This window comes from Misgurnus anguillicaudatus, chromosome 21 (genome assembly GCF_027580225.2).
Source record: "Misgurnus anguillicaudatus chromosome 21, ASM2758022v2, whole genome shotgun sequence".
NCBI lineage: Eukaryota > Metazoa > Chordata > Actinopteri > Cypriniformes > Cobitidae > Misgurnus > Misgurnus anguillicaudatus.
In genome coordinates, this window is record NC_073357.2 from 40,996,158 (window position 1) to 41,140,336 (window position 144,179).

General features: G+C 39.6%; 1 protein-coding gene across 3 annotated transcripts; it reads left to right on the forward strand.

The window, feature by feature from the left end:
- Positions 1 to 17,985: 17,985 nt before the first annotated feature.
- adamts18 (ADAM metallopeptidase with thrombospondin type 1 motif, 18) lies at positions 17,986 to 80,415 on the forward strand. Of its 3 annotated transcripts, none has more exons than XM_055207793.2 (23): positions 17,986 to 18,442; positions 18,535 to 18,598; positions 19,494 to 19,813; positions 41,555 to 41,828; positions 42,486 to 42,685; positions 42,802 to 42,885; positions 43,155 to 43,314; positions 44,374 to 44,479; positions 45,171 to 45,308; positions 45,602 to 45,755; positions 47,331 to 47,426; positions 47,835 to 47,983; positions 52,289 to 52,461; positions 55,531 to 55,658; positions 55,787 to 55,910; positions 56,739 to 56,986; positions 62,066 to 62,186; positions 63,993 to 64,119; positions 68,551 to 68,755; positions 72,026 to 72,217; positions 72,654 to 72,899; positions 75,146 to 75,326; positions 78,658 to 80,415. In XM_055207793.2, the coding sequence occupies exons 1-23, from the start codon at positions 18,341 to 18,343 to the stop codon at positions 78,774 to 78,776; spliced, it is 3,711 nt and encodes a 1,236-aa protein (XP_055063768.2). In that variant the 5' UTR covers positions 17,986 to 18,340; the 3' UTR covers positions 78,777 to 80,415. The 3 variants fall into 3 exon arrangements, with proteins under 3 accessions (XP_055063768.2, XP_055063760.2, XP_055063777.2); XM_055207785.2 differs by having other exon boundaries at positions 17,987 to 18,442; positions 55,528 to 55,658; XM_055207802.2 differs by lacking the exons at positions 17,986 to 18,442; positions 18,535 to 18,598 and having other exon boundaries at positions 19,672 to 19,813; positions 41,555 to 41,832; positions 55,528 to 55,658.
- The last annotated feature ends 63,764 nt before the right edge of the window (positions 80,416 to 144,179 follow it).

The following is a 144,179-nucleotide window of genomic DNA, read 5'->3' on the forward strand; positions in this document are numbered from 1 at the left end:
AAATTTGTTTGAATTTTCCTTAATAAAACAGCAATCAATCATACCCAGCACTAATAGATGTTATGTACAATAAAGACAATTACACAGTGTGAAATAATTTTCTTTTGAAAAAACTAATCTCCTATTTAAATTTTGTCTTTATATTGTCAAGTAGCTTACAATATCATGCATGACAGGGGTTTCGTTTAGGAATTCTATCTGTTCTATCTTTAAATCGTTGTCTACAAATATGCTACCCTGTCCCTTTCCTGACAAAAATGACCAAAATAATCAAATAAGTTTTTTGCACATATTTTTACATCTCTTTATCTTCTTTACTACACTGTTAACCCAGATATTGTCTTTACTCAAACAACTCAAATATTTGTTAATAAAATGTCATATAGGTTCAAGCTCTTATTTTATTGATGTTGTTTTGTTGTAAACTATAATTTTGTGAAGTCACCGTTCAGGTGATCAGTGTTTCCGTACATGAACCCTGTTCAGAACATTTTATTGTATTTCTCTCCACAGTACTGACAAACTGTCAAAACACATTTTTTGTGTGTTTCTGTGGAGAATCACGTTTATTCAATGATTGACTTACAGTCATTCATTTTGTTATAATACCATTTATAACATCAAAAGTAATATAAAGTGATAAAAATTAAAGTTATATGCAATGGGTTTCCTCACACATTTCTTGTAATGTCATCTAATCAGGGTTAAGAGTGCAGGAATATTGGAAGAAATTAAAACATTAAGTACATTAAACTTAAAATTAATTGTTATTTCGACCAGGCAAAATTAACTTTTTTAGGGCAACGAGTTTCCATAAATGTTTTAAGTTCAATCAACCTGTGTGGGCTTACAGTGATACACTTTTCTGTGCAGACTCAGCAGATGCAGGACTTTCAGTTAACGTGGAACACTACTAATATTGCTAATATAGTCAGAAATCAGTTAAGAATAATGCAATTGAAGTAAACTTATTTAACCACTTGCATATAGGCATAGAGTTTCTCTAAAGGACTGTCATCTGAGAGGATTTCTTTACTGTCCTGTGCATTGCTCAGAAACAGTTGCACTTTATAATCTTTTGATGTAGAATAACCAGTGGCGGTTCTAGACAAATTTCACTAGGGGGGCCAAGGAGGGGCCAGTGTTTTACCAGAGGGGCACATAAAAATGGCAAGAAATTATATTTAAAGATAATAGGGGTGGTTACAGGAATTAGTTTAAAACAGGACTAGGCCTTATAGTTTAATTAGGAAATATAACTAGTTTTAACAAACATGCCTTACTAAATACATTACTTGTGTGCATTTTGAAGCAAAACAAAAGGCACTGGTGTATTTTAAGATATGGCATTGCAAGTTGTTTTCAGTTTGGACAGCTCTTACATTTATTTTAGTCTAGGACTAGTCTAATCCCTTTCCGGGAAACTGCCCCATAAACTTTATTTTACTTTACAATCATATGAATATGTAGTATTTAATACAAGAGTGAGTGCAGGTGCAAAAGGTGTACAACGTTGCGTCGCATTAGTTCCGCTTTTGGCGCTCGCGTGTAAAGTCTAAATACATTTATACTTTTTTATTTGGTCAGCACGGGGTGGCCACAGGGGTGGCCAGGGACATGTCTACAGAGGCACGGGCCACCCTTGGCCTCCGTGTAGAACCGCCACTGAGAATAACATTTACATTCCCTTACTGTACATCATACTTCAGTTTACACATTCTTGAAAACTGCTGAAAGTGTTGGTGTATTATCTACAACTGCACAAAAGAGAGGAAAACACAATCTTATAATAAACTACAATTCAAATTTTATTTATCAGAAATTAAATTGTTGCATTGCCTGTGGGTTTAAAGAGCAACTGCTCCAGAGATGATCTGCACAATCAGTCAGTTTAGAGACATCACTCCTGCCAGCACATCACATGAAGATGAGGGACCACCACCTGTTTTTATTCTGCTTTTTAAGTTGCTGTTACAAACAGACAAAATAGCATTTAACTGTTTTTAAAAGAGACTTAAAGTACTTTAGGAGCATCAAATTTTAATTACAATCATTAATTTCAATCTTTGACAAGCATAGTAAAGATATCAAGATTATATTTTTACAGAAAATTTTACATTATTTATGATGATATATGTACAAATGTAGCTTTAACTGGGTTTTTAAATTCAGTGTCATAAAAAGTTCACAACCTTTCATCAATAGCTCTCAGACTGCAGGGGTTAAAAAATGCCAAATCACAGCATTGCTGATCAGTGTTTCTACTATCGATATGTATTGCCTTTTCTTGCAGTGCACAAACGCGCAGTGATCTCAGATAATTCAATCCTGCCATACTAATCATCAACAGTAGTGGTGTTCAAAGAACCAAATAAGCAAGATCATAATTAGTGAGATCTAAACATCTCAGATGTCTCATTTGATCTCGGATGTATTAAGCGACGTACGAAGAACGGGCCCCAGTTTCACACATATTTTGCTTACTACAGATAAATTTGTGATATATTCATAATGTCATGAGCCATATTTTTTTTAAAGGGCACCTATTTTATTGCTAAAGTTAGTATATTTGGTATTTAGTATATTTGGTATAATACAATGTGTTTGCGTCGTTTATGGTTAAAAAAAAACACACGTGTGTTTGTTGTAGTCCAAGAAAAGAGATTTACGTTGGAGACTATAACTCACCTCATTGTTTACTTTGGGGTTTGTACCTTTTGCATATCGTTAACATGTCACCAAATGAAATGTAAAATTGTGAATCGGACAAAAGGTGCTCTTTAAAATATTCTTGTATTGATGAATAAAGTTTTTTTATCTTGTGCACTGGTTGGCTATGCCAAACAGCCAATCAGAATGACCCGACTCCCAGACGAGATGAGCATCGCAGCCTGGCTGCACAGAAGGTTAGCTGGCTTAGTTGGTTGGTAAGCTGGTCTCAGCCAATGGTCACTCTGTAACCAAGCTGACTTGTTTGCCTGAGCTGCGGGACCAACTAAGACCAGCAAACCAGCTGGTTGCGCACTGGTTGCTCTTTTGTCATAGCTGGACAATACACTGTAGTAATTGTTGTATTCTTGCTTGCGGTTTCCAAGACAACCGAGGTTACGGGGGTTGAGTGTGTGCGCATGCGTTGAGAGAATGTGTGGCATATGAAGTAAAGAGTTTATCGTTCTGAGCTCCGGTGTGGAATTGAACTTCTTTCTGAATAATTAAACACTTCAACATAACATTGGCGACAAGGATGGCTGAGTTTAGCTTACCACCGCCGACACCTTTTCTTCTTGTACCTGGCGAACCGTCTGTTCCGTGGGCGAGTTGGATTGATGGCTTCACGGTGTATCTCGAGGCTATGGACTATTCTGATATTCAGGATCGACGGAAGATTGCCTTGCTTCGTCATTGTCTCGGGGCCGAGGGACAGAGAATATATCGCGCTCTTGGGGAAGCGGAGACTTACGAGGAAGCGGTCGCTCAGCTCGCTCTCCATTTTACGGGCCAGCAACGAGTCATACTACGCCGATACAAGCTACGCAAACGGCTTCAGAGAGCGGGTGAGTCCGTGCAGGACTACGTCACTAATCTGCGAGACCTGGCGCGCTCGTGCAATTATGGGACACTTCAAGACGAGATCATTCGTGATCAGCTTATTGAAGGGATACTGTGTGAAAAGACACGGGAAAAACTGTTGTTAGAATCTGATGAACTAACACTTACTCAAGCGGTTGCGATCGCGCTGCAGGTGGAGGCAGCTGTTGAATGCTCTACGCTGCTCGCCGATGCGCGCCCCCCTGCGGACATCCCGATGCAACAACTCCGACCTGTCAGTTATCAAGGCCACACCCCCTTACCCATAGGCCAAAGTGAGAGTCAGGATGCAGGTTTTCCAGTGCAGTTTGCACAGCGGCAGAGAAACCAGTGCAGTTCAAGTTTTTGTGGTAACTGTGGGTCTAGTGCACACAATTCAAGAGCCCAAAATTGCCCTGCACGTGGGCAGACATGTAGAAATTGCTTGAAAAAAACCACTTTGCCAAAGTATGCCGGTCGGCTACGCAAGCATCACAGAGGACACTCTCACCGGTCTGTAATGACTACACTTAAATTAGACAAGTATCAGCTGCCCAGTCAGCTTTTAGAATATGTACTGTGCTGCTGGATGAGGTGAGTCTCCCACTCCTCCTGGATACGGGTGCAGCTGCTTCGTTGCTCAATTCCAATACATATCACAAGTTCTTCTCCCATCTGCCATTAGAGCAGCCCAGCACATCACTCTGTGGCTACAACAATTCCAGGATTACTATGCTTGGTGTTCTCCGCGTCTCAGTACGTTATGGCTCCAAACACCTGTCATCGTTCCCATTCTACATTTCTGAACGGGGAGCCAACCTCCTGGGGCTAGATCTTTTTACCAGCTTGGGGTTCACGCTGCGAGATGATAAGGGCGCTGATATCCACCATGTCACCTCTTCCTGGCAACAGAAATGGCCAGCGCTGTTTGATGGACTGGGCTGCCTCACAGCTTTCACCCACAAGCCTCTGGTGGACCCTGGGGTATCGCCAGTCATACAGCCCCTGCGCAGGATTCCCTTAGCCCTGCGGGAGGAAGTCACTGCTGAGCTTCAAAGGATGCTGGACATGGGGGTGATCGAGCCAGTTAATGCGGCCCCCTGGATTTCTAACTTGATCATTGCAAAAAAAAAATCTGGTGGAATACGAGTCTGTGTTGACCTGCGCTCTGTAAATAAGGCTGTTATCCCCGACAAGTATCCATTACCCACAGCGGAGGAGTTGACCACTCACTTCTATGGTTCGACAGTCTTTACGAAGCTGGATCTGCGCCAGGGTTACCTGCAGGTGCCACTCCATCCTTCCAGCAGAGACCTCACAGCTTTTGTCACACACGCTGGGGTATTTCGTTATACTCGTATGCCATTTGGCCTAAGCTCCGCCCCCAGCTGCTTCCAAAAGGTGATGGCCACCATCTTTGCTGGTATTCCTGGAGTTGCGGTTTTCCTGGATGACATAGTTGTTCATGCATCGGATGTCCAGACCCATAACGATCGTCTCAGTAGGGTGGTCAGTGCTCTCATGGCACATAACCTTACGTTGAATGGAGAGAAATGCACCTTTGCGGCCTCAGCCATAGATTTTGTAGGGTTCCGCCTCACATCTAGGGGCATCTCCCCTCTTCAGTCAAATATTGAGGCTATTAACAAAATCCCAGAGCCCACCTCTGCCTCCCAGGTAGCCTCGTTTCTGGGAATGACAGCCTACTACCTTCGTTTCCTGCCTCAGTACTCCCAAACCACAGCACCGCTTCGCCAGTTACTAAAAAAAGAGGAGCCATGGGATTGGACTGCAGCATGCTCGGAGGCCATCCGGACATTGAAGTCCCAGCTTACCACACCACCTGTCCTGGCCCACTTTGACCCTGACAGTCAGACTATCGTCACCTGTGATGCATCCACACAGGCCTTGGGAGCGGTGCTGTCACAAGAGCAGGATGGAGTGGAACGTCCAATAGCATTCGCTTCCAGAGCTCTGACCCCCACGGAACAGCGCTACTCTGTCGGTGAACGCGAGGCACTCGCGTGTATCTGGGCAACTGAAAGATGGCACCTTTTCCTCTATGGTCGTCGTTTCACCCTCCACACTGACCATCAGGCTTTGATCACGCTCTTGTCAGCCTCCGGATCAGGTCATAAACCTTTACGTCTGCACAGATGGGGCGAGCGCCTACGGCAGTATGATTACCAACTCAAATTCACACCAGGAAGGGACAATGGGGTCGCTGATCTTCTATCTCCATCCATCGATGCTCCCACACCGACAGCCTCGCCAGGCAGTGATGACATGGAGCCAGAACTCATCCAGATGCTCCATGCACCTCTGAAAATGTCCGTCTCCCTAGAGGAGCTGCAGAGGGAGTCTAAGCGTGACCCCACACTGACAACACTCCGCACATATATATGCTCCGGATGGCCAGCACGGACGCCTGAGGAGTTGAAACCTTTTGCTAAGGTACAAAATGAACTTTCCTGCTGGGGTGATGTTTGTGTCTCTAGGGGCCTCTGTACAGTGGTGCCGGGCAGCCTGCGTGCACGTGTCTTATCAATGGCGCATGAGGGCAACTTGGGCATTGTTAAGCTCAAGCAAAGATGCCGGGACCTGGTCTGGTGGCCAGGCATTGATCACGACATTGAACGGCTGGTCAGAGATTGTGAACCTTGTCTCCTCAGTGGGAAGACTGGACTACCAGCTCCAACCCCTCTTCAACCTGTTCCGTGGCCATCTCGCCCATGGGACCACCTTCAACTGGACATCTGTGGAGAAATTCATGACCATAGAGTTCCTCATCATCAACGCTTTCTGGTGGTCGTGTACTTTCTCCACTCTAAATGGCCTGAGGTAATACCAACCGGAACAGTCACATCACAGACCATCACACAGATACTGGAAAGCCTGTTTGCTCGCTGGGGCATGCCCCGTGCCATCACTACGGACAATGGGCCGCAGTTCACCTCTGCAGAATTCTCTATGTTTCTTTGCAATAAGGGAATTAAGCATATCCGGGCTGCACTCTACCACCCCCAAGCGAACGGTGGTGTTGAAAGGTTCAATCAGAGCCTTAAGAATGGCATTCGTGCACATCTTGTCCAGGGGTACACATTCCAAACAGCACTCAACTAAACTTTAATGCATTACAGAGCTAGCCAGCACACCACCACCCAGGCCTCTCCTGCTCTGCTCATGCTCAGCCGGGAGATGGAGTTGCCATTGGACAGACTGAGAGCACAAGACTTGTCAGCAGCAGCGAATCGCACCTGGGTAGCAGCCAAAGCAGCGGTGACTTCAAATCAGAGGCGAATGAAGGACAACTTCGACAACAGGCACAAGGTCAAGGAGAGAAGGATAACCGTGATGGACTGGGTTCGGGTTCGCAGACCCCATTGTAGCAGCAAAATGGCATCGTTTTGGTCTACACCCCTCCGGGTGGATCGTCAGTTACAGTCTGCCACATTCTTGTTGAGCGATGGCTCTCGCTGGCATGCTAGCAGACTAAGGAAAGTGCCAGCCCCTTCAAACTCAACCAGGGGCCTACGGGCGAGGGAGCCTCGTGAGAGAGCACCACAGCACATGCCCCTTCTGGCCCCTCCACTGGAGCCAGTACAGCCGCGGCCAGGCCCGGAGTTTCAAGGTTCCCCTGTCAGGGAAGCCCCACACCCATCTATGCCAGCATTGGGGTCTCAAAACCTTCATCCACTACTTGATGTTAATCAGGGTGGTCAGGATGTGCCACGGCCAATGGCATTGGAGAGCCGACCGGTTCGGGCTAGGGCTCGTCCTGCATATCTGAAGGACTTTGTCACAGACTACCACGGATAGGGGTTTAGCCATTTTTCCTCAGCTATAGTTTAAGTTGAGACACAATTTTTGTAGTTCTTTCTTTATGGGGGGGGGGGGGGGGGGAAATGTTGTATTCTTGCTTGCGGTTTCCAAGACAACCGAGGTTACGGGGGTTGAGTGTGTGCGCATGCGTTGAGAGAATGTGTGGCATATGAAGTAAAGAGTTTATCGTTCTGAGCTCCGGTGTGGAATTGAACTTCTTTCTGAATAATTAAACACTTCAACATAACAGTAATGCCAGCCATCTTTGAAGGTATGCAGTTATGTTGGATTTTAACTCGATCTCAACTCGATCTCGACCCTTCAAATACTCAAAGCCTTCAAAGCATAGGCGGCCTCGTCCCCATCACTAGTACACACTGTATATTCTATTTCATTCCCCTAACCCCAACCCTCACAGGAAACGTTTTCCTACTTCAGATTTTCAATAAACATCATTCTGTGTGATTTATAAACTTGTTTCTTCATAGGGACCTCAAAATGTCCCCACAAAAAATTACTGGTATTCCTATCTTATTCCTAGCAAATGTCCCCACAAATATTTACTGGTATTCCAATCTTTGTGGGTACATTTGGTCCCCACAACGTGATGATTACCAGGCACACACACAAACACAAACATAGACTTTAGAGCAGGGTCACAAACCCTGTTCCAGGAGATCTACCCACTTGCATTTTATACTTCCAATCTCGCTTTAACACACCTGCCTTTTTAGGTAGCCATGAAAAGCTTTATTAGCAGGATCAAGTGTGTTTGATTAGAGTTGGAACTTAACTCCGCAGGACAGAAGATCTCTAGGAGCAGGGTTGGTGACCAATGAGACTTTAAATCATACTGTAGGTGCAAATACAGACCGCTAATACCGCTGTACACACATTCACTTTTTTAAAAGTACTTGTACAGCTTAGTAACATTTCTTATGCCTGTGTAATATCTGTAATATATGGAATTTGCTGTTAACCTCATCTTAGCTTTAATTCTTTAAAGAAGGTGAAGAACTATTGTAAGCGCATGGGCAGTGACTGCTGTGAATTGGCCTCCTGATGGTGTCTGGAGACGTCTCTTTAGTCTCCCTACAGAAGAAAGCCAAACTGCCACTCGGCCTTCAGCTGTCTCTGCCTGAGCTGTTTGCAGGACCCTCTGTAAATGTAAGAAAGCCAGAGGTGAAGGGGGGCTAATTTGACAAAGTGAAAGCAAATCATCTTAAAGAGTGAAAGGAGCAAACAAGAGAAAAATGTGTGTGCGTGTGAGAGTGTGTTTTTAGACTATTGTGAGGGTGGCCAGCAGGGGGCTGCATTGGGAATTCCCCAAGCATGCTTAAACGCATCCCTTTCTTTATTACTCTGTCTAACCTCAGCCCTGTTTACCAATTATCTTCTATTTACTACTCTTCTTTTATACATTTCATCCAACTAAATATCTTGGCTTGCTAAACTTGGGGAAAGTCACGTAACTGTGGGAAAATCGTGATTCTAGTAGATATGATCTCTACATTTAACTTTAGCCTTGTTAAATTAAAAATCTATTCACATGTTCACTGTGCAACATGAACAATTTATTTTTAGAGAATAACACAAAACCTTGTAGAGAGCATTAACCAATGTACAAAACAAAATGCCACCAACATATTGTCCGTGTTGGTGGCATGGAAATGCATGGGGTTTAAAAAGAACGTTAAGCTGGGGAAGTTGAGGGCCTTCGAGTAGACATGCACCATAAAAACACAATTTAGATCTTTGAGATCATTTCATTTTACAAGTCCTTGAGAAAAAACAAGCTTTATGAGGATTGCTATTTAACACAAACCTGTAAATAAGCCATATGTGAGGCTTTTATGGTCTGCCTTTTTGACAACATTTGTGTTGGTATTTAAGGGGTTTTCACATGTTTTCTTCCAAACAACCTTAGGGTCCTGAAAGTTTTGAAGACAAGTTTTGGATAACAATGCCTTCATTTTGTCAAAGCTATGCAAACATGAATCTGTGACGTCATGCGCATACGTTCATCAATCAGTCTATAGGCATGCGCAAGTATAATTAAAACAACATTGCCGGCCTACAGGAATGTGTTTGTGCTGCTCAAGATACTGAATTTATTAACTCTTCCACAACAAAGTTTACAAATTTGTGCCAATTCATAGTCCAGGGTCACTTGTAGAAACACACCTACCTTATCTTTCGCTAAACAAAATAGCTTTTTTGCCATCTTATTTATTTGTATTTACCGTTCTATAGAAACTTTTTCCACTTTAATTAACAAATGCTATTAAGGATGTGACGGTATGGAAATTTTCAAACCAGTTAACCAATATACAACAAACCTGGTAATATCTGTATAGCCATAGCCAGATGGGGAGGGGGCTGTAATAGTTTATGAATGCCCGTGCAGCCGTGCGCATTGAACATTCAGTTTAGAATTAGCTGCAATTGTTTGAAAGCAGTGTATGCATTAAATTGCTTATAAATGCAAGTGCAGCCGTGAGCCTTTAACTTTTGAATTAGGGGCAATGCGAGGATATCAATTGTTTGAATGCAGTACTTGCATTGGGTTTGTCCATCTTAGTAGGCTACTTCTCTGTTTTTATCTTTAGTGTACCCGGCATGTGACATGTTGTGCGAAAGCCTGCCTGTCCCAAACTTTAAGAACGTGTTTTGGACTGAGCATCAAGACATTGTGGTGTATAAGCGATTTTTTTTTTTTTCAAAAAAGCCAGAGGAAAATTTTTCTGAGTTTTTGCTACAGCACTGATGTGAAAATGTTGGTGATCACTGCAGGACGTTACACCCACATTGCTCTCATAAAAATGCAGAGATGATTACAAATGACAAGAAATATGATCAAAACAAATGCATGTTTATTAAACATATATGGACTATTACTGTATCTTATAACTTTTTACATATGAAACTTGCTGATTCCATAACTGATTCTTGCTTTTTGACTTGGTTATGTTCTGTGTTTTTTATTCAATGGAGGAATTTGAATGTTTTTGTGTTTGCATTAACCCTTATGTTTTGTAGGGGCCATTTTTGTATTTTTTGCTCTTAATTTGGCCACAACGTTCTCTCTGTTTAGCAAATGTAATGATTTTTGGATTACACATATTGTAAGAATATACTTTGAAATTTTTCAAAAAACTATACCATGGCAAATTTACTACCCTTTTGTGTTGTTAGTGGCCGAAAAGGCCATTAAAATAAACTTTTGTAAAAAATTTTTTATATAATTCAATGTACAAACGAGAAATTAAGCTCTGTTTTTTGCACAGGCCTACTAAAGGGTTAATGGGGCCACATAGTGATAAACAGTAAAAATGACAAATTGCCCCTTTTTGAAAAGGAAAACCCACCAATGATCAAGAATAGATGCTAATAAGGGTCATTGCTCTGCAAATAAAAAAAACTGTTGTTATAATGGAAGTCAATGGGACAAAAATGGTCACGAACCATAAATGAGGGAGAAAAAATAAAATCGGATGCTGCACAAAAACTAAAAATGCATCAAAGCCAATGTTTTTACTAATCTTTGACATGCCCAAGACTGTGAAAAAATCCAGTCCACAATCACTTTTTATATTGAAAATCTATAATTTTTCCCCCGAATGGAAATCACCATTTCCCCCCCAGTGACACCACTTATGAACTTGACAATTAAAGAGTTAAAATCATGCAATTTTTGTAAACATTTGGTAGTTTTGTACTGAGGTTGATTAACAGATTTATGCAAGAAAAAATATTTATCTGATAAAGTTTTACAACAGTTTAATTTGATGGCATTTTTTGGCCACTAACAACCTGAAAGGGTAGTGAATTTGAACAATGCATAAGGGTTAAGCTAGTGTAAGGGGTAAAGAGGCAGTCACAGAAATATATCATACTGTATGGGGAACGTTTAAAGTTTCTATCATTTGTTTTGTAATATTAGAAATGTCATTAATTATTTTTTAATGAGTAACACAATAATATAGCACATCTTATTTTTAAAAGTGTAATTGCCCAGCATTGCATGTGGTGTTAAATACTGGTTAATAGAAGCATTATAATCATTCATCATGTTGGAGGGCAGAGTTGGAGGCTGTGGGAGCCAGACAGCCTGTGAATATATGAAAGCAATGAGTGCAGCTCAGGACAGCACTTCACCACCAGACCATGGCTAATGGGAGTTTAACAAGGTATTAAAACATAGAGCATAGACCATTATTTAGACTCCAACCTGACAGACATTCAGAAGAACAAGCTGAAACAAATCAGCTGAGAGAAGGATTGTCAGCCGTTCATTCATCACCTGAACGATGCTTCTGTTGTGGCTAAGTGTCTTTTCCCCATTGTTTATTTGTCAAGCAATTTTAATGTTCAGCTCGGCTCACCTCTCTTAATCTTCAAATCCAGAATGGCTCCCCGAGCAGCCTGCCCAGGACTGAGATGAGCCCTGCCTGCTGGCGTGATCAAAGACTAGTTTTATCCTCTAGAGGGGTGTAGGTTACAGTACCATTCACTTTACGGGTGGTCAAAGGGTCAGATGTACTTGCAACCACAAAGGAGATAAATCCTAAGAGTAGCAAGCCCAGGGTCAACAGATAGGGTACTGTATGATGTATGAGGCGAGTGGGGACGATATCATGTCCTATGCTTTCACGGACCACCACGACTCTATGACCACTTATCTGAATGTCCATGTGGTGGCTTGAAACCAGAGCTCAGTGATAGGATCAAAAAGTAAGCGACTTTTGAGATTAGTACTCAGAGTCAGAAACTCAATGTGTCTGTAATGTAGCTCTATTGGTAAAAGGATGGCACACGCAACACCACAGCTGTGGATTTAGTTTCCAGAAAAAATGTAAAGCCTAAATTTATTGTAGGTTGCTTTGTTTACACTCTTAAAACGAATGTGTTAAAACAACACAACTAGACACATCTGTGTTATTTTTGGCACAACACACTTTGTGTTGTTTTAACACATCTTGTGTTGTCCCTTTTTTATTCATTTGAACACAAAATCAACACGAAATGACACGTGTAATGTAATAAAATAATATGATGTAATAAAATAATGCATAATGTGTTAAATAGGATAACACAAAACAATAACAAATGGAAACAAAGGGTGAAACTGCATGGCTATGAAGTAGCTTCATCGTGAGAGAAAGAATTCCTGAAATTGTGTCTCACATAGAGGTCTTCTCTGGTCCAAAGAAACGTACCCGACCCGAAAGTCTTACTGAAGTTGACTTCCGGACCAAGAAGATGTCAATTCAAATCTCACTAGCCAATGAAAATAAGTCCCACCCACACAAGAGGTTTGTGCCAGAATGGTAAACATAAAGATTCATAAGTTAAAAAGCACCAATTGTCCAATTCATGATTTTACATTTTATTTGGTGTGTAAGTGTGTATTAGTACATGTTAATGATATGCAAAAGGTACAAACCCCAAAGTAAACGATGACGCGAGTTATCGTCTCCAGCGTAAATCTCTTTTCTTGCACTAAAACAAACACACGGATTGTAGGCAACAGTTTACTTCCTGGATTCGGAGATTTAGAGAAGACCGGCATTATCATAATTCCTCCTGCTTTGGACTAACAGCCTGTAAGTTAACTCCTGTTAGCATTGCATTGTTAGCGAATCTTTCAAACATGGTAAGGAGCGCCACATTTTCCGGCTGATGTCAGAGGTATTCAGGTCCATGACAACGTACAGGTTAGCTGACCAATCAGGGACAGTTTTGTACAAAATCCATGCATTTCAGGAAGACAGGGAAATCATGGAGCTACAACAATGTACGGTATTTGGAACATTATGTGTTTTTTAAGCATAAACCATGCAAACACATTATATTATACTAAATACTGAAAATAACGTTGTTTTAGCAATGAAATAGGTGCTCTTTTAAAAACGTAAATTAAAATGCTGAAAGCATGAACGAAAACTCTGGCAGTGAATGACCATGATTTGCGAAAATGCTTTTCTTTTTTGCTTTGTTTTCAGAATGTTTTTTTTCTTTTCTCATTGTATATTTTTGTTCTTTATTGAATGTTTGCTTTTAGTTTTATGGGCACAATTTTATACTTGTTTGCATTACAGTTGTGTTTCTCTTCACCATATTCTTTAGTTTGTCTCAACTGTTGAATTCTTAAAAAGTTCGTAATTTTTACATCAAGGATGCTTTATTATTTAATAATTCAAGAAATCAGTTTTTTTTCAAAAGCTGTCATTTATTCTTTTCATGCATAATGATTGGAATCAGTGTGTGCACTATATTTGTACCAAAATGCTGTTGAGATTTGACTTAAATATGAACTTTTATGAAGAGGCCAAGTCTCGCCATTACGGTACAGAAATGATAGAGTACAACGAACCACAAATGCTGTATCTTTATCTTGATTATTGTATTTGGAGTGTCAGTGTTGCCACTCCTTATCCCCAGGCTCTCTCTGGTCATTGCGGTAAGTGAAGAAAGAAGCTTCAGAACAAATTACTGCTTGTTCCTCCAACCTATCCACTCCTGCAATTTTTATATTTCCACACATGGGGGAAAAAATACCCAAAACAACAATATTTAGGCTGCAATTACTGGAGAGTAAAATTCTATGTCTGACAGCGCATGAAAGATGATGGTTTTGAATGGTCAAACACGCCACTCCGAAGATTCTTCTTCTTCAGACCGCTACGCTAAAAATAAAGCGAGCCGGCCTGCTTGCTCGCTGCAAACAAGGACACAATGGAGGCTCGCTGTGAGGTCTACATTAATGCTCTTCAGCCAGCATAAATCAGATGGTAATAAGATGCAGAGTGTTTACTGCTCGAGTAAATTTCTGAGCTTTCATGTACAATAAATAAACACTGACGTTTAAAAGACTACAGGAACGAAATAAATGAGCATGTAGGTGTGTGTTTGTGTCTGTGTTTGTGTGTAATTGATAGATCACAGTGAAAGTCCTTTACCAGCAGACTCCCAGGTGCCTCCTCTCCCACAAATGATCTTCCTCTTACCTAAAGCCTGTAGGGCTGAAGCCCACCTGCGGTGGTATTTTACACAGGTACTGTTTTTCCAGACAGAAACAGCATGTCATAGTCGTCCTCTCTACATCAAAAAACACTCAATTTTAATTCAAGTGTGCTTTATTGGCATGACAAATGTTTTGTTGCAAAGTATTTACATACAAATACACAAAGAAGGCAGTACAATTAACAAAGAAGTTACTTAGTAAAGGAATATAAATGAAAAACATACATGTTATTGGCAAATAAGCATAATACCAGTTTTGTAATTTGAGAGATTTTGCATCTGTCTTTTTAAAATCATGAGCATAAATTGATCCTGAGATAGACAGATTTGTCTAGCTGTCCATAAAGAAAGTCTTGAGCCCTAAAAACCCTCTGGGCTACAAAAAATGAGGATGAGGTTTATAGATAAATATATAACATTGTAATTGGCTGTATTAAATTTTATGCTTTTTGTGTATTAGATGAAAACAGTATTTATTACATATATGTAATTTCCTTTCAAATAGATGTGGACAGATTTTTTCTGTTAAGCGAAGCACCATGAATTGCATGTGCTCATGACCCAGCTGAGATCTTCTCAAGGGGATGTAACATTTTTAAATATATTGTTTTCATTTATAATCCTATTCCCTTAATACGTTGTCTGTTTTTCGCTGTTCTACACCGAAGGTAAAAAAAAACTTTACAGCCTCTTTACTGGATGTATTCAAACAATTCCATCATAGGGATAAGGCACTTAAGATTTTATGGTTCAACTCAGATGGCTTTTAAGAGGAGACGGATGAGGAGGCTTGATCCCAGATTAAGAAGTCATTATCTAGTCTTATCAGATGGTACAGCATTGTTTAATACAAATCCAAAGTCTTTTTTCTTGTCTCATAGCTAAGCCACCCTCATGCACCCACACAGACTTACACATGCTCGCTTGATTATTTGTACTATGCTGACACTCTTTTGAAGTCCAGAAAACACTGACATAGTGCAAGAGTGATGCTCTTTCAGCAGCCTTGGTTCCAGCAGTATTTTTCTCATTTATTTTTTTTGCAGAGGGATTACAGAAAATCTAAACCATGAACTAAACCAATCAGCTCTGAAATTAATCACTACAAACTTTTTGTTGATTTTTTTATCTTAGAAAAAGACTGAGGTACAAGATTGCGTATTTGGGCAATGATTTACTCATCCCATGAATAATTGCAAATGATCACATAAAGCAATAAAACATATCTGACCTATAGTTTTTTGAAGGGGGTAAGAATTTAATTTTTAATAAGTTTACACAAGCAATGTTTTATCATTTATAGGCACTTGTGCAATCTGAGAAAACCTTTTGTCAGGATTATAGATAGATCAGTTCTTTACTGAAACGTGGCCATCTCATTCCTTATAACGCCAATTGTTTCAAACGTATTTCTCTAGAAAAAAACTAATGGGATTTTTCCTTAAGAAACTTGAGTTCATGTTTAGGTTTTATGTCTTGAAGCCAAAGATGATATCAAGAATGTATTCTCCAGGGTATAGGGTGAAGTCAAGAGGTCAGTATTGTAAGGCATTTTTACAATTTCCTAAACTTTTTGGGGTTTCAGTAACACAGTCAAATAAATAGTTGGGGCAACTGCCACTCTGAAGTATATTGATTTATTTCACGGATTATGATTTATGAGCCTTCAATAGTCAACATTCTGGTCTGGATACCACAGTTATTTAGTTAAAAAAAATCCAGAGCTCTATTATTGACAATACAATATGGCTGCATTGGGTGCTGAGTAGAATTTAGTTTTCATAAGATTTATAGGCTTATACCAATTACCACTAAATGAATGATTCTTTACAAACCTGATGTTATCACATACATTCCACGTGATCTGTGCTGTCTGTTTCCTCATAAATCATTAAAACCTAGCAGGCTAACGTTGAGATCTCTATCATTTTCTGGAGATGTGCTTTAACTGACCACACATTATGGTTTCAGTGTTCTCTCTGTTATTAAAACCCAGCATGGGGTAAATTAAGAGCAGATAAAGGCATAGTTCTCCTCAGCTGGGGCTGCCGCTGCTGCTCCACAACATGCAAACAAATATAAAACAAATGATATGCAGCCACATAAAGACAGGGGAAACAAATGCTCGCAAATATGAGGTTAGACGTTGAGGTATGACCTCAGTGCCTATTGCATTATTTTGGTTCAATTGTGTAAAAAGTTGGCACGTATGACCATTGAAACCAGCTTTGAGTTTCACAAAGCTAACCTAAATGGATAAAGATGCATGTTTTAAGAGCCAGTGCCATTCTGATGTTTCAAATTTTTTTCTTTTTATGGTATTCCAGAATCCAGAATTGGTCCTATAGCATCTGTAATCAGAAGTCAAGAGCTGGATGGCATAGACAGCCTCATGTTTGGAAAGACATCTATGTGTGAGCCCTGTTTTTATTTAATGCACTCAATTTACCACACCGCATATACAGTACACCCATATGTCAGCATATGAGCGTTGCTTCATGATATGGTGTGGATGTTGAGCCCACTCCATTCAGTGCAGTTAGGGCACGGTTTTATAAACAGGAAAAGAAATATTGGCACACAAATATGCGGTAAATAATAACACTGTAGTCAAAGCAAAGCTCATCTTCCAGTGGGGCTTGCTGCGGTTGGCTTTGAGAAGCTGAGCCCCCAGCCAACGTTGACTAAAACATCTGACAACAGTTTTTCTAAGGGCTTGTTTTAAAATGAGGCTAAAACCTAATGGATTGTAAAGGCGCAGTTTAACTCGCTGAATGATTCTATTCACATGGAGATTTCCTTTGAGCTATTTGTCATATGGTGGACATGGTATAGAACGCGGTAAACTTGGCCACCGTTGTTCATTAGCCAAAACCTGAAGCGCCTGAAAAACAAAACAAATTTTAAGATGCTTTTAATCAGAAAGCTCTTTAAATTGTTATTTAGTGCTTTGGCTCAAACCCTCCTTTATAGGAACGTTTAAAAAATCAAGTAAGAGATCCTTTAATAAATCAGCAAGCAGTAAAAACAAACATACAAATCTGTAGGCTACTGTAACGCTCACATTCACACATCAGTAGACAGAGCTTTTCTCGTGATAGGACTTTGGAGCCGATGTGTAGTGGTCACTAACAGCTGTCCTCTCTCTGGTTATCTCATCTCATGTAGGGAGGAGAAACTCTTATTTGGATAGTGTTAAAACAAAGTATAGATGTCATAAACTATTCCAGCAAACACTTAGGAGCTTCTGTATCTGTAGCCTACATGTATTATACCCCAAGCCTCACTAAACACGAGCTGAGCTTTTGCTGAACACGTTAATGACAGCAGAATATTTGAAACAAGACCTGACGTGAACGCGCTTCATTATACAGTACAGCGTACAGTATCATAAATCACCCCTCAGCCCATTCACAACTCTTCAGTTTTAGATCGAACAGATAAACTTTCTCCACAGCGTGTGTTTACTTGCTCGAGCTGGCCATTCGTTTAAAGAGTGTTTCTCATTTCAATGAACTCTGTGATCTCTGTGCCTGCGCTCATCTGTTTGTCCGACAGTGATGAGCGCTGATACCCTAAATCGCCCGCAGATGCTCGTCGCTTATTGGTGGAAATCCAACCCCCACCTTTTGCCCATCAGCCGGTGCCACTATCGCCTTGTAGTATACACACGCGCACACACACACACACGCGCACACGCACTCGCTGACTGTCATTGCTCAGCATTCACCAGCGCGCTCCCGGACGCTACCTGTACTCGCGAACACGAGCGGGCTGCTTCGCCCTGATGCACCCGGTGGATTTTACTTGAGGGAAAGTGCACATAAAACAATTAGCAATGATCGTTTATTGCATTGCATGGATTTGCGGATTGTTCCAGTGCCAGTTTTTGAAGAGGTAACAGGAAAGGTGCACGCATGTCCATATGGATTGCATTGTTTTATTGCTCTGGACTTTACAGGTCCCGCTTGTGAACAGCACGTCAATGAGATTGCTGGCCAGCGTGTCGTTTGGGAACTTTGTCAAGGCAGGTGACATGCTGAAATCATTCGTTTATTAGATGTATAATACTCTCGTTTGGTTATTATTCACAAGTTGATGTTTGCTGTGATTTTGCAGGCTCTGCTGTTGTGTTGCCTTCAGTCTGTGTCATTAAGCGGTGTCACCGGGGGTCTCTATCACGGTCTGTGTCTTAACGCATTGACGTTATTTTTTATCTATTTTCTGAACGATGACAAGCGAGTTTGTGTTGCTGGGACTTACTAACTTGCTGGTGAAAAGTTGCTGTATAATTTGGCAAACTGTTTCTCTTACCTGTTTTGCCCTGAAGCATACCTGTAACCAGACATCTATAAATACCTCCATAAAGCATGCTACACAAAAAGTTTATGATATAAATGTACTTCCAGCTTGTAAGTATCCTTTCCCTGTGATTGCGCATATGTACTGTATGGATGTGCGCATTAAAGGCATTAATTATAGCTGCCACCAGAGCAAATTATAGTTCTTTTTCCTATTTATTTATTTATTTATTTTCATCTGTTTTATATTAACCCAAACATAAATGTGGACACATTTTCTTTGAAATGGACAAAAATATATTTTTTTCTGATGTTAGAACCGTTTTGCTTACATATTCAGATATGCTTAGCAGACAGATATAAATATGAAAAAGTCAGTTTATAAAACATTAATAAATTATATTACGAAGACATATATTTATCCCTTATTATCATATATCAGTGACTTTTTGACTGCATATGCATAACTTTCATTTGTTCAGTGTATTTTTTTCTGGAGTGTAATAACTTTACTGTTATTTTAATAGGTAAAAAATTAGTAATAGTACATGAGTAGTTGTGTCAAAATATTTAACTGGCAAACTATTAACATTAATGCATTTGGCAGATAGTTTTACCCAAATTGACTTCATAGTGAATTCAAGCTATACATTTATTATCACTTTGTGTGTTTTCTGGAAATCAAACCCTTAACCCTTTGCGCTGCTAAGGCAATGCTCTACTAACTGAGCTACAGGAACATGCAGACTCTGACATTTTACATTGTGTTGTCCCCAGATTATGATATTGCAACACCAGTGGAAGTAGACTCACTCGGCAGCTACATTTCTCATGATGTGTCAAGGCAAAGTCGGAGCAGGAGATCCCTGTCTGAAGCTGGTGGTCAAGTGCACTATCACGTTTCTGCATTCGGAAAGGACTTACAGCTAGATCTGCAGCCGTCGCGTGTGCTGGCTGATGGGTTTACTATACAAACACTGGGTGCAGAGGGCATCAACACAGCAATCCCTGACCCTGCTATTCATAAATGTCTATACCAAGGTTCCATACGCAACCATTCAGAGTCCTCTGTGGCCATATCCACCTGCACAGGCCTGGTAAGTGTTACTTCTATAATCTCTCTTAAAAATGTATTTTCTGGTTTTCGATTGGTGTAATGGATAGCAAACATTGCTGCACTAAAGTTGTACTGATAAAACACACACACACACACCCAGCGTATATGTCTGAAAATGGGTAAACAGGTTCACTGGAGCTCTAAAGTAAACCGAAGCGGAGACATGCTGGAGCGTCAAGCTCTGCTTGACAAATCTTGATCTCACTGTTTTTCTATAGAGAGGATCACATGTCTCACCTTGGATGGTAGACTACTGTAAAACCATATCCAGAGTTCTGCCTTCCTGTCTCCCTTGTTCCTTACAATTATAGACGCAGTGAGGATTCAGGCACTTGGCTGGCAGTGCTAATCTTTGCATTGTCCTTTTCATTAGTGCTAGCTTCTCCACAATAAAACAGCAGTGACCCATTCTTTCAAGATGGTGTGACAACACAATGTGATTTGGAAGCAATTGAATTTGAATAGACTCCTGGTACTCTTTGATCTACTCCCCCATCTTTTAAAAGAACTTTTCTAAAGGATGGCCCAAGCTATAGGTGATTCTCCCAGCAGTCTAATGATGCCCCTATTTTACATATACAGGACACCAAACAGGACCTTCGTGTCCTTTTGGATTTTGTGCTTAAATGTAAAGAGGAAAAGGGATATGTCCAAGTAAAAAGGGGTCTTACTTTCTCTTTCACCCTCACTTTCTTTTCCCGTTCTTTGTTGGAATGAGAAAGAACGAGTCACGGAGGACTTTAACCCTTCCATGTCATCTCCACAGGATGAGGAGCTTTGGATTAAGTACAAATGAGAATCTATTCATCCCACGGCTGAGCTGTTGTGAAAAGCCGAGGAGGAGAGATAGAGAGAGAGAGTGAGAGAGAAAGGTTATGTGTGGTGAGAACCCAAGTGCAGAAGTAAAATAAATGCTTCTGTGGATAAAAAAGCCCAAAGCCAGTACATTCAAAGGTAGTCCTGTCCATTAAGGTACTGAGTGGATGAAAGCCTGATTTGCTTGGTCTAGTCCTCTTACTCTCTGTTAAACAGTGTACAGCATACCAGATGGAGAGGGATTCTGTTGTTAATTGAAGAACAGGCAGTCTTGGCCTTTGAATCAGGAAGAGGGGGATTTACTCTCTAAATCCTGCTTCATTTAAGTTTTTAATTACTGTGCTCTCGGCGCCCTTCAGCTGCTATTATCACTTGCTTCGAATGGATTCTCTGACCTCAGATTTCACTGCCTGATCAAACAAGAACTTTGCTCCCGTTTAATTCTGGTACTGAGGTTTTAAGTCGTCCTGGTGCATTTCTAGCCTGAAACAACAAATCTGATGATCACAATGCAGCGGATTAGTTGGTGTATTCATTTATATGGAGATTCTCTAGGTGGGCAACATCTATGATAGCATCACAATTTTAAATAACAGGTTGAGCTTCTAAAGTCGGTGTGATGTGGGCTGTGGTTTCCTGTTTAGAGGTAATAGTGGCAGAACTTCGACCGTATGAAACTTTGGGTCGCATGGCTGTGCAAGTTCAGAGTTGCATTACTAGCCTGTAGGCATAAGTAAATTCACATCCTTCACAGCTTTTTCTGGGTCAGCCTTCCATATGGGTGTTGACAAGTTCAAGCCCACCCCACTTTGAATTGTACAATTCTGCCTTTCAGATGCAATTTGACTGGCTGGGCCACCAAACCATCCAGAATCGGATGCATTATGACAATGAAAGACTATTATAAAACATGCATTGTTAAGGGAAAATCTTTTACTATGTTGCATTATACCATGTTACAAACAAATTGTTATTTTGCGTTAAAGATTAGTTTGATGTGAAATCGCGGTTACACTTTATAATAACAATCCATGATAGAACTAAGACCTAAATTAATTCTTACTTAAATATAAACTAGTGGGGGCAGATTCCTAGACAGGGTTTAGATTAATAAAGGACTAGGCCTTAGTTATATTATGAAATTGAAATTGTTTTTACAAATAAACTTTGCAAAAAAAGGTGATGCCGTCGCGTTGTGCGACGGTCGGCGGGATCATGCCGCTTCTGGACGGTAGCTACTCAAATTTTTTTCCAAATTTTTTACCATTGTCGCTTGGGGTTGGGGTTAGAACGACTTTCTGTTACATAAAATTACATCCTAACCCTAACCCAACTCTAACCCTAACCCCAAGCAACAATGGTTTAAAAATCAGAAGACAAAAAGTATAAACCAATACAGAGATCCTAACCCAAACCCGAACTCTAACCTCAAGCAACAGTGGCTTAAAAATCAGAAGACAAAAAGTATAAACAAACTGACATCCAAACCCCAAGTCTGGCCCCAACCCCAGGCGACAATGGTTTAAAAATTGGAAAAAAATTTAGTAGTTACCGTCCAGAAGCGGCATGATCCTGCCGATCGTCGTATAACGTGACGGTATCACCGTGACGGTATCACCTTCCGGGATTCCCTTTTGTCTATATCCGACGCTGAGGGATTAGCATGAAAGCAACGGAGTTCCCATTTCGTCGATATAGTGATGCATAGGGGCACCCTTCGCGTCTTCATACTGACGCTGAAGGTGGTTGAACATGCTTCAGATTTTGACGCCTTGGGAAGTGAGAATGTGTTGCATATGTTAAGAGGTTTCATTACAAGTTAAGGCAGCTTAAACATTAATTTTAGTTTAGTAGTAGGATAAACTCTGTCTGTGAAACCGCACGACCTAATCACAAAATAATAAAGAATCATCATTAGTGTAATAATTTACAGGTATAAAACTAAGGTGGACGTTATGCATTTATGAATTAGTAGTAAATGACTCTTCATTAGTTTGTAGTACATGCCTTAACTCATCATTAGTTTATATTTAACTAAGACTTAATTTAGATCTTGGTTCATTACGGTTCATAGACTGTTATTGTAAAGTGTTTCCGAAATTGCTGAACTAAGTGTAATGTGTAATGTATTAACTCATCCTCTGATCAGCATGCACATTTATTTATTAAAGTAGGTACACTCTCAGACAAAAAGGTACAAAAGTTGTCAAAGGGCAGCACCTTTTCAAAAAGTACACTTTTGTTTCTAAAAGGTGCATAATGGTACCTCAAATGTATATCTATACCAAAATGGTAAATATTAGGCCTTTTTTAAAAGGTACCGTCCCAGTGACAACGCTTGTAAATTGTTTCTGAGGGTGTAATGAAGCAGTTGACTTCACTAGTTCTTTATCTGTTCATGTTAGTCAACATCGTTTGTTAACAATCAGCATGTTTGCAAACACTGTTTGCTAAGGTAACAATGGATTGACTAAATTGCCATAGATAACAAATGTTGTCAGTAAATTATCTCATGTATATCACACAGATGAAAACCATTTCCTTTTACGTGATGTTTAACTTGATTGAGATGCCAAAACAAGGAAACTCCTCCACATTATATACATTTTTATATTTTTTAAATAGAAATATTTCCCATATCAAGGATTTTTACTGAGCATCAACACAGAAGACCGATCAGCATAGTTTTCTTTAATGGTCATTGGTGTTTTTAATGGTCATTGTTGTTTTTAATGGTCATTGGTGTTTCAAACTTCAAAAGTAGCCTAAGAAATAACCACAACAAACAGCTGTATTTCACAATAAAGTTTGTGTATCAGTTTCTATTTTTAATAATGTTAAAATTGTTTAATTTATTAAAATAAATACATTTTCTATGAGCGAGCAGGACAGCAGGAGTTGATATGCTCTTCTGATTGGCTGTGTTTTTTTAAACGATTGTTGCATCTCGTATTCGATTCACGTCTGGTTAAGACATGTTTTTCCGAATTTCAGCTTTTTCCAAACATGTCCAATCATGCTGAACTCAGACATGACCTTTTCCACCCCCCCTTTGGTTTAGTTGTTAAACTTTCACCCATGTTTTCCAGCCATGTTAGTATTTCATTTCAAGAACACAATAAATAATTTCTGATTTGGGTAACTCATTCATACACCTAAGCAGACCTATTTACATGTTTCTGTTATACATAATAAACTGCATAAATATCAAGCCATCAATATTCTAGTGATAGATGATGTGAGATATACATAAGCATTGTCTTCATAGAAATCACACACCTCATGTAAGCTGTATAAACAAAGACAATGAGCAATAATTGAATCAATTATGCACCATGTACAGATGTTATGAGGTGTTTGTGACTTTTGCCGAGCAGGTTTCCCACTTTCTCTGTCTTTCTGGCAGAGTCTTCGGGAATTGTGGGGGTTCATGAAGCCTTTTTGGATAGCAAAGAGTCTTCTTTTATCTTTTATGGACAGCCCAGCCCATAGTCCAGGGTGCTAGACTGTCTGTGAATGTGTGAGATGCAGTCGGAGGTGTGTGTGAATTGCTGCTGAAGCACTTCAGCTGTGTTTATTCAGTACCAGACCTGCTGGTTCAAGCTGATGCGCTAGCGTGTGGGATTGCACTTAGGAAAAGTTTTGATGCTAATTCACTGTGACTGCAAAGGAGAAAAGCTGTCAGTGCACTCAAAGCTTGTCTGGATATACTGCAGTGAGCGTGGAGCACCAGGCCATTCAAACTTCAGTGGAAGAAAATGACTGAGACTTACAATATACAGTCTATAGAGAGCGAATCAGCAGTGCTTGTGTGATTCAGGAAATAGTGAGAATGCTTTGGCATTTCCATCTGTCATAATGATGGTATGGTTTGTGCTGTTGGTGACCCCCCAGTTTGAGACTGACTTCCAACTATTACTATTAGTGTAGTCATAAACTATGACCACAGATTATTCATAATGTAATAGATTCATTATTAATAGATTATTCTGTGATAATCTTTATAATATGACTGTAGACCCTTGTATTTATATATTTAAAAAAAAATGTATGTGTGCTTATCCTTTCCTATCATTTAACTGGCAATAGGAGTTTTTGCTTTAATGAAAAACTCTGTCACATTAAACACCTCTGTGTGTATTGGAACCCATGTGAAAGTGAATGGGGTCTGGGGCATTGCATGTAGATGTCAGGATTTTCTAACCATGCTACTAAGACTATTTGCATCTTGAATATTGTGATCAGGGCCGGCTTATTGGGAGTGTACGTCGGACTGACGTAAAAACCCAACGTCGGCCTAACGTCAAAACCCAAAGTCACCCAGACGTCAAAACCAAACGTTGTTGTGATGTAAAAGCCCATCGTCGGGCTGACGTAAAAACCCAGACGTTTGCAGGACGTCAGAATGCAACTTTGGCTTGACGTAAAAACACAAAGTCGGACTGACGTCAAAGCCCAAAGTTGGCCTGATGTAAAAACCCAGGGTCTACCTGACGTAAAAATCCAAAGTCGGACTGACATCAAAACCCAACAGCATGCTGACATCAAAACCCAATGTCAGCCTGACGTCAAAACCTCTCATAACAGCATCACGTCAAAAACCCAGAAGCGGTCTGACTTCAAAACCCAACGTCTGCCAGACGTCAAAACCCAACAGCATGCTGACGTCAAAACCTCTAACAAAAAACTTACGTCAAAAACTCAGCATCGGGCTGACATCAAACCCAAGGCTGGGCTGACGTCAAAACCCAACGTCTGCCTGATGTCAAACCCAAGTCACCCAGACGTCAAAACCAAATGTCGTTGTGACGTAAAAACACAGCATCGGGCTGATGTCAAAACCCAACGTTGGCCTGACATAAAAACGCAACGTTGGAGTAACGTAAAAACCCAACATCGGCCTGACTTCAAAACCCAATGTTGGCCAGACGTCAGAACCCAACGTTGGCCTAAAATAAAAACCTAGCGTCATGCTGACAACAAAACCCAACAGCATGCTGATGTCAAAACCCATTGTCGGCCTGACGTCAAAACCTAACAACAAACTCACGTCAAAACCCAAGGCCGGACTGACATCAAAACCCAACGTCTGCCTGACGTCAAAGCCCAAGACCGGACTGACATCAAAACCCAACGTCTGCCTGCTGTCAAAACCCAACGTCTGCCTGACGTCAAAGCCCAAGACCGGGCTGGCATCAAAACCCAACGTCTGCCTGAGGTAAAAACCCAACGTCGGCATCATATTACATGTGCTTTGTTTCACTTAATATGTATTTTACTGTACTTGTCAAAACAAGAATTATTTTGACATAATTTTGTGTGAATTTGTCCGCTTTAAGCGCATGCTTAAGTGAGAATCAGTTGTGCGCAGTCTGAAATACTGCTTCCCGGCTGCGTCCTTGGGATGTGCTTGCACACAAAACTTCGCATTCATTCTCCTTCACATTAAATTGGCAAGGCTAAAACAGTTTCGCAAACTGTCCCTTGAGTCATTCACGCTGGCCACGGACCATCAAGCAGTTTTCACCTTTTCTGAGATTTTTATGGTAAATAATGAGGTCTCTATATGACCGCCTGTATCGCCTGTAGGATGGTCCGGCCCTGCTAGCGATACTTAGTCTTACAGATGCATGCTTTGCATTAGTTTGTAATCCTTTCTACCTTTCTGTTCGAAAGCTTACTAAAACAGGTTCAGCCAATCAGTCAATCAATCACATGAGACAACACTCAGTTGATGAGTAGGACATTTATACCTGTGTGAGTTTTGGGGGGCAGACAGACAAATTGAAACCAGAGTGAATATACCTGTATGCTGGCATCCTTTGTAGTTACAAATGTCTCCCACTCTCCCTTTCATAATTCACAGGGTATTATGCCATGTAAGCATTGTGGGAGTTGCCAGGGGCAATTCCCTGGTGGTCTCCGTGGTGACAGTGATGCAGAGGCTGCTTAAGGATGCCAGAGAAAAAGGCCTGTGATAGAGTAAGAGAGATAGAGAGGGCAGACTGGTCCCTGTAACAGCATTCTACCCGCTTACTGTAAGGACAAAAACTAATGGCCAGTGGAGAAGTGGCTGTCACACCAGTACTGTCAAGCCATAAAAAATTATCAGGACCTTAAAATTCATTTTGTACAACTTGTGTGTGGCATTTAATTTCTCAAGGTTAAATTAGCCAAGATCATGCATCGTTCTGGAATTAATGGGGTGATAAAATAATTTTTTTTGTAATTGATAACTAACCTGTGTGATATGTGAGGCTTGGACAGTAGATTCATCTTTTAGGTCACATACCTTAATCAGTTAGCTAACATACCCATGGGAAGACATTGTGAGCTTGCTCTTGCTGGTTTAAAGATGAGAAGTACTTTATCATCTTTTGTTATAGATTTAAATGGTTGGAAATTTTTATTCCAGCGATTTTCCATTTAGTCTCTTGTGCACTTCACATTAAGACCATTAATGGACCTGCTGTCTAAGTATTATGTTCAAAAGAAGTTACTTGAAGGTAATTTTCACTTAAATGTTGCCTTAGAAGATATATGGGCATTAAGCAACCCAGTATGATGTGACTATGCTATAAATAATAGACTTCTTTATCAAGAAATCTAAAGGCTACTGTTTTAAAATGAATTCACCCAAACCTCCCTTAGAAAAGAGATATAGATATGAAATAATTTAGCCACAGTGTATGAGTGGTCACATCCTTGTTAACTAAATAAAAACTTTAGTTACCTGCCCAGTGCTTACAAAAGTCTTGCATCATCGCTACAATACGTTAAAGGTGACATAGAATGATTGAACGGGGTATTTATCCTTGTTCTGTGATGTGACATGTAGGCATGGGCCGGTATAAGATTCTGGCGGTATGATAACCTTTAGCAAAAATATCACGGTTTCACGGTGTTACGGTATTGCCATTGCAACACTAAAATGTGTTATTTTTTAAATGCCAGGTAAATTTAAAGCCTTTAAATTATAATATGCTTTCAAAAAATATATAATATTTTTGTAATGTATATTAAATGTAAACATCAAATCAATCACATGACTTAATGATTTAATGAATTTTGTATAAACACAGCTCATACCTTGGAGACGGTATCACAGAATATTTCAGTGGTTTTGAAACCTTGACTGTTTAAAACCTCGGTATACCTTGAAGCCGGTAATCGGCCCATGCCTAGTGACATGTAGACAAAATTGTTTTTGTTTGGGTCTGTAATGCTTTAGAAGCTTCCTAAAAACCTCTCTCAGATAGCTCTATTAGGGTGGGGGATTATAAACAAGTGGTTTTGCACCAATTTGGCTCCCCCTACAGGCTTAACTTGCAATCTCATTACTGATTGGCTGACTTTGCTGCCACTCAAAAAATGTAGCCAATTATTTTAAAGTGGAGGGGCAGTGAGATGCCTGTGATGTCATAAGCATCAGTTTGTCAGATTGGGACGTTTTCTGGAGGACATTTCTAAAAGAGGAATTTCTTTGAGACTGAGATGTTTAGCATGTTTAGCACTTTTTGTATATTTGTGAATGCGAGTAGACTACCATTATTCAACAAAGACAAGGTAAAAATGTTTTTTCATTCTCTGTCCCCTTTAATGATTTCCATTACCATTACCTTTACATTATAATATAGACAATATATTTATGTAACTTTATGTACATACCTCGTTTCATTATAGTTACTGAGTAATGGCTGTTCCTAAGGGCGCACTCATAAGAATGGTTGCCTTGAACCGTGCCCGAGCACGATGGTCCCCCCACCTCCACAGGTTGGCACTCAGACTATACTTTTATCAATTCGTGCTTGAGCATCCTGTCTTAATTAGGATGCCATTATTTAAAAAAAAAAAAAAAAAACAGAAAGTAAAATGCTCTCTGAACACTGGAGCCAATCGTAATGTTAAGTTTGTGGCTGATGTGAAGTTGACTTCTTGTCTTTTAAACCGCAAATGTCAGAAATGTGTCTTCAGACATTCACAGTTACAACAGTCAGTTTAAAAAAAGAGAATGAGTTAAAATTACTAAATGGCTTTTGGCCCAAATGTTCTTGCAAGGTCCTTAATTTGTCTGTGTAAACATTCCCCACAGTAGTCACTGAGTCGACACTCTGGTCAGACTCAAGCCGGTGGCAGAATGCAGATGTGTTTTAAAGCTGGGTAATAAGCAGCTTCTGGTTTCTCACCGCTCTCTTCTAACCTTTACGGCATGTAAACACTTACTCATCTAGATTATAATGCCAGCTTGGTCGGAGGCTTTTAAAGCACATGCAGTTTACACAAAAACATGCTAATTATGTTTCATGGACAGAGCAAGGAAATAAATGATTTTCCATACTTGTGCTGAGGACACACAAAGAGACTAGGGTGTACTCACATTATGTAAATGGTAATGTAAACGAGTATGTTTGACCCCAAAGTACGGTTCGTTTGGCTAGGGTGATAGCTCCACACAGTATCAGGGTGCTGGATACTTAAAGGAACAGTATGTAAGAAATTTATATCAATTAATCATAAAATAGCTCTGATATGTCACTAGACATTAACAAAAAATTTTCATTTCAAATACTTATAACACTGACAACAGTGGTCTGGACAGGATATTGTCATTTAAAAAGTGGAGTTGCAGCCCTCAACTGATGTTTATGTTGTCATTTTGTGTATTGGCCACCAGTTGGGTGATTGCAGTACCAGTTTTAGCCACAAGTTTTGTGATTGCAATACCAGTTTCGGCCACAATCCTACATACTGTTCCTTTAAAGGAGCTCTACGTAGGTTCAGAAATTTCTAACCGTTACTGACACCAGTGGCCGTTATAGAAACTGCAGCCAGTCTCATGCTCGTTCTTGGTGGGCACACTCGTATGAGCACGACCACAACAACCACAGACAGCTCATTGAGAATCACCAGCATGTTTACAAATGTAAGAAAAGTTACAGTACTGTAAGGTTATTGTTTGACAGACCATATTTTTGAAAAATGTTGCAGTGCTACTTTATATTTTCAACAGAAGTCTACTTCTAAAAGTTTTGTAACACGACACTGTAAAACACACTCCCGACACTCACAATCTTAATGCACTCGTGCTCTGAATAAAGATAATTCATATAAGAAAGTAACTTTTGAAACGGTCCTGTGCTACATGCTATTGTTAGCATTTCATCACAAAAACAATAAAATAATATATTACAGATGCCCTGTAACTATGTCTTACCTTTGCAGTAAAAAGAAAGCCAGCTCGAGGTCTGTTTTTATACCCAGCGCTGACTGGAGCTCCCTCCAAGAATCAAATGCCAATATATGGGGTTCCTTTTGTGCCAAAATTAAGTTGACATGCTATCTGTGTATGCTATGTGTCGTCTTCCATGTCTGTGTGTCTGTTTACTGTCTGTGTCCATGTCTGTCTGTCTATGCTATGTGTCGTTTTCCATGTCTATTTGTCTGTTTACAGTCTGTGTCAATGTCTGTCTGTCTTTGCTATGTGTTGTCTTCCATGTCTATATGTCTGTTTATTGTCTATGTCTATGTGTTTGCCTACATGACTCAACTTTTGTGTGTGTCAACTCAACTTACTCCTGTCGTCTTTCCTTGTTGTTTGACTGTGTCGTCTTGCTGTGTCAATGCAGCTTGCGTCATGACTATGTGTCGTTTTCCTCTGTCGTTACCATGTGTTGTTTCCCTCTGTCGTTACCATGTGTTGTCCTATTTTCTCATTGTTGCTTTGCTTTAGGGTTAGATTTACATAAAATGACATCCTTACCCAAACCCAACTCTAACCCTAACGCAAGGCTAATCACCAAATTTAACCCTAAACCGAAGCAACAAGGGTTTGAAAATAGGAAAAAAAACAATTGAGTAACCAATAGGTGACAATGACACATAAACAAAAATACGTAATCCGTTCACGAAAAACGCGTAAATTTGTGACAGTATCACAAACTATTACGTGATTATAGGAACGTCATTTCGTGACGCTGGGTAGCGATTGGTTTATGACATTACAGCAGCTCGAGAGTGATTGGAGTATTGGCTGGTCCTCAAAACCCAACATCATGCTGACGTCAAAACCCAAATGTCAGCCTGATGTCGAAACCTAACAACCAACTCACATTAAAACCCAATGTCGGGCTGACATCAAAAACCAACATCAGCCAGACGTCAGAACCCATTGTAGGCCAGACGTCAGAACCCAACGTTGGCCTAACATTAAAACCCAGCGTCGTCCTGAAGTAAAAATCTCTCTTGTGGTTATTAATGTCATATGCCAAACGATCTGCACAGCGCACATGATTTTAAACACACCTAATAAGCAATAAAGTAATATTCATTCTTTCAGTTGAGTTCTTCAAAATACTCGCATCTTCTAATGACGTACTTGGGTACTAGGGATGCTCCGATCGATCGGCCGCCGATCGTAATCGGCCGATAACGGCATTAAATGACGCGATCGGCACTCGCTAAATTTGCCGATCTCATGAGCAGATCTTTCTGTTTACTTTTGTCATCATAGCGTTCCTGATGCGGCTGCAATTAGAGACCATTTTACACAGTGCACGCATTTTGTAACCCGTTGCTCATGTGTTACGTGCACATTTGGATTTCTCTCTCTGGCTTTACAGAGATATGCGTATTTTCTATGAGGACGCGCTCCGGTCCTCAGCGCGATGCGTCTTCACATTCCTATCAAACAGAGTATACAACACATAACTATCGCGGACAATTGCATCCTCATGACGAAAGTTTATTACTTGAATTCGTTTTAAAGTTTTGAAGGTTTAAACTTCCATTTTCCTCTCAGCTGCACTTGTTTGCGGACACCCGCTGCACGCATACACAGCAGCCGGTCATCAGTGCACGTGAAGAGAACGATCTCTCCCACGTCTTAAAGCTACAGTATTCTTATTCATCTCTCAATAAAATTCTCTCTGCTCATCAGTGAAGAACTGTTGTACTTCATACGAATGCGTGTATATTTAATTCATACAGTAAAGACTGTGAAGTGTTTTATTTGAATTACTTTTAAGAGACATAAACCTTTTTAAAGGCATGTTACATTTCTCTTTGCAAGAAGAAATATTTGTTGTGCTTATTTATTTGATTCTCTATTTAAACAATAATATACCTAATTTATAGTTAGTTTCATTTCTACAAATGGTGCAAACTCTGCTAGATTATAGATAAAAGATTCCCATTCCACTGCCATTCTGTGATCGGCACTGATCGGTGATCGGCAGATCATGATCTTGATGATCGGTAATCGGTGATCGGCCGCAAAAATGCTGATCGGAGCATCTCTATTGGGTACACATCAGAAAGTGAAGTGTGAGTGCAGATTAGCGGGGGAGTGAGGACAATTGTCCTCGGGTACGGTTCGGGTATGGTTAACGAAGGGGCGCACCCATAGTCAAAGACCAAAGATCTTATGAAAGCACATTAAACAGCTGGTCCCCACGGTTAAATTTTACATGGAGCAACCTTTAAGAACCGTGGTTTATTAGTTAATTCCCACATCTGATAATCCTTTGAAAATGTGACTAATCTCCATGTCTCAGTGAGGGAAGCGAGAGTTAAAAGACCTCTGGCGGCTTTTGTCTTTGCTGTGAAAATGAAACGTGTTTATCTGGCAGACTGTGGCCCTCTAATCTGCATCTCTTACAAGTGTTCCTTGAAGGAGATAACTAAATGTCTGGCACATGAATGGGAAACCAGAAAAATTCGTCCCTTCTTTGAGCGTAATGGGCTTTGAGTAGTCAGTTGTTTTTTGTAGAAGGGTGCATATGTATAATTACGTGATCTCATATTACACATTATTACATAAAGACTTGCTGTTACCTGACTTTGTAGTCATACTGTAAGTAGTGCAGAAAAGTCTGTCAAGCGTCAGATCCGGTGTGAATTTCCTGTTTTTCTAAAATACATTTTTGTGATTGTGCCACTTGGCAATAGATTGCATTAAGTATCATTGGCTGTGACAAATAGACTAATCAATGTTGTGATAATAGGATCCCTGCTGTTCTTCAAATCTTTTTTATCTTTAGTTACCTTTCTCTCTTATGTTTTTAGCCAGCTACTTTTACACCACATGTTCTTAGACATGCTGCCAAATTACAAAAAATACCTGTCCCAGATGGAATCCATTTACCCATTATCAAACCAACGCACCTACATCTGCTAACTGCTGGGCAGAGTTGTTAGATATTTGACAGTAAAGTTTGGTATGTCTTTTAAACAAATAGAGTACATGTGTTATAATTGTTTAAAGTGGACTGTAGGGCATTTGCATTGGCCTTTTAGGATGTTGGTTAAATGCATGTTTGAGGGGTGGCTTGTACGGGAAGGACTTCACTGCAGGAAGCTCTTCTTGGCTAATGTGCTTTGTTCAGAAAAGGAAATCTGGCAGCTCTTCGGAATCGGGTAGCTTATGTAGTCAGTCAACTGAGGTTCATTTTGATCTTCCATTACCACTTACTTTAATTCTTTTGCTTTGTGTCAGTTAAGGTTTATTGCCTGCTCTACTCCTAAAGTGACATGTTTGTCAAGTATGGAATGCATACTTGAAATGTGACCTCTGCATTTAACCCATCTCAGTGAGTAGTGAACACACATCCCCTTACAGTGCCCGGGGAGCAATTGGGGTTAAGGTGCCTTGCTCAAGGTGCTGTGAGACTCAAGCCAGTGCAAACACTATGAATAGAAACAGAATAAATTGGCCAATAAGTACAGTATTCACAAGATACACAGATACAAAAAATAGAAACTGTTCAGACTTGCATGAAACCTTACCACACACTTTTCAACAATCACACAAATCCAACTAGACATTTTTAGATTGATGTTCTCCTAAGGGAAGAACTAGAAAATAATGAAGAAAATTGTACATTTTATCTGTCAGCATGGTTTGCATTATAAATATGTGCGCAAACCCACATCAAAGTGCCGGGGTTGTCAAATTATTTTTGAAAGTAGTGTTTTATCATCTAATGCAGAATGTTTATCAATAGTGTTGGTTTTTGGTTGTAAGTATAGTTTTAATGCAAAACTACGCTCTAATTCCATATGTTAATAATAGGATGATTCAGTAATAATAGGGCTATTATCATCAAAAAAGTTAACCCTGTTATTTAAATAAAGTGAAATTACATAGTGCCCATTTTTGGTACCTTGCAGCAGACGTTAGCCTGTGCTTAGTGTATGTGTGTGTGTGTCTGCATGTATGTTTGATGTTGTAGATTTTAGGTTCACAGTGTATCACACTTCTGCATGACACAAACAGACACACAAGCACATGGTGAATGAAAGAGAGATCTGAAATAAAGGCATGTAAATAGCTTATTCAAAGTAGCCACTGCAGTTCAACGGGACAGGAAAAAATCATAAATAATTACATAATCATTTAGTGTGAATCAAGGCCTAAACTCAGAAGTTCACATTTTCTTTTGACTTAATTATGATTATAACAAATCATACTGAGCCTGCTAATTTTTTCAGAGCTATACATCCTCAGCATTGCACCCGATCCAATCTGAATCAGCTGCGGTTGCGTTTGTTGGTTTTGTCTGGCACATCCAGAGCTCTTGGCACTGCGGTCTGGATGGAGCTCATTGGCCCTGTTGCCCTGAGCTTAACTCTGTGAGCAGATGCCCCAGATAATTGCGTCAACTTGCGATGGTCTACCGCTGTTTTCACAGCATGTGATTTAGTGGGCACCGCCTCAGCCCTGGGAGTGCCCGTGTTTACTTTGCCACCTGCAAAGTGGGAGGGGTCGCCCAGGCAGGATCAAACGGTCAGGGGTGTAAAGAACAGAAGGGGGTTAAATCATTGACCGAATACACAACTATTCTGTAAGGATTTGCCTGCACTTGGAGGCTGGGATTAGGGTTGAATTCCAAAGCCAGACAGAATGTGTTGATGTTCAGCAGTCTGGGAGACAGAGGTTAAAGATCTGGACTTAAAGAGGGAAAATGACCTCAGCTTGGGGACGGAGAGGTCGAGAGAGCGACTCGAGCTCAGTGTGGAAGATGCACTCTACCCTGACACTCCCCGGTATGGCTGCTTTATGATACCACAGTTCTCTAAATATTATGTTCAAAGTTTTATCATGTAGCCAATATTTAAAAAACTTTCAATATTTATTCTATTCCAAAGCCAAACTGAGGAGGGGCAGTATTGCTCATCTTCTGCATAAGATGTTTATTATAACTTAATAAATAACTCACAATAACCTACACTGTAAAAAACATAAAAAATAAGCAAATGCATGGCAGCACAGGGTGCTAAACATTTGACATTAATGGAAATAACGGTAAAACACCATTAACTGAAGTAACATGTTTATACAGCAACAATGAAAAATGTACAATTCAATACAATAAAACGTTTTACATGTACTCTGAAATGACATGTTTTGTCTGTATTATTAAGAAACATGCATAAACCATTCAATGAAATAGCATTCTTTAACTGTAATTTTAACAAGTCTCACACCCATGGCGTCAATATTTGACGACACTTGACCATGCGTCAATATGTTGACGCGGAGGGTACCCCTTTCGCGTCATTTTTTGACGAACTAGGGACTTCAATACTATGAGGTACGCGAAATTCTCTTTCCTATTTTCTTACCATTTTCTACCATTTTCGCGTCAGTTTAGGGTTAGATTTACATAATGACATCCCTACCCAAACCTATCCCTAACCCCAATGTCAGGTGACAACTGTTTAATTTCGCGTACCTCATAGTATTGAAGTCCCTAGTTCGTCAAAAAGTGACGCGAAAGGGGTACCCTCCGCGTCAACATATTGACGCATGGTCAAGTGTCGTCAAATACTGACGCCATGGGTGTGAGACTGTGTTGTGATTTTAAATAACATGTTTGAACCGTTACTTAAAGTCACCATGGAAATAAAAAGAAAACTGTAATTTATTTTGGAATAATGTGGTATTTTTTACATCGGTGAGCTTCATTAATTTTTAAAAATCATAATCTTTAATCAAAAATGCTAATCTCCTTCCCTTTTCAAAACAATCTCTCTTTCCTGTCGTTCATATGGTATGGCAGGTTGGTGGGGTCCGAGAGAAGATAGCACCAATTAGCAACATGACCCAACTTCAAACGATCCAATCAGATCTCGATGGACAAATTAAAATCCATCCCTGCCTTATTTAATTTCAGACGCTATTTCACTTTGCTGCCCTTTTTTGATTTTGATTATGGTTTACGGGAGTAATTTTACATCTAGCCAATATAATTTCTGTGCTGTTTTAATGCGGTTAACTTAAAGTTTGTCATGTAAATAATAAGGTCACACTCACAAAAATTCATTAAAGGAATTATACTTTTTCCTGCCATTTTTCTTGCTTAAAAGTATCACCATGTATCACAACACAAGGTAAAAAATTTAAACTTAAAAGCAGTCCAAAGTTCCGTGCAAGACAATTCATTAAGGACATAAACATTTTATTACAATGCTTATATACTCCATGACAAAGAAATATAAATATAAAGAAAATACATACCTATAGAAATCATTGTGTTAAATACAACATTGACCATCAACTTTATTTCATCGTTGCATTGTTATGCAGGGTTCACACCAGACGCGGTAGAGGTGACAAGCGTGACTGATTTAAATGTGAAGTCAATGCAAAGACACAATTAGGCATCCTGCAGTGCATTACACGCGTTAGGCGCGGAACGCGCGTCATGGATGGCGCGTTGCGCGCAACTTGAGCGTTGCCGCGGGAAACGCGCGAGCTGAAAAATCGGAACTTCAGCGCGTTAACCAATCAGGACTGCCTGTAGTAGTGACATGATTACAAGAAGCGAGCGGAGTCTCAGCAGAGTCACAGAAGCCTCTCCCATGACGCGAATTTTCGAGTGAATGTCTCAAATGGCTAGAATTTCATGCGCAAATGAAGTGAGCAAACTCAAATGTTCAAGCGTTCAATTAAGCGCGAAAAGCATGCGTTCACACCAGCCACGGTAGAGGTGTCAAACGCGAGTGATTTTAATGTTAAGTCAATGTGAAGACGCGTTGATGCGTGTCTGGAGGTCTCGCAGCGCGAATGAGGCGTTTAGTGCGGCGCGGTAGACGTAATTCCGCCTCATTCGCGCGTCTAGTTCGTGTGAATGACACGAAATGATTGTTGCCGCGGCAAACGCACGAGTTGAAACATTTAAACTTAACCAATCAGGAGCTTGCTCTAATCGTGACGTGATTACAGAAAGCGAGCGGAGTCGCAGGAGCCCCATGGCATTTTTCTTGCTTCAAAGGACTCATTTTTGATACACGAGAAAAGTATCACATGCTGAATATTTTTCTGTAAAATGCACACTTAACCTGTCAAATGTCTTAAAATAACCACCAGAGCAATGTTGGTTAGTGTTAACCCTGGTATAAGAGGGATAATTGACTTTGATCCTTCGCGTCATGCCACATATAATTCAACGGCCTGTCGTCAAATATTATTCCTTACATATAATACTGAGGTGCAAATATTATCTGCCAATATAAAGTATATATAGCATCTGATTACTATTTACAAGTATTGCAGAGAACTGTGACGTTTACATGGTGTAAATAGAAAATATCAAATAGTGTAAATTGCATCTAGTTCATATAACTGTTTTGATGAAAATATGATATGACTGTGAAACTCTATTGGTATTTTCTTTACAAATACATACAAGAATTTTTTAAGGACAAGTCAGGTTAAATATACACATCAATTACTTTTATTTAAAAAAAGCAATTTTTTTCTGGTACATATTTAACCAGGTAAAGAACAGGCAAAATTTATTTTAGGTGCTAATGTATGCATTTTTATAGAATTTATAATTTCACAGATCAAAATATGACATTACTGTTAATTTCTATACCGTTTTTTTTCTGTAAAAATGCATTTAGTTTTTTTACAGTGTAGTATAGGACATGTGAGGGAGTTAGCTGGCCTTTCTAATTCATCTCTTTGACAGTAATGACTCTGATGGACTGAATTCGATCCTGGCACTGATGACAGTGGTAATATGACACATTTTTACAGCAATCTGAAGCCATTACTTAAACAAGCCATGAGTCACTGACTATAGACATTGCTGCTAAATTGTATATAGTCATTTAAAATGTGACCACCATGTTTCATTTGAGTATGTTTGCAAACATTAAACTGAATTGAGACAAAAGTCAATAAATCGATAAAGAAACATGTATTTTATCATTTGCTTTACTAGAGCAGTGCAACCCTATATCACGAAATTACGTGACTATTTCACGTATGGACCAACGTGAAAATGTCACGTTTTGCCGCGTTTGAGCGTGAGCATGTCACGCTTTTCTGTTTGTGTCACTGTCACGTATTTGTTACTCAACTTTTTTGTCCTATTTTCAAACCATTGTCGCTTCGGTTTAGGGTTAGATTTGCTGCTTGTGTTATATGTCCCTCTATGTATTTGTCACTTTAAGTATTGGTTAATAAAAAAAGATACAAGACTTATTCTTTTATATTTTCTAAACTTTAACCAATTGTCGCCTGACGTTGGGGTTAGAGTTTGTTTAGGTAAGGATGTCATTTTATGTAAATCTAACCCTAAACCGAAGCGACAATGATAAGAAATAAGGACAAAAAAGTTGAGTAACCAATACGTGACAGTGACACAAACAGAAAAGCATGACATGCTCACGCTCAAACGCGGCAAAACTTGACATTTTCACGTTGGTCCATACGTGAAATAGTCACATAATTTCGTGATATTGGGTTGAGCAGTAAGGCAGTTATTGGTTTTTCAAATAGTTTTCACACCTTAGTAAACACATTTATTAAAGTATGTGCTTTTTTAGGTTCATCATACAAACCTAAAACATAAAATTTTAATCTAAGCTCATTGCATTGCATTTATGCATTTGGCACACACAATTATCTTAATGACTTTACAGTGTGTTTACATTTTATCAGGTCATGCATACATTAGGAACAAAAACTTGGGCGTTGTTAGCATCATGCTCCACGAGCTACAGTAAACCTAATGTACAACTCAAAGCCAAAGAATCATTTTGTAAACCCTGTCTTACCGAAACAAAATCTAAATGTGTTTATTTAATCAGATTGACACATGTTGTTTTGCAAATTGACAATACACTTCTTGAAAGAAGTTCATTCTGAAATGTTACTGGAAACAGCACCTTTTGGCTGTTTCTTTCTGTACTAGCAAATATAGGGCCACACTGTACATACACTGACCCAAAGCAAATAAATCTGGAGACACATCTGTATGGCTTATAATGAAGCAATTAGAGCCTTGACATGTTTTATTAGTAATGGCTAAACATGCGCATGTGTTGGCTTGCTGTGGACGTATCCCAGGGCACCAATTCATGTCACTATCATAGCAGACGATAAGGTCTGCCTTTGACCTCACACCTCATTAATCAATTGCTCATGAATATCTGACCTCCTCCACCTACCTCTCAAGCATGCCATCTAATTCTGCTCAGAAAGACACTTTAAACATCTCTTTCCCAAAAAAACACAAATACTTAAACAGAGGAAAGGAGAGCTAAACATGTTTTTTAGGATACTTTGCGTTTTACGTTTGATCAATATTAGTTTGGTAATGCTTCAAAGAATAGCTAGAAAGAGCCAACCAGTTATGTACATTTGATATTTTCCACCATTGTTAAAAATAAAATCTTCTGTTACGTTTCGATTGGTGGTGCATTGTTTGATAGTAAACAGCATGCAGGTCCACCAACTAGACTAGCTCCGAATCAGCAATAACAATTATAAATCAACCTGAAACCAGCAATGTGTCCTGGTCTAAGATAGACATTAGAGACACATTAGAGCATAATTGAATACACTTTTATGTTAGCTGTTTAATAAAAAAGGTCTCCTCTTACCTTGTAGAGAGGAAGTAGGTGGTTTATTCAAGAGTTTTGAGAGCTGTGTTTTATTGAGAGGTTATAGATATGTCAGGCTCACTTAAAAAGGGTCTTGAAGTCTATTATAACTGTCATGCCTGGCTCATGGCCATGCTAATCGTCACTGTAAAACAAGCTGCTGAAAGGTTATGCTGCATATGAAATTTTCTTCAGGTCTCTTTACTGAAACTTTGATGAATGGGAAGCCGCTCAAGATGCCTTCAGAAGCCCCAGGCCGCTGTACATCTTCTCCATGTCATGGTGTGTTTATTGTGTACTGACAGCTGTAACTATGGTGATGCCCATTTTTGTGACTCCGTAACAGCTGTTTTTTCAAACACCAAAGTTTCCTCTGGAGGGACTGTGAAGCCCCCACCACAAGGAATGTAAAAGGCCAAGTGTGAGACGAGCTACACCTTTATTCTGAATCTCCCGCAGGGCTTTTTTCCCATGACATCTAACACATAAATACCTACTTGACTTTAAGGGGTCCACTTCTTTGATTAGATTTATTTTGGTCTCACATCTGTGCACTCTTATTTTAAGTTGATCTGAAGGGTTATCTGTAGTTTTTATGGAATATTTAGGGTTAAACAGAAGTTAAGCTCTGGCAAATGTGCCAGAAAACCATTATGCAGAAAACTGGGGGAAACATATTTCCCCTTTAAAATGACTAGTTTGGGGGGACTTGTTAAAAAGATAAAAAAACTTGGTTGGTCTTTTTGAAATGTGCAATGTGTCTGTCTATACACTGTAAAAAATGTCTGTAGAAATTACAGTATTAATGGGTATTACTGGCAACCAGCTGCCAGTAACTTACTGTACAGTAGATTTTACATTTATGTTATTTACTGGCAACATTTTGTTCAAAGTTAAATGAACATTAAACATTTTTTGACTTTATCTTCTACAGTAAGTTACTGGCAACCAGCTGCATAATTACAGCAAATTTTTTAGAGTGTATATTTCATACATATTTTATATTGTTTTGTACAATGCATATTGTTTTAAAGCAGTTTTACAAAGAATACTGACTTCCAAACTTTTCTTTAAAGAAACCAAATTGGAGAATATTCGTTATGATCTTCTACTTGTTCATATTTATGTTCCACGTTTGTCTTTGCTTTACAAACTAAAAAACAGGTGCAAGATACAGATTTACGTATACATTTATTTATTAACAGGATGCTTTCATTCAATGCAACTTACAAATGATGAAGCATTAAACATTATTTAACTTGCAATGTAAAAAATTCTGGGGTTTTGAAAAAGTCAGAAAGTGACGAATCCAACCCATTGTGTTATAATTGAACTTTTGCTTGGCTGTTGCAACACCATATAGATGGGGTGTTTAACCCATTGTGGGGTCAAATATAAACATTTTCTGGGTTAATTAACCCCAAGGCTGGGTTCGTCCATTTTTGGCCCAATGCTGGGTTGAAATAACTTAGCCCAGAATCAGTGGCGGCTGGTGACTGCTCTTCCAAGGGGCACAAATTCCAAATATGTGTCGTGTGTTGCTCGTGTTTTCGAAATATGTGTTTGTTGCATCATGTGAACCATGTGCATCACGTGTCTTGTCAAAATAAGTGCCTGCTGCACACACGGCGAAACCATTTAAGATTAAAGAGACACTCACGTTCACATAATACTCACAAGACACTCACTTAACAGTAAACTCTGATTATGCATAAGATTATGTGAGTATAGACAACGGTAGTGTCTCTTTTATCATAAACCCTTTTGACGCGTCTGCAGCAGGCACTAATTTTTCACTTGACGTGCCAAACACATATTTTGAAATGACGAACCACACACATGACGGACTACATACATGTTGTGCGAGCTTCGCATCGTGTGCCCTGAAAAAAAGAATTCACTGGCCGCCACTGCCCATAATTCTGTATTTTATATTGATAGAACAACATCTGACATTAGTTCCTGTTATATTAATACCTAAAGATACCTCTCTCTCTGTATTTTGCAGTCAGGACTGATCCGGTTTTCTGGTGAGGAGCTTTTAATTACTCCACTACCACGGCATTTGGCTTTACGGCATAACTACACCGCCCCCTCTGGACATCAGCCACATGTCGTGTACAAGCGATCAGCTGAACGCAGTGTCCATGCCGATGAAAGTACCACCAGGTTTCCATCAGGCACTCCCTATGAGGAACACCATCATCATCGCCACCGTCAGCATCATCATCACCAACACGGAAAGCTCCAGAGACAACATTTCTGTGGACGCCGCAAGCAATGTATGTAAGGGAATTTCTTTTTAGCTATTTGTACATTACATGTACACATACACATACACATGTATTTGGTTTACTGGTTAAAATTAGGCGTGTTCGTAATGTGGACAATTATCCAGTATTACACATATAACACCAAAACTATCTGTAAGTTAAACTTTACTTCTGAAGAATTGTCTAACATCATAGTCAAATAAGAAAAGAATGACCCAGGGATGTGTGGTGTGTTTATCCAAAGAACATACTGTTGTTTTCACAGAAGTGTTACAGTTGTCATCATAAATGGGTGATAATATCAGGTTCCACTCCTAATATAATAAGGGCCTATATTTAATTTAGCATTTACATTTAAAATACATTTTAACTGAAAGGCGGGCACATGATTTGAACTGTGAAGTCATTGAGGTACAGTACTCAATGCAACTTCCAAAAAATGTTAACAAGTTGCATAATAGTATGTTTAACATAAGAAACTGACTAAATACTCAAACACTCACAGCAAATTGGTGTGAATTTCTTGATCTGTCATCACCTCTCTGCCGCTTTTATCAAAAATCTGCTTTGGAAAATGGAACGTTATCAGAAAGAATTTCCAATGTATTTAATTTCTCTCCAATTCATGATCTTCTTCTTTCTGTCTCCATCTCATCGTACCTGCAGATACTCCCAAGCCTCTCAAACGCGATCATTTTGTCATGCCTGATGAGTTTGAGCAGCAAAGTCGGGTGAAACGTTCACAGATTACATCCAACAATGAAGAAGGCCTGAACGTGGAAACTCTGGTTGTGGCAGACAGGAAGATGCTGGAGAAACACGGCCGAGAAAATGTCACTACCTACGTCCTTACCGTCATGAACATGGTGAGCAGAGCTGTCGGAAAGACTAACAAATTACTTATTTAAAGGACACATTTTTTCAATGTAAACTGCATCTTTGATTTATTTTTGAGAGCTGTCCAACTTTTAATGTTTAACAGGTCTCCAGTCTTTTCAAAGATGGAACCATAGGATCGGATATCAACATTGTTGTGGTCAGCCTCCTCCTGCTTGAGAAAGATCCGGTAAGATTACACGATATTTATTCTGTTCTTATTGTTCATATTCTGTTTTTATTTCTTTCATTTTACAAACACCCCTAGGCAAAGATGCCTAGTTTTTGTAATCCTAAACTAATATTTATAGCTAATATGATGTCAAAAATTGTAGTTTAATATTTCATTCAGTATAAGACATACTGTACTGTATATAATAAGGACATGAAAAGGTACAGTAGGAAAGCATTTATTACATTCTGCTTTTTTTCTCATTAACCCTGCATCAATCGTGTCAGCTGGGCCTGTCTATCAACCACCACGCAGACCAATCCCTCAACAGCTTCTGCCAGTGGCAATCAGGCCTAATGGGTAAAAATGGCAAGCGCCACGACCATGCCATCCTGTTGACAGGGCTGGACATCTGCTCCTGGAAGAATGAACCATGTGACACATTGGGTAAGACCCTGTGCATCCAGCACCTTAAATATGTCTGAGCATCACCTGGTAATCAAAGTGCATGAGAGTGAATAATATAATGATAAACTTGGAGAGAGGTCGTGACTGGTGATGTGTGTTCTAGTCTGCCCTGAAGCAAAGAATTCACCTGACTGAGCCCAAGAAATCTCAGATCCACTTTGCAGTCAGCTGGCAACTTGTCCTGTCTTTGCTAAGTTCTGTATAGAGGCGTCGGCCAAATGTAATGAATTCAGCTGTAAAACTCCAAACCACAAATATGCACATTTGAATGTATTGCAAATGGGAGAAGAATGTTTTAAAATTGCTCGTGTATGATGTGTAACTCAAACCAAAGCTGTGCCTTCGTCTTAAAACCATACAGTCAGTATGCATATTTATGAGTAATGGGATCCTTCTTCAAATTCTGTAGTTTTGGAAACATCGTGGTGCGTTTGGTGACACTTAAAGGAAAACGCCACCATTTTTCAATATTTTACTATGTTCTTACCTCAACTTAGACAAATTAATACATACCTATTTTTTTAATGCTTGCACTTTTAATCTTTGTACAGCACCTCAAGAATGTGTTAGCATTTAGCCTAGCCCCATTCATTCCTTAGGATCCAAACAGGGATGAATTTAAAAGCCACCAAACACTTTCATGTTTTCCCTATTTAAAGACTGTTACATGAGTAACTACACGAGTAAGTATGGTGGCACAAAATAAAACTTTTGTTTGTCCTAAGGAATGAATGGGGCTTGGCTAAATCACATTCACAAGGCGCTGTACAAAGATTAAAAGTGCATGCATTGATAAGAGAGAGGTATGTATTAAATCGTCTAAGTTGAGGTAAGAACATAGTAAAATATGGTGTTTTCTTTTAAATCATTCATTACTGCTACTCATTTGGACCTTGGGTATTACAAAGTCTCTGAAAGCATTGAATTTGATTTATGTACCCACCAGCATGCATCAATGTCTGTAATGTTTCCTCTTCTTCAAACTGGGTGTTTTGCGGTTCCCCCACATTTTGTCCTGTTCTCACTTCCGGTCTGCAGGTTTTGCTCCAGTAAGCGGGATGTGTAGCAAATATCGTAGCTGCACAATTAATGAAGACACAGGGCTGGGCCTCGCTTTCACCATCGCCCACGAGTCAGGACATAAGTATGTGTTAACTCCTCCTCTAAGGTCTAAATCTGTTTTAATTTGGGACACCATCTGCTGTGTAACATGCTTTGCAACATTTTATTTGTGTTTGGTGGTTTCCATTGAGATAAGGGGAAGTTTATATTATACATCTGAGATTTGATTTTTATGGCAAAGCTGTTTTTTGAGTTCTCTGGCAACCAAATCTGTCCTGGACAAGCTGATAACATGTTGTGGGATTTGTAATTCTCAATTGTTTGGACATTTTGGTCAAATAAAACAGACACATGCCCAGAATATGTACAGTTTTGGGGCAAAATGTTCCCAAGCCAATAGATATTATTCACAGATTTATTGAGGAGTGTCCATTTCTAAACACATGACAGGACTCATTATGTCTTACTGAATGTTTTAGCTATGATGCAGGATTATTTTGATGCATTAATTGGGTTGAATATGAAAATATGGATCCAAATGTGTGTGTAAATCATGACACATTTTTAATTCAGTAGAGTATAGAGCTTATTAAAGGGTTTTTGGGGATAAAAGCTCTCTTAGGTTATGAAGGTAATGTCCCACCTGACTCAGGGAGTGGTTTCTGTCCTCGGGCTTTACATTAATAGTCTCACTGGGTAAAACTTACAAGCTCTCTCGCACTTCTGTCCCTTATGTTTTGCCTGTTTCTTTTATTCACTCTTCTTTGCCCCAGTTTTGGAATGATCCACGATGGAGAGGGGAATCCCTGTCGGAAGACCGAAGGGAACATAATGTCTCCCACGCTGTCTGGGAATAATGGCGTTTTCTCCTGGTCTGCTTGTAGTCGGCAATACCTGAAGAGGTTTTTAGGGTAAACTCTAACCTTCATTCAAATACATTTTCATTTCATGAATTTACATGCGGGTCAAAACTGGTTTATGCTGGTTGGGTGCTGGTTTAGCTGGTGGTCACCTGTAAACATGCTGGCCTACCACCATTGACATATGGTTGACCAAAAAAGGATTACTAGATAAGTTAGTTAAGAAGCATGGTAGGTTCTCCAGCATCGAAAACATAACTTATGTTGGTGACTGATTACATTTAGTTCTTTTGCAGAAGCTTTATAATGCTGGTTTCTAAGTTTGCATGTATTTGTGTTCACAGTACAGCTCAGGCTTCGTGTCTAGTGGATGAACCCAAACAGATAGGCCAGTACAAATACCCTGAACAGCTTCCAGGTCAGCTGTACGATGCTGATATACAGTGCAAATGGCAATTTGGTTCCAAGGCCAAACTCTGCAACCTGGAGTTTACTAAGGTAACCCACAGTTTAAAACACGATATTCATATCTGAAGCAATACAATGCATGTTTATACTTAGTGTGTCTGAAACAAGGGGCAACCTTCCGATCTCTCTGATAAGGCCAACACTAACGTAACATAAACTGCAATTCATTGACGGGCTGCTAGGGGCTGCAAAAGGGAGTCCCATAGACTCCCATGTTAAAATGCCCAACTTTACAGCAGAAAATAATATTTTTTACAGAGATTTTGGTCTATACAGCTAATTTCGCCCTTCATGGGAACTGTGAGAGGGGTGATTTTTTTGTAACTCATCAGTTTCAGTTATATTAAGCCTTAAAGTTCTGCATAATTAAGGGCATGGTCACTTGAGTGACAGGTGAACTGCCACTGCTGTCACTACCGTTGAGCTAGGCGGGTGTAGTTTCAACATCCAGCCACCTGAGCTTCGCCCACGTCCCACTTAACCCATTTTCGTCTATCCGCGAGTGATGTGTGGTGACGTGCTGCCAAGGTGGCGACTGCAGGCTCTGCCAACTATTGGCTTCAATAAAGCTCTTCATAAACCTATGGGTGAAGTCACGGACACTATGTCCATATTTTTATGGACATGTAACATGTAAAATGACTTGAGCTAAACAGTTCAGTTTCAAAGAAAAAACTATTGACAAAAAAGGTGATAGCAGACTCAGGATAAGTTTTAGTAGGTCTTTAGATATTTAAATGTACTTAAACCTGTAGTATTTGTGTGTAGAGTAATCATGGTGAACACAAACACACATCTAAGCTTTGGAAAGAAAACAAACTACCGAGAAAATCTACTCTCAAGTCGTCTTTCAAAGTCTATGGACAAAACTTCAACAAAGATGGACAGGGCCTCCTTTGGCATTCGCCAGTGCCTCTAGCGTCTAACACACATTGATATGCAAATACAAAAGAGTGAAGACTAAGGCCTGCAAGAAAGTTATGCTTGAGAAATGAACATTGCAAGAGTCCATCTTTGGAATTAGACTGTGAACTTCCTCTTTCAGAGATTCCTGTTGCTTTTGTGTGCTTCTCAGGCCTTCTACGCGTATTGAATAGCGTTCTGAACATCGACCTCGACGGATGGCAGCTGTACATCTTAATTAAGCAGGATTGTGAAGATAATGGCTAATGTTTTTGTTTTCTATCCCCTCAAACCATCCTGTCCTTGTCACAAAGTCATTGAGATGTAATTAGCTGTGGGAGCTTGTTGTTTTTAGCAAGCAGGCTAGCAGAGTTAGCTAACAAATGACGCAGAGCCTAGCGTTACTAGCTTTTGTCTTTCTTGCGGTCTGCCAGATGCAATTGGGCCGTCAGCCAACAGTGGCTGGTCTCCCAAACCCTTCATCACCCATTATTATCGCTGTATTGTGGGAAAAAACTAAATGCAACGATAATAGCGTGTTTCTTTTGGGCAGAACAGTGATTGATTTTGACAGGGTTTTTTATTTGTTGAAAGAATTGATTGGCCGTTGCTCTAGAAACAGGGGGTCGATGTAGTGAGGTGCAAGCCAGGGAGGTTGAAGGGTTCCCAATGTGTGTGACTGTTTTTGTTCTTGCCCACCAGGACATCTGTAAATCATTGTGGTGTCACAGGACAGGGCACCGGTGTGAGACCAAGTTCATGCCCGCTGCCGAGGGAACCATCTGCGGTCCAGACATGGTAAGTGTTTGTTTGTCTTATTTTGTCTGAGCTTGATTGAACTCTAATATGGAAATAAAAAAACGGTCAAATACTCCCCTAAGCACTTCCTCTACTTCTCAACATCTTTTGCTGTTTTGTTCTTTGCTGTATTGTGCTTCTTTGTTAAATGTTTCCTAAGGACAGTGGGCCAACTGTGTGTTTTCACTGTTTGAGGTGATGTGGAAGAGGGTGAGAGGTGCTGATGTGTGAGATTTTGTGGCTTGAGTCCTGATCTCCAGGTGTACCTCTGGGCTTTATCCCAAACCCTCTCACTCTCTTATTCTTTCAAGTTGTTATCCTCACCGACCACACAGATACTAATCTTGATAGCTGTGAACTTAAATTAAAGTGTATTTTCCAATTTTCTTTTTCTTTCCCATGATGCAGTGGTGCCGAAGAGGGCAGTGTGTAAAATTTGGTGATCATGGTCCTAAAGCAGTACATGGCCAGTGGTCTAGCTGGTCAGAGTGGTCTGACTGTTCACGTACATGTGGTGGAGGGGTCATGTACCGAGAGCGATCCTGCAACAGCCCCAGGTAACCAAAACATGATTTACACAAACACAATGTTTGAAAACAACAATCTGCTATTTCTCTGAGGTACAGGGTGTAAATGAAATTCATTGTGTGTTCTGTTTGTGTGGGAGAGTTAATCCAGCTAAACATGGCATCATTCCCAGGACTCTCTCCTTGCCAGCCCATTCAACATCTTTCAGCTGTCTAGAAGTGCAGAGCAGCCACTAATCATCTCATCCTTATCAAAACTTGTCTTGCTTCGGTTCCAAAATAAGCTCAGTTTCACAACCTTTCTCAGCCGTTGACATCTCTTATTATATATTTACCCGGTTCTCGTCTGAGAAGCTGGGAAACGCAAACAAACATTACAAATTACTGTTGTGCTTTTTGTTTATTTGATGTTGAATTCCCACTGCGGTGAAATGTGACTAATGCTTTTAATCGACATAAGGCTCCTGTATAGCTCAGTGGTAGAGCATTGAGTTCATGAAACATGGGTTTCGAACCAAGGGGACACACATACAGATAAAAATGCATACTTTTTGGATAAAAGTGAATGCCAAATGCATTCATGTAATGTAAATGTAACATGATGCCATGAATGGTAGTTTAGCTATGAATGGTTGAAGACGTGTTCATTAACCAACTGACCCTCTGCCTAGATAATCTCTGATTAAGTATTTTAATGGTCTAACTTTTCTGTTGAGAGCACAGAATACAAAAGTCAAGTCAATTTTATTTATATGACAACTTTACTATGCACATCTTTCAAAGGAACTTTAGAGAAAACGAAATTGCATTATTACCGTGGGTTCACACAGGCCGCGTTTGAGGCGTCAAATTGACGTCTACCAGGTCTAGTTTGCCGCTTGAACATTTTGAGTTTACTGGCTTTATTCGCGCGTGAAAGCCGCGTGTGAAATTCTAGTCATCGCGACATTTACTTTGAAATTCACGTCATGGGAGGGACTTCTGCGACTCTGCTTGCTTCCTGTAATCACATTACTACTAGAGCAAGCTCCTGATTGATTACCTGACTTAAAAGTTGTTTCAACTCGCACGTTTGCGTGGCAACTCTTAATTCGTGCCATTCGCGCAAACTAAACGCGAAAATGAGGCGGAATCGCGTCTACTGCACGGCGCTAAACGCATCATTCGCACGCAGGACCTCCAGACGCGCGTCAACTCGTCTTCACATTGACTTAAAGGAACAGTATGTAGGATTGTGGCCAAAACTGGTATTGCAATCACAAAACTTGTGGCTAAAACTGGTACTGCAATCACACAACTGGTGACCGATACACAAAATGACAACATAAACATGAGTTGAGGGCTGCAACTCCACTTTTTAAATTACAATATCCTGGCCAGACCACTGTTGTCAGTGATATAAGTATTTGAAATGAACATGATTTCTTACTGCTAGTGACATATCAGAGCCATTTTATGATTAATTGATATAAATTTCTTACATACTGTTACTTTAACATTGAAATCACTCGTGCTTGACGCCTCTACCGTGGCTGGTGTGAACGCATCATTAAAGTCTTAAGCTCCAGGTTATTACAAAGTAATTTAAAAAGTTTAGAGTAGTTTTGTCAAATTAGGGTTTCAATGCTTCCTGTCTATATAGTATGTTATGGCAGGTTGAGGTTGTGTTTATATGGACCACAGGTGGCTCTACATTTGGTTTGGTTAGGTCAATGAAACAAAGGATAGAGATTCTTCGACATTTGGCAGTCTAGAGCATCCTAGTATATTTCAATTGGAAGAGGAAATACTAACAGTGGCTTAGACAGCCAGACCAACATGTCTGAGATAAATGTTCCAGTACAGCAAAAAAATGTAAAGAAAATGAATTATTGAATGAACAGACTAATGAACAGTGGTCATTCTTACCTGAATTCAATCGTAAAAAATTTTTTTTGTTGCAAATAAATTACTTTTTGACAGCAGTGCAAATTGTAATAAAATAGCAGTTTTTTCTATAGCAAAAGAGCAATTTTGAAATACACGAACTGCGATGTGCTGTCTAAAAACCTTTTAAACGAATTCAGGAGAATAAATGATGATACACTTTACAGTAAATGCTTTTTTCCAACCTACAATTTCTGCTGACAGAAATTGCTTACTTATTTGAGGGCAAACTGCACTGTTTTCATACGAGTAGTCTAATGATGTTTTCCATTGTGCCCTGTTTCTGAAGGTCTGTTTTAGGCCAGTGGCATCTGATCCACCGAGAAAAGCTTAGATCTGTCAGATGGACTTCTATCATAGTTTTATTCAGTGCTTCTGAGACAGTTGTTGAAAGCCGCCTGTAGGAGATCTCATCTCATTAAAACAACATTTATCAATATGATCTAATAAATATGCTCCTCTTACTCTGTCTATACTCATAGGCCAAATTTACATGTTTCTTTAAAATAAGGGTTAAAAAATGTATATTGGCAACAGCCTAGTAAAACACATGCAGATGGTTGTTGATTGAATTGCCTTGTTTAACAGGCTCATATGTGTGTTTACTGTACAGAAGTAATTGTTAACCAGCGGAGTGTGGGTACCACAGCATTAATGCCTCATTACCAGAGGCCAAAGTTAAGAGGGTGGGATGCATGTGTGATCACCTTCAGGTCTTTGTTAAGCTCCTAATGAACACATTAATTATTTTTATTTAGGCTATTACTTCATTGTTTACATTTGTATTGTTTATGTATATATACTGTAGATCTCTGTATGGGTTTAATGTAATCAGGATGCATACTGGTTAACACTGTGGGCATAATAGTGCTTTGATTAAAAGATGACTTGTTGCATGGGATGATGGAGAGAAGGATGTGTGTCGGGGGTGTTTGGGGAGTTTCAAGCTGGTAGACAGGGTGACCCCGTTTCCTCTGAGGTTTGGATCCACTTCTGCTGTTTACCTTCACAGCGGGACATGAATGATACAACGTCTGCTGACATAAAGAGGAAACAGGAGGCATAGCGTTTTCTGCTTTGACAACAACTCTTGTTTAGTTTGTGTACAAGATTGATTTTGGCACAGTTGTTTTTGAAGAACGTCTAATCAGGAAATCTAAACTTCCCCCTCGCTTCTCATTTTTGTTGTGCTCACTGTGGTTGTAAGTACCTTACCATATGGGCCCTTACCACACTGTCTATAAAGCCCTAATATGATCGGCCTAAAACAAAAGCAACACAAACAGTCTTTTGACAGCACTGTTAAAATGTTACTTTTTACGCGGTTGACTTAACCGGGAGAGTGATGCATAATTTCCCATCACAGTCTGTTTGTAGGACACACCTGTAGAAGACAGAACCGTATTGTCAGTCGGCACAAGAGCTGTAATTCATTTTTGTAGTGTGTGCAACTTTGTGTTTGTTTTCTCATTGAAGGCTTACACTGTTTGATCACTGTCGGCGCATAAAAGTGAAGGATTTTTTTTTTACGTAAAGAAGGCTCACCTGTCCTCTCTGTGCAGTTTTCTAACCTCAAGTGTGAACATGCAATAAAAAACCAAAGACGAGAGACAAAAAGAACATGCACGGACAAACACGGACAAATTGATAGAGCCGCAATAAAAAAAGGGCGCAGTCATTTGCTTTGAGGTTAGGCTACAAGAGGGTACCCAAGAGTCCTCCACTTTAAAACATCCAGCCACGCCACTTAAATGAGATGCTGGTTAGGTTTTCTCTGAGGAAACAGGGTCAATGTTCTTCATGTGGCACTTCGCAGCATTCCTGTGGATTTGGGAGGAGGCTGATGCTCTTCTCCAGCCTTAAGTTGAATCTGTAAAGCAGGGTGACCATTCCAACACACTATCTAGATCCTAAGACCTGACCTTTTGTGATATTCAGCCTTGTGGCTCAGAGTAAAGTCCTTTATGAGAAGCATTTGCCTTAGCCATTCTAGCATTTTCCATATGGCTGCAATGTGCAAGCGATTCAGCTCAGATATTACGATCTGTAAAGCACATCGGCACATCTGTGTGTTGTCTTTTCCTCTCTAAAGTTTGATATTCAGAAATCATACCTGTTGACAACACAGGCGAGTCCAAGAACGGATTTGCATCCCAGACACTTTATAACTTTTACAGCTGTCAGTTACGATGTGCTTCAATCGGACACATCACAGGTAACACACGAAGACGTTCCCACGGTGAAGATGCTAATGCACATCATATGAAATACATCTTCCAGAAAATACCGAACGGATGTCATTCTTCTTGCATGTTGAAGACTCGCTGAGGCACATCTGTTTCTTTTCATTTTCTCGCGCTCATATTGCCTCCATGTTTGCTGTGCTAATTGCTGCTTGTTTCACCCAAGCCCACAGCACAATGGAAAGTTCTGCCAAGGCCCCAGTCGAATGCACCAGCTGTGTAACACCAAACCATGCCAGGCCAATGGAGTGGACTTCAGAGCTCAGCAGTGCGCAGAGTACAACAGCAAACCCTTCAGGGGATGGTACTACAAATGGAAGCCATACACCAAAGTGGAAGGTATGGGAAATGTTTGTGCCATAATGTATTAATTATAACAAAAGCAACAGAGCCAACAAACCTCTTTAACAAGTTAATATGCCTGTTAACCCTTAAAAAGGCAAGATACCTCACTAGCATTTGCTGTTTCCGACACATTAGTGCCTGCATAATACAATTAACTACATGAAAATATTGCCTATTTCTATTTATGGCTTGTATCTCCCATGACAATAACATGTAAATGACACATTTAGATACAAATGAAACATTTAAGTCAAGATAAATAATCTCATGACATTCTGTCGTTTTACTTAGATAAAGATTGTGAGTTAATTCCCGAATGTTTTACAGTTGTATGACCTTAGTATTTGCAGGGACCCACTTTAATATACTTGGCCGATGACTAATGGTACATTCACATGGGGCGTCAGCGTTCTCATTTACTTTTAATGGGTTACGTCATATGTTGCCAAACTGAATTGTGGATTTGTCAGTGTCACATCATTGGTGTTGCTCGTGGCAGAAGTTGAACATTTCTTAACTTTTCAAGCCTTATGCAAATAACCTAGTGCAGAGCCAGACAATTACATTCATGCAAGACTGGAGAACAGTGAATCATGTGTTTTGACCACTGTGATTGGCTGTTGTCACTATAACCCTATTCGGACTTTGGTCTCAGAAAATATATGTAAAATTGGCAGACAGGCTTCTGTGTGAACGCAAACACGTAAATGTAAATTTCATCGCTCCCGTAATGAGGACCTAGCAGCAATCCCGTAACATTCCCGGAAAGCCCTCTGTGTGAACAAAATGCAGAAACAATGCCGTAAAGAGGCGTGCCATAGTCAGGACGCGCGTGTCATCGCAACAATGAAGTTATGGTTCAGCTCTTTAAAATGACGGATTTACATGCAGATTAACATTCACGACGAGAAAACTGCAAACTGGAATGAAGCAGAGATCAGGGAGCTTGTCACATATACACTCTGAAGCTGAGATCACTCACCAGCATACTAGAACGGCATGTCACACGCTTCTTTATAATCTTACCATATACAAAAATGCACGTGAGTGGTTTCTGGAGAGAGACATATCCCATAATAAGCAAACTTCATACGCTGCAGAGAAAAAACTACCAAGTGCAGGACTTGTTTTTACAGAATCTTTACGCCATCTGTGTGAATGCACGCACAGATTCCGGAAAATTATTGTCAGTGTGAATGAACCAAAAATCAAACGATCCTGGACAATATGCTTTTTTAGTGTATTTTCCGTAATGTCCGTGTGTATTAAACTTGCATTTTAGGAAGGATTGTTCCAGTGCACCTATACACTCATTGTAGAGGTGGGAGGTGATAGAACAAACACCCGAAAATTCTCGGGACAGCATCATATGTCCAAATATTAGTCAAAACCGTTCTATGTTTTGTGTAAAATACCAAACTTGTCCATTAACCTTCCCTGTTTGTTTTTTCGGTACCCTATGATATCTGACTCAGCAAGAGCAGGTCTGTTTTAAAAACAATAATTTCCGTTTGGTTCTGGCAAAATGTATTTCTTAAGATTGTTACATAAACCAAATGTATTATGCACCAGTTATTCATCTCAGATAATTTGTATTAACTGAGCATGAATGGATTTGTGCTGGAAACATGCAGCCACTTGCTTGTTGAAAGCACTGCTGCAGGCAGGTTTATACCCGAATAAGACTTACAGAGTTTATGTTTTGATACACAATAAGTTAGGGGGCTGGAATTGATAAAGTGCAACCAGTAAAATAAGGGTAGGACACAAAAGTTTTTTTTTTAATCACTAATCTGAATGAAACTGAATGTAGAAGATGCTTTGGTATCTCTTGAGTCTTACACTGAAAATGCTTGCTGAAAGAAACTTCATGCAGTAATCAGCAGATCATGTCTGGGGCTCAAGTGGACAGTGCAGATGTTAAAACGTCACACCGGTATCATTTTGAGGTGGTGTATTATTTGATCTTGGCTTTTATTTTTATATTTTATTACTAAAGAGTGCAGATGTATGCATGTCTCATATACTGTAGGCCCGTATATCTGTGGGATAGTTGGTTACAGCTGTGCTCCTCCTATATTCTAGCTTTATGGTCCCTTTTGTAACAGTGTTTCAAATTTTAGTGTAACATGTGTTCTGTGGGTTTGTTTTCTATTTCATGAAGTTCCTTGTAGTTACTGCCGAAAAACCACACACAACTCTCACATGCTCAGCAGATAGGTTTAGATAGTAAAGATTTCTATCGTGTCAAAGAATGCCGGTGCTTAGGAAATCTAGTGTTATTTTCTGTGTTTATTTATCTCTCGTCAATTTTTAATTATCTTTCACAAATATACTTTCTATATTAGGGATAAAAATATGTTTGTGGTATGTGGTAATATACTTTTATTGGTAGCACTTTACAATAAGGTTGTATTTGTTAAAGAGACACTCCACTTTTTTTAAATATGCAAATTTCCAGTTCCCCTAGAGTTAAACATTTGATTTTTACCATTTTTTAATCTATTCAGCCGATCTCTGGGTCTGGTGGTACCACTTTTAGAATAGCTAAGCATAATCCATTGAATCTGATTAGACCATTAGCACCACACGCAAAAATGACCAAATGACTATTTAAAACTTGACTCTTCTGTAGTTACATCGTGTACTAAGACCGACGGATAATTAAAAGTGAATTAAAAGTTTTGCGTTGGTCATTATGAAAATAATCACCTGCAGAAATTTCATCTCTCTTCTGCGCTTTTTTAAATTGCACTCTCATGCTAATTTTCCCTGTTTAGTAAATCTGAGGTGTAAATAGGAAAAAAGAAGGGCTAATAATGGGAATTATCCATAGTGTGTCCAAACACACAATATGAATTAAATCAAGATGTGTTTGTTTTCCATTTGACACAAAAGCCAATATCCGTTTTGTCTAATAAAATTTTTATGAGCTCATGACTTTATATGTTCTCAGACATGAAACTGCATTCACGCACTTTGAGAGTACAGGTGCAAAGCTTTGAAAGATCTGACGTATAGTCGCTATACAATCTAATAACCCCATTCATCTCTTTCTAGAAGAGGACATCTGTAAGCTGTACTGCATTGCTGAGGATTTTGATTTTTTCTTCGCTATGTCCAGCAAAGTCAAGGATGGGACATCTTGCTCTGATTACAAAGGAGGTGTATGTATTGATGGGATATGTGAGGTACGTGATAATATGCCAGTTTCTTTTTATGAGATGTCCAATATTTGTTTTGACATTGATGGGGCATACTTGTTTGGTTATATTTGACAAACGAAATTGAGTGATTTTATTTTCATCATTACTTGTAGCCAGTGGGTTGTGACCAGGTACTGGGCTCAAACGCTGCTCTGGATGCCTGTGGTGTGTGTAAAGGTGACAACTCTACCTGCAAGTTCTACACTGGCCAGTACACCCTACAGCATAGAGCCAACGGTGGGTTAATCACATTCAGTATTGAGTGTAACAGAGCAGAGAAACAGACTTGACCTTACAATGTCAATTAAATTTTTCCTCATTTTAGTGTTCAGGAATATTTGGGCGGGGCTAGAACAGTGGCTCGATGACACACTGGAGCCACGTGCATTGCCCCGCCCCTAACACAGTTGCGAGCATCCATTTAGGTTGTAGCGGTATTTGAAAGTTAAAAAGATGGCAGCTTTGCAACAAGTGGGTGTGGTTTCAGAGATAACAGAAGACACTCCCCCAGCACTTCAGAGCAGAGAATCTTGCCTATTTTTCCAGATTTTGATAACTTATTTTATTTAATCATTCAAATTTGGCTGTGGTTAATAACACATTTTGTACTGTAAGTGTCACTATAAACTGAAATCTTATGTAGTAAATTATATTGTGAGTAAAGGCTTGTCAATCAGCACTGCATTTTTATGCATAATATTTCTGACCGCTTTCGTTCTTTCCTGAAAATCAGCTGACATGCTGATGTGCTCCATTTCTTTGCTCTGACCGTTTAATAAGCTTTTAAGTATTTTAAATATATATATATATATATATTTTGCACCTGTCCAGAGGCAATGTTAAAAGTGCGAGGCCATCCTCTCCTTAATGTAACTGAAAGTTGCAGTGGGTTTTTGAATGCACTTACACTATACTTTTAAACAATCCAAGCAGTTTAACTCATACTAAAGGAGGTGATGGTGCGTTAGCTCAAAGTTGCCCATTAAAAGATGCAGAAACTAAAAAGTGAGCAGACACTATAACAAACTTTTTTTCTTCATCCTGTCACCCCATTTTTCTTTTCAGAGTATTACCCTGTCGTAATAATTCCTGCTGGAGCAAGGAGCATCAGAGTGCAGGAGATGGAGATCTCCACCAGCTACCTGGCTGTCCGCAGCCTGAAGCGTGGTACTTACTACCTGACGGGAGATTGGACAGTGGACTGGCCAGGCAGGTTCCAGATCGCCGGCACCACCTTCAGCTACCAACGCTCTTTCAACCGGCCTGAGAGCCTCTACGCAGCCGGCCCCACTAATGAGACCCTGCTCTTTGAAGTGAGTCACCCCGGTCCAATTCCAGCCTGACACCTGTTAGTGAATTAACCATGACAGGGCCTTGGCAAAGAGTGCTGGGGCCGATCGGTCAGTTGAAATCAAAGCTGAGTGACAGTGGGTGGACGAGAGAGATGAGAAACAAATGAGAGAAAGAGAGGGATTGAAGAGAAGGTGCATGAATAAGTTGAATGGGCAGTCTAACGCCTCTGTTTGGGATTAATTGCAGGCCAGAGCTGATGTGGTCATTGCGACTTTCATCTCTCGAGATCAAACGGTGCGACAATGTGAATGGCAGTAAACTTTGAACTTGCTGCACTGCATGCTATTGCTAATGGGCAGCACAGTGAACGTTTTATATAAAAGAAGTGGGAGATGAGTATAGCTTCAGATGACCTTTGAGGTTCAGGCATACAAAGAGCGCTTCATTTATTTGGATAAAGCTCTAAAGAGCTGAAAAGAATGGGAAATAATTGGATATTTCAAAAGAAATATTTCAAGGGGCAGCATTTTATCTTAATAAACACCAAAGAACAAAAATGGGACTTTTGGGAAATTTTAAATCATAAGCTGCTTTATATTACAAGGAACAGGATGCCTCATGGGAGACTTCGCTAGCTATTCCATTATCAAACACTTTTGTTCATGCATTATATTAACCATGGCTGACTATAGTGTAGAAACTTTGCGCTTTCACCATTGCAAACTGTACCAGAGACCACAGCTGCAAGCAAACCAGGGTACAGAGCGATCAGTAACCAACCATACAAACCATGCTTTGGAGGTCAAATGAGGTCAAACGTATTCGGGTATGGGATATTGTAAGTAGGCCGATAGATTTCCCTGGGGTTGGTTGGTTGGTTGGTGATGGATGCAAAGGATCTGATTTGCAAATAAGTTGGCATTAATCTCTCTAAGTATGCTCTGTAATGTTGAAAAGAAGACGAGGGTAGACGGAGATTAAAAGATTAAGATTTCTGCAATTGAACTCAGTAGATCAGAGAAGCTTGGAGTCATGATTTGAGGAAAGCAGCTGGTAAGTTAAGCTTGGCTGGATCTCTGTCTGCCCCGCTTTGGAAAATGGATCCTTCAGCTTTGAGACCCTTACTGCTAGAAACACTTGGGAAAATAAATGTTGAAGAATGTGAAGGTAAACTTTGACGTGGTTCTAGAGGTTGTAATCAGCTTCGTAAATTGGGGTTGGGAGTCACTAGACTAGACATAACAGACGAGTTCCCATCAACTTGATGTGGTTCTGTATGAAACAATAGAGTGGATTAATTTAGGTATTGACATTCTTGTGGCATGAGTCAAGAGGGTCATGCCAGTCTGGAGTGATGGATTGGGGTTGTCTACTCTTGTTGTGGTGTAGAAGCCGTGCTCCCATACATCAGTCTTGTCAATCTTTCATTCACTCTTGTTTCTTCATAACAGGAGGTCTTGCTACCCTTCCAACAAGGACACAGATGGATTTTGTGTGTAGTAACTTTATACTTAATAAACCTGTCCTGGTGTCATTATTGGGCAATGTTCTCCAGATTTTCTGTTATTATTCAGATTGATGCTGGTGAATGACAGTCTGAGTTCATCTTAAGAGAGAATAAAGCCAGTTTAGAAAGTTTTTACAGTATTGCAACATAAGTCACAAGAGGACACCAAAATACTTTCAGTAATTGGATAGGGCAAAATGTCATTTTGATATATGTTGAACATTGTTTAACATTTTTGATTCTTGTTGCATATGTTAAGGCTGAAACTTTAGCTCTACTATATCAGAAAGCACAGGCATGGAGCAGTACTCATGTGGGTCCAGTTTCTGTGTTGTGTGTATGGTAAGATGGCTAGTGGATCACAGATGGAGTGTAGACCTCCTCCTGAGTCTTATTCTGGAATAGTTGCTCTATGTTCGTTGCCAGTTGTAAATTTGGACCAGCTTTGAAAAGGCTAGCATGCAGAGTCCTATGGACCTCTTCCAGGGCAATAGATTTCGCCTGGACACTTGGAAGGAAAGTGAGCCAAGATGCTTTAAAGTTTTCAAACTTGCCACTGTCTGTCACTGTACTTTCCAAATTTCTTTCTTTTTTTACATTTTACTTCCTCTGGAAAACCTTTATCCTTCAAACATAACATTAGTTTGCTTGACACAATATTGTCTGGTGCTGTCTGGATTTTATCCTACTGCTTAAAAAACTACCTAGTTGCTATTCTCTACTCCGTCCATATAGATCAGTGGTAATCTATATGTAAACATATTACCACCCTTGTTTGGCTAGAGAAGGTATTCATTAGTTCTGAGTAACTGTATAATCTTTATAAACTGTATATATAACTGTATAAAAGCGTTGTGGTTAGTTGAGTATATATTTCAATTGTGATTAAATGAATGATCTGCCCACATCAGCAAAAGCCACTCACTTACTGTCTATAAAATAAAATAACCCCTTGTGTACTGATACTGATCCATAGTTATTATAGCATGGCTAGTCTGTATCTAATCAAAATTGCAGGTGTCTCAAGATTGTTAACCTTTCTAGCAAGTAGCAACTATATAAACTATGTAAGAACTTATATATAAAACATTTCAGATGTCTTGTGTAAATGCTGTATTCCCATAAATGTTGCCCACTTTGCAAATGCAAAGACTAGTGGCTTGTAGTACTGCTGAAAGTCTCCAGTGAGTTTAGTGACCCTTAGGATTTGATCCTTGTTTTGTTGATAGTGGTTTTCAGCAGATCCCTCTATTTTCTACATATAGTTTGGTGGTTAACCATTTCCAGTGAATTTGGTGTCATTGGTAAATTTTCTTGGTTAAAAATAGTCTGAGGAAAATCCCCAAGTGGCAAAGCCAAGGATAAAACAAAGCTCCTCTTCTTTTAGGAAGACTTTTCCACTCCATTAAAGTCATCCTCAGGCAATCCTCAATTGCCCCAGGCACAGATTTAGTAAAAAGCTGGCTGATCTTCCTCTGTGGTCCAGTCAAAAAAAATGCTATAAGATCTTCTCCAGAAACAGCCAATAAATATACAACATAAATAAAAACATAAACAATCAATTATACACAAATCAGTAATGTAAAACAAAAAAAAGTTGCAATGCACGCCACTGTATGGAAATGTAAACCGGATTCAAACAAACCCACAATTTGTTCCACTTGTGAAATTTATTGCCGTTTTCCAAGCTGTTAAAGTAACACGCTTCGGTTCAGACACATACACAGTTTAATTGAAACATCCTTCAAGAGCGGTGGTCACTTATTCAACTGGCACTCCTGACTGCTGTCTAAAGCCTGGAGTGTAGTCCGTTTTTTACACATACGCGAGCATACACGCACAGTCGAACGCACAGCCTTGCAAAGCATAGTTTATTTCTTACGTCAACACATTTTTGACGCAAATTGCAATACCCCTCATGGGCTACATACCACTGTATGTGCATGTGCGACAAAGTATGCATAGTTACAAAAATCAAGCGTTGTTTGTACAGTACGAACGTACTCTTCTGATAACTCTTCTTAACTCAAACGATGATGGCCATCAATCAGACGGGAACAATAAATCATGTTACCGGATGAGGTGAAGTAATCCAGTTTTATAAATGTTGTGTTTGATGACATCGTTTTATTTCATTATGTTAGGTTTCATGTAATTTTCAAAATGCAATAGACCTTTTACGCACTTCCGCATTTTTCGACTGGAATACGTCAACAAAGTGTATTACAACTTCCTGTTATCGTAGCGGTAGATACGGAAAATAGCAGAGTCAAAGTGTCGCATTTCTGTGGTGTTCAAGGCTGTTCGTCTTCCAACCAGAAACAGCCCTACCTTTATAATAGTTCATAGTAGCATATAATAGTAATACTAAGTAAAGAAAGTGCCACAGCAAGAAGAGTAAACATGCAAGAATGGGAAACTTTTGCCAACCGGCATTCTGTCTGTATTAAAACCTCCAGTTTGTGAGGCTCCTGGCTCTCTCTCATTGATCTGAAGCATCTACCTCTCACTACTACCTGTCCCTGTAGTATATTTGATACTTTAACCGCATGTAACAAGAAAACATTGCGTGTTGTCTCTCATATAGAAATACACAACTTTGCAGCAGACTGCCAGTAACATTTACCTAGTACAGCAGCTACACCAAATTACTGGTTATGTTAATCTCATGCCATCTCACTTAAACATAACTTTATGTTTCACTGCGATGTGTTAAATCTTATATTACAAATTCAAAACCCCTAGATTTAAAATGAACGTAAAAGGAGTTGTAGCTAAAGCTTAACGTTACCTTGATAAATGTGGATAAACCCCGCGTGGAAGAATTTATATCCCTTATCCAGTTGTTCCCTTTAGTGGACGAATGTATACCCACACTCTTCACCACATTGGTGTTGGTGAACTTCGGTAGACAAGTTAGGAAAGTTGGAAACACTCTAGCTGCCATTTCCCCACCAACAACAAAGCATATACCGGAATTGCGTTTGTTGACGTATTTCCGGTTTTTGCGTAAATGGTCTATTGTTAGTCGTAGATATTACAGTATTAGTCCAATGTGATGGTGTGTTAACACAGCACAGAATTAAGTGTTCAGATTAACAAACTTACCATAAACAAGCGAGTGGCCCGACAGACGCTATTACTTCCGCATTTCTCCACGCCACTGTTGTAATGTGGTTTCTACATCAATAAAGGCGGTAACAAAGGGTAACGTGGATATTATTGTCATTCACAGGCGACTGCACTGCCCCGTGTCACGGTTTAGAATAGCAATGCTTTCATAATTTACAAGCAGTTGAAAACATTAGAGATATTGATAGTAATCATCAGCTGGACAAAATTTATAACACTGGACTAGTGGTTTTTGGATATTTTACTGCAAATATCTTACAAATTGTACCTTTAAGGCTACGAGTGTTGTGTTGTCCATCTTAGTCCCATCAGTACAGCCATGAAAACATCCACAGCTGCTCTGGCACATTCTCCTTCAGTGGAAAAGAAGAGAGCTTTAACGTTTGGTAGACCCATGTTTTGACTGACCCATGGCTCCGCTGTCTGACTTGCTCATTTGATCTTTTCCTTTCCTCTGCAGCTTCTTCTTCAAGGCAAAAATCCTGGCGTGTCTTGGGAGTACACGCTACCCCATCCGGAAAAGAAGCACAACTACACCTGGTCTGTGGTACGATCAGACTGCTCTGCGCCCTGTGCTGGAGGTAAGTTTTTGTTCCTCTGCAATATATGTACTGTAAATGTTTGGTTTGTGCTTGAGGATCACATGTGTTTCCTTGATGTATGGGACAGCTAGAAGAAAAGCAGAGTATTTGTGATTGTGTGTTAATGATTAAGGAATAATGTTTCTTGTGTGTAAGCGTGTTTGTCCAGGTAGATCAAAAGCACCTTTGTGAGCAGTAGAGGAAGACAAAAGTGCCCCCCAACTTCCTCCAGATTTCCTCTAATGCCCACCCAATCTCTTTCACTCATCTGTGTATATGTGTCTGTGTGGTAGTGGCTCCTTCATTCACAGGCAGTTGTCTGAGTGTTGGTGGCAGGCAGACAGCACCGTGACATGCCCAGAGCACAGATCTCTATCGGTGCTCTCACACAGTTTCATTCATGTTTTTCTTTATAGCAGACCTCTGGGCCGCGTCTCCCGGCCTCTCACACTGACAGAAGCCCGGCTTTGTTTGCCATAACAGAAGCCACACTACAGTACTGCCATTCATCCTGAGCTCCTATAATCCCCGAAAGACTTTTCACGGACAGTGTGGGCTCCAAGCTTTACTTTTCAAAAACTGTAGAGAGGATGCATAAGTTTATTGAATTTATTACATTTTAAATGTTTTAACTTTTAAAAAAAGTTGCTAGCCAGCGGCAGCATTTTTCATTATTTTCACAAAAGTTTAATGCCTTCCAGAAAATGTTCTTTTTTAAATATATAAACAAACAATATATCAAATGAAAGAACAGACCCTCTGCTTTCAAAAAAAAAAATCTACCTTTATTAGTTCTCTTGTAACCACCTCTCAAATATGGGTAGGTTTCTTCAAAAACACACAATTTTTAGCAAAAAGCTGAGATAATTCCAATTTATAAAGAAGGACTTTTGATAGAGATCACATGAAGAGCGATCCTCAAAACATATACAGAGTGCTTACTCTTTCACGTGAGGCGTTACTTCCGGGTTGCATAAGTAATATTAGATAATAGCGGTATTGCGTTATGTCAATGGCGTTGAAAGAATTAAAAGGGATAGACCTGTACAACATATTCAAAGAGACTAGATTTTTGTAGTATTGTTTTGGTTTTTGATAAAATAATAAGTTTAGGTCTTTTGGGTTTACGTTTTAAAAGAGATGATTTTTAATATAACAGCACTGAGGCTTTTCACTCTTTGTAATGTTTTATTTTGCTTGTCTGGTCTATGTTTGTGGTGTCCCATTCATTGTCTGCTTTGCTTAGTGACATGTTTTAGCAAAAATAGACAATATCTGGTCTCACACACATCATTTAATTTTTTTATACACATTTTATATATTTAAACCATAGATGCAGAAAATCCCACTACATTTCTAAATTAAATTGCATACCGTTTAGAGCAGGGGTCTCCAACGTGGTGCCCATGGGCACCAGCTTGCCCGCACAGAGTCTGTGAGGTGCCTGCCAAAGCACATTCTTTTAATAGTCTCAATTGTAATATTAATTTATTACATATTTTTTATATTAGCTTGGCTTGGTTTAAGTATGTTAACATTTTAAACAATACTAAAACATAACAACAAGTAAAATAAAATCAACAAGTAAAAAAAAAAAAAGTTTTGAGTAGACTTTATCAAAAGTAGCCCTCTAGATTGCGTTATTCATTGTGGTAGCCCTTCCTCACAAAAAGGTTGGAGACCCCTGGGGGACCCCATTTCCAGTCCTGTCTGAAAGCAATGTCACATTTATTACAGTCACTGCCGTGCTTATATTCAGTATATAACAGCATTTTGACGTAATTTCTCTTTCTAATTTTCTCTCAGGTCGGGTCTCGACAAAAGCCATTTGTCTGCAGGATCAGCAGACACAAGTCAATGCTTCACTCTGCAACCCCCAGACCAGACCTGTGGTGGGCTCCCATCTGTGCAACACACATCCCTGCCCTGCCTAGTAAGAGTCTATGCGTGTTGTTTTCTCCATCTGAATGTTTGGGCATCGAACAACTGGCTTCCTTGTGCCATGCTCATTTATCTCCAGTGCTATTGGTGGGCAAAGTGCCACGGTATGGTTGTTTGAAATCAGCTTCAGCATAGGCAGAACCCAACACAATGCTCTGGAGACTCACAATAGTTTCCTCAGGATTAGCGTAGCCTCCAGACAGGGACTGCAGCTTCTCTGCCCAAACTCTAGGTCCAAGCCACACACCGGCATACACAGACATCCCTTATAATTACACAAATGCATACCCACATACATATACATGAATCCTATAATTAGACAATCACACACAGCCATACTGCTATCATTACAAGTACTTTCCAATGACTTAATGGTTTTTATACTGAGCTAAGAATAATGTCTATCTTCTCTAACTTATATCTAAACCTAACCTTTACAAAAAACAATTTACATTTTATTAAAATATTAGTTTTTATTACAACATTTTAAAGGTGACATAATGAAAATCTGACTTTTTCCATGTTTAAGTGCTGTAATTGGGTCCCCAGTGCTTCTATCAACCCAGAAAATGTGGAAAAGATCAACCCAGTAACTTAGTTATGGTAAACCATTTTCTGCAAGCATGTGGAAAAAAAGGTCTTTGAAATTTGTCTCCCCCTGTGATGTCAGAAGGGGATAATACTGCCCCTTAATCTGCACTATCCAACCACTGCACTGTCATTTAGTGCAGAGATCAGCTCATTCGCATTTAAAAGGTCACACCCAAAACGGCACATTTATGCTTACACCTACAAAGTGGCAAATTTAACGTTATAATAAATTATCTATATGATATTTTAAGCTTAAACTTCACATACGTACAAATATTTATTTTACATCTTAAAAAAGTCTTGTGAAATGTCCCCTTTTTAAAGTTTTTTATTGTTTTTGAAATGTTTTCACAAGTTCGTTTTTCATGTTATACTTACTTTGGCCCTGACAAGAATAACCAAACCGGGCCACACAGCTTCTTACAATTAAACGAATGCATGAAAAACAGTTTTTACAATTAGATCAATTCATATAGACAAAGACAGAAATACTGTACCTCTCATTCTGTCTCGTCTTTCCTTTGACTTGAGTGGAAACTTTGTATATGATCGGGTGAATTAGGGTGAAATATTTCAGGAAGAGTTGAAGCCATATTTATTGAAGACTCCCACATATTTACAGTAAGCCATATGGATGGAAAGGAATACATGTTATTATTGGATATAGGGAGGATAGAGGAAAAATTGTGCGATGAATTTGACAAATGAATTGGATAGAGACCTTGTGCTGTATGTAAAACACGGTTAATGATGGTTTCACGAACAGGAAAGAAAACATTCTGGGTGTAGGTGTCAGAAACTCCTCTGGGATCTGTACACAGGACTGACCGGTTTGACAATGAAAGTGAATGGCTCGAAACAGACTCTTCCTGTCTCTTCAGAGTTCAAAGTCAGCCCGTCTTTCCTTTGAGAATCTATTGCTATTCCTACGAGAACAGCCTTTAAATGACTTAAAGTCAGATTGATTTACTTATCTCATGCCTGTGCTGCATCTACATACCCAGCATCCATCACTCGCCATGGTGAAAGGCATTGACTCGCCATTCTGCCATTCAGATAACAAATGTCCCCTTTAACCCTGCTGGCTTTCCTTTCGCTTCCTCTCTTTTTCTTTCCCTGTCTCTCTATAGACTTAAATCATCAGGCCACGTGTAAAATACTGGCTGCGTCCAATTATAATGTGTGGGCAATGGCCATGCTAAAAGTGGAAATCAAGACCATATGATTTTATCCTTAAAGCAACAAGCTCTAAACGATTTGGCTTGTTCCATTCAAAGTCTGACAAATAGTCCAATAGGGTACAAAATAGAGTAATTGAAAACAACGCCAGGGCTGACAGCAAAACAATGTGTCTGCCACGGTGAGGGATGTCCAATCATAGCCCTGTATTTAGCTGGAGTAAGACTGTGTGGCTTCAAATCACTCACCACCAAAATGTAACCACATCCCAAAAACACTAACTTTGCCTGTGCTGTAGTGCGCAAAGGGGGCTTTGATTACTAGTAGAGATTACCAGTAATCCCAGTCTCCTTCCAGTTAGCGTCACACTTCATAACATCAGCTTCTTGCTTACTGTCAGGTCAAACAAAAGAGTAAGTTTAGAGCTCTTCAATGTTTGCATGTAGATACGACAGTGCTTTTATTATTAAGTGGCTCTGTGTTTTTCTTCTCTGGAGGTTCTCAGCATTCAGAATGGATTGATGTAGGTCATGAGTGTGCTTAGTGTTCACATCTTAAATCCCACATTTACTAATGAGCTCCCCCACTATATGCCGAGCACAGTCTGTTTCCCTGAGTTGAATGACATCACAAGCTTAAATTTGTGATATCATTGTGAAACGTTATTTTGAGCTATTGTGTGCTTTGATTTATGCACACTGAAAATAGGAAAAGTCTGAAATTCTTAAGGAAAATAAATAGGCCTTTAAAACATATCTAGATAATGGATGTGCATGTGTTCAAAAAGAGACGAGAGATAGAGAGAGAAGCTTCTGCTTATCTTTCCAGCAAATATCTCCAGACAGGTCTACCCATGTTTTATTATGGAGCGAGAGAGACTACATCCCACAGGGATTGAGCCCGTCTAGCCAGCCAGGAATCAAACGCTAATCTCTGGACTATGGCTTGTGGGACTCAGTCTAGTGACATATATCCATGCTGCACAGGCCACACCACTGCTCCTGGACTTCAAACATGGCCAGCTTGGTTCCTTTTCTAAAACATCACATGAACAGATAAATGCACATGCCTTAAAGACGTTTGCAGTACCCTGTGCATTCCCCCCTATCTTGACAGTTTCACATGATTAAATGTTTTGTCTCCAACTGGTACCCTTTAAAGTGGGGACAGCTCTGGGGTGGCTTCCCAGACTTTCATGGTATTATCATATTGTAATTCAAGACGGTCGTAATAAATCACAATAAAGGCACAATGTCCAATTTTACAAAACCAAGCGGCCAAAACAAACCGTGTTAGCTTACATGCCATGCTTCTGGAAAGTGATATTTTTAGCAAGAAAATGCAGAGAGCCAAGTGGGTTTAGCAAAATAGATGGCTCTCTCCGTGCTCTCAAACTGACGAACGCTTCCAAACCAAAACCATACCCCAGAGAGTGCTAAAAATTCAGCCTTTGCCCTCTCATACGGCCAGCTGGAGCTTAAATTTCACAGTGTGATTTGAAACAAGCATGCATTATGTGCTAGGATGCATCATTTTGGGCAGACGCGTAGGAAATGTGACGCAGTCAACAGTGTCGTCCCCACAGATATTTCTGATTTCTCTAATTGCATGGCTTGAAATATGCAATTTTTTTCGAAGATTCCAGAAATACAAAATTTAAACCAAAGCCAGTAGCGGTTTGCACTGAGGCAAGGCAACTTTGCTCTCTGACCATTGACACATTGTCATTTATGTGGCAAGAAGAGCAGACGAGGGAGTGAGAGGGCACGTTGTGCAACGGATTGTGTTTCTTTCCCCAATGAAAATTGTAGCTTAGCCTTTTGCCTCCAATCTGTCAAATGGTTGGAGAGAAAATTAAAGGATTTTTCTCAGGTCCGTGGCACAGGTCTGTGTGCGAGGCGGTGGGAGTGGTTGGGTTGGAACTGGGTCTTGTAAGAACTCGACCCGGGACGCCTGTCCGTTGCGGCGGCCACAGCTCGCATCAGAGCTGTCATTTACTCTAATCTCTCCCCGGCCTGCCCAGCTCTATTTTAAAGCCTTGTTTTATCCGTAGCCAAGAGAAGCAGGAATAGCGTTGCTATCTGTGTGCTGGAGGAGAGCGGGTCAGACCTGGATGGGAAGTCGATGATTCTTTTGAATGATTGGCCATAATGGGCACTATTACATTAAATATCACAAATGGTTGGAGGTGCAAAGTGTCCATGGCCAAGTATGCATATTATGATTATTCAGACGGAAACCACTGATTCGTCACAGCTATTGCTGAAATAAACAAATTCATTACAGAACCTTGAAATGCACACAGTTGTCTTCCTTACTTTTTGAATTATTTTATTGAAATCATAATGTATAAACTTAGCTCTTGATGCTTTACAGCTCTTTTGCTTGAAAAGTAAGTGTACAGGATGAATGTCTATGTTTGTGCCCATTTAAGACCACAGGGAGAGGGTGGGTACAGAAATACATATGTGGTTTCATGATTGGTCCTCTCCATCATGTGGTTTAGACTAATGAGGTCAGTCATGATCTAATGATCGTCACATTATTCGAAGAAAGCCTTCTTGTGTAAGTGTGTGCCTTATGCGCTTATGGTGTCTTCGATGTTAAATTCAGCTTGAATGTTGTCTAAAGGACTGATCTGTTTTCTTAACAGCTGGACCACAGGTAAATGGGGAGTGTGCAGTAGAACATGTGGAGGTGGGCAGCAGACACGAAACATCCGCTGCATGAGGATGGTGACATACCAGCGGGAGGAGGTGGCAGCTTCCTCCTTGTGCCCGATTATCACACCTGCCCAGCTTCAGCCTTGCAACTCACAGGCGTGTCCTCCAGAGTGGAGCACTGGCTCCTGGTCACAGGTTGGTTTACTCTAGATAAACATGAAACCTGTTTAAGTTAACTTATTTTCTCTTTTTTATCTGTCAGAAACTTTGTTTCTTTGATATTATTGAATTCTTAACTGTATTTTATTCACATAAGAGGTAAGGTAAGGATTTAAGATACATGTATCTACGTACGATGTATCAGAGAGTCTGTGATGAAGCGCTAGTGACCCCTGCTGTTGTAGCACAAGCAGAGCATCATATTCAATCCATCCGACTATTTCATGTTGCACTACCAATTTGTGTATGTACAGTACTTGTACTAGAAAAATATGTAATAAATGAAGAGTTCGGTTCCAAAACAAGATACATTTTTCAAAAATCTTGTTTTTTGATTGTGCATTCCAATGGATATCAATCATACTGCAATTGGTTTGATTTAAGCCTTCATGACAAAAAAACAGAGTAGCACAATAAAACACAATAAAAACATGATAACATAATAATAAACATGTTTTGTCTAAAAAATATTGTCTCGAGTTATTTCGTTTTGGAACCAAACTCTTTTAAAAATATGTTTTCACAGTATGATTTAGTTACAAGGTCCGTATGACGTATGCAAAACTGCCGCCCCAGTGTTTGAATGATGTATGTTGAATGATACTAATTAATGTTTTTGTGTCATTTTTTTTTTTATATTGGTCCGCAAATGTGCTTTTCATATATGTACCACTTGACCTTTCGACGTGTTTGCGCAATTACATGAGGTTGCGTTGGCGCATCACACGGCTAGTGCAATATGAGAAGTTGTGGTTTAAAAGTGATTATTTATTATTTTTCTGACAGTGTTTTTGCTAAATAAGACCCTTATGCCTCATATGGTGTCGTTAAGAGCCCTTTGAAGCTGCGTTGATACGGCAATTTTAAACTGTAAGCTGTTGGGGTCCAATGAAGTCTATTAAATTGAGAAAATGTATTTAATATTTAATTTATTCTCGACTGAACAAAGAAGGACATCAACATTTTTGATGACATGGGGGTGATTAAATGATTGGGATTTTTTTAAAGAAAGTGGAGATTCCTTTGAGGTTTAAATGCTTCTTAGTCCAGTTAGTATGAGGTGTGATAAACACATTTCTTATTGAAATCATATCAAATTATAAATATGTGTTTTCCATAAACAGTTAAAGATATTTTAGAACATTTCACTGTAGTGGTAGATACCAGTGGCGGCTGATGACTGCTCTTCCGAGGGACGCAAATTCAAAATATGTGTCATGTGTGTTGCTCGTGTTTTCAAAATATGTGCTTGTTGCGTCATGTGAACCATGTGCATCACGTGTTTTGTCAAAATAAGTGCCTGCTGCACACATGTCCAAACCGTTTATGATAAAAGAAACGCTCATGTTCACAAAATACACGCAAGACACTCCCTTAACAGTAAACTCTGATTACGCGAGTATCTGGCAAACGCGAGCTTCTCTTTTATCAAAAACCCTTTAGATGCGTCTGGAGCAGGCACCTATTTTGACAAGACACGTGATCCACATAGGTTCACTCTAGGCGCAGAACACATATTTTGAAATTACGAATCACACACATGACGGGCTACATACATGTTGTGACGAACTTCGCATCGTGTGCCCTCGAATAAAGAAGTCACCGGCCGTCACTGGTAAATACCGATTAAATTTCTCATAAAGGTCAAGGTGAGTTCACACAGCCTGTCTCTAGAGTTCATATACTTGTTGTTTGAGGTGAACTGCACACCACTCTGACCTTTACAATGTTTAAACTAACATCACACTGAGCAAACAACAACTCTCTTTCACTTCTGGTTCTCTTTCTTTCTTTTGTTCTTTCTTTCTTCTTTTTAGAAGATCAAGTTTTGACTGTTTCAATTTTTACTTGGTTTTAGATACAGAATCAAAAACAAAATGATGAACAATTGAACAGCTCAGATGCAAAAGCCTCTAACCGCCATCTCCATCAAAAATACGATAATGATTAACTGAATGCTCTCGACACATATTATACGTTTAGCAAATACTTTAGCCTCAAATCCGCTTTATCTCTGCCTTAGGCCAGTTTTTACCAGTTTTTTGGCAGAATCTGATAAAAGTCTGAAACAAAAATGCTAATTTACAAGAAACCATGTATTTTATACAACATTTCATAGGAGCTCGCTAATTGTAGAACTTTTCAATTACTTTTATGCATTTTGCAGATACTTTTATCCAAAGTGACTTACAGTGCATTCTATGTATTTGTGTGCCCTGGAAATCGAACCAATGACCTTTGAATTGCTAATGCAAGGCAATACCAGTTAAAGCTACAGGAACACAACTTTTTAGGTCAAGCTAAGGAATTTGTCAGGAAAGAGAACCCAAATGCAGACATGAAATACAAATGAAGATTTATTAACAAAAAGGGAAAAAACCCACGAGGGGGCAAGAAACAGGATAACAATTAAGTGGACAAATAATCAAAACTGACATAACATATGACTGAAACTCACTGATGCTCTACAGAGACTCAAGACAGGAACATAATACAACACGCAGGACGAACCCGTAATGAGTGACAAACACAGGACTCTTAAATAGGACAAAGTAAATTACATACACCTGGAAAATAATCACACGTAAGGGACCGGGGAAAAAGTGACGAGACACTGGAAACACGTGGCAAGATACAAACAATAAAAAGCCACAGAACATTGTACTGTCGGGACCCTGCCATACAGAAATATCAAACAAGGATCTGGCAGGACCCCGACTGCTTCACCCAACAATTCTATTTATCGCTGCACCCTTAGCAACCACACATATCAGTTTAAGAACAGTTTTTTTTATTTGAGCTTTCATGCATATTACACATTAGAACGTGGTTGTTCACGATCAGGGACTATTTTTTCTAGCGGAAGGAATGCTTTTATTGATTTAACTTCATGAAAGTTGCACTATTTTTTTTACTTTAGTATTGTGTGGTAACCGTTTTTATAAAACTCCGCTTTGCGTCGTGCCTAACAACGCCCTTCAGCCGTTACTTATTCACGATATAGCACAGCCTCTCGTACCTTATTGCTCAGTGAATTGGAATGCACATGTATTGGTGTTAATCTGGAAGAGGTTAGGACTGTAATGTTTATGAATGTTTCTTTGGAGTTGCAGAGGTGCTTGCTGTAGAGTAGTTGTAAATTTCTCATTCATACTGTAATAATATTTGTTTGAAGTCTGCAATTTGTAGATTTTTAATGAAATCTTTAATGTATAATTTAATGTATCTCTCTCTCTCTCTCTGTAGTGCTCTAAGAGCTGCGGGCGTGGGCTGAAGAAGCGTAGTGTTTTCTGTAGCAGCACTGATCCAGGTGCCAGAGCTGTGGTACCTGACAGCATGTGTAAATTACACCTGAAGCCCAAAGCCCAGGAGACCTGCGTGCTCAGCCGTTGCCCCAGGAATGAGCGTCTTCAGTGGATAACTAGCACCTGGGGAGAGGTAAAACCCCTCATAGGAATATCAAAGGTTACCTAGATACATACCAAAACAGTTTCTATGCTATGCACATATTTTCACCCATTTGACCCTACTGCATTAATAAGGCATTTTCATGCAAGTCAAGTAAGTGACATATTAACTCATCTAAAATGCTAAATTATATGCATGCACATGGTTACAACAACACCTTTGCATTTACATCGAAACATACGTGTGTAGATTGCGACTTCTCCATAGCTCTTTGATTCCAGACAGTCATGCAGATAAGTGGCACAGCTGGGTGCTTCCGCTGTCTCTCTTCCTATTTTGCATTTGCATCTCACTTTCCTCTAAATAGCATTGTTAACACGTTGCTATGGAGGCAAAAACGTTGCTTGTGTGTGCATATGTATGTTCGTTATTGTCTGATTGCACTTCCACTGGTTGTTTTACACAGTGTTCGGCCTCCTGTGGAGCAGGAATGAAGAGACGGGAGCAGCGCTGTGGGGAGAAGGACTCCCAAGGAGGCTACACGGAGTTTCCCACAAGGAGGTGCAGGAACGTACACAAGCCCATAATAGATCTCGAGCAAGCATGTAATAATGGTCCCTGCCCAGAGCCCCCGCCTAAACTCCTCCATGCTAACTCAGATAAAAGTGATACCTCTGTGACCATGAGCTGGTACTCATCTCCTTGGCTGCAGGTAAGCATGGCTAGGTTTTGGTTATGTATCAAGATTAAGAATTGAGTTTTTTGAATTACATCCCATTAAAGAAACTATTCTGTTCTTCCTGAAACAACTTTTACATGCTATAGAAATGTGAATTTTGAAACCATTGTGTTACCAAAAAAACACTACTACCTAAAATTTGCAATGCTTTGACCGTATGTACTGAATTAGATGAAGTACCTACTCATCTACTCATATAATATGAATATGGATAGTATGAATGATTTTGCACGTACTGAATCACGTGACACATTTCGTCGCCAAAATAATAAGTTAGTCGCTAACTGGAATGACAAAAAGTGGAATAAACACAAGGGACAGCTGTTTAATATGTATTTGCATTTGAATAGAGCCACGTTACTGCTTTCGGGCATTTTTTAATAAAACAATGCCCCTCCGTCTTCTTCTTCATTGGATAACTCATCTCCTTGGGATCACAGGATTCCAAAGTGTCCACTGAATAAAGACTTTAGGATCTGGCTGGAAGTAGTAGGTCATTCGAGTGCCTCTCGCCTACTGTTTTTCGAGTACTATGAGTTTGGACATACTACTCGCCTCGCCTACTGCTTTTCGCCTAATATATAATTTGAAAGCAAACGGTTTCGGACGAAGCCCAGATTTAAATCAGAAAACCATTGTGGTACTTAGTTAGCATATTGTAAGCAACTTTTAATAATTTCAAAATTTATGATTGAGGTGTGACTATGAGTCTATTAACACCTAATATTAGGATGCATTTTGGATCAAATCACAAGTGGATGACGCTAAATACAGTTGTTAATGGGGTGTGAAATATTTTAAACTTGTCTACTTTTAACCACATTTAGAGGTTTTCGAAAACACATTATTTTGTGGTGTAGAAGTGCATGTGGTCAAATGCATTTGAGCAGGCCACAAGACCGCTTACTCTCCGCCTATTGATCTAATGCAGCGCTTCCCAATCCTGGTCCTCGAGCACTTCCTCCCAGAAAGTTTTAGATGTCTCCGTATTTAAAACATCTTATTCAACTTATCAGCCTCTTTCCAAAATGGTAAACATGTCTCCCTAACAAGATGACGAGTTAAATCAGTTGTGTTAAATGAGGAGACATCTAAAACTTTTTGGGAGAGGGTGCTCGAGGACCAGGATTGGGAAGCACTGATCTAATGTGTGATGTACCGAGCACACCAGTTTTTACACCAGACCTGACTGCTAGTGCAAAACCACAGTGTTCAGCACGTTCTTTATGGTATGTTCACAAGGGCGTTAATGCTTCCCATTCACTTTTTAATGGGTGACGTCAAGCGTTGCCGAACTGAATTGTGGATCCGTCTGCCCCACGTCACTGCCGTTGCTCGCGGCAGAAGTTTAACATTTCTCCATGTCGCCAATCAGATCGCCTTATGCAAATAACCTAGTGCGAGCCAGCCAATTACGTTTATGGAATACTGGAGCATGTGTAGTGGCCACTGTGATTGGCTGTTGGCAACGCTTCAGACAAGCCTTCAGTCAAGCGTTTACACTTTCGCCCCGTGTGAATGTGCCGTTAGGCTTTCATTGATAAAACTAAAGCTGCTGCTCTCCCCCTCTTTCAATTTTGTTTTATTTTGCATGTGTATAAAAGTTGCTTGAACTTATTTCATCAATCACTCTAAAATATCTGAGAAAGCTCTTACATATACATGTACAAAACAGAGTGCAGCATATTTACTAAGAACACAAGCAGCGGACTCTGACATAACATTAGTGCGTGTCAGTTTAAACCCATCATTTCTCCCACATGCGTTTAAACGAAAGTAGACGGACTCACATACAGACCACCCCCTCAGTAATCAGGACAGAAGTGGTCGAAAGTGGACAAAATAGATGGATTAAAACACCAAGTGTAAACATAAATGTGTCTCTCTCATCCACTTTTTATCCGATCAACCGAAATCTTAATACCAGGTATGAACAGCCCCTATATGTAGTTTATGTTATACAACACAACAGGGAAGTCACTTTAAGTCATGTTAACCACAGATTTTTTCCTTACTCATAAATAGAAGACTGCTTTTCTACAAACCATTAACTTCCTCAGGGGACCTATGATGAATCAGTCTACAGACTGACATGACTCCACAGCTCTGGGCACATTCAGATCCATTCACACCAGTCAATCTTCTAATAATTGAAAAGCCTGATAATTAAATCAATTGATAAGCTGTCAGACCTTTGATCTTCCTGTTTTGTCTTTCAGTGCACGGTTTCCTGTGGTGGTGGTGTGCAGACACGTAGCGTTCAATGTTTGAGACAGGGACGTCCTTCAGTAGGCTGTTTACCTCATCAGAGACCCATAAGCTCACAGGCATGCAATACACACTTCTGTCCTGCTCCCGGTCCCGCTCCTGCACCAATCCCACCTTCACCCTCACTTAAAGGTATACGCTTTACTCTAGACGCTTTTATCCTATTTGATTCACAAAAGTGAGGAATGCATAAAAACTGATAGGGAGGCAATATAATATTGACAAGTGCTATGCAAAGTTGTTTACAGCCGGGGATTTTATTTTCATGTTATCATAGAACAATCAAATGTTTTACTTACACTCTCAGAAATAAAGTACAATAGCTGTCGCTGGGACGGTACCCTAATTCCTAATATTTACACTTTATGTACATTTGGTTCCAATATTCACTTTTGAGGTACAGATATGCACTCTTTTGTTACTTTTTGAAAGGGTGACAGCTTCAATACCTTTTTCTCTGAGAGTGTTGGTGCATAAAGGTGATGGTACAATTTTTGTGGGGATCAAATCAACATCCTTCTGGTTACCTGCCATGAGTTTATCCAAAAATTAAACGTTTATTCTGTTGAACACAAAATAACATGGGTTGATAAATTATGTTAACTGCACAGTTGGCGGTAACCATTGACTTCCATTGGAAAAACAAATGGGTAACGTCAACTTTGTGCTTTCTATGATTTATCAAAATATCTTCTTTTGTGTTCAACAGAACAAAACTCATACAGGCTTAAAACAACCTGAGGGTCAGTAAATGATGACAGAATTTTCGTTTTTGGATGAACTATCCCTTTAAGCAAATACTTTTCCCTTATTTATCTCAACTCACAGTATATGTGATGCCTCAGCAGACATACCGCTTAAAGTTTATTGGATATAACCTCTCTTTTATCATCCTGTAGCTTCTGTAGCTTGACTGGTAGAGCTTGACTTTAGAGATGTTCTCAGAAAATACCCACACTTTAAATGCACTGCAAGGGACATTGGCTAAAAGCTTCTGCCAAGTGCATAAATATGATGTTATTCTATCTACCACAGTATTAATTAGGGGTAAAGCCACGAAGTGGCGTAGACACCTATTGTATCTGTTAGTTTTCTTATTATTATTCATCCTAGTTCTTCCGCCATTGAAGTCAATGGCAGCCCATAGAACCGTACGTAGGAAAGTTATGTAATTTGGCACACATGTAGAGGACAGTCTAAGAAGTTACTATAGCAACATAGGTGTGTCTAACTCAAACCCTCGAGCGCCACCAACAGTCCAAAAATCCACTTATGTTCATGCTCATAACTTCTGACCCGTGAGTCCTAGACACTAAATTATTGTTTCCTCTGAATCCTTGGCTCATGATGATTCAATTGCACACATTGATGTCATTTGTGTCATGCACATCTTTCCGCCATTTTTAATTTTCCGTAAAACCTACTTTTTCGAACTCTTTTTCGAAACTTAGTATATGTCATTACAGTCATGACCTGAGGGTGCCTGCAACGTTTCGTCACAGCGCCACCTAGTGGTCACGAGATTCGAAAAATGCCTATTTTTGCTTTTAACTACTTTAAACTTGAGTCTAAAATCATGAAGGTGGTCTTGTTAGATTCCTTGAGGCATGCCGAGTCAAAGGATACCAAACAATTTTCGGTCAGCCATTTTGGGTGTCGGCCATTTTGAATTTTCTCTTTAAGTTCTGTATTTCACAAACAGAATGGCGTATCGCTACGAAATTTGGCATGGTTCATCAGTGACATGTTCTGAGTGCACCTATAAATCTTTAGGATGGCGCCACCTAGTGGTCAGGATATGTAAAGAAATTGTTTAAAATCTTTATATCATTTGATTAAATTGCCACACTGACATAAGACTTCACTCTATTGATTCCTTGGCTCAGGCTGAGTCCGACTGTACCAAATATGTCTGAGTCAAACCTACTTCCTGTCGGCCATTTTGAATTATATTGAACACCTACTTTTTCGAACTCCTCCTAGAGCGCTCGTGTGATTGGCATGATTTTTGGTATGCATCATCTAGAGACACTCCAGACAAAAAGTTATTGAAAGCTTTTCGGTAGACCTATCCGTTGTCGTATAATGCATCAAAGAATGCGTGGGCGAGCACGCCAAAATGTGTTTGAGCCTGTATCTTCGCAAAACTTTTGCGCATTGATACGAGACTTGGTATATGTCATAACAGTGATGACCTGAGGGTGCATGCACCATTTCGTCACACTGCCCCCTACTGGTCACGAGATATACAATATGTCTATTTTTGCTTATAACTACTGCAAACTTGAATGTAAAATTATGAGACTGGTCTTGTTAGATTTCGTGAGGCATGCCGAGTCAAAAGATACCAAATGGTTTTTGGTCGGCCATTTTGTGTGTCGGCCATTTTGAATTTTTTCTTTAAGTTCAAGTATTTCAGAAACGCAATTGCGTATAGTTATGAAACTTGGTATGGTTCATCAGCAACATGTTCTGGGAAGACTTGTAAACTTTTCGGTGCCCCCTAGTGGTCAAGAGATTTGAAGCTATATCTCTGCATCTCTCTATCGTATTTACACCAAATTTGGTGGGTGTCATCACAATCAAGACTTGAGTCACAATTTATTGTTTGGTCAGTGCCCCCTAGTGGTCAAGTCATTTAAGGCTATATCTCCGTATCGCTTTATTGTATTTACACTAAATTTGGTATGTGTCATCACAGTCATGACCTGAGGTACCATCTATTGTTTTGTCACAGGGCCACCTAGTGGTCTCAAGATAAGAGAAAATTGCTATTTTTTTTTCATAAAACTAATGCAAACTTAGATCTTAAATCATGACAGTCATCACGTATGAATCATTTTTGCCATGTTTGGCTTGACCCCGGTATTGCTGCTTGCAGCTATATTTTATTCATTTTATTTTTATTGCATGATTATAACATATGCATTGTAAATCAATCTTGATAAATTACAGTAGCCAATTGTTATTTATTCATTATGCAGTGGTAAAAACAAGGTTAAGCATTTCCAGTGCTCTACTAACTTCTAATTGTTTAAGACCACAGGGAGATTATGATGCCTTTGTCCACAAAACAAATTCAGAAGCAGATAAGAACGAAATGTTGCTCATAATTTATTAGAATGTAAAACAAACCCAAAATGTTTGAAGGTAATCATAATAATGTCAAATAACATCACAATTGTCTCAAAGTAATATGCACGACTTATTCCATATAGATTTTTATTTCTATTAAATTTCTATTGTAAAACATATGGTAGTGGTGTTTATACTTGTGCAGAATGTTTGTTCAGAGACCAGGTCAGGTCTTTATCTGTATACAAGCGCAGTTTTTCCAGGTGGTTTGTATAACGTCTCTCTCTTTAAAGTAAACAGTACTTAAACACTGAGGGTTTAAGTGGACACACTTGCTTTCATGGCTAAAAATAAATAACGGTCATTATGTGCTTTTCTCCACCAACAGAAGATCAGCCTTGCATTGACTTCTTCAGCTGGTGTCATCTGGTCCCTCAGCATGGTGTTTGCAATCACAAATTCTACGGTCAACAATGCTGCAAGTCCTGCTCCACCAAACACCAATAAAGCAGAAGATCTTTATTTCCCGTGAGCCTCACCACTCGTTCTGAGATTGACCACTATGGACAAAGTTGATTTTTGCAAGATGTGGCCAAGAAAGGCATTCCAATGGAACGTGTCTCTAAGATTATGACACATTATAATTTTATGAAAGACTGCTGTCAGAGGAACTAAAGCTTTGTTTGCCTGATTCTGGATTCATCAGTGGTGTATCATTACTGGAAATGTGGTTCTTTGAATGGATCTTCAGAACATTCATATTGTAAATATCAGTGTTTGTTCTCCTCTTTTTGAGTCAGACCATCAGCCTAAGTCAAATTCATGTATTACATTGAAGAGCACCAGATTAACATTGGAATCACGTTGGGTAATGTGTGAAGTGTGACTGCATGTTTGAAATACTGTAAGTCACGTATCATCTTCCTGCACACCTGGACATTTTTTTCAGTCTGAAACTGAGGTGCTAAAATTTTCCTGTGTTCATTTAATGAATCATTGTATATTGGTGCAATACGAAGTGCAGTGCACATTCTCATTCCATAGTGATCAATGGTTCTGCCTTGTGTTTTTTGATTTCCCATTTACATGTTTTCACTTGGCAGACGCTTTTATCAAAAGCACCTTGCATTATATTTAATTCCGAGCTTTCGGGCTCTGCTTATTTTACCAAGTGGTTGAACATTTCAATCATTTCAATCAATCAATCAATCAGATTTTAAAAATAAGATCTGATTTTAGGGTTGAGTTATGTCGGTTAAAGTTGGAGTGGGTTAAGGTTTTATTAACCAAAATGTTGTACTTGGGTCAACACAATTTGTTGCCCTGAGGACATCTCTCACTTGGCAAAATCAGGTTGAGCTAGATTTCTGTGTTTTCTGGGAATCAAACCCATTTCGTTGGCTTGAGCTACTGGAAGTAAATGCTTCCAACACAGCACAATTTGATACATTCAAGTTTTCCTCTGTATTAAACCTGTTCTTCTGAAATATCTTTTTAAATAGTTTTTTTATGTTGCTGATGCTAAATCCTTTCTGTCAAGAGCATCCACTGATTTAAACAGACATTAGAGGAATATTCCAGATGGTTTGCTCACCACCATGTCATCCAAAATGTTGATGTCTTTCTTTGTTCAGTCGAGAAGAGGTTGTGTTTTTTGGGGAAAGCATTGCAGGATTTTTCTCATTTTGATGGACTTTGATGGACACCAACGGTTGGCACTTGACTCGACACGTGGCAGTTTTTTTCAGCGGAGTTTCAAAGGACTATAAACAATCCCAAACGAGGCATAAGGGTCTTATCTAGCAAAAAGATTGTCATTTTTGACAAGAAAAACAACAAATATACACTTTTAAAGCACAACTTCTCGTCGAGATCTGGTCATGATGCGCCAGCGTGACCCCACGCAATACGTCATAACGTCAAGAGGTCACAGAAGACGAACGCGAAACTCCGCCCCTGTGTTTACAAGTGTGTTGAAAGAGGACCGTTCCTATGTTGTTGGATGTCAACTGATACTAATTAATGTCTTTGTGTCAGTTTATTGTTTACAATGGTCCGCAAATGTGCGTTTTATATATGTAACATGTGACCTCCCTACTTCACTACGCATTTACGTTAGGTCGCGCTGGACCGGATCTAGACGAGAAGTCTAGAATAGAAAGAATATTTATAGTCCTTTGAAACTCCGTTGAAAAAAAACTGTTGCGTGTTGGGTTGGGTGTTGATTGTTGGTGTCTATTGGGGTCCATTAGGGTGAGAAAAATCCTGCAATGTTTTCCTCAAAAAACATGGTTTCTTCTCGACTGAACGGAGAGGGACATCAACATTTTGGATGACATGGTGGTGAGTAAATTATCTGGATTTTTCTTTTAAGAAAATGGAATATTCCTTTAACATTTCTTCTGTTACCTCAGCCTGACTTGGTATCCTCTACTGTGTAAGGTTCAATCACAATCCCATCTGATCATAACCAAAAACTAAAGTTGACAAGATAGATGCATGATTAATGAAGATCAGTGTTTCTGCTGAATTATGTAGCGGGTCCATTGGAGGACGAACTGTGTTTGGGTAATTTGTGTGCAGTTCCTGCAGTGCCATCTCTCACGTGATGTACAAGAGGGCTAAGCTTGTCCCAGATGTGTGTCAGAGAGAGTAAAGTAGTCGCTCTCAGTCACTTTGGGGGGACCAATTAGTGTGCAGAAGTGAGTGTCATGTTCAGGAGGAGGAGCAGCTAACAAACCCAAGCCTCTCAGGACTTGGGACCTCATCTCAGTTTACTTTGTTGGTACTTTTTGTCTCTTTTTTTCTCTCTCTGTCTCCTTGTCTGTACTGCACTTGGGTCCACTGGGCTACAGATTTGTACGTGCCTAAGGCTTGTGCTTAGCAGAAAAGTTGAGCTACAGATTCTCATGTTCTCACCTTAGTAATCTTTCAACACGGTTCTGGTAAGATGGGTCAGAGCCCTTCTCAGGCTAGGAGTGCTTTAACAATAAACATTGGAGCAGATGGGACTTGAGAGATATGACGGTACTGATTCTGTCCTCATTACATTCCTAACACTTCATTACCAATCCCCAGTCCCTTGAAGGGATATTTGCATATACTAATAAGTGCAAAAGGTCACTACAAAAGTAGATGTGGCACTGCAGGGTGCTCTGCCCAGAACATTTTAAAGGGTACTCAGAAGTTTATTTTCTTGTTATATAACTTTTGGATGAACTTCAAGTCTCCTAAGTTACATTTGTTACTTTTAAAGTGTTCATGAAAAATTGGAAATGGATTGTTTACCTGTGTCATTAATCTTGTATGTTGTCCTTTTGCAATATCTTTCATCACTGTCTAAATTGAAAAAGTGTGTAATTTATTATGTCTTAATAGTTCCTGGGCTACAGTGTTGTTTCGAGGGGATCTTGCCTGTATAATAGTACACTATAAGTGTAATATTTAATATTTTCACTGAAAGTTTTATAATTAAAAGTATTTGATTTACTGTATATCTCAAGTGATGCTTTTTTACTGTACATGTAAGATTTAGATAGAGACAGGCCTTAAATGAAAGAACTGCAGCAATATCTTAAGAATGAAAAATGATACGCTGTCATCACAACAACAGAATCACTATGAAAATCAAGCCAGGGGCAAAGTGGATTTCAGACAAAATACTCCCAAATGTAGTCGTGAGAAGAGAAATTCATACACAATAAACAAAGTTACTTAAACTATGGCACTTATTAAAAAACTCATGCAAGCAATAATGTTCCTAACCAATTGCAACATGTTAAATACCCCAACTTTCATATTCCCCCCTTCACTTTTTGTTCCAGGCGAAATGTTCCTGCGTGTACTAAATGCCCTAGTAAATCAAACAGAGTTTGCTTAATTCCTCCCTCGACACTCTTGAATATCTTTTCCTCCTCATAATCTACGCACATTTGTCACTTTTTGTCAGATTTCTTAATTTCCTGTGTGTACAATTATTTGTGATAATTTCTGACAGCATCGAGAGACTCGTAAAAGAAAGGAGCAATTCCTCATCCATGTCACTCGATGCACCGACACTGATTATGAAGACTGAATACCAAGCACGTCTGTGGCATTTCTATATCCTCTTGTGCATGCCGAAAACTCTCTCTTTGTTTCTCTTTGTGCTTTCTCCCTCCCAATCGCACACACACGCACACACCACACAGTCTCTAGTTCTCTCTCTTACTTTTTCACTCTGGCTGTATGATGCTTCTTCTCCCATACTTTTGACAAGCATTCTTATCGCGTCTTAACAGGGTGTTGGCCACAAGCACTCACTCGTTCACCCTTTCTGTTTGTCTCTGGTCCAGCCCTCAGATGAAGTGAGAACTGTCATCTTGTCCAGACAAATCTTCAATCGTCGGTTAAAGTCCCCATGATATAAAAATTGACGTTTTTTGGCTTTTACCTCCCAAATGATTTTTAAGACATCATACTGCACAAATTCTTACCTGTGAGGTAAACTAAATGCTATTGGTCATTTTTAAAAGAGCGAGGAGCCTCTCAGCGTTTTGAGGAACAACTAATTGATTGAAGATTGTTAATAGAGTGGCAAGTTTGTGTTTTTTTTTTCAACAAGGACCTGCAAAACCTAACTGTAAAGTCAATAGTGGAACTTCAGCCTAAATGCTAGCATAGCATTAATTAGCATGTAGCACTAACACAGCTTTGTTTTTATCATTTTAACAAGGGGCGTACATCTCAACTGTGACATCACAGTCTGTTATGTTGCGATTGGATGGTTTTCCAGTGGTGTTGCGTGAATGAGGTTTACATAAAAATGAGGAAACAAACGCATTTGAGGCTCATGATATATTACCATGTCTTATTATTCATCTATGCCTAGGTAAATACAGTTTTTTATACTATGGCACCTTTAAGTTTTAAACTTTTGTTAAACACAGAGCTTATTTTTTTGTGATAATACAAAAGTCTGAGGGGAAAATGGTTGGGCTTTTAGTCGAGGGAACACAAGTCCTCTTAATTTCTGGGTTGGTGTACAAAAATATGTCGGCTGTGTCTGAAAGCTCTAAAATGCTGCCTTCGGAAGCACCATTCTGAGGCATGAAGGCAGCAGGTCCGAATCCAATGTTAGATTTACTTGCGGTCTCCTGAGATATCTTCATTGTCATGTCCTGTTCATTCCCAGGTGAAAACTAAAGCGCACTAAAATACACGTTATTTAAGTAGACTTTTCCACAATATACTAAAAGTGCTCTATTTCGCACACTAATTTTGAACTTAGTATACTAAAAAGTAGTATTAAGTACTTTTTAAAATGAACTTAATACCAAAGTGTACTCAACTGTGCTTTTTTGAGACACCATGAAGTTGAACTAAAATGTAATTTTAGGTCTGTATTTAAAAAATATCTTTAATTACAACTTGAACCCACCTTTAAACATTTACGAATCTACTTTAAAATAGCCTAGTAGTATGTTAAAATAATATACCAAATGTATTCCCAGGTGAAAAAGTTCACTAAAATAATGCACTTTTTAGAAATACATTAAAAGTATTCTTGAGTTTAGCATACTTTTAAAAAGTGTAATTAAGCATATATTTATTACCAACGTACTTCTAGTACACTTTTTTGAAATACATTTAAAAGCTTTTTAACATTTTTTTAATACACTTTAAATAAGCACACCGTTGGGAATACAAATGTATTAAAACATATTACTTAAATTTTAAGTATATTTTTAATACATTAAATACTACTTTTTCACCTGGGTTGTCATAAAATGGTAGCAAGAAGGGGCTGGAGCACAAATTGTGTGTAAATAAAGTTTTTCACATTAAAAGTGACTTTGTCACTGTGTGTCGCTCATCTCTTTCAAAAGAGGCTTTTCTAAATCTGGTTGTCAAAACAAATGAGTACCCTCCACTCCAGTAACTGACAAGAGACAGATGACGTGAATTCCTCTGCTTCGTTCTTATTGGAAGTCGCACCCGAAAGTCGCTCATTATTTGCATAAAGTTTAACATTTCTCAACTTTTTTAGCAGCGACGAGCAGTAGCAAAGCGACGCAATCTCATTGATTTCAATGGAAGATTTGTGACTTCCGGTGACACGAACGACCGTTGGTGACCAAATGGGGCGTGTTCAGTCGCGCAACACAGGCCCTGTCCCAAATGGCACATTCTAGACTTGTGGTGCTCCTCAGAGTCCACACTTTGATGACATCATACGCCCTGTCCCAAATGGCACACTCCGGACTTGTGGTCCTCCTCAGAGTCCACACTTTGATGACATCACGTAGTCCAGACTTTAGGGACCCTTGATGCGAGTCCACGTGGGTGCACCGGTTGTATTTTGGGACAGACTCGAGCATCACACCGGAAATAGGAAGAAATGTTGCCCGTCAGTGTGAACTCCTCCCTTCCGTCGTCTGATTGGTCTGATTGCCCTTTCGCAAGGACTTCTGGGTTGGCAAAGTGCGCGAAGCCTGCTGCAGTGCAGGCTTCGCTGAAGACCGCATCAAGGGGGCAAAGGAGGCGCTGATGAGCACACTTCAAAGCGTAAAAATGACAGATGGGACACCCTATGGACTCGTAGACTAAACGAGAACGCGCAATTTAATGCCAAGAGACCGAAAGTCCACATGAAGTGCGCCATTTGGGACAGGGCCATAGAGTGCAGACTTTAGGGACCCTTGATGGGAGTCCACGTGGGTGCACCGGAGTCATATTTTTGGACAGACTCGAGCGTCACGCCAGAAATAGGAAGAGAAGTTGTCCATCAGTGTGTACTCCTCCCTTTCGTCGTCTGATTGCTCTGATTGCTCTTTCGCAAGGACTTCTGGGTTGGTAAAGTGAGCGAAGCTTGCTGCAGTGCGGGCTTCACCAGAGACCGCATCAAGGGGGCAAAGGGGGCACTGATGATCACACTTTAAGGCGTAAAAATGACAGATGGGACACCCTACAGACTCCCATCTGTAACGTAGGTCAGTGGCTCAATTTGAAGAAAATAATTCAAGATGGCGGAAAATGCGTATTTCTGTATATATCTGATAAGTTTGGCATTTTATCTCACATATTTTGTTACTTTTATCAATAAATAAATACTTTTAAATTCAAAAACATAATTCTTGTAACTTAACAATACCTCTGAAGTGACTTTTGATATCGCTTTTAGATACTACGCAGGAATGGCCATCAAGCGAGATTTAGAAATGCCTCCTAACGTAGTCACTTGTAATGTGAATGAGGAGTCATTGCCTCATGAGGCAGCGAGGCAACAAGTCAGCTGTCTAAGCTTTCAGATGTAGCCTTTCTCACATTATGCCTCCAACATGTGTGGTGTTTGGAACTCTTTAAAAGTTTGTGACTTTTAATTACAATAAGTGATGAAGGAAAAAAGCTTTGAATAAATTGAACCAATTGGATAGCAAAATGATTTAAGTTTTAAAGCGTTCCAAATACCCCACATGCCGGCAAAACCTGGTTGAAATAGTGTAAAAGTAAGATCTAGACCGAGACATAATGACATATTTTACAAACAATTGCAAATATCTTTATAACAGTTTATTTTTCCACACAATTTACAAATCAGTAAATGCCATTAAATATTAGTCTTGGTGTGGATTGTCAGGTGTTGATCACATAGCATTGTTTTCCAAATTCTCAAAATGTACCTAAACATTTGACCTTGGTCTTTTATTCCACTAATTTTACAATAAACTTCAATAGACTTTATCCGTCACTTAGGCTAATCCAAATTATCCACTTTATCAGGTGATTAGCATACACTGATCATTGATCAGTACAAACACAAATGGTCCATTTCATTGTTATTAACATTTATAATAAAACTGACCCTAAATCAAACACATGATTTAGGTCTCAGTTCAGATTTATGGGCTCACTTTAAGATCAACAGCACTTGGCACTGTTGGCAGTGATTGGATTTATTTTTTTTGGCAGCGAATGGAGTTTTTAATCGTTTCATAACAGTCATGACGTAACGAAGCCTCGTTTGTTAAAATCACATGATTTGTCTCCGAAGCAATGTATCAAGAGTTTTTTAAGGGTTTTAAAGTTTGATGAAGCATTGAAATGGAAACTCGGAAATACATGATTAAAGATGTGATAAGAGTTCATTATCTCGTTTTTCCATCCAATCGCAGCGCTCTCTGATATATGAGCGCACAGGAGATACTGCAGAGAACTAAAGACGGTCAACGAACACATGGGGTAAAATTAACATACCGTCACCTGCAGGAGCAAGAATATGTAATATAAAGGCATAATTTCATTACCCACATTGTCATAAACCAATACAATTAAGGCACACTTATATTTGTTCACGTTTTGCATTGGAAATGCATTTAGGAAGATAGCATTAGCAGATAGAAGGCACTGGTGGAGCGAAATCTGCCTGACTGAAATAAACGCCCTGACAGATCAATACAGTGCCTCATTAAAGTTGTGCTTGGTCAAAGTATGACGACCTGCGCTAAATGCGCTTGACTTGTATGAAAATGTGCGACTAAATAAGTTACATCAATGTCAGTCACAGCATTAACAATAACTTGTTCAGGTAACTTACACAGCACAGGTTAATTAATCAAACTTACTTGAAAAATGTGTGTGTGAGTCTGAATATTTTAAGGAAGTCAACTTGTTTATGTTCTTGTATTTAGCACTATGACGCGAGTCAACCATTCAGCTGCTGAGTATCCTACAGAAATGTGATATAGGAACATATGTGAAAAGTTACAGGGACATGTTTGGACATATTGTATATATTTCTAAATCTACATCTTTAAAGGTGCAGTGTGTAATGTTTAGAAGGATCCCTTGACAAAAATGCAAAATAATATACAAAACTATATTATCAGGGGTGTATAAAGACCTTTTTATATTGAACTATTATGTTTTTATTACCTTAGAATGAGACGTTTTTATCTACATACACCAAGAGTCCCCTTATGTGGAAGTTGCCATTTTGTGCCGCCATGTTTCTACAGAAGCCCTTAACGGACAAACTTTTTTACTAAGTTGTCTCCGATGATAACATGTTTTTCCGATGGCGGCTACCGTAGCTTCTCTATGCGCTTTAATAGCGAGGGGTGAGCAGTGGACTGAGTTGTTGATTTCAATTCGCAACCTCACCACTAGATGCTGCTAAAATTTACACACTGCACCTTTAAGACATATTATGAAGTACTGTATGTGTAAATATGAAGCAGCGAATATGATCTTACTTGTCCAATCAAATATATATACATCAATTCTTGACATAACAATTCAATAATTAACTGAAATGTCATCAAAACATCCAATTTTTTTGCTGCATATTTGCAATATCTATGTGACATAGACAACATGCTCATGTATCATTCTATATGGTTTTTGTACATCAGATGTCTGTATGGGGTGTGAACAATGTCTCTGTATGTACAGATTGGGTTTCAACAGGATTGACAACAGTATTTAGCCGCAGTGTAGAGTATACAACCTTAATATCACAATTACATGACGGAGCCATATTTACACAATATTCACTCAAATGCTATTTTCTTACCAGCTTTCTTTTTTATGTTTGCCCCACTTCTCCTTCCCATTTTTCTCTTTAGTTTGCACACACACCCTTTCTCATTGCCTCTGTGAGAGAATTTCAGCGTAGGTTATTTCGGGAGGATTAAAACGTCAGTGTGGGTTTAGATGGCTGTGATTGTGTCTGGGCTCAGGAGCGGGGCTCATTTGTAGCTGTCAGTCGGCATTGGCCTTTTCTCAGTAATGTAAAGATGGCAGTCTCCGTGGCCCCGTTTGTCGCGGCAAGAGCGATCTCGCAGATTATCATCTCAAAGGGGCTGATAGCAGCTCGCTCCACCTTTGTGTGGCTGCCTCTCCAGCTGAGCGGAAGACCTCCGACCCCAACAGCCTTGACTCCTGGAAGCTCTGTGACTTTGAAAAGTTTTACCGGTGACATTAAACCCCTGTCAGAAAGTCTATATAGGGGAGATTTGTGGAATGCCACCCAAATTTTACAGGCTTTTAGGGGCAAACAGGGCTGTATTATATACTTAAGCATACTGTATTAAAGGGACACTCCACTTTTTTTGAAAATATGCTCATTTTCCAGCTCCCCTAGAGTTAAACATTTGATTTTTTTTTGGAATCCATTCAGCTGATCTCCGGGTCTGGAGCTACCATTTTTAGCATAGCTTAGCATAATTCATTGAATCTGATTAGACCATTAGCATCACGCAAACAAAACGATATTTCGATATTTTAAAATGTGATATTTTTCCTATTTAAAACTTGACTCATCTGTTGTTACATCGTGTACTAAGACCGGCAGAAAATTAAAAGTTGCGATTTTCTAAGCACATATGACTAGGAACTATACTCTCATTCTGGCGTAAAGATCAAGGACTTGCTGCTGTAACATGGCTGCAAGAGGCGCAATGATAGTATGCAGTGCTCGAAAATAGTCCTCTGCTATTGAAAGTTACCAAGGGGACTATTTACAGGCCTGCATAATATCGAAACTCTTTGGTTATTTTTGAGCGCAATGCTAACGGTCTAATCAGATTCAATGGATTATGCTAAGCTATGCTAAAAGTGGTACCGCCAGACCCGGAGATCGGCTAAATGGATTCCAAAACGGTAACAATCAAAGATTTAACTCTGGGGGAGCTGGAAAATTAGCATATTTAAAAAAATGGTGTCCCTTTACATTTTTTTTTGGAGGTTGTTGACACAGGAAGAAGTGCTTTTTTGCATAAAAAATGTTTTTAATATAGTAACATCTAAATTTCTAATTTTTTTAAATCTTAAATTTTCTTAAAGCAACATTATTTAATAGGCCTGAATCAAATAGATTATATTATGTTACACAAAAAAATTAATGCAAATCTCAAATTAGATAAAAATACAGCAACAACAGCACATTTTCACTTTCTACAAAATAAGGACAGATGCATAATCTGTGCAGACACAGCGTATCTCAGTGTTTTGTGGCTAAGATTGTTATCTCACTATCAAATTTAGCCTAAGGATAAGCAGCTATAGTATGTCATGTTGACTAAAATGAACATTTCTTTATTTCTAAAACCTTTTTCCAGCTTTTCTCTTATGTCCCGCTTTCCATTGTGCTGATTCAGTTGGAGATAACACAATCTTATTATCTTTTATCATATTAGTTACTTATTGGAAATCAGCACCTCCCGTTTAGCTTCGGGATATTTTACAAAGTATTTATATAGTCTTTTTATGCTCTCTTACTGTACACACACACACACACACACACACACACACACACACACACACACACACACACACACACACACACACACACACACACACACACAAAGAGACAATGAGAGAGCGATAAATAATAGAGGTCGTGGACCAGCAATGTTAGCACTTCAAATAGAGAAGTGCACAAACACTCTGAATAATTTTCAAAATAGTTAAGGGCATATTTACTGCAGCGAGTCTACGAGCATCTCCTCCACAGATCATTGATTAAAACTCAAATTTATTGTGTTTTTTCTGTATGCTATGAATATTATTGATCTGTGTGTTTGTGGCAGTGCTCCCTCATCTATCTTCCTTTGAGCGACTTGTTCAGATTTTGCTCCCCTTGAAATGTAAGAATTGATTACAATTCCTATAGCCGCCGACAGCCGCTGCCTCCTCTTCAGCCCCGCTGACCTTGGCACGGAGAAAAAGACGCTAGAGCGCAACTAGAATAGCGTTCTGTTTCCCATTTTCGCTCTCTCTCTCCCTCTTTCCTTTTCTCTCTCTCATCTGCCTTAACCTCTCCACTCCAAGGCTATTGCGATGCATTTCATGACTGTTAAACTGTCGTAATGTATTACCTTAAAGACCACAGGCAATCTGAAGTCCTTCCTTTTGACACCCCTGAATTAATCAATTTACTGCCAAAAGCAGATCCATTTCTTGTCCGAGTATTTCAAGGCACTGATGTGCCTGAGATTGTAAAACAGCTTCACACCTGCACGCACATACCAGCCCTCTTCTCTATTCTCCACTCCCCTGAGATGTTGTGTGTTGGAGGACATCGATTTATTTTACATAGTAATACAAACGGTGGGTGGGAACAGGTCACCTCAGCTATTGCCACCTGTGTGTCTGCATGAAGCACATGGCACAGGTCAGTGAAGCCCTTTCTGCTTGAGTGGCTGCTGCAAATTTCATAGTACGCATGAAGAATGCCAGTTGTCCCCTTAGAAAGGGACGTTGAGAAGTGGAAAAGCCAATATCACTTGAGTGAAAGCAGTCGTTTTTGTGTAGGGAATGAACCCGGCACTGTTCCATTTGACTCCAGTAGAGGGAGGTGCTTACCTGCTGTTGTGCCGCAGGCTTTGTTGCATCATCTGTCCCTGAGGACTTTAACATCCATTAGGAATAAGGGTGATATTGAAATGATTACAAAATGAAACAATATAACATCTACACATACAAGTTAAGATGTAGTTTGATGAAAGATGGAGTTGAGTTGTTTTTCTCTTTTAAGATCTGTGCTCCTGTTTGTTCAATCAATTTGTTGATTAGTTTAAATAGAAACATATTGGGTCGGTTTCCAGGGCATGTTGTATGTTTGAGCTTCTTTAATTTAATAACATCTTGCCCTGACATACCTTAAAGGAATGGTCTACTCATTTTCAATATTAAAATATGTTATTACCTTAACTAAGAACTGTTGATACATCCCTCTATCATCTGTATGCGTGCACGTAAGCGCTGGAGTACTTTTGGGAGTACTTCGACTCGCCTGAAAAGTCCGCTTCTCACTCTCATAATGGGAGTGGGAGGGTGTTACTGCGCCGAGTCGAAGTACTCACAAAAGTGCTATTACGCCATAAAATATAGTTCCTCTTTTAAATCCGCTTAGAAAAGGGCTACGTTTTATTTTGTACCACCAAACTTGCTCGTATAAACTACTCGTCTTAAATAGGAAAAACGTTGATGTGTTTGGTCACTTCTAACTTTATCTCTAAATGGTACCATTGAATGAATGGGGCTAAGCTAAATGCTATCGAAGCGTCGCAGCGCGCTCCAGCGCTTACGTGCACGCACACAGATGATAGAGGGATGTATCAACAGTTCTTAGTTAAGGTAATAACATATTTTAATATTGAAAATGAGTAGACTATTCCTTTAACATATATCAGTGCTTTTGTTTTGTCTCAAGATGCACACCAGTATTGTTTTTTGTAAGGTTTGTTTGTAAAAAAAAATACTTAAAGGGACACTCCACTTTTTTTGAAAATATGCTTATTTTCCAGCTCCCCTAGTGTTAAACATTTGATTTTTACCGTTTTGAAACCCATTCAGCTGATCTCGGGGTCTGGCGGTACCACTTTTAGCATGCACGTAGATAAGCATGTTCAATCGCATGCAGCGCATGCACAGAGCGATCGTCATATGACATCAAAGTACCGTGAGATCAGACTGCTTGTTATGCTTTCAAATTGCTCTGGCAGCACAGTAATGTCACTCGCCAACCGTTCTGTGCAGCGCTGCATAAAATTACAAGAAAAGTGGCCCCCTGGTGGTTTGGGTTGCACTGCATAAGCATATTATAAGAATGCTTAGCATTAAAATCCTGTTTTTGTCATTAAGGGAAATCATATTTTCTCAGTTACAAATTTTTCTGGTAATGATAAAGAATGATTTGCCCTTGTATTTATTGCACGACAACAGATTGGCAGATTGATAAGCAGACATGCTATTTTTGACTGGATGTAACTTTTGATACTTTGCGGTAAAGGTGGCTCTCCTACTGACCCTGGGTCTCATGAAAAAAATAGTGAAGACCACTGGCTTATCTCTTTGGTTATTTTTAAGCGCAATGTTAATGGTCTAATCAGATTCAATGGATTATGCTAAGCTATGCTAAAAGTGGTACCGCCAGACCCGGAGATCAGCTGAATGGATTCCAAAATGGTAAAAATCCAAGTTTTAACTCTAGGGGAGCTGGAAAATGAACATATTTTTTTAAAAAGTGGAGTGTCCCTTTAAATGTCCTAATATTACCAAATATAAACTGCCCCTTTATGTTTGATCTCATGCTTTTTTGTAGTTTGTTGTTTTAGCTGTAAAAGCAGACATGGTGATAGAAAAGAAATTCAGCAAGGTCAGATCTCCCATTCTTGTGAACAAAGCAGCCAAGAGTTCTTTCACATAGACCAAATGCTTTTTGAAACGGTAGCAAATTAATACTTTTTAGCAGAATATGGTATAAACTTAAGTAAATTGAAAGGAGTCATAAAAAGTGAAATTTAATATCATGGCATTTAAACAAGCCTTGTGCAATCTCCAGTGCTTGGGGACATTTGGGAACAAAATCCGGCTGCAGTGTTTCAGTCAAATGTACAGTGGTAAAGATCATAAAAAATCATACAGTACATAGATTTTTAAGTAAAGAAGAACTGCCAGACTTCCATTTCTTCAGTTTGTAAAACTGCAGTGCATCTTTGTTAAAGTGTCTTTTGGTGGAGTTGACATCATGCATACTAAAAGTCGTGAAAATTGGCACAGACGCTGTTCAGCACTCTAAATGCGAGCTATTTTTACACGCCTGTCTCAGATGATCCTTCTGAAAAACAAGTGACAGGCAGGTATAACTCAAAACTGGCCTGCCATCTCCAAAGATAACGCCGCTATCTCAGCTAGTGTTTTGCTTCAGAGCTGTCAAATTTGTCAGCAGGAGACAGGGGAGTGTCGATGACAGTTACAGCTCATACTTAAGTCGATTTTTTTTTTGCTCATTGCCTCTGGTAAAGTGAGCATGAAAGTGGCGAGTTGTGGCAGCGTTGCTACCCGTTGTCGTTATTAAAGCGCAAAACAAGCTGTCACCGTAAGCCGAGCCACGCTCCTGAAGGGCTCAAGAGCCTTCGCGTGACGCCGTGAAATGCAAAACAAATAAAACGCGTGCGCCTCTAATAACCTTCGAATAAATAAATCATATTTACAAATCACTCCATTATCGAGGGGAACGGCGGTGAGCTCCACGAGTGCGCTCACCTTCTCGGCATGCTGCTCAAAGCCCAAGGCACAGCTGTCAAACATGGTAACAATTACAATAGATATCACGGCAAATGAAGCAAATCAATCACCTTCTCCCCCCACCCCCCTTCATCACCTTCTAAAAGAAAGAATAAACAATCATTAACATTCTCCAGCATCAATAAGCCCTGTTTTGCTCTGGGAGGCTTGTGTTCTCATTTGGGATCCACAATCGGGGGTGTAAAGAGGGCTGAGCGCAGTCCCATAAGCTCTTGCTGTGGGAAGTTTACTCTCCACAGTCCCGTCTACCTGTACACATTACTGGCATCACATCAATTAGTGCAGGTTTAAAGAATCATTTTGCCCGAACCTATTTGGGGGGCTGGGCGGCTTAATTAGCCCAGAACGGTGCATGCTGTTGGGGAAGTGATTACCAGACCAGCCCTCAGAAAAAGAGCTGTGAAGAGTAGTTTTGGAAAACAGCAGGGCACAATGATTAGTTCCACCACAAAAGCAACAAGAGGAGAAATAGAGAAAGTTGCTTTGACTCCTTAATACCTTCCCACTGTTCCAGGCTGGAGCCTGAACAAGGCATAGTCAATAAAGAGTACTTGTCTCTTGTCAAGTGCATAGTGCACTGCAGGTACTTTATATTAGATACAGATTTTTCAAGTGTAAAATGTCTGAAAGTCAATTTTCTTTCCTCTGTTTAAATAATTAAAATAGTAACATGAAAAAAGAAAAAACCTTAATCTGTGTATCTGGCTTGTTTTATAGTAAAGAAGACTGAGCATTCTCAAAAGAAAGAAATTGCTTGCATTTGATATAAACAAGTTGTTTTCAAAGAATGCTTAAAATCATAAAATACTTTTTACTCCTACCAACCACTTCTCAACCATATAAAACACTCAAAGTCAAAGTACAGTTACAGGTTTTTGATTGCATAAATTGACCAAAAAACAACAGTATAAAATTATTACAAACAAAACTTTTTGAAGTAAATCCATAAGATCACTTTATATGAAGAATTTTGTGAACGCAGCGCAAACACTGTTTTACATGTCAAGCTGATGTATTTATGCTTTTGGCAAACACTGAGACACATGAGAGCAGATGCTATTTCACAATCAAAGGTGATGTATTGTTTCTTCTGGCATCAGTTTTTAAACGAGTGTACCATACCTGTTAACACTCCCGTTTTCCCCGGGGGTCTCACGTATTTTACACCTATCTTCCGCCCTCCTCCCGTTTTGTAATTTCTCCATGAAAAGTCCCATAATTTAGGGCACACTCATACTTTATAAACCAAACCATACCCCAGCGCGATTGTCCCTACTCCCCCAGATACACGCACTCACACTGTAGGTGTTTCTCAATGTCAAGGAAGGATCCTCGGAAGTCAGAATTTCGAGGATGCTACGTCATCGACATCCGTCGAAAGACTGTTCCAATAGAGGATCCTCGGAATTTCAATCAAGGACAGAGTCCTTCGTTCGAGAAATATCCCATACACAGAAAAGGATGCATATGTGTAGCCTTAACGCTCTGAAATTACTCACAATCCTATGCGCGCCGCGCTGAAAGCACACATTTTCACTGACTTAATGACGCAATGACGTGCACTTGCTAGCCTGTTCCATTTACGTGTTCTCCGAATGCTAAAAAGGAGCCTCGGCTAGCCTCTGAAAGAAGTGACTTGTAAGGACTAGTCCTGCCAAGGAAGTATCCTTGACATTAAGAAACAGCTTGTGACTCACACTCACCCGGGCGCGCATTCATCATTAGGATGCGATTGTTTTGAACAAAGCAGGAAGTAAAGCGCTCTTGTCACGGCCGGGGCGGACCCAAGTTGACTAAAAGGCCACGCCCCTCTCTACTTTCCACCTCGAGGAGGTTCCCAAGACCACTCCAATGACCAAACAGACAAGTATACTACGTTTAAAAATATATCTTTATTTAAATACTTAAAAATAAGGAAAGGGGAGGGGAAAAGGGGAAAGGGCACTTTAAAAACACTTCTTCTCGCCCCCCAGGGCAGCTTAGACCATGGAGCGGGGGCCCGGACTCCTGTCCACTTGGTCCTTGAATCCGTGGCGCCCTCCGCTTCCTCCTGGAGGCAAAACAGGTAAAACACTGTTAGTGACTTGTTTCCAACACGGGATTGCAACTAATCTGATTTTTCCTCCATATCTCCTACACCCTTAGGTTTTCCTTGTTGGGGCCCCTCACTCTCTTCAGGACGGTGTACTAGGACAAAGGTAAGTAATTTACTCCTTCCACACAGTTCGTTCCTTCCGCAGGACGTTGCTGTGGGCACCAGTGTTGGGGGTAACGCATTACAAGTAACTTGAGTTACGTAATAATATTACTTTTCTGGAGTAACAAGTAAAGTAACGCATTACTTTTTAAATGTACACATTAATATTTGAGTTACTTTTTCAAAAAAGTAACTCCAGTTACTTTTTTAGTTTAATTAATTTGATTAAAAAATATGTACTGAATTAAACTAAACGTATGCACTCTCTGTGCCTGTGTGGAAACAGTTTGAGTCAGAAACTGAGATGGCAGGCCAGAGCTAAACATTTTTATGATGAAATATGCAATTTCTGAATGCAGAACTTTTCAGTCATAAAAACACCTGCAAGGCCTGAAAGAGATCAAGCTTTAGCCAAGAAAAAGTAACGCAAAAGTAACTAAAAGTAACGTAAGCATTACTTTCCATGAAAAGTAACTAAGTAATGCAATTAGTTACTTTTTTTGGGAGTAACTTAATATTGTAATGCATTACTTTTAAAAGTAACTTTCCCCAACACTGGTGGGCACAGATGGATCAACACATAACACAGGTAAGTTACTCACGGAGCTTGGACCTCTCGTCTACTTCGAGACTAGGGCAAAGGTAGGTATTTCACTCTCTCTTCACAGTTCGTTTCTTCCGCAGGACATTGCTATAAGCACAGACAGATTACCACATCACACAGGTAAGTTACTCACGAGGCTTGGACTTCTTGTTTACTTCGAGGCAGTACACTAGGGCAAAGGTAGGTATTTCACAGTTCGTTTCCTCCTCAGGACTTTGCTATAAGCACAGACAGATTACCACATCACACAGGTAAGTTACTCACGAGGCTTGGACTTCTCGTTTGCTTCGAGGCAGGTACGCTAGGGCAAAGGTAGGTATTTCACTCTCTCTTCACAGTTCGTTCTTTCCTCGGGGCGCTGCTGTAAGTATAGGTAGGTTAATACATCACACAGATAGGTTACTCACAAGGTTTGAACTTCTTGTTTCCTTCGGACAGTGGGCTTTCACAACAACGTTCATGCACCGTATACCTCCACCCGTCTGCTTACGCCTCAGGGTGTCGTAGGGGCTGATGGGTCGAGTGCCACGGAGCCGAACGCTTCCCTAGCTCTCCCTCCTTGCTTGGACAGCCGGGGGCCGCGAGCTGGGGCGAACTCTCGATGAGGCTCCGCACACACCAATGACTTCTGGGCGATAGATTCAAATATTGCCACGACCCAAAATCCGTACAGTACACTTATTTGCTACTTACTTGGACGTAACGCTGGACTTCACCACTGTCTACTTTCAAAGTGATGCGGTTATTACTGACACGCAGGGGGCCGAAAGATTTGGTCTCTTCTTTGCACGGGGCACGAGCCACAACGTGTTCTTCTTCCCTCACGAGTCATCCGGAGGCTGGGGCAGTTCTAGACACTACAAGCACAGCACACACAGCAAGCTTTGTGTAGACACCAATAATAATTGCACTCACCCACAGCACTCGACACACTCTCACGTGAATTTCGGGACTGGACCACCTGTCCTCGACCGATCAGTGAGGTTGGTTGGGCGTCGCTCTTGTCGCAGGAGAGATAGTATAGTATACAATGGAAAAATCAGCACAACCCCTGTATGTTATTTTACTACCTGTTGGCTCACCCACACTTCTTGTGTTCGCAGGGCCAAACGACCTACAGCAGACGGTTTCCCCAAACAAGTGGTTCCTGTTCGTGCTTCCGGTAGTTCCACGGCTCACCCACGCTTCCCTTCACAGTGGGGCCAGGTACCTTTAACACACTCAGAATGCACAATAGCAGCCGTTTGTCAATACTGCATCCACACACAACAGCGGTTACTCACTCATTGTTTGTTCTCACAACCTGGGGTTTAACTGCACTCGTTGACTCTGGATTCGCACACTCACAAGTAAATCCATCAACCAATCTCTTCACCTAGTCACCTTCTGCCTCTTTCTTCCCCAAGGGATCGATGTGCATCAAACGGCGGCCCTACACAGCAGCAACACAGTGTGTACAAAGTACACCAACAAGCAACGTTCCGGTGCAGTGCTCCTTTAACATCCACCGCTCCGTCCTTTTCGCCTTTCTTGGCTGCCGCACTCTTTCCATGCGCTATAAGCGCTTCCGTGGATCAGCGGCGCCCTCCGGCTCCTCTAAGGATGGAGCGTGTGATCGGGTCTGCCCTAGGCAGTAAAGCAGCTCGTGCCCGAAACGACTTCCCCCGTTTGGGCTTCTTTGGGCCTTTTTATGTGCGTTGTCTCTATTCCCTCCTCCAATCATGAGTTCCCAGCTTGATTTGTCACACCTGTTGCTCGTTTGTCCATAATCTGTGTCGCTAGGGAGACCAGGAAGTAAAATGGTGCAGTTAAAAATTGGGCCCGGACGGAAACCATCTTCAGGCGGAACCTTTCTCCGCCACTTTTGGTTCCGCCCTATCATAGTCACCCGGTGACACTCTCTTAACACTGGAACCCGGTGAATCAAGCATCACTTTTAAAAATGAAATTAGAAAGCAGGTGGTGCTAGGGTGAAAAAACTTAATAGCCTAGTTGCAAATTTAACAACAGCTGGACGAAGACATTTTAGTACCGGACATGGTGGGAAAAGCGCAGTAACGTAACGCAGTACAATAAATCACTTTAGCACAATCGTACTGTGGAGGCACAGAGCATAGACATTAAAGAAATAACTAGACCGCTCATTGGCTGCTGGATCGTGGGTCAACGGCGCCACCATATTAGTGGTGGCTACTTTTCCATTAAAATCATAGCAGCTGGAGGTAAAATGCCTCCGTGTGCAGTTTGGCAACTGGAGGCAGAATATTAATAGCTAGAGATACTGCTATTTAGCTATGAATGTTGATACTTAGTGAATGTTGAGAATTAACAATGTTTACAGGTTGTTTATGTAAAACTGTAACAAGTATTAGACCACGACATTCGCTTGATTATGTTGTTACTGCTGAAACCGTCTATAGAATATGCATAATATAATTTTAGTGCTATAAAAACGAATGCAGACTGTTACTCTTTGCAACACCCCCCACCCCCCCTGAGGTCTCCTGAATTTTGGAATCCAAATGTTGACAGGTATGAACTGTACACGCACTGAATCTAAAATTACAGCAAATAGTGGTCGTTTGACCTTGGTACACTTGGGAATATTTGTAAAAAAATTGGGACAGTTGTATATGCTGTGTTTTAGACAAAATGCCCGAATAGTGTAATTTGTAATATTAATACACTTAATCCTGGTGGTTATAATATCCCAATATATGTCGTCATTGCAAAATGATTTCCCAATATACAATTGCATACCTCGAAATATTAAGTTTCACCTGCTGCTGGTGGAGGCACTTAATTTAGTAAACAGATCTTTGGGTCGTATTTTTCCCAACTGAGACAATACCGTCTATACCGGTGTGGTCTGATACAACCCTCCTTTGCAACAGAAACACACACAGGAATAAACACAGAGGTCATGCATTAGCTTTCTGACCAACATTTTGTGCAGCTGTATATTTTCAAGCATGGAGGAAAACTTTCAATTTTATTTTCATCATAAGCGGTTTTCATAAATGTCATTGTGACATTTTACATGAGGCTTTGACTTGAATGTTAACATTTATTCCACTTTGTAGAGACATTTATAGGGTATATGCGCAACTTCAGCATTCCTATTAAACATAGTAGATCACTTCCAGTTCTGTATGCTCTATGCTGACATGGCGCTGTTTTTTATACATTATGCCTTCATGAGCTATCAAAGACGAGAAAAAACAATGTCCAGTGGTTATGCTAGTTAACATCTTAAACCAAAGTAAAAGAAAATGGGTTACACTTAATTTTGATAGTCCACTTTAGACATTCTACTAACCGTATATAACTTTGCAACTACATGTCAACTAACTTTTAATAATTTGCAACTATACGTAAACTAACTGTTATTTTTAGAGTATAAGTAGACTGTAAGGGTTAGGGTTAGGGTTAGGGTTAGGGAAGGGGTTTGGGTTAGTGGAATATGTTGACATGCACCTGCAAAGATACTTATAGACAGTTGAATGTCTGTTGAGATATCATCGCAATAGTGTTAGTAGATATTAAGCAGACAGTTTACTAATTCTCTAAATATTGGTAGTTGATAATTAGTTGCAAAGTTACTTATAGTTAGTAAAATGTCTAAAGTGGACTATCAAAATAAAGTGTTAGCAGAAAAGGTACTAACTTTTTTATACTTTATTGACAAAGGCATTTTCTTCTCGCATACATACAGATATTAGAATAAAAAAGAACATAACACAAATAATAATACATGAACAACAAGCTATAATAGCACATACCGGCAACTGGAAGCGATCAACCCAGTTTTCCGGTTTGGTCATGTGACGTTCGATCCTATTGTATATTGCCATCCATCCCAAAATTACTATGATATGAATTTTGGTCAGTATTGCCCAGCCATAGGTACACTTAAAATTTTAACAAGATTTTTACATAAAATCAACAACATTTAGTAATATTATAGTAATATTATATTTATATATAATATTTTACACTCTGCACTGTAAAAAATACTTTGCTGCCTTAAAATTTTTTGTTGAATCAACTCGGATTTACAAGTCATTTCAACTTACTATTATTTATCTTGACTAGAGATGAGTTGTTATAACTAAGGGTGAGTTGTTATAAATTATAAAATTAAGTTGACTTTTCTCAACTATATTTTATAAGTTATGACAACTCATCGCCGTCGGTGTCGATGTATGAATGGGTGAGTGAATGGGTGAATGTGAGGCTAATTGTAAAGCGCTTTGGATGGCCATAGGCAGGGGCGCAATGAACAGTTTCAAGGGGGGTATGCGAGACAGAATTTTGGGCCCCTTTCTTTAGATGATTGTTTGATTTTCATACCATAATGTGTAGCTATAGAAAATTACTCGCTTTTTTAATTTTACAAGTCGCATTTGCAACAAAAAATAAATGCATGAAGCAAAAAAAAGATTTAGGATATTCGAAAAACGAATACCATTTTAATCTGGAATGGCAGAAAACATTCACGTGACTGAGATCACTAAAGAAGAGTAATGCATGGAGATGCATTTCTGAATCTATGGAAATCTATTGAAGGCGCTTTGAAAGTCGCGGCATGAGTTTTCTGTGCGGTTTCAGAAACGAAATTTGTACATTTATGTTTAGCCTATAATAGTTCATTCTTCAGAGTTCAATTCAATTCAAATTGATGATCTTATATTCCATTTAGTCTATTTAAAAATGTTCTTACAAACCGACTGTATTCATCAGAAAACACCAAATAACGTATATTCTCTTTATGTCGTTGTTCTCTGTGCGTGTGGTATGTGTTTCCCGCAACCCCCACACGCGTCCTACGCTCATGACAATAAGCGTGACCGGCAAAAGTATTAAAAAAATAAAATGACGTTGATTTTTTTTAAAAGTGTGCACCTCGCCCACGCACGCCCTTAGCCAGTGACACAGAAATTGCAAAAAGCATAATCGGCTAAAGTTTTAAATATGACGTTGATTTTCAGTCAAAAGCATGCCGCAATCAAATGTGCTGCTGATGGGCATGCATATTTAATTCCTGTGCACTGAAGGCTGTTTTTTGAAAAGCGATAAAAGTGATATACTCCATAATATGATTTTGCACATACAAACAACAACTATATTATTACAAAGATAATACTGCATGTTTTGGGATTTGATAGCATATTGCAGTAGTTCATATTTGTTACCTAATGATGCACAGTGTTCTTTTTAATGTTCTTTTTCTTTAATATTCACAACACTTATCAACAAAACATTGATTAAAATTAAGTGTAAGGTTTTGTTCTGTGTTTTGTTGTATTCTGTATATTTTTGTATTGGACTTTTATTTTGACATCCTGTTCTGGCTTTTATTTTGAAAACATCATGCCATGTCACGCTTCACACTTCCTGTCTGTTTTGTATTTAAGCACTTCCTGTATACCTGTTCACTGCTGAATATTATACAATTGTAAGCCAGCCTGTTTCCTGTATCTGTTACCTGCAATCTGTTACCTGTCTGTTTCTGTTTCTGTTATCTGTATCTGTTCCTGTTTTGTCCTGTGCCTGTATTTGGATTTATTGCCTGTTTTGCCGCCTGCCCTGATATATTTTGCCTGTCTCTGGATTTATGCTTTGGATTTGCCCTTTGGATTTGTTTGCTGGCCCTTTATGGGATTTTACAATAAACACCTTTTGCACATGGATTCACGTCTCACACGCTTTCATTAAAGCACCCCGTTACAGAATATTCAGCCATAACCCGGATCCAGCGAAGGTTAGTAACTTCCCACCAGCAATATGAAACCCGTCTTTGCCCTGCTTGAACTCCGCCAAAACCACCGTGCCATCGAGGAATATGTGAGTGATTTTTTGGACTTGAGTAATCAGGTACACTTTGATGATGTGACACTTAAGAACTTGTTTTATAATGCTCTAGATGAGCATTTGCATTTGTGTATGCCAAGAGATATGTCTGTCTGGTCCCCGGAAAGGTATATTGACTTTGCTTTGTTACTGTGTGGCTCACCATTTACTGTGGGTGTTGCGGATACACCTCCAGTGAATTTACACAACCCATCAAGCCATTTCATGCCGGTTCTGCCCAAACCTGAATATGTCATGCCTGATCATAAAATGGCCGCCACCATGCTTGCTCCCAAAATGGCCGCCATCCTGCCTGTCCCTAAAATGGCCGCCATCCTGCCCGTTCCCAAAATGGCCGCCATCCTGCCTGTCTCTGCACCTGTTCTCGAGAGAGCTACAACCATTCCTGCACCTGAGCTTCAGAGGGCCGTCGTCACCACCACACCAGCACTTAGGAGGGCTATCATTCACCCTGCACCTGCCATCAAAATGGCCGCCATGCCTGAACCAGCTACCGCTGAGGTATGTCTTCTTGAATATATACTACCTGACTTTGTCCTCGCCCTGTGGTGCGTCTGGTCTGCCTTCTGCTCTGTTATTCCCGAGGTTCCTCAAGGCCCTGCATCCGATTCATCCGACTCATCCGATTCATCCAACTGCTCTGATTCACTCGACTCCTATGACTCATCTGATCTGCCCGACTCATCTGATGTGACCGACTCATCTGATCTGCCCGACTCATCTGATCTGCCCGACTCATCTGATCTGCCCGACTCATCTGATCTGCCCGTCTCATCTGATCTGCCCGTCTCATCTGATCTGCCCGTCTCATCTGATCTGCCCGTCTCATCTGATCTGCCCGTCTCATCTGATCTGCCCGACTCATCTGATCTGCCCGTCTCATCTGATCTGCCCGTCTCATCTGATCTGCCCGTCTCATCTGATCTGCCCGTCTCATCTGATCTGCCCGTCTCATCTGATCTGCCCGTCTCATCTGATTCACCTGATCTGCCTGATTCACCTAATCCGCCCGACTCCTCTGATTCTTCTGATTCATCTGATTCGTCTGTCCTGCCTGATTCACCTGTCCCATCTGATTCGTCTGTCTCACCTGATTCACATGATTCGTCTGTCCTGCCTGATTCACCTGTCTTGTCTGATTCACCTGGCTCAACAGACTATTCTGATTCATCTGGTCCACCACCTGGGACATCGCCACCCTGGGCTTTGGGAGCTTTCCCAAGTTTTTTTTTTGGGGGGGGTAGTACCCGGACACAGGGAGGAGGCAGAGGACACCAAGGCGGAGGCCGAAGTGTGCTCGGACCCTTCCTCTCCCTGTGTTCCAGGTCTATTCCTGCCCCATGACCCAGGTCCAAGCCTGCCCCATGACCCAGGTCCAAGCCTGCCCCATGACCCAGGTCCAAGCCTGCCCCATGACCCAGGTCCAAGCCTGCCCCATGACCCAGGCCCGCATCTGCCCCATGACCCAGGCCCGCATCTGCCCCATGACCCAGGCCCGCATCTGCCCCATGACCCAGGCCCGCATCTGCCCCATGACCCAGGCCCGCATCTGCCCCATGACCCAGGTCCGCATCTGCCCTATGACCCAGGCCCGCATCTGCCCCATGACCCAGGCCCGCATCTGCCCCATGACCCAGGCCCGCATCTGCCCCATGAACCAGGACCATCCTGGCCCCATGACCCAGGACCTCTCCTGAACTGTCCTGCCATTGCCAAGAAGTCCTGGCCCGCCCACCCACCCTCTATTGGACTTTATGATTTGTTTGTTGGGCTCCGGGAGTCGCCCTTTAGAGGGGGGGTTCTGTAAGGTTTTGTTCTGTGTTTTCTGGTATTCTGTGTATTTTTGTATTGGACTTTTATTTTGACATCCTGTTCTGGCTTTTATTTTGAAAACATCATGCCATGTCACGCTTCACACTTCCTGTCTGTTTTGTATTTAAGCACTTCCTGTATACATGTTCACTGCTGAATATTATACAATTGTAAGCCAGCCTGTTTCCTGTATCTGTTACCTGCAATCTGTTACCTGTCTGATTCTGTTTCTGTTATCTGTATCTGTTCCTGTTTTGACCTGTGCCTGTATTTGGATTTATTGCCTGTTTTGCCGCCTGCCCTGATATATTTTGCCTGTCTCTGGATTTATGCTTTGGATTTGCCCTTTGGATTTGTTTGCTGGCCCTTTATGGGATTTTACAATAAACACCTTTTGCACATGGATTCACCTCTTCATCGCTTTCATTAAAGCACCCGTTACATTAAGAGACTAATTATATTAAACGAAATTCATTTTAAACAAACATTTAAAGCAAACAAAACTTAAATTAAACTCTTATGATCCACTCCATTTGTACCGTCATATTAGCCTTCAATCCAACGCCCAATATATAGCGTTTAAAATTACATTTTTAATAATCGAATTAAATTGAAACAAAACAGTAACAACATTACAACAATATTTAAACACAACAATACTTAAACATAAATATAGAACAGACATTATCTATTAAGATACATGTTAAAAACAATCTGATATAGCGTTTATAATAGCTGCACTAAGTGAACTTTTTTGGACTAAACCTCCGTTGCAAATCTGAATAAAAATGAATCACTTTCACTTTGAAAATTATGCGCTGTCATATTAAATCCAGCTCTTGGTGATTTCAAATTTAACTCAATTACAATGGCTTAGACAATTCTCCTATTTCATGTTTATTTAATATAGAGTCCACAATTGCAGAAAATAATATTTTTAACTACTCCTATTAAGTAATTGTCCATCTTAGAAATGCAGTAGCCTAGTTGTCAGCAGTCGCTATCCTAATATTTCCTTAAATAAAGCCCCTGCTGTCCTTTTGTTTTAACACAAATGTTTTAAATTTTTCATGAAACAAACAGTTTACGGATCAGCATGAGCGCTTTTTAGTGGCATGTGAGATCTTACTTTGAAATGCCAAACAGTAGGGCTGTCGACTGTTTGTGTTAACTTAATAGGATTGCATAGCAAACCCACCAAACTGATCCCAAACCAAAATGTTGCCTACCCACCCATATCCATACCAGCACAATCAAATTAAAAACCACCAGTTCCGCCAAATATGTAATTGTATCTACTAGGTCATGCTTGCACGCATTTTTTTAAAAGTGTCTAAATTTTACTTATCACAAAGTCATTTACAGTAGTTTTATATTCATTTAACTATAGTGTTAATAATTAAACGTGTACAATAAAAAACGGAAAAGTGATGACGGTGGGGCCCCCTAGCGTACTCATGGGCCCATATGCCTTGCATACTCTGAACCCCCCCTAACGGCGCCCCTGGCCATAGGTCTGTTAAAAGCGCTATATAAATGCAGTCCATTTACCATTTACCATCTCTGTTGACATGACTTGTAAATCTGACTTGATTTAACAAAAAATTTTAAGGCAGCAAAGTATTTTTTACAGTGTGTTTAAACCATTTCTATTGAAAGACACTGTTTTGGCATGTCACATTTAAGACTTTTAATTAAATGCCCACTAACATGATTCGCTTATGTAATAAAAGGCTGCTGTGATGTATTCTGAAAACAGTATGGGTCATTTTGGTTAAAAACTTATCAAACAATGGGTAGGGGACAAAGCAATATGGTAAACATGGTAAAAACATTGCTACTGTTGTGTTTCAACATTACTGTCAGATCCAATATAGTTTGCACTGCATCATCTTTTATTTACAGCCTCTGTGTTTAAAAAAATTACTAATCTCCAGTAAAATTGAAGCGAACAAACAAATGGACTGTCTTATGGGATCTGAAACCATACAGGACGTTTTATAGTACATTGACCTTTCATTTGATAGTTTTGCATTGGCTTGTTGTAAACGTAGTAATTAGAAAATGCCTTAAATGACTTTACAGCTCTTCTAGTGTATTATAATAAAATAAGCATTTCAAGGTGAGCGATGATAATGCAGATCTGTTCTTCCCACTTTTCAGTACATGAGACCGATAGCACTACTCAGCTTATTTTCAGCCCCACTTTCAGCTTGGAAGTGCTAGATATTGCCGCAGAGTGTCTGCTGTCTGAATACCCGAGAGCGTCTGTGGCCACTGCAGTGCTCTCACCCAGCATGGGTTATTTATGTCTTTGCTGCGAGAGGGTCAGTGCACAACGCGGGCCAAAGCTGAGCAAGAGGACTGAACCCAGAGATGGGGTTGTTGGTTTAGCCAGATACACAAGCCTTCTCATTCCCTGCTGACTAGTAAGATGACAGGTGAGGCGTATTTCTGCAGTGGGGTTTAATTTGTCAAAGACATCTCACTGGCAACGTTTGCGCCCAGCTGTGCGTGTTTGCGTGCATGCATATAGTGTGTAGGGTTATATTTTGAACAGAAACATTCAGTCCAAATATATCCTGGCATATTCTCAGGTGCATAGGCAGATCCACAGTACGTGCAGAGACGAGCGTGTGCACGTACGAAAATTCAGCGAACAGAAGAAAACAAGGAATGGTAGTGCACACAAACACATATTCAACACAGAGGGGGATTCATAGAGAGTGGCAGTATATCAAAGCCAGTCTGATCCATCCCCAGCTGTCAGTTTCTAGGCAGTTCGGGTATGGCGTTTCCCGCTCTATCCCTACACTATTATGCTCTCTGATATTGGGGTAAAAGTGTAGCTATTGAATTAATAGCATGTTGCATTACAACTCTCTGTCTTCTATTTTGTTTCTTTATGCATCCTGCATGTGCGGGGGAGTTTTCCTCACCAAATTATGGAGAAGCTCCACAGCAGGCATCTGACGGGCCTTTAATGGGGGTATCGAGAGAGAGAGAGAGCTGGAGCGGTTTGTGTTTATGATGTGTTGTAATGGCTTCGGGGGTCCGGTAGGCCGCTGGAGTTGTGTTTTCCGTCCACGGTATATCTCTGTCTCCTTGTCCACCCTCCCCCTGGCCCGGTGGGATTTGGAAAAGCACTCTGTTGAGGGCTCATCAGCCGGTTGGCATTTGATCAATTCAGAGGTCCCTTTGTGCAGGTAACCCACAGATAAAAAACATTGTTATCAGCAGAGGATCGGAGGCAGATAACAGGGTCTGAGTGGAAGAAAAGGAGAGCGAGGCGATGGGGGGCGTACGTGGAGACAGAGGGACAAGGAGAGATGCGGATAACGAAAGAGGGATGATGGGTGGAGTGACAAGTTGGAGGTCAACACAATGATATGAGCCTTTACAGCTGTCAGAGAGTTGGGAGTGAAAAGACTGGAAAATGGAATGGAAGATTGAGATAACAATGTAAATAGGGTAGCAAGTAGTTCATCATTGAAATTAGCAAATAACGTTTTGCCAATTAAGACCTTGTTGTGTGTAACAAAGCATACAGTTTCCCATTGACGTTTGAATATTTTTAATTCAAAGGAATTCTGATGGAACCAAAATTTTTTGTGGGCTATTAATTGCTTTTATTTTTTTGCTTAGCTGAAAATAATTTTTACACTAACGTATTATGAAAATGAGGCTGGAAATCTTTTCTCTCTGGTCATTCTGCTCTAATAACATTTTACAATAGTGTTGATGAAAAATTGTCCTCGGCTTAATTAAGAATTAATCACTCTAATGGAACTTCACAGTTACTTTTAATTTAAAAGTAAAAAAAAACGAAACCCCTTAGAAATAATTAAAAATGTAAGAAATCTTCAAAATGAAAACAGTCACGCATCGATGTTACACAAAAAAGTCTCAGCTCCACAGAGAAAGGCGCACACAGGATCTGAAAATAATAAGTCTATGACAAACAGTGTAATGACATGATGTACTGCACGCTTTATTTGATGTGCGTTACTCAGCATGTCAAAGAAAACTGTGGAAAAACAAAAAGCGTGCGAAGGAGCTGTATTGTAAAACATTAAACAACGATAACCACACAGGCAGAAAATCCACATTCAGCTTTGTGTGCCATGACTGCGTTCTTGCTATTCTCTTCTCTGTGTTCTTCCTATGAATTTTTGATAGGACAGCGGCCAGTTTTGTATCTTTTGTACAAACACACACAGACAGAGAAAGAAAGATGCAGAACAGGAAATAGAGAACCAAATGCTTCCACTGTACTCCATCACACCCTGAAACTGCATGGCAATGATGATGGAAGAAAATAGTAGGCTACTGATAGATAGTGGGTGAGATAGAAAGAGTAAAAGAGATGAAAGCCTCCAAGCAACGAGAGGTGGCCCAGACAAAGCTCCCTTGGATGCTATCTAAATCGTACAAGGCTGTACTTTAATTGGAGATTTTTTTATATCATGATTGAAGAACTCGGTAGCCAAATGTCCACTATGATTCCATCTGTCTATGGGAGAGATTTCACTTTTTTCTTTCTTTCTCTCTTTCTTTCTTTCTTTCTCTCTTTCTATGCTTGAATTGAAATGTGTGTGGGGTTGGTCTGTGGGAGGCAGTGATGTTCTGTGCGCAGTGACAGGGCTATGAGCACAGCAGGACACATCCGGATTTGCAGGAGTCCTCCACACAGTCAAAACTATTACCCGTGACCTTTAACTGTGGCAGAGACACCCCCCACCATTGCCTAAAACAAACACACACACACAAACAGACTGAAACAAACAGACATGCATGCCACAAACACACACAGCCCGAGCGCCACGCTCAGATCCACCATATATCAACTGCAAAGCAATGTTCAGGATTGCTTTTATGGCCAGAGGAGATGTTGGTTTATCAGGCTAACCAGCTGTTGGTTATCAAAAGCTCAGTGCAGGTGGATCCTCTGAAATGGTAATGGGCAGACAGCTGTAGACGCCTTTCTCGTCAGCGCTAGAAGTTGGGAAAAGTGACAGAGTTTATCACCTCCCGCCCAGCCCACACCGGCTGCGTGACACCGCCTGTCACACTGCTGTCCGTCAAACGGGACTCGCCGGCCATGCAGAGCCACAGATTCGCCATCCCAGGAGACTCGGAGGCAAAATATCTGCTGGGTGATATATATCACTGCTGCCGCCATGTCCCCTCTGGCAATGCAAACCTTTATTTAACCCACACGCTTTGCTTTGCCCCTTATTTTTGTGCAGCGCACTCAGATTTTTAGCCATAGCGTATTCGTATTTGCAGCAGGGCAACTTTGTTCTGTGATATATATCCCAGTTCCACACAGTGATCACGGCTTGCCCTCTTGTTTTATCTCCCTGGATAAAATCTATAATCATAGCCCCGCTTCAATATGAGTGCACCATCCTGGGCTTTTCTGTCATTGGCTGCGTTCTCCCCTGCCTCACGCCACGGAAAGAGAAAAGCGACTAATTTAGTCTGAAGTGCACGGCGCTCTTGTGCTGTTGTTTAGCTGCGCATATTGTGGGCTGTCGGCGTGCTAGAGGATCATGTTGAGAGGCTTCGTTAAATGGCTGGATATGGATGCGGGATGGATGAAAAAGGATGTTTACATAGGTGGATGAGAGTGAGATGAAAGATTGCTGTTGAGAGTTTAGGGCTTAGAAGGTCGGCTTCGGCTTAACCTTTTCAACGGGGTAAGATCGATTACATGAAACACAGGAAAAGACTAAGTTTTAGTTCAATGGCTTTCTTAGATGGTGGCATGAGGTCTGGAATGTGATCAGCATTAGATATGCTTTAAATTCAATGTATGTAATATAAAGCCTTTCCATGTATAAAGTGGCAGGAATCGGGATTTGGGCATTTAAGTTGCACTTAAATATTTATGATTGTCTTTGCATTTCATTCTAGTTCTAAACGTATGTTTGAGAGGAGCCTAAACCTTTAGGCCTGTCAATCATCATGGGCGTATATAAGGCAGCCTTCAGGCCTCCAGGTCCAGCTGCAATTTTTCAGGCATCCCTCCTTCTCCCATGTCCTCCTTTACTGCTCTCTTTCATCCTCTGTGCAGTTCTGTTGCAGGGGGGTTGAACTTGGGACTCGAGCTCCGGCCTCATCCTAGAGTCACATTAGCTACAAAGGGAGCAACACCCATATACAGTCTTGTTCAAAATAATAGCAGTACAATGTGACTAACCAGAATAATCAAGGTTTTTAGTATATTTTTATTGCTACGTGGCAAACAAGTTACCAGTAGGTTCAGTAGATTCTCAGAAAACAAACAAGACCCAGCATTCATGATATGCACGCTCTTAAGGCTGTGCAATTGGGGTATTAGTTGAAAGGGGTGTGTTCAAAAAAGAGCAGTGTCTACCTTTGACTGTACAAACTCAAAACTATTTTGTACAAACATTTTTTTTTCTGGGATTTAGCAATCCTGTGAATCACTAAACTAATATTTAGTTGTATGACCACATTTTTTTTAAACTGCTTGACATCTGTGTGGCAGGGAGTCAACCAACTTGTGGCACCTCTCAGCTGTTATTCCACTCCATGATTCTTTAACAACATTACACAATTCCTTCACATTTCTTGGTTTTGCTTCAGAAACAGCATTTTTGATATCACCCCACAAGTTCTCAATTGGATTAAGGTCTGGAGATTGGTCTGGCCACTCCATAACATTAATTTTGTTGGTTTGGAACCAAGACTTTGCCCGTTTACTAGTGTGTTTTGGGTCATTGTCTTGTTGAAACAACCATTTCAAGGGCATGTCCTCTTCAGCATAGGGCAACATGACCTCTTCAAGTATTTTAACATATGCAAACTGATCTATGATCCCTGGTATGCGATAAATAGGCCCAACACCATAGTAGGAGAAACATGCCCATATTATGCTCCATGCTTCACTGTCTTCACTGTGTACTGTGGCTTGAATTCAGAGTTTGGGGGTCGTCTCACAAACTGCCTGTGGCCCTTGGACCCCAAAAGAACAATTTTACTCTCATCAGTCCACAAAATTTTCCTCCATTTCTCTTTAGGCCAGTTGATGTGTTCTTTGGCAAATTGTAACCTCTTCTGCACATGCCTTTTTTTTAACAGAGGGACTTTGCGGGGGATTCTTGAAAATAGATTAGCTTCACACAGACGTCTTCTAACTGTCACAGTACTTACAGGTAACTCCAGACTGTCTTTGATCATCCTGGAGGTGATCATTGGCTGAGCCTTTGCCATTCTGGTTATTCTTCTATCCATTTTGATGGTTGTCTTTCGTTTTCTTCCACGTCACTGGTTTTGCGCTCCATTTTAAAGCATTGGAGATCATTTTATCTGAACAGCCTATCATTTTTTGCACCTCTTTATAGGTTTTCCCCTCTCCAATCAACTTTTTAATCAAAGTACGCTCTTCTTCTGAACAATGTCTTGAACGACCCATTTTCCTCAGCTTTCAAATGCATGTTCAACAAGTGTTGGCTTCATCCTTAAATAGGGGCCACCTGATTCACACCTGTTTCTTCACAAAATTGATGACCTCAGTGATTGAATGCCACACTGCTATTTTTTTGAACACAACCCTTTCAACGAATTGCCCAATTGCACAGCCTTAAGAGCGTGCATATCATGAATGCTGGGTCTTGTTTGTTTTCTGAGAATCTACTGAACCTACTGGTAACTTGTTTGCCACGTAGCAATAAAAAATATACTAAAAACCTTGATTATTCTGGTTAGTCACATTGTACTGCTATTATTTTGAACAAGACTGTATTTATATATATATGTATGTATGTATGTGTGTATGTATGTATGCATATATATATATTCATACATACATATGGTTCCAAAACGCAATATATCCATTTTGACAAATTTTGGTAAAAACTTGTTTTCTATACCAAGAAAGTGACAAGATGAAAACCACTATTTTCTGTTACAAACTTTTACATAGCATCTTTAGGTTATAAAAACATAAAAAATTCAAATCCATAACTTGATTTTCAAAGATTTATTATAAAAACTAATTATTTTTTCCACAAAATGAAATAAATCCATGACAAGTTTCTATTCAAAATGCTATAAATCTATTGAATCAATAGCCTATATAAATGTGCATTCATCTTTGCCATGTTATATTCATTTAGTTGACTAGTTGTACACACTAATTAAAAATATAAACATTAATGTCATTAATCAAAACACTTACTTTGTCATATTAAGAACCCTGTCATTGCGGTTATACTTGACGTCGTCGCTTAACGTCTTTCACAGCGATCAGCTGTAAAATGTTTTTGGTCCAGCTCGATTTTTGTTGACTTTGAGTAAAATTATGGAACGTTTTTCATAAGATCCCCTGGGGTCAATGTGTTAGCATGAGAAGCTTGATGCTGTCGGGAGAACAAGCACCCGAGTGCCTCTCGCGGAAATTATTAGATGTTGATGGCTTACGTTTTTTTCCCATCACAGAAAACCATCAGAGGTTTATCAATGCAATTAAAGTATTATTTTGTTTTGTTTGTTGTTCACGAAGTACAAAGTAGATGAGGAAAACTAGGACTCCGTGTACTCAGCGCGCCACCATTGTTTGTTTACATTGCGTGAATTGTGCGCAGTAGGATTTATTGCGTTCTGTAAAAAAGGGGGGAGTGGCGTTTATCGCATTTTGGGAAAAAAGGGAGAAAAGATGACAGAATAACACGGCGGATATTGGATTTTGCGTAAAATTAAGAATTTACTTTTAACTACTGACCTGATATAATACTGATTTTGGCAGTAACTCATTTTTAAAAAAAAATGCTGTTTATCGCATTTTGGAACCAAACTCTTCATATATAAAGTTGGTTTACCATTACTCATTTAGATCTGAATGCGCAGGCAAATTATTGAAATGTATACAAATGCGGGTTTGTACATTTTTAATGATAAAACACAGGGTTATTCTGATAGGACAGCTGCGTAAAAATCACCTTGACACCAGGGGAAAAAATAATAGTTTCACACAAAGCCCTAACATCATTAATTTGTAGAGACTTCTCGATTTGTTCACTATGGTACAGAGATATCCCTACATTTTGAAGTGTGGATTTAGTACTGAGGTGCTTCCACATATGTAACTGTACACTGCTATTCAGCTGTTTTGTTCTAACACACACATGCAAAGCTCCCATTATTGTTCTACCCTGGCTAAACCTTACTATTCAGTCTCCTCCATATTCCCGAACCTGGATCTAAAAGGAGCCAAACCAACGAACTGAAGCAATATAAATGATAATTTTTTATATTTCAGCAGGGATTGACTTGACTCTCACTTACGTAGATGAATAAAACATAATTGGTAGTGCTTATTACCAATCTAAGGCAGCTATGAAATGAGAACATTTTAAAGCAATGTTCTTTAAACTCTCTCTCAGTGTGCACACTTTCTTCATTATATTTACATTTAGGTTCGCGAGGCAAATAGACCTCATTCTCCAGTCTGCTTATTGCAACCGCCGCCGCCGTAACTATATGATCAGTCAATGTTTAAAGACACATTATGAAGTGGATCATTTTCATAATTGTATTGTCTTATGCCTGGGCAGCTCCCTTTCCCACCCGCAATCCTCAGCCGGCAGCCTTCCGCACTGGACCATAAGCATCAATTTGCAAAGCTGTCACACAAATGCTTATCAGCCAATGGCTTTGCCTTGGTCTTCTCATCCCTTAACAATTACAGATAACAAGATGAACACAGAAATGAAAAGGCTGAAGCGTTCTCTGCACTGAGTGGGCCTAGATTGAAACTGTATATCAACAAATTCATCCGCACATTAACCTTGAGTTTATGCTCTCGTCCCTTTCGTGAGCCCGGAGCAACAAAACAGCAACGTTTTGCAGTACAAGGAGCGTTTGTGCCACTTTGGGAAGATTTACTTTCCCGTGCTAATTTTGAGTTTTGATGGTGAGCCCTGCCAAGAAGTGCATTTGTTGCAAAGGGGTAAATATTTACAAGGGTGGAACAAATGCGACCTGTCTCTGGCAGCATTACATATGGCGGAGGGTGTAATCCGGTGTACGAGTGTGAGTGCAAGTCTGTGATAATATTTGATAGAGTCCATCAGTGGTGCGACTTTTAAAGCCAGATTTATTGAGGTGTACTGCAGATGCAAGCCAGAGGGAGGCAAAGAGGGAGAGAAAGAGGTGGGTGGAGGTGATGGAATGGGTCTGTAACATTCAAGCTTTAATATTCACTTGTTTCCTGGTGATTGGAACCCGATAAAAGGGGATCAAATTGCCATCGTTTTTCCCCTCTCTTTTCTGATTTACAGGAAAACACAATGCATCTTGTTTATTACCACACTACTGCATAACGACTGGGAAACACAGACATTTAAACAATAAAGGGAACATAAACAACACCATATAACCACAGCACTAATGCACAGTATGATCTTTCTCTTCTTATCGTCTCATTTCATAGCCACAGCTATTACCGTTCCTACAAAAGGAGAAGAATTTCTGGTATTTCTTTCATAAAAACTTCATGAGGTGCTATCAAATCCAAGCGTGGAGAATAGGAGTAAGATAAGAGAACATTCTCAAATGCTTGATTTCTCAAGATGAGATAAAAGGGAAACCAGCGCTACAAAAAATCCCACATGTTTGATGTTACCTCATAGGTCTGAATATTGTAGACTTTCAGATTGTTTGGACGACTGCATGTTCTTACACAAGATGGCACTGTATCTCCTTGCTGAGAGATATCATCGCTTTAGGCACTGTTGTATCTTTGCAAGGATCGGTTAAGGGGAAAGGGGTTTGCTTTGATGAATACAACATTACAGACACAATTACCAACTTTCAACCATTTTATGCTAGATTAATCTGACTATCTTTTAACTTGGAGGCATTAAATGCACATTGAATAAATGCATGACTGAGGACTAAGTGAAGTCATATTCTGTAATATTAGAAATTAAACACACACAAAAAAACTTTTGTAGGGGAAAATAAATGACCTTAAACTTTGGCAGACAGTTAGTAGTAAATATACCTTACAACTTTAATTTACCTGTCAGTGTTAATATAAGACTTCATTTTAGGGTCTTGCAATTGCGAAGTTGTTAAAGATATGCAGTGTAGAAACATGCAAATTTTACAGATACGTTTTATTTCTGCCACTACTCAAGTTCAAGACTTTTGCAGTAAAGCATAATTACGAGACCAGCAAATTTCTTACATCATCAATTCGTTGTGCTTCCACACTATTGCAGGTGTGCCTTTAAAATTTCACCTTGGTTCGCTTAATTTGCCCTTCGCATCCTTGAGCACCAGAAACACTCGTAGAGTTGGGTTACTTCACAACAAAAGTGAGATTTCCATCTCTGCTCCTCATAAAGGCTCTTTACTGACATCAGAAACCTACCCTCTTTTTGACCCTTAACTGAGTCATACACTCTTAAAAACGAAGGTGCTTCACAATGTCATAGAAGAACCATTTTTGGCTAAATTGTTCCATAAAGAACCTCTAACATTTGAAGAACCTTTCTGTTTCACAAAGGGTTCTCTGTATTTTAAAGGGTTATTTAGATTATAAAAAGGTCAAAAAATATTGTTCTTTTAAGAACCCTCGACTGAATGGTTCTTTGAGGAACCAAAAATGGTTCTTCTCTTACATCGCTGTGAAGGACCTTTAAAGGACATTTATTTTTAAGAGTGTAGTTGTGTGTAGTATGTTCAAATAAAAAATGCAAGTGGTAAGACACTATTATTTGCAGCAATGAGAAACCATTTTTTTTCCCCAAAGAACCTTTCAGGTCACCATTTAATTCTTATCCCTTTATAGTATGTTAAACCTTTCTCTACTAACATCCTGTGGATGAAATTATTTTTATGAAATTATATACCCTGACAAAAACATTTTACAAACTTTATTTTTTATAATGTCAGAGCATTTGTTTAATTCTAGCGTTTAAATCGTATTAAATGTTTCAATAGTTAACTCAGTACCTCATATTCATCATTTTTATGAATAAATGTTTTATTTTTGTACATTTACATCCCTCAAAAAACTTCCTCAAAAAATCTGTAAATTTTTTCTTCATAATTCAGTATTTCTAGATAATTAGTTTATTATTTTCACATGGTTTTATTTGACTTTATTACACTGCTCTCTAAAATGCTAGATTTGAACTTTTTATAACTACTGCTCAAAAGTAATAACTCACAGTAATGCTGCCTTCACGTGCTATGGGAAAGATGATATTTTCCATTTGTGAACTGGTATTTACCAGCGTGTCGTGTTCAAGTGCATTTTCCATTTGTGAACTAGAATTTACCAGTTTGCTGGGCAAGTGCATTTTCCAATCTGTGAACTGGTATTTACCATTGCTTTTGTTGTCATTAGGAAAATTAAAGATGGACATCCGGACCTGTTATTTTGGTATTTTTAAAACTGACACTGAGTGTTAACCTATTATATTACAATTGTCAATGACACAACATTGTATAGGCTACAAAAAACTATCCGCTAACAGTAGCAAAAAGCGTTCAAAAGTGTACAATGCTTACCATTCACGACGTTGCTGCTGCTCTCCGCCATTTTGAAAAGGTCAAAGGTAATCTCATCTCGGCAACTCGGGCATCAAAATATTTTACGAGTTGCCCATTGGAAAATACCACATGAGGGGTGTTCATGTGCATTTTTCAAGTGGGATTTTGGTATTTACCATAATTACGATAGCACGTGAAGGCAGCATAACTCAGATGCTGCAAATCATATTGACAGGTGCAGTTTATTATTACACAGAATTTATATTAATTACATTTCTGGCAATAAACAGTATTTTTATTAAAACAAATAGTGTGTCCATGAGATTTCTACGTCTTGTCTTATCTTAAAACCGAAGTTAAACGTGTTTTCTTCACTGAAGGTCGGTATTCGTTAAAAATAAGCAACTGAAATATTTCAAATCAATATTTAATGCTGCTTAGCTTACTTATAAGGGAAATATCCGTGTAATAAACAGGATATTTGAATAATGACATTATATAAACTCCACCCCCTTTAATTAGAATCACCTATTTAACTCTTTTCACGCCATTGACGAGTTATCTCTTCAATTAAATGCGGAGTGCACAATATCTGAAAACACTTTGGAAAAGAGAGTCGGGCCGACTACCAAAACACACTTGTAGCCAATCAGCAGTAAGGGGTGTGTCTACTAACCCAGTGGTTCTCAAACTGGGGTCCGGGGCCCCCAGGGGGGCCGCGAGATGGTGCCAGGGGGGCCCCAATTTTATGGCATTTTATAAAATACATTAATTTATCGTGAATTCTGTGTAATTAAACCGAAAATAAATAAGGCTACTAACCAACAGCACTACTTTGTATAACTTAATATGTTTTGTTTAATTAAAATGTTAAATATTAGAAAAAAATTTGTCATAAATTTTCTTTGGGGGGGCCGCGAAGGAATGCACCGTACACAAGGGGGCCCGCACGCGAAAAAAGTTTGAGAACCACTGTACTAACCAACATCGCTGTCTGGGTTGCGTATGTGTGGGGCAGGTCTATCAACAGAAGTCCAAATTCTATTGTGGTAGGGGTGTGTTTGTTTAGGTGATTTCAAATGACAACATTGGCTTTCAGAGATCATGGACCCTACCTTTTAGAGAAAACATTTGCATAAATAAAGTGTTCCTGGTGAATTTTATGATAATCTGCAATACCGTGATTATCCACTAGAACCACTTACCCAATTTATGAAAAAAAAATTGAAGCCAATAGTAATTTACTCATTTTAAACTCTGTGTATATTTATGATAATCGTTCTGAATCTGCTCTCCTACAAAATTCCCTCACCAAAAATGCAATTATTTCAGCTTTTTGCTAAAAAAATATTTTTAAAGAAAAATACCCATATTTAAGAGTTTATGAGCAGAAAAAATATAGATACGATGAAACATTTTTTCCCCATTTTGTTTGTTTGTTTATTGTTTGTTTAAAAGCTGAGGGTCTGTTCTTTCATTTGATATATTTGTACTGTATATTTATATATTTTCTGAAGATTTTTTTTCTGGAAGGCATTTTGTGAAACTGTTGTAAAATCACAAAAATGCTGGCGGGCAACTTTTCAAAAAATGGCTGACGAGGAATGAGTTAATAACTTCATTACACTGAATCAATCATGGTGCAGCTGCTCAATACAACTAATCATATAGGCTTTTTAATTACTGCTTATCAAAGGCATCACAAAGATGTTTGAAATTAAATGTTACATTTCATTTGTTTGTTTGATTGTATGTTTGTTTGTGTTCTAAACATATATCAGAACCAGGCCTGGCACCAGGATGGCATAACTGGGGGACGGGGGCACGTTAATTTCTTGAGGGGGGGGCTCCACACTATACCTTATTGTGACTGATTTTTTGCTCCTTTCATTTATTCTTTTATTTATTACGGCTAACTATATTATTGTCTGTATTATGCCTATACACATTCAACTTTCACTATTAAATCAAAAAATCTTAATAAACCTGATAATCATGAATTAACTTTGCTATCTCTTACTTAATCTCAGGCAAATTATTTACTTGCGCAAATGAAAAATGGCACAGTGGAACTCAGCGACACAGGTGGCGATTCCTTGATTGACGTTTCAGCCTGCGATGTTTCAAACATTCGTTCGTTAAATGCAAATAACATGAGCTAGCAATGTCGCTGTCATATCATCATCATGGGAAAAGAAGTCACAAAAGCTAACTGCGAAAATAAATCCGACTTTGGAACAAAAAGGACTGCTGTCAGTCCTGGGTAACTCCAGTCTCGAAAACAAAGTGACTGGAATAGGAGATGGAAAGTTGAAGTATAAATATAAATAATATAAAATAAATTATTCAAAAGAATATGTGCGCGTGACGCGTCTCTTCGTGCATCTGGTTTGTGTGTGTGTGTGTGCCTGCATGCGTACGTGAAAGACCCCGACGAGCGATTCTGGTAGTCTGACTGACTGCATTTAATTACGTTGAATTATTTTAACGCGTTAATAATTAATAAACGTTAATGCTGCCAGCCCTAATATTTATTTGATTGTGTGGGTAGCACTTTATTTTACAGTACGTGTACTTACCTTGTACATATATGGTAAATAAGTTGTACTTACCGACAAATGTGTGGTGCTTAATTTTAGGTTTCTACATGGTAATTAACTGGTATCATTACTGTACTTATTAGTAGTACATACTTGGTAGTTATTATGTAACTCTAGATAAGTACTGGTTAATAACAGATACATACTTATAGTGTAGGTATACTGCAACCAACGAGAAACATTACTGTACCTACAAATAAATGTACAATTTAAGTATTTAGCATTTACAGGGAAGCTAGGGCAAATGACAGGTATCCATAGTGTACATATATGATAACCAACATCAAACACCACTGTACCCACAAACCGCATATACACGACAAGTGTGTGGTACCTGTAGGCCAGTGTAAGTTAATGACCGGCACATATGGTGTATCTATACTGTAACTAACGAGAAACACTACTGTACTTACAAATTGTATATACACAATAAGTGTGTTGTACTTGTAGGCCAGTGTAAGTTATACTTATACCATACGTATGATAACTAAGAACAAACTTTACTGATGTGCCATTTTGGTACTCAGACTCAGTATCTTTGTCATTTAAACCAAGCATTAAATAACCGTATGCATTAACTACTGGGTACATTCACTAGTACGTCTATGGTAACTGCATGGAAACAGGACTGTAAAATAAAGTGTTGCTTTTTACACAGTTATTACATAGGTCCTACCACCTAAGATATAGCATCATATACGTGTCACTGCCCGACAAACCCAACCATTGACTATCATACGCATTAACTACTGGGTACATTCACTAGTACACACTTAATGTGTATATACAATTTGTAAGTACAGAAGTGTTTGATATTAGTTATCATATATGTACACTATAAATACCTGTCATTGACCCACACTTGCCTGTAAATACTAAATACTTAAATTGTGAATTTATTTGTAGGTACAGTAATGTTTCTCGTTAGTTACAGTATACCTACACTATAAGTATGTATCTGTTATTAACCAGTACTTATCTAGAGTTATATAATAACTACCAAGTATTTACCACTGGTAAGTACAGTAATGATACCAGTTAATTACCATGTAGATACCTAAAAGTAAGTACCACACATTTGTCGGTAAGTACAACTTATTTACCATATATGTACAAGGTAAGTACACGTACTGTAAAATAAAGTGCTACCATTTTGGGTAATAATAAGCTACACCGGTCAAAATTACTTGCAAAATTACTTATGTGATTTTATGTTTTTATTAATGTTTTAAAATAAATGATTCCATAATAACCATAATAACCATACAACCGTGATTATTTATCAGACTATAACTATACCATCAAAATATATAATCATTGCATCACTAGTCCTGATCACACTGAAGGGGCTTCTGTTACAGTAACAACTATCTGCCTATACATTATCTCTTACTTATTTGACTGTTCTTAATCACAAGAATGTTTTGAGCATGAAGCTTTCTCTCAAAACATTTTCAGAGACTTATTTGGCCTTGACCTGGTCTATTTCAAAAGACATCAAACTGTAGCAGATGAGATCAACCTGTGACCGGACATATAAGTATGGAAAATAAAGACAGGGCCATGTTTTGTGGTCACAACTATCAGTCATCTTATTTATCTGAGTGCAGTTTTAGAATAGCAATCCGTCAGCCTGTGGCATTCATCTCAACCTGCACTGATGATGAGATGTGTGTTTTGGCCCATAAGACAGCAGATAAGGTCTCCCTAATATCTTATTTCTTCTGGAAATTAATATCTTAAATCTCCTGCACTCTCAGATATAAAGGTATATGAAGATACTATTTTAAAAAGTACGCTTTTGTACCTAAAAGGTATGTTACCTATTAGAACCTTTTTAAAATGTACCATCCCAGTAACAAGAAGTTACATCTTTTGTTCCTTTTTTCTGAAAGTGCAATAGATATGTATTCTAACTGTACGTTCACACCAGACGCGGAAAAGGCGGCAAGCGCAAGTGATTTACATGTTAAATCAATGCAAAGACGTGAATAGGCATCCTGCAGTGCGGAACGCACAAATGGCAAGGCGCGAATTGAGCGTTTCGAGCATTGACGCGTGATCCGCAGGAACCGTGCAACTTGAAAAATCTGAACTTTGGCAGATTTTCACAACGCGCTAACCAATCAAAAGCTTGCTTTAGTAGTGACATGATTACAAGCAAGCGGAGGCAGAAATACAAAACAACAATGGAGGAAAATCCATCATCGCTATACGAGACATCTTTGTAGTTTTACAGGAATTTAAAGGATCTTGTTTGGAAGAAAGTGAGTGAGGAGGTCAAACACTCTGTTAAGTTTACTCAATTTATTATCGATGTATATATTTTAAGCAATGTTGTAATAACTCGATAGACGAAATAGCCGTTTCTTAATATTACAGAGACACAAAGTGTAGTTTAGGTGAGAATATATATGTATAATATTCAAATCTGCAGTCAAGTAGTAAACATAGCTCCTATTTGAACTTTTGCTTTGAAAGGAGTGGGTGAAAGCCAGCCTGGCAGAAGCCCCTCCCATGACGCAAATTTACGCGTGATGTCTCGAATGACTGATTTTACGTGTGAATAAACTTTTTGCCGCCTCTTCCACGTCTACTGTGTGTAGAATGTACAGTAAGAAGAAAAAAAATTCACAAATGTTTCCACTAGAATTTCAGAAGAGATCTTAACAGTGTCACAAACTGAGCTCAGATTTACACTCAAAAGTCAGTATTACTGAAGACTTCAATATTGACAGTTTTTTAATCATATTTGCCCAAACCCACATTATTTTACCTTAAAATTGATTTTACATCTAAATACTCGTAATGCATTTTAACAATATCTCATTTGTTTCTATTTTTTATTTCTTCTAAGCAAGTTTAGGAGAAACATTTAAGTTAATGCTTAAATAAAACAACATTGAGAACTCAATCAAATCTCCTGTGCTATAAAAAAGCAACCTTGGGGCAATAAAACTTTTCTCATGGGGGCTTTCAAAGCAACATGAAAATGAATCATGTTCAAATAAACATTTTATTAAATGTAAAAAAAAACAATAGCTTTCCTAGAAATAGTACAAAGTTGCACCTGAAACATCAAATTACTTTTTGTTCTTTTTTGGAAGGTGGAAGAGCTACTTACTATGAAGAACAAAAATGCCTGCATTATATTACAAAGTTACATCATGTTACTTGAATGAAATATTGACAGTACTTTGGCACATACTCAGATGTATGACAAGGGTTTCAGGCAGCATTCATGGCAGAAGTATACTCTTGCATCTAAAAGCTTTGAAACCGTTCAATTTCTCGATCGAAAAAGCTGTTAAAATGTAAAGTATACCTCATGGGACATAAGTTTAATCCTCTATGGAGGATTGAATTTTCCTCACAAAATTTCAACTAAGAGCAATACCTCTCAATTTTTTAATACCTCTGTTAAGCAAATTGTGGTATTGGTTTCTGTTTGAAAGCTACTGAGCGAGTTGATGTCTGTCACCCGCCCAATATGGCCCATGGGTTTGAAAGACAATACACTTAAATGGAGAAAGTCAATCTGCCCTTTGCTTCAGTTGTGGTGTTAAAATGATTCTGTGGTGGATTTCTCTATGCTAGTTTGTTGGTGACACTCACACCGGTTAGATCCGGTAATTTAGTCATTTGAACACACTGACTTTGTCTTTCCTGAAATCTTGCACTGCGGTTTGACTTGAAGGACCAGATACCAATTCTAGTAAGTACTGCAATATTTTTTTATTTGAGAAAGAATAGTGCAGCTTCTCTATAACTGATGTTGGTTAATTTTTATCGTATTTTTTCTTTTGTTTCTGTCACAGAACAGAGAAAGTAAAGCGAGAACCATTCAGTAAGGGCATTTGAAGTGCTCATGTATCAGTTGAAGAGCATTGCAATAGCAACACAAAAGGTCAGGGGTTCGAACCCAGGGAACACATACTGATAAAAAATAGTATGCACTGTAAAGCGCTTTGAATAAAAGCATCTGCCAAATGCAATAATGTAAATTTAAATCTTAATGCTTGCTGATCTGTCATCATGTGAGATTTCTGCATTATCCTTAAAGTAAGGGGTATTTTACTGTACCTTGGAATATTTTGTGATATGATATGCTCGTATTTTGGACATAAACTTGTACATGAATACAGTTATTTACACGGCCTATAACAACATTTATGTAGTACATTAACAAACTCTGGTAAATATTTAATCGTAAAATAAATCGATGAATGTATCTTCTCTTTGCTTGTAATGCCAGTAAATCACATCACTTCTTGCATTTAGCATCACATTGTTCAGAGCGAATGCATTTGTCTAGTAAATTAAAAGTGGGTCAGTATTACAAATCGGATTTGGGCCTTTATTTGCCGCTTGCCAGTAAATGTTTCCTTGAGATTTGGCATCGCTGAACAGATTTAAAGCTTTCCATATGCATATAGAAACAATCAAGACAATGCCACATGTCTAGCACACTGAGAGCTAATGCTTATTTATTTATTTTCCACCCTAAGTAGGTTTTAAGAGCCTTTATTCGAATGAATCAAATGCAGGCCTTTTACAGAGAAGCGCTCGCTTTGATCAGTGCTTTCTCTGGTGCGTGTTTGTGACTCATCTATTTGCTGTATAGTTATAATTAAGCGACGGGAATGTGCATAGCTATATGTAAAATTGGGGTGGGGGGAAGGCGTTCTCACGGAAAAGATTAAATGGGAGACTTTTAGAAAGTCCCCAGCTCACTAAGTCTTTAAATGGGCTCTAGCTGTGCTTGGTAAAGTACTACAAAAACCCTATGATTAATCCTCCATTCTGAGCCGAGTTTCTCAGCAGCAACGTCTATGCTGAGAGTTTGTTTCATGCAGAAAAACATTTTCACATTAGAGTGCAAAAGGTAAGAGATGTTTAAATGCAATAGAAGGAATATGATTGAATAGATATGGCATGTATAAAAGTGTTTTAAAACATTAGATATCAAAGTGAGAGAGACAATGGAGAAACAGAATATACCGTAGTAAAGGTCAAATGTAGCAAGATACCTTATACAGTACACCGTCTATAATCTATTCTCATCTTTCTTATTCCAAAAATGTTCGATTTCTCACGCGTTTTAATGCATACCAGAGTTAACCCTAACCCTAACCCTAACCCTTTCTGTTCTATCTTATTCAGCAATAATCAGGTACAATAAATCTGCAATAACGCAACCCATTCTCACTCCCCAAGGCGTCAAAATCTGAAGCATGTTCAAACGCCTTCAGCGTCAGTATGAAGATGCGAAGGGTGCCCCTACAGTATGCGTCACTATATCGACGAAATGGGAACTCCGTTGCTTTCATCCTAATCCCTCAGTGTTGGATATAGACGAAAGGGAATCCCGGAAGGTAATGCCGTCACGTTATGCGACGATCGGCAGGATCATGCCGCTTCTGGACGGTAACTACTCAATTTTTGTTCTAAATTTTTTACCATTATCGCTTGGGGTTGGGGTTGGGGTTAGAACGACTTTCTGTTACATAAAATTACATCCTAACCCAAACCCAACTCTAACCCTAACCCCAAGCGACAATGGTTTAAAAATCAGAAGACAAAAAGTATAAACCAATACAGACATCCTAACCCAAACCCGAACTCTAACCCTAACCCCAAGCAATAATGGCTTAAAAATCAGAAGACAAAAAGTATAAACAAACTGACATCCAAACCCCTAGTCCAGTGCTTCTCAATTATTTTCTGTCACGCCCCCCCCTAGGAAGAAGTAAACATATCGCGCCCCTCCCAACTCTCCGCCACGACTGTAAATAGTTTAATTTGTCTATAAAATTACACATCTGCAAAACATTTATTAACATTAAAGGAAACACAAAAAAAGAAATATCAATTAACTTACAACAAAGAATAACTTTATTAACATTGTTTTTTAGTCTGTAACAGAAAAAACTTAAAATGCATCAATTTGCCTGAAATAAAAAAATCAATCCTTATTTACAGTATATTTTTTGACCATTTGATACTGAAAAATTAAATGAAATATAATCAATAAATAATAAGAAAAAAAACTCAAGCGGCTTATCAGCGTGGTTGGGGTGTAATGTCTTTAAGTGACGGTGCAAAAAAATAACTTCCTGAAAAAGTATTTTCCCCGGGGTCTCGCGGGCCCCCCCGGTGTCGTTTCGAGCCCCCCCTGGGGGTCCCGCCCCACTATTTGAGAAGCACTGCCCTAGTCTAACCCCAACCCCAAGCGACAATGGTTTAAAAATTGGAAAAAAATTGAGTAGTTACCGTCCAGAAGCGGCATGATCCTGCTGATCGTCGCATAACGTGACGGCATCACCTTCCGGGATTCCCTTTCGTCTATATCCGACGCTGAGGGATTAGCATGAAAGCAACGGAGTTCCCATTTCGTCGATATAGTGACGCATAGGGGCACCCTTCGCGTCTTCATACTGACGCTGAAGGCATTTGAACATGCTTCAGATTTTGACGCCTTGGGAAGTGGGAATGTGTTGAATAACAACTCATTTTCTGTCACATTTTGTAGATCTAGCTTTTATTAACAAAATATTTTAGTTGGAGGTCATTGGCTGGTTGGATTTTATTGATCAAACATTAAAGGACAGGAGAGGTTCATGGTCTCCCCTCCATATGGGGCAGCAGAGGGACTGACCTAAAATCCACTGCTGTCTTTCAGGATGCCTCCAAAGCTCTGGTCCATGATCAAGCGCCTGCAGCCTCTTAAACATCTTACTTTTACAGTGAAAACTTCTGACATAGAGTTCAGTGCTGTGGGCCATCTCTCTGATTTTCTCAATCACACCGAGTAAGTCTTTAACAAGTATAAGCTGCAGAGTTGGGAACAAGTACAAATGCTGATCTTTTTTGTTACTTGGGTCAATTTGCTGTGTCGGATGGTTTCAAAATACTTTATCAGAACAACTGCAGGGTTTTGAAACGGGCTCAATTCCAGCAATAAAATGAGATGCATTGATCTCCGAAATAAAATCTTAGTCTGCAGGAAAATAACACTTTGGCAAACAATCTTTGAAATGATGTGGCAATTTTAGACTCAACCATACATTCAGAATCAGTTTCGGCTTCATATTTGCCGGTAACCTCATCTCTAAAAAGTATTTTTGTCTGCACTGAAATGACCAAATATCTGTATCATATGTGACAGACATGCAAAAATGCAATCAATGTTTTTCACAGAAAGGTAGTGCGGCTTTGTCACACTTTAGGAGAAATAGAGGTTGTAACCTCTGCTGTCTATCATACCGCAGCCTTATTTTTGGCCGTCAGTTGGAAGATGCAATCAGCCAACAGTTTTTCATCTAGTCACCTCTTCCAATTCTGTCCAATCGCAGTAGAGAATGAGCATGGGTAAGGGTCAAAAGATCATTGTCTCTCATTATTTTTTTTCTTTCTGAAAAGTACTGAACTAATTTGAAAACTTTGAAGTCTTTCTTAAGGGATGCGCTTACTGTTGTCTGTGTTATTATTGAAATGACCTACAGATGCACACTGGGGGGCTGAGTTTGTTGTGGAGTTTAACACAGTAAATCGTCTGTGCTGTCACTCGGCATCTGTTCAGTCTGAGGGAATCTGGTGCAGTGCGTATTATTAGAGTTTCAAATATCTGAGCGGATGTCTAAACGTACGCATGGAGTGCTGCCGCTGGTTTCGTTCGAGGCGGCCTTTTGTTTCTTTGCAATATAGGCAAAGAGAAACTTTACAAAGCAAACCAAGAGTTAACAACATGGTTTGCTTAAATCAGCTACTGGATGCAAATATCAAACGTGATAAAATGAATGTTTGCGAATACTCTGTCACATTAAATTGCATTTTGTTGCGCTGATGCTTTGATCACCGTAAACAAGGTGGTCCCAGGAGAAGCATTGCATGTGTTTACAGGCTACAGTAGCGGCAGAGTAACATTGCTACAGCTTTGTAACAGCAGACATGACAGCCATACGCTCCCACTGTACCATTATAAGTGTGACATGTTTGTGCCAGACTGCCTGCCCCCCATCTACCTAACCTCTTTGATTAAATGTAAATTTCAGGCACGCACGCATGAAGCACAGCATGTTATAGTATGTATTTGTTATGAGGCATTGCAGCTTGGTGGGAAAGGAGAGAGCAGTTTCTGTGGTAACCTCTAGAATAGAATTTAGTTGTCATTGAGGTTTTTGGTAAAACTAATAGGTGCTTGCGGTAATGAGCAGCAGGCCAACTGACAGAAATAAACGCATAACTAGAATTCCACTCATTTTGCAATGATCAAAACAGATGACCTAGTTTATCCTCCGCTTGGCAATACTTGAGCAAACTCTTGCACTAGGGTGTTTTTAGGCCTCTGCATCAAGAACATATCTGACAGGTAAAAGGTAGCAGACAAGCAGCTGTGAAAGAAAGAAAACAGGACAAAAATCATCGCTAAGTCACTTTGACTGAATTCATTAAAAATTTAGTATAAAGATGGATGCTATGGTAGGAATGCAGTGTTTAGAGAATACATGTGATGAAGAGGCCACTAATTTGTTTGACAAGTATAAATATTCACAGATAAACAAACCAATCTAACTGTAGTATGACAATGAAAGAAGCAGCACATTGGTTCTTTGACAGACTTAGGGGACGATCACACCAAATGAGTTTATGGCAGTTGCAGGCGCCTTTTGAATAATTTTCTATGGGCAGTGAGCGTTATTCATGCTGTTTATGTTGCCTGCCGCAGCATTTGTTTTTGAAGGAGAGCAGAGAGCTAAAAAGCGCCCAACGTCATTCACGTCTTTCTATTGTCCAATCGAATGAGGGGAGAGACGGGCTTTCTGTTGTAGTGACGGAAGTTTACAGTTGTTTGGAACAAGTGGACTGCAGTCACTAACTCTCTCCTGTGTGTTGTGCACCTCTCACCCTAGATCAAGGTCAGCGCGAGCTTCCTCTTTTTAAAGTTTCTGCTAATACAGTTAACAGCAAAAGAGCACTTACACTTCAATATTTGACTGACAGGACAGCTGCATCCGTGGTTGCCTAGCACTGCTCTTTTTTAAAGTGACAAAAAGAAGGCAATGCGGCGCATCTTGCATTTCCAAGTTTTTTAAACATATTTGGTGTGACTGGCCATTTAGGGTGTTTTCAGAACTGGTGCATTTTCTGCCTTAGTTCGGTTCGTTTAGTCATATTTGAACACAGCAATCGCGCTCGTATCCGCAACCAGTGTTGGCAACGTTACTTATAACGTTACTTATAAAAATAGTAAATGAGTTAGTAACTGCGTTACAGCATTATAAAAGTAACTAATTACCAGGCAAAGTAACTATTGCATTACTTAAAAAAAGTTATTTAAAATAACTTGGATTCCCCCAATATAAAATTTGTTAAATGAATGATACACTAAAGAGAAACCCACCCCTCTAACACACACAAACCTATCATCATCAGTTATGCGTCTCTCAGCCCCCAACACACACAAACACACACACACATTCTGGTTTCCATGTTTTGTGGGGACATTCCATAGACGTAATGCATTTTATACCATACAAACTGTATATTCTATTCCCCTTACCTACCCCATTCCCTAACCCCAACCATCACAGAAACCCTTCTACTATTTTACATTTTCAAGAAACATCATTCTGTTTGATTTATAAGCTTGTTTCCTCATGAAGACATCAAAATGTCCCCACAAGGTCACAAAAATACTGGTATTCCTATCTTTGTGGGGACAATTGGTCAGTAACAGTAACGGCGTTATAACGGGGGAAACAGTAATTTATTTGATTACTCTTTACTGAAAAAAATAGTGCCGTTAGTAACGCCGTTTATTTATAAAGCCGTTATGTGGTTGCTTGTTAGCTCAACTGTGTTGTCTGTCAGTCTGAAATAAATAATTCATTCATTCAAATCATTCATTCAAATGACCATCACTGTCCACAACAAAACAACCACCCCGAAACCGCCTGAATGAGTTGGTCTTTGCCCAATTGCAAAAGCTATCTGTCCATCCTGAAGGACAATTTGAGTGGAATCACGGAAAATAAACACATGCACTCTGACCAATTAAAGGAGAGGTTACTCGCACGTGATTTATAGTCTGGTCTGTTTGGAAATATTGCCATGTAAATGCGAACCGAACCAAAATGAAATTGCAAGACTGTAGCCATTTAACCCCCAGTTTCGAAACTAAACAATTGATCTACAGGTCTGAAAACACCCTTAAGTCCAATTTATAGTCGTGCGTAAGGTCTACGCTGTAACTACACCATTTTATCCATTTAAACCGAATTATCCATAGCCTCTTCGTAGCTCTGCGTAGCCTGACATGCACCTCGCCTCATCTCAAGTTGCTGTTTTTTCTTCGTTTGTGGGTAAACTTGCCAAGCTGCTTCTTCATTGACGGTTGCGCTGCTACTGTGGTAACACGCGTGGATACTGCCTACTAGCGGTATGCATGTGTGTTTGCACATCAACACGGACGCAAAAGTATAAATGAAAACCGACACGCCGTCCTACGCACAACTATAATGAGCCCTTTAGTTATCAACACTTGTAAACTTCAAATAACAGATCATTTTGGGGATTATATGTGATACAGTCTAAAGATTGGTAGAAAATTATATTTCTGGTTTGGTCATTCATGGTTGTGAGGCAGTGGGTTTTACTGTAGCAATTTTCATCGAATAGTATGTGATATTACCTAATTCTAGTGTCCCTTAAAAGGTCAAAGAGAGCAAACTCTCCTTTTTAGCTGCTTAGCCTACCATAACATACAACCATCAACTGGAATCAAAGACTAGAAATTGGAAAAAAATCTGACACGCATAGCATAGATGTATAAGACAGACTAAATGAAAATGTTAAACACTTTGACCCCATGTTAATAAGTGTTCATTACACAAGAAAAATGGCCCATCTGTTCAAGGTTTTTGTGAAAGATAAGACGTAACAAAACCCTTAATAGCGCATTTAACCTTCATAAATCCTAATACCATACATAAACGTAAAATATAGTCACATCCCTCAGAATCATGGGAGCACTTAGCCTCCTTCATAAGAATAGAAATCATCAGTCTATCTATTTATCTATGCTAAACAGAATCACTCAAAGATGGAAAAAGACATCTGTGGCGATTGAGTTTGCTGTAAATGGTTGTGAAGACAGAGCAGGTCTATTACTATTCAGGTAACTGTAAAACGTAGCATCCACTGCTTTTCATTGATTGAGTTCATTATCCTGTAAAGCTCTCATTTGTAATCAAAGTCTGGTCCACCTTCTTTCAGCCCACATATATCTATGTTGATGAGATGCTCCATAGGGTCTTGAACTGTTTGAGATCTGCCAAACTGACTTTGTGATCTCAATCCAGACCCTTTGGGCAGTGCCCTCTCCCAATGGCAGTGATTAACGGATATACGATCATCTCCCATCATTAGTCTTGTTCCCTTCTGAGAGTATGCCATGAGCAAACCAGCCAGAACCTGAATGACCTGTTCTCTCCTCCCACTTCTATGCTCTGGCTCCCAGTCAAACTCCTCCAGTTCATCCAAGACTGTGAAATCACCATCGGGGTAGCAACAGCAGACGGCCAGGCCCAGAGCCCATGATCCCAGCTGTGCTGGTGCTGAAGAAAAGGAAAAAGGACAACATGCAGATAGAATAGTGTAACTAAGCTTTGTCTCTGTAGCCAGCCTGAGCAGTCTCAGCCATAGATGCAGATTTTCATTGTCTACGAGCCCTGCTATGACTCTCCCTATTTCTCTCCTACTGCTAAAATTGTCAATCTTACTATTTTAGTCATCAGTATTCTAAAGATGTTTCAGCCTGGACTGAAGTAATTACAGTTTGTCTTTTACCATTCACGTATTTGAAAGCACATGTAGTTGCGTCAGCCAAGAGAAAACATACAGTCACCCTTCGTTGGCCTCACAATTATGGACTTTGATTATTCCCAATTTTGTCTGAAGAGCACGTGGCTACCGTTAACAGGCAAGCACGTGCAAATGCTGGTGTCACTGATGCTCTCAGTTTCGGCTGTAATTGTACCAAATGGGAATCGCTAGTGCTACAGTTCGCACCCTGTCATTGTTTACATGCTGGTACACTAGAGACCATCTCATTATTGCCTCCTTCAGACACTCATACCAAAATCCACACTAGGCCCGGGATGCTGAGATATGTGGGACTTGGCCAAAGGATGTTCTTGAGAGTGCAGTAAGCACACGTGGAATGCCAAAGCCACTGAGGATACATTCTTCGAATTTCTACCCTTCAATTTTGAAGAACTAGCTCTGGTCATGGGGAAAAATGGACAAGACTGTAAATTGGGCACTGAGCTTTAGTAGACCATCTGTGAAAGGATTAAAAACTGCTTCTGCATAAATAATGGTTTACAAACAAATTAGGACAGATATTGTAGCAGACGATTCTTCACAAGGTCGTTGAGCCAAATTGTCAATTGAGCACTTTCTGAGATCTTTCCAGGTTATTTGCGAAAACTGGCCATTTTGAAATATCATGCTAATTATTACACAAGGTTTACTGCATATTGCAAAATAAATCAATTCCATAAATTCTGAATGTAATGTTGCATAAACGTTTACATTCATCTACAGTAAGATTTTCCCCTCTGTAACACTTTCCATGCATTACGCTACACACACTTCAATTCTAATGAAAAAAATGCCTTTAAAATTTGAAAGAGCAACTCTCAAACACATAAGCCTGTCTGTTCGCAGTAGGTCGTGATTTTGCGGCAGTCTTTCTTTCCAAGGCCAATCACCATCTATCAGCTTCCATATCGACGTGGTCTAATTGTAGAGCGCACTTGATCCTGATCTTTAAGAATCCCTGCAGGGAGAGTAAGCAAGTCCATTTGTTTTTCTGGTGCTTCCACTTTAACTGGTCCATCCCTATGGAGGAGCCAGACATGGTATTCAGATACGCTTAAAAGGACAAGGCTGCATGTTGTTGGGGAAGAAAAATAGCAGAGATTGTAATGAATGGTTTATGATTGCAGCTTTCTCTCTCCCTACATGAAGAGGATCTATAGATGATTGGAGATACAATAATCCCCTTTAAAAGATGTGACACAGCCTTTAGGGGGTTTATTGTGTTTATTTAGCCTTCTCATTGTCAAAGAGTTATCTTCCACGAAGAGGTGGCTAGCAGTGTAATTCCTTCATGTCTTGCAAACATCACTGTGACATGACTTTTGTTGCTGTAAGCTCTGTAATGCTTTCCCTGCAGCAATATATATGCGAAGATAAATGTTTATCGCCTCTTACAACTGCAAATGCTTGTGTTTCTAAATAATTAAGAATAGTGAATGATGTTAGTGCAGCTTTTTCTTAAATACAACTTGAATGCCTTGAATCGGTATGCTCTAAAACAGTGGTTCCCAACCTTTTTCACTTCAAGGCCCCCTAGTTGCCCACAACAATATTTTGGCGCTTTTCCATTGCATAGTACCCCACGGTTTAGTTTAGTTTGGGTCGGGTCAGCTCACCTCACTTTGGCATGGTTAGCTTTTCCATCGAGTTTGGTATCACTTCACAGTGGGAGGGATTAAAGGCGTGTCGTTATATTTGCGCTGCCTACTGCTGTGACATCATACAAGTGAGAGCGTCGTTGTACATTCCCATTCATTTATTTATTTATCAGTCCGCCACAAAATTAAAATTGGCTACCACAAATAGATGTTTGCACATCGCGTTTATCACCAAAGGTTACCTCTATCTCTCTTGACAGTTTCGGTTTAAACACCCGTGGTGTCAGTAGTCGACACGCTCCGCTGAGCCTCATTGAAGTTGCATTTAAGCATAAAATACTGACGTGCTCGTCGCAAATGTTCTGCCACAAACTGCAAGTGTGGAAAAACCTGTTATGGTGTCCCTGATTCTCAACCTGTGGATGTTTTTTATCGCTAAAAGGGAGTTTGGAAACTTATAGCGGAGCACAGATGAAAACATTTTTCGAGACAGCGCAAGCTAGCACTAAAGGTAAAGCTAATACTTACATTATAACGATGACGCTTGTGACGATTGACCAATCAGTGATCTACTGTGTTTTTGCGTCACGTTTGGTATCAGCTCGGGTTGCTTGGAACCCCAACCGAGGTGGTATGAAAAAAAAGTATCGGGTACTACGTACTGCACCCAATGGAAAAGCTCCCAAAAGTAAGCTGACCCGACCCAAACTAAACCAAACCAAACCGTGGTGTACTATGAAATGGAAAACCGCCATTTGAATGCCACATAAAATTAAATAGAACTTGGAATGACTAGACAGATAGTCTTGAGCCCCCCTTCTGCTGAGGCTCCCCTCTGGGCCTCAACCCCCTGGTTGGAAAACACTACTCTAAACCATGCTGGGTAATTTCAACCTAGCGCTGGGTCAAAAAGGGATAAACCAATAATTTAACTTATGCTGATTTTTTAACACATTGTTGAGTTAATTACAGTATAAACTAGGGATCAGCGAATGTTTGGCAACCAAAATTATTCTGCTGAAAATAGCAAAAAACACATTTTTGGTGTTCGGCCAAACAAGTGAAAAAGGTGAATACATTTTACCGAACAATGATGCCTTTGATGACGCAATCAAATAGCAACCAACACACAGTGAGAAGTGTGCACCCTTCATAAATGCAGCAGCATTACAAGTTTCATTTATCATTTAAAATCAAGACATCCTAAAAAATGTAGGGATCATTGAATTTAAAATAAGTCAGACACAGGATTGCATGAATTGCTTTATTTATTGACCAAGTAACATTTTTAAACATTTAAAACTAATTAATTTAAGTACAAAATAACCCCTTACAATACATGTCAACATAATCCTAGTGTTACATAAAGCTTCTTGAACATATTCCATTAAAAAATAAACCAAAGTCTTTATGAGATGGCAAAATATACATTAGAAGCAAGATTTCTTAATACTGTTTCTTTACGTTATCATTAAAAAATGAAAGGAGACACTGAAATGAGAGGAGAAACTGATCTCATTAACCTCAGTAGACTGGCATGCTATATGGATACAAACAAACATTTCAACTTCATCTAAAACTAATTAAGTGCAAAAAAATACAACTTCCTATTACATATAACTCACAGTACATGTGCATAAAACATTGAACATTAACAAGAACATACTTACATTAAATTTTAACTGATTCAACTTCATATACAACGCTGGTTTTGTAAATAGTTTTGGAGTGTATACACATCACAGAATGTTAGAAAAATCCCTTATTATGGAATTTGGGGGCGAGGGGCAATATTAACTGCATTCATATTTTTGAAACATTATATTTTAATAATTAATTGCACTAAATTAACATTAAATTGATGGCCCTAGTTAATCCATAATGATGTAAAATGCATTATTGTTCTCATAAGAACGACAAACAGTGAGGTAATGTACTGCACATCAAAGACACAAGATACTGCATGTTTTTTTCTATGACGCACACGCTAATGTTTTGGTCACCCCTTTATACCTTTGAGAATCAAAGAAACACTTGTTTGTTTTACTCCGGAAAGCCGCCTTGCAAATGGCGAACGAAAACTGCAGAGAGTGGAAGAAAAAAATGCTGTTGAGGCTGGTAATTGGAGAGGAACAAGGCACTGCTTCACTGTCAATTCAGCAAGCCAGTCCCCAGACAGTAAAACAACATCCCTGACAGGGAACAATAAACACTTCTTGTGTAACAATTCGTAAACATGTGTCCTGAGGGTCATACTTTATTTTGAGGGCCTTTTCTGCAGTCGTTGAACTGCTAATATAGACAGCAGGATTCCTGCTAAAGCCTCCAGCCAGAAGAAAAAGACAAATCAACCCGTTCTCCGCACGTTCACCGGCGCCCTGTCTATAACAGTGATCACAGCAAAATTTCATTAATCACAAAGCTTTGTGCCCGCTAGACAAGAAGTAGACTAGTACTTCCAAGAGTGCTAAATCATCATATAAAAAATATTTTTCTTTTGCCACTTTCTTTCTGTCGGCGGGTCTTTCCATCAAAATACCATTACATTTTGAAAAACCTGAGGTGCATTTAGTTGAACAGTGCTAATTTGAACAAAACATGCAGTGCATGTGGTACTCCAGATATTTGTTTCCCGGAATTTCTTTGTATTCATGCATTAGCCTGCTCTTCTACCACTCCACTTGAGAACACTGGCAAGGAGCTGACAAGCCTCACCACGATCACCTTCGTCCTTCATGTGAAAAACGCAGCCCTACAAGTGTTTACTCACGCGCTCCTGAATGCTTTCAGTCACAAACTCTCAGACTCCAATCCATCAAGCCAGCATTTAGACATCACCAAGTGTAGTTGGCAGGGCCGAGTCTGGAAATTCAATAGTGCCTGTCCAACGGCTTGACATTCTCCTTAAAGGACAACACGTTCAATCATTTCATGTAAATAGGAGGGGTCATTGACGCTGTATTTCATGTCTTTAGTGTTGTCGGGCATGATGGATGCAGATCCCGCTGTGTGTTTTATCACATCGATATGATTTTCTCTCTGAGTGGAGCCATTTTATCCCACGATACACATTTCGGTGACACTTCTGGGAAGTGGTGCACAGTTCCATCTCCAGCATCACAATTAAGGTAATAAACCTACATTTGAACCCTAAAGCAAAATTAATGCCACGGCATGTACATTTCCGAAATATTTTATGTTCATACAGTACTTCCCAATGTTCTTTTTAATCGCCAGTGTTGTCAGATTGTTTTCTGATTCCCTAAATGCAGAATAGGGACTCGTTCTGATAACAACTGAAGGGGGGGTTCACTAAATGCAGCCTCTAATTACTCATGAATTCCTTTGCTCAGCACTCCACAGGCTTAGATGCAGCACTTCCCTGTTCACTTTCCGATTATGGCCTCTACTTCTCCTGTGGGACCAATAGCAACTCCAACTCTATTAGGTCCGACAGCCCTTACCAATATGAACTACTCAATAACAACAAGAGGAAACACAGCATGCTCTGTTAGCAAAAAAAAAAGAGAACGTCTTTCCATTACCCGTGTTGTTCTCTCTAATATGTCTGTGCCAGTATGAAGACACCCCAGTGTAACACTTCGGATAATGATATGAGATGAATCAGTTCTTTATGACCCCTTTGGTCAGGTAAATCACACCTGCCTCTTCTTTTTTCATTATTTTAGTGACTTCACTTCTCTATGTGCATCGATATCAGCCTTCTTATTGGTGAGAAATGAATAGTTTTGAGGGAGCTTTACTTGTCTCCAACTAAAAAACAGTAACATATGGAAGTCGACAAAGCTGTAAATCTGTTTGATTGCCTGGAAAACCAGTTGGATAACAAAGGAGACGACTTCATAAACTGCCACAACTGATAGGTTGCTCGACCCATAAACACAAGCAAAACAAGCTGATGATATTTCTGCCTGTGGCCGTCATGATTAATTGATGCCTTGTCTGTGTGATAATAAAAAGCGGGGCACAGAGTGGACAGGTGCCATCTGAATCCTCTTCTGCCCACTGTTTGCGAAATTCTCAGGGCTCAGGTGCTAATTTATGCAGCCACACTATTTTTCACCCTGGCTGAACTATCAGAGACCCCTAGGCCCTCCATGCATGAAACAATCTAAATTATTGGTGACAATATATAATATATGTATCACGCTTTCTCTGCAAGACAATTTTAAAATGGAATATGTCACGGGTAGCATGATTTCAAATTTCTATCAAGGCGACAAAGAAGAATGATGGGAATCTGGACAATATTGAGATCTAGGGCCCTATCATACACCTGGCACAATGCAGCGCAATGCGCGATGCAAGTGTCTTTTGCTAGTTTTAACATGGCGCAATTAGCATTTTCATGTTTAGAGCCACATTGCTTAAATAGCAAATGCATTTGCGCCCATGGGCGTTCTGGTCTGAAAACGAGGTGTGTCCAGGCGCATTGTTGGCGCGTTGCTGTTTTGAGGCAACTAAAATAGACTATGCCATTGACCAACTAAAACTTGGTCTAAAGTCTTAAGTCAGTGGTGCAATACTGTTTTTGTTATTTAAAGAGCGCATTAGTAATATGCGCCTATACACGGGACGACAAAGCGCGTTTGCTTATCACACACATGGATGCGCAGCAGCATACAAACGTTTTTAGATAATTCAATTGTAAAAGATTGTTATTGTTATTGGATATGGTGAGATGAGAACCTTTATTAAAGGTTAGCAGAAGATGATGCAGGACCCTAGTTCTTCTCTTCGCTCTGTTTACCAGTTGCTGTCGGCATGTTTACCATGTCTGTGCGGTTCGTGACTTGTGCCAGGGCTAGCATCGCTAATCATAGCTTACATCAACTTTTACTAGCAGCGATTTTAAATGGATTTCTCCAAATAGCATGACAAAATGTACCTTTCCAGTAGAAACTTCGCGTGGGAAGCCCAACCTGTCCTATTAGCTCACGTCAGCGGCCAGCATGTCTCCCATAAACACTCTGGTCATGTTTCTTTCTTCATAGTCCTTTCTCTACTTGTCATACAATTCATAGACACTTTTTTCTCTTGCGACCCCCAGACATTTTGAAAAAAAAAAAACCACAATGAGAATGTGAGCTTCAATGAATGGTTGAAACAGTAGCACAACACACATACACTTGATAGTGTGCATGGGCAGAAAGCGAACCTAGGGATGAGTACGTACGATGGTTATACGTCAACATATCATCTGGGATGACCAATAATATAGGTGATCCACCCGGAAAACGAAAATCTTCCGCTATACCTTTAAGTAATGCTTTAAAAAATTATACAACGCTGTCCGAGTGCTAAAACGACTCTCAACACCTTTGTAAATTCTTTATCTCCGTTTGTTACAAATAAAGTAGTTTTAGAGTACAAACCTTTTCTTGCATATTTGTAAATTATTCTTTGAGATTACACATCTTGTAGGCTATCCATTTACAATAATTAAATGACTGAAAAGAAAAACACTTTTAAAGATTTTAATAAAAAAAAAATTAATACAAATGAAAACAATGCATTTTTTATCTTTTTCTTTTTTATTAATCTTAAAGTAGGGGTCTTTTTCTTCCATTTAGTTTTTCAGTTTACAAATTCCACCATCTGAAAAGGGCATCGGCATGGCACAAGCACAACTGGCTTTTAACCTGATAAGGAACACTGTGCCGTACACGGTACACCCCTCCCTTGCAGGTGAGTCTGCATTACGTCATTGTAACTTTGAAGCATTAAATCTTCAAAATATACGGTCATGCGGCACATTGTTGTAAAGCTTAGACTTTCGGGATTCCATTAAGCGCACACACAAAGCATCATATGATTTTTTGCAGTCATAAAACTGTAATCTAGTTGTTAGTTACCTAAACCGGGCAGCGCCGATTTAGGATATTTACTTACCTTCAAAATCTACCCTTTATCCGCTTCGGTGAAATTGTCCAAAACAAATTGTTCATAAATCCCCAAAAGTCCAAGGAAATGGAATATCCAAGCATTTTAATTAGTGCTGGGCAAAGATTAATCGCGATTAATCGCATCCAAAATAAAAGGGATTTTTTGCACAATATATGAGTGTGTGCTGTGTGTAATTATTATGTATATATAAATACACACACATTCATGTATGTATTTAAGAAACATTTACATGTGTATATATATTCATTTATATTTGTATATATTCTATATGATATATAAATAAAGAAAATTATATATAAATAAAAAATGACTATATGTATGTGTGTGTGGTTAAATATACATAATAATTACACACAGTACACACATATATTATGCAAAAAAATCACTTTTATTTTGGATGCGATTAATCGCGATTAATCTTTGCCCAGCACTAATTTTAATCCAAAACGATTTGTTCATCTCACAATCTTGACGTTTCTGACCGAATTACGATATAAATAGTTTATACAATTAGTTCACACGGGACATTCGTTCGAATCTCACTTTTCATTGTCAAGTTTTTTTGTGCAACGTCTGAGGAACAAGTACGCCCCCTTGTGGAATTTCAGACGTTCCATAAGAGGCTACAGCGATGAGAGCTTAGACTCTCATTGGTTTATTGCACATTACGGCCAAATACACCCTTAGGAGAATAGGAACAATGCTTTTAGACTCTGCGCTTGGCGCACAAACCCATTTTTCCTGTCGTTAAATTAGTAAAAGTGGATTTGTACATGCTTGTGTAGACTGTTCACTTTGCGCTTTAGACAATGCACTTAGATCTTTAAAATAGGGCCCTTAGGGGTCATTCACTAAAGTCTGCCATTTTATCGATGATCTTCTTCTAGCAAACTAGCCTGAAATCAAGAAATTGTTCAGACTTGTGCCCTAGTCATCAAAGTTCAGAAAAACTACTAATAATGCAAAATTCTCCATCAGCTGCCACTCAAGATTGGAAACTACAGCATGACATTTTTGGCTGTGTTTGCGCCATTACCTTATTTGCATAATCTCTTCCGATTTTAAATGAGTGTGCTAAAACAACCTAGACAGCACATGCAAATAAACCGCAATATCAGCCGGTGCAATACGGTTTTTAAGAAATTCACCTCTTAATGATGCCGATTACCTGCAAGTTGAGAATTTAGACTGCAAGGTTGTGTAGTGTGCTAGAAATTGATCCAAGACAAGTACACTTCCCATGACAGGGAATTAAGGCTTGTGTCTGTGAGAGTTACTAGGTTGTGGGAGTTTCTTTAAAGGAGTTGTTGTTGATGTTGACTAGATGACAGTTGATAGCACAGTGAACACTGAGACTCCCATTTATTATTAATGGCCTACTGTCGCTTCACGTCGTCTTAGCATTTTTCCGATGAGGAGCGCACGACGATGCATCCAGTAGCGCACACAAACTCACACACATTCGTTTTCTAAACTGACCTCACACTTTTTTCTGGCTTCCTTTTAGTGATGAGTGGCTACTTTTAAGATGCGCCCCTCTGATGTGTGGAGGCTCAGGGAATAAAAGCAGATGCTAGTTCAAAAGCTTTCCAAACCTTGTGGTGGCCATACTCTTTGCTCCAGAAGACCACGTTTTCACAGTGGAGACTCATGAATCAACCGCGAACCTATCGGCAGCATGAAAGACAGCCTGGGAGAGAGGAAAAATGAGAAGTGATATGAAATTACTTTTAAATTCATATTCAATATGGCAAAGGAAACATTAGGATAGCTTGCAATTACATTGTCTCATGTTTGAATTGCACTTAAATGATTAGACAACTTAAAAAGATTTACACTTTTTAAAGCTGAGGTTACCCATAGGAAATGAACATCACATATGAGATCTCTTTAATATCTCAGTTGTTTCTTCCTCACAGCGATGAGTTTAGATGATGAGCAAACTGAGAGCTGTGCTTAGAGTTCCCACGAAATCAAATGTTTTTCTATTGAAATATTCCTCTTAAGTTCACCGTGTGAGCCATTTAGAGCAATATTCAGGTGTCCAAGGAAAGCAGATTTATTAAACACTATGCCGTCAGGCAATATGAAATGGTCGCACCCAAGTGATTAGAGAATGAGGGAATGGTGAGGGGCTCATATTAATGTCTAATGGACAGAAATGAATTTTGACTGTTGTTTGTGCTTGCTAAAAACTACTGTATTACCCGCACTTAATCACAACCCAAACAGTAACCCATTAGTCAATTGTCTTTAAAATGACATTTGTTCAGTTTCTGTTGCTACAATCAATCAGCTTTCTTTCTGGGGTAATGTCATGTGATATTGAGTGGCTCACGCTGAAAGATGCATGGATCAAGCACAGCCAAATGTACAAGATCGAGCCCAAGCTCCTGCAGAGAGACCACTGATAATGTGATGGGCAAATAAATGTTGGAATTTTATTTATACTGAGGTGACCTTTACTTTCATGGGTGGGTTTTAATCTGTGATGTGCTTTTAATTATCGGTTTGGGGTAATAGCAATGACATCCTTTTGTCTTCATGGCAAGGGAAGGTAGACAACCTGGAAAAATGTTATCTTAACTGTAGCTAAGGTGGAGAGGAAAAATGTCTTTCCTCGAAATGAGCAGTGGCATTTAATTAGATTGAACGCTGCTGGGCTGAGTCGTTGCCAAACGGGCCGCCTTTGAATTAAAAAGTGGGCTTTGGCATGGAAACAAGGTAGAGTTTGTGGTCAAGGAGAGACCAGACAAAGGCCCCTCATCAGGTAAATCAGGGCTGACTTTTATTTCTTCAGGTGACAAAGCTGGGTGGCCTTCTCAGGCCAGAGAACAGTAAGGCGTCCTGACAGTGTGTCTCGCAAGGGCACATAGGGGTGGAGGGATGATGCTTTCTCAGCCTCTGTCGTGACACTTTAATGTGTGTGTGTGTGTTGGACAGTACCATTACTGAGTGTTTGTGTATTGATGCTTTGGCAAAATGCATTTATTTATGTATAATATTGATAACGGTTTATGCAAATTCAAAATCAAGCCTGCTTAAATCTTTGAGAGAAATTGAGAAGGAACTTCAGACAATGAGAACAGTATATCTACGGTCAAGTAAGGAGACAACCTATTTCATATCAATAAAGCGACAAACTATAAACTGCTATTGACCAATTATTTTTACAGCTTAACTGTAGGCATAGGGTTTAGTATATTTTCAGAATTGTATTGCCCCCAAAGAGGCTTAAAAGAGTGTTTGATAGAGATCTAGAGGTCCTGTTTATAACTGTGGACTTTTCTTTTGGAACAGTTTACCCATAATTATTTTTATATGTCCCATCCTGCCCTGAGTTTCTCAGGAAAACTGCGGGCCCAGCATAGAAGCGGGCAATTTTCTGGAGAACGCCATGGTCTAAAACGTGTAAACATTGCTAAATTACATTCGGACTATTTGCTTTGTTGGTTTGGTTGTTTGTTTGGAGTCTGGAAATCAACCATGGCTTCATTAGCTGGCGGAAGCTGTGAGCTTTTGCATCCTGTGTGCATTCTCTAGATGCCTGCTGATGGGCCACTGCTGGCAGAGGTGTTAGCCTCACATTTGCCTCCATCAGGGACACAAATATCACAGTATCAGTCACACTTCACTTCACATTAAGTCTGTCTAATTAAGGCCGAATAAGGAGACGGGTGGGAGTTTAGGGACACATATAGACGCCGCTGCTTTTCCATTACTGTCTGTCAGCGCCATTTGGTAAAACAACCCCGTCAGCAACTGCATGATGTCTTGCAGTTGTAACCATTTTAGGCCATTTCGGTTTCTGTATTTCACACTATAATTTTCCACCGCGAGGACAGCATTTCTATTCTTCTAATGTATTAGCGTAGTGGATAAACAGCTGCTGTGCAGCAGAGTCCAGACCCTGACTTTTCGATTTATGTTCGAGAAAGCCAGCAGACCACGGGGGTTAATTAAAATCGTAATTGCTGTTATTAAAGCCCTCTTCCCATTTCTCTTCCTTTTCATTTTCCGAGGATACTTGCAGAACTCACTCTTTTTGGCATATGGGTTTCCTATTAAAAGATGTGGGCTTGATTCTCCTCCAGATGTTCTGGCTAATCATCTGTCCAAAAAGGAAACACTTTATAGGCATTCCAAATATTTACACGCCGAGCAGTCGTGTTGCAGGTTTTAGGCCCTTGGGTTGGACCCAAGCTCTGTGAATCTGTGAAGCCTTGATACACGCAGCCTTTACCGCCCCTCAGAAGCAGATGCTCTTTTGTACGAGTGTAGTTCAAATACAGGAATTTTATTAGGTGTTTAACGCAGCCATAATCGCAGCGGTTCTGAGCTTACAGGATGCCGTGCCGCTGCCAGAACACAGAATCACGAGTCCTAGACGGAGAACGCCCAAGGAGCTTAAAGTGATATAAATGTTTTTGAGTGACAGCATAAATCTGTACGATGACAAATAACCTCCTTTGAAGTCAATGCCGCGTCGAATAGGATGCAAGTTTTGTATTACAGAAATGGCCCCTGCCTGAAAAAAGCAACACACAATGTCAAAGTGACAATCTTAACTCCGTAGCTACGAGTGGAAAGGGCGTGCGCCGTGCTTATCTGAATACGAATGTCACGCCTGCTTAAATCTGCGATCCGTGGTAACTTGGCACGTCGATGACGGTGGAAAAAATAGCAAATAATAAAGTCCACTCAAATGAACATTTTTCTTGTCCAACGTATGCCACGATATATCACAATTCCACACGCCGGCCCAGAGTAATATATAAAGTTAGGAGGCTGTCTTGTTGCAAAAATGAAAATGTGCTTCTAAGAAATGAGCAATTTCCCCACGGAGGTATTGGAAATTCAAAGGGACTGTCTGTGGGTGACCTGTCATCAATCACGGCTGTTGCGCTGGGGGCCTGGGAAAGCGGTCGTCCATTGACAGGTGCTACCCGGTGCCTAATGGCACCCGGCAAACACCGAGCGGTACGGAGGCAAGGCAATAGGACTGTTAATTGCTCTGGCTCTGCTCTGGAATACAGAAAGCAGCTGGTCGGAGGCACAGGACGTCTGCAGTCTCCCCATTCTCATTTCCCTGCTGGATCCCACGGATGCCTCGCAGATTATGTGCCCAAACCAATTGCTTTCGGCCCGTCCGGTACTTATTGAGCAGAAGCCTCTGACATGTGACAATAAGAGATAGTGGCAGCTCGAAAGCTATGGCTCATTTTGTAGGTTAAATAGCCCTTCAGATAATGACCGTGTGAATGAGAAGAAAGATAGAGGTGCGCTTTATTGCAGTCAGCTCTGTGTATTTGAATTTCTGGGTTTAAATCTTCATTCTGCCGAAATGAAACAAAAACCTCAATGTTCGATTGCCGCGTTGGATATTTTCTTTTATGGCGCAAGGGAAAGCACTTTAAATGCTGGAATATCCCTCACTGCACGAGCACCGCATACATTCTCCATCAAAAACTCTTTCTAAATCACACCATTTAGATCTTATGAAACAGTTTTCAACCCCTCATATAAGCATCGCACCCAGATGTGTGCGTTTCTCTCCTCGTTCGTTTCGCGCATTAATAGTGAAAAACCACATTAATATTCCTGGAAGCCGAGTTCTCAGTTTTCAGCCGAGGCATATTTCCATTCCAACTGTCATCTGCAGTGGATGAGCTTTTATTGATGTATGACTGTGTCAGACGCTTCATTTATGGAGTCGGTAAATGCAGATGCTCATAGGTTATAATGGGTCTTTGTTAGCGCACTGCATTGCCTGTGTGTGGGATGAGAGAAAAAACAGAAAGAGAG

Coding starts and splice junctions, on each gene's coding strand:
- adamts18 (XM_055207785.2), top strand. CDS start 18,341: ATGGATTGCATTGTTTTATTGCTCTGGACTTTACAGGTCCCGCTTGTG. Junction 47,427..47,834: donor CCATCTGCGGTCCAGACATG/GTAAGTGTTTGT, acceptor CCCATGATGCAG/TGGTGCCGAAGAGGGCAGTG. Junction 47,984..52,288: donor CGATCCTGCAACAGCCCCAG/GTAACCAAAACA, acceptor GTTTCACCCAAG/CCCACAGCACAATGGAAAGT.